The 144,179-nt window shown below is 44.4% G+C and overlaps 3 protein-coding genes across 3 annotated transcripts; all 3 read right to left on the bottom strand.

Moving 5' to 3' along the window:
* Window positions 1-53,467: 53,467 nt before the first annotated feature.
* Window positions 53,468-78,388, bottom strand: SPOCD1 (SPOC domain containing 1). The gene is made up of 9 exons (XM_063140044.1): window positions 78,372-78,388; window positions 74,894-75,053; window positions 72,045-72,161; window positions 65,899-66,016; window positions 64,890-65,025; window positions 63,951-64,104; window positions 62,563-62,652; window positions 60,500-60,686; window positions 53,468-54,500 (listed from the first exon to the last, which is right to left on the bottom strand). The coding sequence occupies exons 5-9, from the start codon at window positions 65,018-65,020 to the stop codon at window positions 53,512-53,514; spliced, it is 1,551 nt and encodes a 516-aa protein (XP_062996114.1). The 5' UTR covers window positions 65,021-65,025; window positions 65,899-66,016; window positions 72,045-72,161; window positions 74,894-75,053; window positions 78,372-78,388; the 3' UTR covers window positions 53,468-53,511.
* Window positions 78,389-81,000: 2,612 nt separating this feature from the next.
* LOC134408318 (uncharacterized) lies at window positions 81,001-92,641 on the bottom strand. Its single transcript, XM_063140566.1, has 4 exons — window positions 92,187-92,641; window positions 91,270-91,323; window positions 82,211-82,315; window positions 81,001-81,081 (listed from the first exon to the last, which is right to left on the bottom strand). The coding sequence occupies exons 1-4, from the start codon at window positions 92,613-92,615 to the stop codon at window positions 81,001-81,003; spliced, it is 669 nt and encodes a 222-aa protein (XP_062996636.1). The 5' UTR covers window positions 92,616-92,641.
* Window positions 92,642-109,820: 17,179 nt separating this feature from the next.
* On the bottom strand, window positions 109,821-143,603 carry PTP4A2 (protein tyrosine phosphatase 4A2). The gene is made up of 6 exons (XM_063140209.1): window positions 143,375-143,603; window positions 123,425-124,100; window positions 120,319-120,411; window positions 114,676-114,806; window positions 113,217-113,291; window positions 109,821-110,233 (listed from the first exon to the last, which is right to left on the bottom strand). The coding sequence occupies exons 2-6, from the start codon at window positions 123,518-123,520 to the stop codon at window positions 110,125-110,127; spliced, it is 504 nt and encodes a 167-aa protein (XP_062996279.1). The 5' UTR covers window positions 123,521-124,100; window positions 143,375-143,603; the 3' UTR covers window positions 109,821-110,124.
* Window positions 143,604-144,179: the final 576 nt, after the last annotated feature.

Raw genomic sequence — 144,179 nt, 5'->3', positions numbered from 1 at the left:
GCTATTTTGCACCTGGCTAGGGTGGCCATATTTTGGAAACCAAAAAGGAGGACAACATGTCTAGCCCCAAGGGGCGTGCCCACCAACATGCCCAGCCCCCAAGGGGGCGTGCCCACCCAAACATGGCCTTGGTTACAGGTCTGATTTCACAGCACACAATTAAGACAAACCTGTTTTATATAGCATCTTAAGGTTAAAATCACTGGAATAAAGAACAAGTGAAACATTCAATGTATCTGAAATTAACTTTTCTCATTCTTACTTTTGTAGCTTTTGCAGTACTTTGGAGCTTTTGCTCTTCTTTGTGTGATAAGTACAGAAAAATTTAGTACAACAAATAAGCAAACAAGCATTCAGAAAGAGTATAAACTACTATTACCCTGCAAACATTACCCATGGAACAAAATGGACTAAAGGCTAACACCTCTTAGCTTGTTTCAACTTCAACCAGACATAATAGTGAAAAACAACAAAGAAAAGCACACCTATCTCATTGACATAGCAATACCTAATGACAAAAACGTTGCAGAAATGGAAGAGGACGAGAGAGAAAAATATACACCACTGGCTATGGAAGTTAAAGAACTATGACAACAGGAAAAAGTTACAATTATTCCATTAGTCACGTCAGTCACCAGCATCACATTATTATTATTATTATTATTATTATTATTATTATTATTATTGAAAACCTTCAGAAATTACGCCTACCAAAATACATGCACACCAACATCCAGAAAGCAGTCATACTTAAAACATGTTCAATAGTCAGGAAATTTCTGAATCAGTAAAAGACAGCATGACTTGGCAAAGCCCATCATGTTCAACTAGAAAAACCACCACGAGCAAGAAAAGAGATAGATGATGATGATAATGATGATAATAATGATGATGATGATGATGATGGTGATAAGAAGGATGAACAATTATCAGCAATTTTTACAAAACATACGTCATGCCAATTATATCAAACAAATTATTTAATAGTAGGGGTGTGCTCCACTCCATTACGGATCCCCGGATCTGAAGCGGAGCGGGCCGATCCAGACCTCCTCCGGAGCGGATTGGGGGAGGGCCAGATCGGCTCGAAGATTCGAAACCAGGTAAATGGGGGAGGGGGCTTACCTTGCTCCTCCGTGGTCCAGGTGGCAGCTTCAAATGCGGCCCAGGACTAAGGGTTGAAACCACCGCCCGGACCGCTGAGGAGCAAGTTTAGTGGGTGCGGGGGGGAGGGGGGTTACCTAGCTCTGCTGCCGCCGCAGTCTGTGCAGTGACAGCAGCAGAGCCAGGTAAGAGGGGAGGGGGGCTTACCTGGGTCCGCTGTGGTCCAGGCAGCGGCTTCAACTGTGGCCCAGGACTAAGGCCGAAAACAGGCTGCGGCCTGTTTCCGGCCTTAATCCTGGGCTGTAGTTGAAGCCACCGCCCGGACCACGTGGCGATGGAGCCAGGTGGGGGGGAGGGGGACTTATTCAGCCCCCATTTTGCCCCCCTTCCCCACTTACCTGCCTCCGCCGTCTGCCACAGAGGCAAGTAAGTGGGGAAGGTGGGGGGCAAAATGGGGGCCAAATATCAATCTGGACCTCCGGATCTCGCTCCAGATCTGGTTCCACAGCGGATCGGGGGAGTTCCAGATCAACCCGAACCAGTTCGGGCCCAATCCGGAAGGTCCGGATCAGGATCTGAAGTGGTTTGGGTGCACAGCCCTATTTAATAGGAATATCACCTCAAAATCATCCCCCCAACTCTCACACAGAAAACTACAGCCCTCCCCACCCCACACACACACATGCTGCAAACATGTACATGCATCCATTCACTCAAAGCAAGCCATCCCATTCAGACATCATCACATCAATACACTCACACACTCCCAGCACACACACACACACACACACATCCATTCACTCAAACAACCAGGCATCCTATTCACGCATACACTCTCTCACACACACACACCCCTTACCTCCTCCTTGCTGCTGCTGTTGCTGCTGCTGTTCCTCCTCGTGGGCTGGCCAGCCCAGCAAAAAGCTAGATCAGCCATGGGAAGGCTGGAGGACACGTGCCAGTCCCCCCCAGGGCTGATCTCAGCCTTGTCCGCAGCATGAAGGGCCTTTAAACAGATACACGAGGTTTAGGCCTCATGGGACAACATTAGCACTTCAAAGGGAACACAGTGCAAAGGGAACACTGTGTTCCATTTGAAGTGCTGTTGTCCTGAGATGCACTTTCATTATCTCCTTCCAATAAACGTTTTATTTCTGAAGGATATTGTAGTTGTGGTTAAAAAATCGCTAAAAATCAGGGCATGATCCGATTTCCTTCAAAATGGCCATGCCTAAGGTCCTATGTAGAAGCTATCATGGTGCCCAGTTACATGTGTGTATCTTGAAAAATGATGGCAATGAATGCAGTTTTGTAACTGGGGGAATTTTAAAAATCCCCTAAAAATCAGGGGATGATTCAATTTGCTTCAAAATTGGCATGATTTGTTTAGAAGCTATCATAGTGCCCAGTTACATGTGTGTATCTTGAAAAATAAAAATGTTATATGCATTTTTCTTTTCCAATGTAAGTCTATGGGGGAAATCTAGACCTCCGGATCTCACTCTGGCTTCGGATCTGGTTCGGTTTGGAATAGGTCTGGATTGATCCAGAGTGGTTCAGACCCGATCCAGAAGGTCTGGATCAGGATCCAGAGTGGATCAGGGGGTCCCTGCACAGCCCTAGTTCATCGGAACTGTCAGCTGCCGACTGTTAAAAAGAAGGTTGGATGAGATGAGCTCTTGGGCGGTTCTAGCAAGGCTGGGCAACCATTTATTTCCTTGAAGAATATATAAGCTCCCCTACGATACAGATATTTCCAAGGCAGCTTACAAATTAAAATCTTAAAATGGTGCACAGCACAATCAAGTAGAAAAGAAGAGCAGCTTAAAACATTAGAAAGGATACAAAGGCCTGGAAAAATGAAAAGGTCTTTTGCCCGGCACCCAAGAGACATCAAGGTGGGAACCAGGGAAACCTCTTCGCTAGGAAGAGCATTCCAGAAGTGAGGTGCCGCCACCGTGAAGCCCCTTCCCCCATTGCCTTCTGCCTCATCTCAGACAGGGCAATCATCCAAAGGAAGGCCTCAAAGGGGCTTTTCTAGATGGATTTTAAGCTGCCACTCTACTGTGGCTTCTGCTTACAGCTTTTTTGTGGGATTAAGATTGGGTTCTCTACACACATTTTTCCCCTGGTGGGTGAGAATTTCCTTTCTATATGTTCTGCTACATTACCTCTAGGTGGCACTGTGGTATAGTGGAATTGTGCAACTACACTGGCATTGCATTCCTCCAAATGCCAGTCTTTCTCCAATCAAAACACCCAAGGAGATGCTTGGAAAGGCCCTAAGGATGACAACATTGTCAAAGCATCTGCAAACTACCCTAATGAGCTCACAATAAGTACCTGGTCTGGAAAAGGTCCTAGTCCCAAGTGTGTGGGCAGGCTCTTGATGGAGAAAGCAATTTCTCAAGTATTTACCATTTATTATATTTCTGTACCACCCAAAGTGATGGGACCCTAGCAATATGGGCCTTTAAGAACCAGCATTTGAATTGTGTTCAGAAACAGACTGGGAGCCAGTACAGTGGTTTAAGCACTGGCAAGAAGAGTTCCTGTTTACCAGTCCAAGTTAACAGCATGACAGCGGCCTTTTGAACTAACTCATGTTTCATAGAATCATAGAATTGTTGAGTTGGAAGGGACCACAAGGATTATCTAGTCCAACCCTCTGCAATGTGCAGGAAAACCAGTTAAACCATCCAGGAGAGGCGGCTGTCCAGCCTCTTCTTAAAAACCTCCAGAGATGGAGAACCCACAACTTCCGTAAACAGACTGTTCCACTGTTGTACAGATCTTACCGCCAGGAATTTTTTCTTATATTTAATCAGAATCTAGGTAGCTGTAACTTATACCCATTATTCTGGGTCCTAATTTCTGTGGCCATGGAAAATAGTTCTTGACCATCTTCCCTGTGGCATCCTCTTATGTACCTGAACACTACTAACATGTCTCCCCTCAGTCTTCTTTTCTCCAGACCGAACATCCCAAGTTCCTTCAGCCTGTCTTCATAGGGCATGGCCTCAAGTCCCTGTATCATCTTTGTTGCCCCTCCCCCCCAAACCTGTTCTAACCTGCCAACATCCTTCTGGAAATGTGGTGCCCAGAATTGTACACAATACCCCAGGTGTGGTCTCACTAGTGCCGAGTACAGAGGAATGAGGACTTCATGTGTCTTTGATACAATGCTTCTTCTTATGCAGCCCAGAACTGCGTTAGCCCTTCTAACAGTTGTCTCGCACTGCTGATGCGTGTTCAGATTGCTGTCAACCACCACATCCAAATCCTTCTCTGATGTGTTTCCAAGCCATCTTTCAAAACAGTCTTCAAAGGCATCCCCTCGTACAACAGGATACAGTCATTTCCTGGGCTCTTATGTGACTCTAGTCAGTGAGCCAAGCTATATATTCCACAGGAAGGAGGAGGAGGAGGAGGAGGAGGAATGAATGAATGAAAACAGGATCTAGCGACTGGCACGGCCTTTCTATTTCTGCAAGACAGGGCCTCATCTTCCCGTTTCTCCCCTCAGCTACCCTTTCAGCAGGATATGCCATTTCCCGACCACTCCCCCCACCATCCACCTCCCTTCTGAGCAGTTGACGGCTGGGCTCGGTTGCAGATAATGATTTTGACATTTAAATTTGAAAGGGAGGATGAGAAGCCGGGGTGTGCCTTCTGCTCATGCAGAATTTGTTTCACATTTTCATGATGAGACATGAATGCCAGTAGCTGCCGTTGGAAGAGCAGGGCAGGCGGGGGCAAGGGCGAGGGGGGGGGGCGGATAACAAGACAGTTCTACTCATGCGTCCTGACCCTGACCCCTTTCTGTTGAACTGGTGATGAACTGGATGAGGGCTAATAAACTGAAGCTCCTCGCAACAAGATGGAGCCATTGTGGGCAAATGGCACAGGGAGTTGGAGACGGCATTCCACTCCTCCTGGAAGGGGCTGCCCTCTTTGAAGGAGCAGCTTTGCAGCTTGGGAATTCTCCCAGATCTAGCTTGGCCACTAAGGGCTCAAACAGCCTCAATGCCATAGAGGCATTTATCAGCTGCAGCTGTTTGCCAGCTGCAGCCAGTGGAGGCTGGTGGTTCCAATGTCAGTGGGGTGATGAATATGCTCCAGGTTCAGTCAGAACCAGTCGGAACTCTAAAAGGGCCATCCAAAGTGCTTTGTAGAGTCAGACCCTTGTTCGATGCCTTGGCTAGCTCCTTGAGAGTTCTGACTGGTTCTGAATGAAACCCAGAGTGGATTCACAGCCCCACTGACATAGGAGCCACCGGTCTCCATTGGCTGCAGCTATTTCTGGATAAGCATAGTTCGGCAAAGGCTGGCTAAACACACCAGTTTTGCTTTCTCCCAAATTCAAATGTTTAAAATCTCAAGTTCTTTTCAGCTCAAATATGAAGACATTTGCAAATATCAGTAAATCCATATTAAAAACAAACTGAAAGAAAGCTCTCACCAGCCAGTTAGCACAGCTATTCCCAGCAAGGAGAGGCCCCTATTGTCCTTCCTGTCCATGTAGCTGTTAAAGATGAGGCGCTTGCCTGAAAAAAGAGGTGGCAACCCTATTTCAGTACTGACAGGAAGGGTAGCTTTACAGGAAGGGTAGCTTTGTTCCCACAAAATCCCACAGCATCGCAGCTCTGGGGTGGGGACGACAAATCCTGACAGCAGGAAGGAGCACGAGTGATCCGGCTGGAAAAGCCACAGCACCAGCAGCCATTCAGCTCGCCAAGTCCACCCCCTGCCCCTGCCCTGACTTCCTGCGCCTTACCAAGGGGTTCGATCCGCCCCCTGGAACACACACAGCCCCAGTGCAAAGCAAGGTCACCACCGACAGACAGAGGAAAGAAGGTGGTGACCTTGGAGCAAAGGAAAACAGTGCAGGAAGTCAGCACTTTTAAAAAGCGCAATTTCAGGGGCGGGGGCAGGGGAAATGCCGGTGGTGGCCGGGAGTTGGAGGCTGCATCACATAACACAGAGCCACTGCGCAGCCAGAACGGGCTAAGCAGGGCGTATAGTCTAGCTCACAGCTGAGTTGGCACATGGATTCAAACCCAGAGTCTCAAGAGCAAAGCACGCAATGCCCTGTGCCTGGATAGATGAATCTCTCAGTTTAGGTTTTTCTCAAATTTGGGTTTTTTTTGTTTTGTTTTGTTTCATCTCAAATTGCTTCTTTATCAAATATGAAGAAATTTGCAGATTTTGATAATTCTTATCAAAAGCTAACTGAAACAAAATTCTCAACTTTTTTTATATATATATATATTTTTATTTTAAAACACAAAATAAACATCTTACAAAAACAACAACACAATATACTACATACATTTAACTAAATGTTGAATACATATATATTGAGTAAATATTATCTATTACTTATCCTACCATACAATATACCATTCTTAACATATAAGTGCCCCCCCCCCACCTCGGGATCTATTCCTGCTTCCAAAATCTCATGCTTTCTTCCGCTGGCTGTTTCCCACTTCCTTTAGAAAACACAAATATTAGGAACTGTTTCCAAATTCCTTCAAAATCATTTGATTTAGCTATACCTCTTCTCCATTTAATATTACTTGTCAATTTATCATTAATAGCTATATCCCATACTTCTTTGTACCATTCTTCAATAGAATATTCCCCTTGAATCTTCCAGTTCCTAGCTACAATCAATCTCGCTGCAGTCAGCAAATTCGTTATCAGTTCCTTAATTTCCTTTTTACATTTAAAATCATCTTCAAATAGTGACAGCAATGCAACTTTCGGTGTTCGTTCTATCTTCATTTCCACAATTTCTTCAATCTCCAAAAACACCATCTTCCACAATTTTTGAACATAGTTACATTCCCACCACATATGCAAATACGTTCCTTTAACCCCACAACCTCTACAAAATTCTCAACTTAAGTGAGTCATGATTTGGTAGCTTCTTGACTGGATTGTTGTAATGGTTATTGGTGGGGCTGCCCTTGAAGACAGTTGGGGAGCTTCAACTGGTCCTGCTGATTGTCTGATGATGATGATGATGATGATGATGATGATTAAATTTATATCCTGCCCTTTTTTTTTCCCTCCAAGGAACCCAAGGCAGCATATATAATCCTCCTCCTCTCCATTTTATCCTCACAACAACCACCCTGTGAGGTAGGCTGGGCTGAGAGCCTGTTGTTAGCCCTCAAACCCAAGGGCTGGACAGGCCACTCCCTCAGTGTATACTTTGCCAATAAACACACCGGGTTGGAGAATGCAAGTTAAAGTTTGTTCGTAAATGTTGCAACATTGGAGCTCCAGCGGGAAATGCAAATTCAGAGTTCCCCGAACAAAGGGATCCTCTAGAATATATAGACTCTGATTACATCACTTGTTAGAAGACATAATTGGTCAGTTTGCTTATCTCTAATGGACTTTACTGGCCCATGCTCTGTTAATCAAACTAGGTTACATTGCTAATACAAGGTAAGGTGAATACAATTCATACGTCACAGCTTACATTCGACACTGATTGGTTGAAAGTTTTTCCTTTGTCTAAGATGCACTTAGAATCCACCATGAAGGAATGTTGTGGGGGGGGGGGGGAGTTCTTAACCTTTCACCTGGAGCATAGGCTTATTTCACAGAATAAAATTCCCTTTTACACAAATCAAATCCCCCCTTCAAGGTATATATGTTTTTACAAAACACACTTATACTCCTTGACCATATTTTGCATCTTTAGGAATTTCTTTGTGTCTTCCCGGTCCTTCTGAATTGGGTCCTGGATAGCTGACATTGCAAGCAATACACCGTTAGATGAGGCTGGCATCATATTTTTAAAGACACTACAACAGATAGGCATGATAAGATCGGTAGTCCGTGACTTCAAAGCACTGAAGAAGGGGGTCTCCCTTCCGGGCGACACTTTTACAGTCTCTGGTACAGCTTACAATCAGACACACTCGGAGCCCCTGAGTGATGGCACTCTCAAGACCTGGATGTGAAATATTTCACTGCTCAGCTTGGTTACAGCTGGCGTCTACTGTGCAAAGTCTTCAAATTTGACAGGGTTTCTGGGGGTTTTCTTGTCTTGGAAAAATAATTTTGGACATTTTAATGGTGTGGGCACCTCTATCATGCATGTCGTGCTGAGGTCCCCCTTTTCAAACAGAAGTGTGATGTATTCACTATCTGCTGTGCAATGTGTACCCACATGTTCTGATGTGATTCAAACTTCTTCATCAACCCACATTGACCTGTTACAGATCTCTTTGACTGTCCTGAGGAAGCGGCTTTGCAACCAGCCACTTTTTAACTTATCTTCATGGGCTGTGTGCCCAGACTGGGAAGACCGCCAGGTACCAGCAAACACACCAAATGAAGAGATAACACTTAATTTGTATTTCTCACACAGTTCAAAACATAAAGTAACATAAAGGCTTTCTGTGCTTACGCCGAAGTCAAAGCCAGTCCATAAATCCATAAAGGGTTGTCATAAAGGGTCCGGGAGAGAGGGTCACGACAGTCCACAAAGCCAGTCCGAGTTCCAAAGGGCAGGAGAGAGTCACAGAGTCCAAGAAGTCCGTAGTCCAACCGGTATAGCAGAAACACGACAAGGCCAAGGTTTCAAGGTCCAGAGCTTTCTCAGGCAAACCAGATTAAGTCTGACAAGATCCTGGCCTGCGCACTGCCACTTAAATACCCAAGCCCAGAATCACAGCTGTTCCTTGTTTATCTGGCGTTTAGTCGCAATACGCTTGGATCTGCGTAACGCCTCCTTCTCCGCCCTTTGTTGTTTGAACGATGGCACCGGTAAGATGTTTGTTTGCTCCTCCTCTAAGGCTGAGCTGGAGGGAGCCTCTGCTGGCTGCTGCCCAGCCATGCTGGTACTGGGTCCAGCCTGCGGCTCTTCATCCCCAGACTCCTCATCGTCAGATACCTCACAGCTTCTAACATTGACAATCATTCCCCTGCTCCTGTTAGGTACAGGAGGACAGTTACTTTTTACATCATTGTTGCTTTTTTAGTCCTTCAATTGGTTCAGCTGTCTAATGTTGTCCAGTTTTTGTTGTGCCATCTTCCGGAGTGGCACTCTTACCCTCTTTTCCTCTGGGCTGAGCGTCTGGAGCTCTTTTATTCTGGTATAATAAATCTATGCTTTTACTCCCTGGACCTTTTTGCTGCATGTGTGGTGAGGATCACTAAGTAAGGCCCTCTCCACCTAGGCTGTAGATGCTCGTCTCTCCATGTTTGGATCAGGACCTCGTCTCTAATCTGGAACTTATGGACTGGAGTGTCTAACATCAAGGGAAGTCACTCGTGGCGGTATCTGTGGAGAGAAAACAACACAGCCGAGAGAGAGTGCAAATAACTTTTGACCCACACTATCTTATTTACTTTCCTTTGACTCCCATGCACCACCACCGGACTCTGAGGATAGGGTTTTCTATACATTAACTCAAATGGGCTAACTCCCAATTTGGCTCTAGGGGCAATGTGAACTCTAAGTAAAGCAAGGGGTAAAGCTCCTGGCTATTTTAAGTAAGTCTCTTGACAGATTTTTTGCTAACTGTCTTTTCAAGGCTTCTGTCCATCTGGTTAAGGTATCTACAAATACCAACAGGTATTTCAAGCGTCTTTTCTTGGGGACTCCGGAAAAAGTCCACTTGCCACGATTTCACCAGCTAAGAGTCTATGTCTCCCTGCCCTGGGAGGGGGCTTTGGAGAAACTTTGGGATTGTTAGTACAACAGACAGGCTATCTTCTGCACTATCTGATTGGCAATCTTCTACATCTTGGTTCTCACTATGACTCTCAGGAGACCTTGGGCTATGGCATCTGCTCTCAGGTGGGTGCTCTGATGGTATTCTTGGATTCACAGGTCTGAGAATTAGCTTTGGCACCAACAGATGTTCTTCTTGGTTAGATCTACTATCTATCTTTCTTTTCCACGGCTCTCAGCTTCTCTGCAAGCTGATTTTCTCTGGTTGTATACTCTGGTGGTTCTTCTGGTAACTTCACTTGGGGCACAAGGGCCAACACTGGGACTTCTTTGGTTCTTCCTTGGGCTGCTTTCTTTGCTGCTACGTCAGCTCTCTGGTTCTTTTTAATGACTTCACTGTCATCCTTCTGGTGGGCTTTACAATGCACCACTGCTACTTGAGTTGGTTTGGTGACAGCTTCAAGCAAGTTCAAGATTTCTGTCCCATGCTTCACAGTGCTTTTGCTGGCATCTGCTAACTGAAGAGCTCTGGTAAGAGCTATAAGTTCTGCTTTATGTGTAGAGGTGTTGGGAAGTAGAGATTTTGCTTCTACCGTATCCTACAAAGTGACCACTGCATATCTTGATTTTCGGATTCTATTTTCCATGAAGCTGCTCTTATCAGTATAGAATTCCACATCTGCATTGGGCAGCGGGGCATCTTTGGGATCAGGTCTGCTGGCATAAACACTTTCAATGGTCTGGATGTAATCATGTTGCAATCTTTCTTCTTGCTCCACGAGTAGCAAAGCAGCTGGATTCAGGGTGTTAAGTGGAGATTGGCATTCATGAAGCAGTCCATACAACAGAAATTGCTTTACAACAGCTTTCAGTTCCACTTTGACTGGGGTGGCCCAGCAATCTCTCGATGTAGGACTTTGTCCCAGCCAGTTGGGTTTTAGAAGGGCCAGGGGCTTTGTTGTGTTCTCACTCGCTGTCTTGCAGCTTCTCTTTGGGCTCCTGCTGGGGCTCTTCGAAGGCTTCTTCCAAGCTGGTGATTTGGCACAGCTCTTCTGCTGGCTTTAACTGTAAATGCTTTCTAAACTTCACTGAAATTTTTCTTAGCATCGACATAATGGCTTTTTCTGCCTGCAGATGATGCACTCTTGTTCTCTTCTTTCTTGGTCAGGCTTTTTCTTTCTCTGTTTTTTTTTTTTTCTTCTTCTTACATTCACTCCCTTCTTCTTCTCTCTTTCTGCTGCTTGGCTACTTCTTCACTCTCTCATCTTCTACCAAAGCGCTCAGCAAGGCTTGAACATCTGGCCTGGGGCTCATAGTGAAGGCTTGCTTCAAGGGCTTAGCACAGCATCCTTTTCTTTGTCTTTTCTTCTTCTCTCTGGCCACGGGGTGGGCTTTCTCTAACTTCTCTTCTCACAGGGCGGGGGGATGTCTTCCCCCCCTTTCCTTCTTCTACACGTTCTGCCTTTCTCACATCCTCTTTCTCTTTCTACAATTGCTGCTGCTGGCAATGACTCCTGTCTCTGCACACGTTTATCTTCTTTTCTCTCTTTTGCTTACTCATGATTTGAAAACACTTTGTATGCCACTTCAATTGACTGGCTAACGTTCATCACTTGCGTGCCTTTTGTCTTCACTTCGCACTCTGGGCGCCGGGGTGGGGGCAACTTCCCCTCTGCTCTGGGTGATTCCCTGCCTATTGACTAATTGCTCTCCTAACCCATCCTCTTGGTTGGAGACACCTGAAGAGGAATCCAGGAAGTGATTGGACCCCCTCTTCTCCCTGCCTCTGTGGTGCTGCATGGTTCACATCAAGCGCCTGAGCTGCACATTGAGGGGTGTGTGTGTGTGCCTCACAGGAGCCAAAGGGGGCACCCAAAATACCACATTTTCCTCCTCCTAAGCCGAGGCAAACCTCGGCACCAAAATACCATCACACACACTACACAAAGCCATCACTCTCCCTCCCCCACACAAGCCACAAGGCACTTGAGCTGATTCATCACGAAACAAAGACATGAAAACACTTACATACACATAATTTCATTCCAATTTTTCTTCAAATACAATTTTAACAGAGTTGACAGAGGGGCCTTCGATTGGGCAGTTCCTATTATTTTTTTAACCACAGGAGGGCAGTGTTGCTCAGATTTCCTTTTCTGAATTCAGGTATTCTACCTTAACATCTACGCCAGATCTCCTGTTTAAATGCTTTGATTCTTCCTTAAATCAACAAAAGGAGAACAGGGAGGCTTTTCCTCTACTTTTCCGTTCTTCCTAAGCGAATGTTCTACAGTGAGATCTGTTTACCACTGCCCCTTCACTTTTCCCTTGTCCCTTTTAATCCAGAAATAAAAAGGAACTTACCCGTTTCAGAAGATCTCTCTCTCTGTGTCTCTCTCCCCCATCAGATTTTAGCTTGCTTCTCCAAGCATACACCTTTGAACCCCTCCCCCCAGCTCCCAGAATGCTGGACAGGAGGAATGTGACCCCAGAAAAGTGTTCTGGTGCGCTCTCGTCATTTTTCCTCATCTCCAAGACAACAGGAGCCGTTGGGAGGAAGACCGAGGTCAGGCCTTCTGAGCAGCTTCTCCTGGCTGGCTCGCCAATTTGTTAGCCCTCAAACCCGAGGGCTGGACAGGCCACTCCCTCAGTGTATACTTTGCCAATAAACACACCGGGTTGGAGAATGCAAGTTAAAGTTTATTCGTAAATGTTGCAACATTGGAGCTCCAGCGGGAAATGCAAATTAAGAGCTCCCCGAACAAAGGGATCCTCTAGAATATATAGCCTCTGATTACATCACTTGTTAGAAGACATAATTGGTCAGTTTGCTTATCTCTAATGGACTTTACTGGCCCATGCTCTGTTAAACAAACTAGGTTACATTGCTAATACAAGGTAAGGTGAATACAATTCATACGTCACAGCTTACATTCGACACTGATTGGTTGAAAGTTTTTCCTTTGTCTAAGATGCACTTAGAATCCACCATGAAGGAATGTTGTGGGGGTGGGGGCAGTTCTTAACCTTTCACCTGGAGCATAGGCTTATTTTACAGAATAAAATTCCCTTTTACACACATCACTGTGACTGGCCCAAAGTCACCCAGTGGTTTTCCATGGCCAAGCAGGGACTAGAACCCAGATCTCCCAACTCCCAGTCCAACACTTTAGCCACTATGCCACACTGGCTCTAGTAGGCAGGAGGACCACCCCATGAAGCCAGTCAAATAGCTTAGTACTGCCTGCCAATCATGGGGGCTGATGTTGCCCAAAGTAACTTCCAGGCCTGGACTCAGACCATGGAGTTCCTACATCAGCTTTCCCCAACCTAGTGCCCTCCATATGTGTTGGATAAGGTGAAAGGAGGACAAGGCTCCTTTATCCTTAACAGTTGTAGAGAAAAGGGAATTTCAGGAGGAGTCATTTCATAGAATCACAGAACAGTAGAGTTGGAAGGGGCCTATAAGGCCATCAAGTCCACCTTAAAGCATCCCTGACAGGTGGCTGCCCAGCTGCCTCTTGAAGGCCTTTCATGTGGGAGAGTCCACCACCTCCCTAGGCCATGGGTTCCATTGTCATACTGCTCTAAGAGGACATTTTTCCTGATGTTCATGCGCTTGCGGACTGCTCTTTTTCACTTCATGGGAGAGGGAACTGCACTAACTCTAGAACGAAATTCTAGTTTTTTTATATATGAAAAAAATCCAGTTCCATCATTGAGTGGATGACAAAATGAAAGATGCTGGACAATCCTCAAAACTCGGAAGAGATTTAAGAAAATCCATACATACCTACTTCTCTAGAGCCAGTCAACTACCATGGACATAATATGCTCAAAAGAAAAACGAATGAGGCTGTGCTGAAAAGGGACCGTGATAAAGAGCCAGCAAGGTAGAAGCGAGAGCATGTGGTGGACTGCCGGACAGCTCAGCCCACTGCAACGATTTCTGTGCTCTCCTGAAGTCCACCTGCCTGTGTCTGGGCCCTTCCTCCAAAGCAGAAGATTCTGTCTCCAACCACGGCCATCCCATGGTTGCACCAGGCAAAGCTCATCGGCCGGTTCCTGAACAGTGTTGGACTGCAACTCCCATCATTTGGAGCCATGGAAATGATGGGAGTTGTAGTCCAACATGTCTGGGGGGCACCAAATTAGGGAAGGCTGCTGCCCTGCAGTCTCCATGCTCAATCTCTGGTGGGAAAAGCCTTTTCCAGTCATCCTGCCTGTACAAAGGTAGCCACCTGGGTGCTACACTTTGCACTCCATGCATGCTCAGGAATGCTCCCCGCTGCAGGCCTGATGCACATGAAGACACACATGCATGTCTGTTTTTGAGCATTCATGCTCATTTCATGCCTTCATTTCATTTTTTAATCCCGGCTTTCTTCCGAGGGCCTCAGGGCAGAATCCGTGGCTCTCTCCCATGCGTATGCTCCTTGTAAGAAATCTGTGAGGTAATTAGGGAGAGAGAGAGAGAGAAAGAGAAAGAGAGAGAGAGAGAGAGAGAGAGAGAGGTCACACAGTGGAGTCAATGGTTGTGTAGGGATTTGAACCCAGGCCTCTCCAGGCCTGGTGCAGCACAACTCACTCCTGGAGGGAGGCAGAGCTGCTTGGCCATGGAGGTTCCATATTCCTCCTTTCCGAGCCCCTCCAGGGGAAGGGCACCTCATGCCTTAGCGGTGCACCAGAGAGGGATGATTTAGGAGGCTGTTCCAACACACCTCCCTGGCATTCTTGTCCACCGTTCCCATCATAGGGAAGCACGTGCTATTGATTTAATGGCAGCGATTACCTCCAGGAATGGGTCTGATGTTTCTATTAGGCTAAACGAATTTTTAACACGGGTTCATTTGAGATTAGCTCACCAGAGGCAGCCAGGGGCCACCTTTCCCCCTCCTTCTTGAAGGATGATTTATCAGGTCTGGTGCAAAGGCTCCGCAGTAGCCGACCAGTGGGGAGATAAGGCGGAACCTGTCAGTCCGTCTGGCAAGGAAAAAGCCCTCGGCCAAGGACAGGGCCGGCTTGTCAAAAGGAGGCTGGGGCTCAGCGGTGGAGCTCCTGCTTTGGATGCAGAAGGTTCACTCCCCGGCATCTCCGAGCGGGGCCGGGACAGGGGAGCAGGAGCAGGCAGCTTCCTGAGCTCCTCGAAATGCCAGCGTGTGCAGTCCACTGGCGGACCTGGGACCAGCCCACAGGGTCTCCCCTGACCCGAAAGGCCTCCCACCCCCTTTACGCAGTTCAAGTGCATTTGCTCCCACGCAGGTCAGTCCATGGGCAGACAGATGCAAGGGGGAATTTGTACCGCTACAGGAGCCTTTCTTTGGGGCCAGGCTTGCAGATTTCACAGATTTTAGCGGCAAAGGTTTTTCTGTACTGTGGTAACTGATGGGGTGGGTGCATGTTTGACCGCTTCCCCCATATAAAAACAGCCCCCAGAGAAGGCATGATTGTGAATGCAGCCCCATGCCCCAACAGGGCTGCCACTGGACTGGCATTCTGACCATCATGGACGGCTTTCCCACTTAGGGACATAGGCAGGTGCCTGATGGTCGTGATTCCAAGCCCTCGCACTGATATAAGGCAATAAAGATGTCTGGTGTGCAATCTACAAAGCTTTTTTCAACAAATAACCATGTCTTCACACGCGAGTGACATATGGATGCTAGGAGCCATCCTCTAAGCTTAATCTGGCCAACAAAGCTGGGCAGTGGCTTTCAGCAAAAGCAGGGCTGTTACTTACAATCTAACGGGCACTTTAGCTCAGGGAGGAGCCTCTCACAAGCCCCTCCCCTAAGAGGCCACCTCCCACCGCCTCTTGACTCCCAGCACTTGACTTTGCAGCAGACTCAGGGAGCTGGCAACCCTGATGCCACCCCACCCACCCCTCAGACAGAGGCTGAGTTTCTTTTCCTGTTTAAATCTGTATTATTTCAAAACAACAAAAACTTACAAACACAACACAGAAAGAAAAACATACAAAAAGATTTTTAAAAACTATAAAGAAAAAAACCATACAAAGTTAAGATGGACTTCCAATTTTCTCCACAGCAAAAATATGTAACAATATTTTCTCTTGCTCTATAATTACAAAAGCCAAACTTCTCTTCTTTCTTTTATCTTAAAATTTTCTTCTTATTCGTTGAATCCACAGATAAACAAATCATTCTTTTCCAGATCCTGCAGAAAGTTTGTAAAAGGTTTCCGTTCAGTTCTAAACGTAGATGTTGACCTTTCTCTAATTATTGACGTAAGTTTTGCCATCCCTGCCAACTCCAACATCTTCAAAAGCCGTTCATCCGTCATAGGTACTATTGTGCCTTTCCATTTTTGTCCATAAAGTAGTCTCGCTGCTGTTGTCATATATAAGAATAATGTCCCATAGTTGCTTTTCATCTGGTCATCCATTAAGCCCAAAAGGAAATATTCCAGTTTCAGTTGTATATTGGTTTTTAATAACTTCTGTATTAAAGAATTAATTTGTATCCAGAAAGTTCTAGTAGCCTTTTTACAGGTCCACCATATATGATAAAATGTTCTTTCTTGTTCTTCACATTTCCAACAAGTTCCCAATACGCCTTTATACATTCCAGCCAGAGGCTGAGTTCTCAGAACTGTGTTGGAGGGGGGAAATGGTTGCTGAGCCGTCTGCATTCTCTGTGATAAACTCATGGGAAGATTCATCTTTGACTCCTGAAGAGCCTTGGAGAATCTCCTCCCTGCTTCAGCTGTTAAATTCCTCCTCCTCCTCCTCCTCCTCCTCCTCCTCCTTGTCCAATTGACCCCCTGCCTGAAACTCCTTCCACCACACTAGGGAGAACAAGCCTGACCCTGACATCAAGCCCAGTATTGTTGACACTGACTGGCACCAGCTCCTGAGGATTTCAGGCAGGATTCTTTCCTCGCCCACCTTGGAGAAACCGGGGATCATTCAAACCAATGACCGTCAACATGGCAAGCATGCGCTCTATCACACTGAGTGACGGCCCCTCCCCAATGGCCCCATTTCTCCCCCTTCCCCAGCTGCTAGCAAAGTTAAATGACCAATTATCAGGCATTTAATGGTACACGATGAGGCATCTATGGGGGTCATCAGACAAGCATTTTGTCACTGGCCACTCACGGTTCTTCACAAGGCATTTTGGCAATGCAGCAATCCTGCCATGCATCTTCTGCTCCATTTGCCAATTTTCCTGTTCTAAAGTAAGCCTCAGAAACCCCAACTTTTTTTAGATAAGTTGGGATTTGTCAAGATTTCCTGCTGTGTGCAGGACAGTTCCGCTATAAAGGGCCCACGGTTCCCATTGTTCAAGTGGGGCCGCTTGGCCTCTGCGCGCTCCCACCTGTAACTGGAGCTCAGTCCCAATGAGGAAGTGGAGCGGGGAGCAGAGCAATGGTATTAGACGGCTGGGAAACACGACACACACACACACACACGCCTGGAGGAGCTGCTGTTTTAGAACAGGTCTTTTAGGGGAAACATTATTTGTTTTTAGCTGTTTACATTGTTTTAATTTTCTACGTTAAACATTTTAGATTGTTTTTATTACGTTGTATTTTGTGTTCTTATCAATTGTTGTAAACCACCCAGAGAGCTTCAGCCCTGGGATGGTATAGAGATGATGATGATGATGATGACGACGACCACAATGCGAGGCAAAGCCCAGTTCCCCACCTCTGTCCCATTTGGTGGGGGGGAGCTATTTTTTTAATTATTGTGTGCATGTATGCGGAACACAGGCATGCAGACCGTGTGCATGTGTGCTGTGGGCAGGCCTGGAAGTGAGTGCGGATGGGAGGGTCGGCGACACCTGAGCTCACGGGCTTTCCCTGAGTTCCACCGGGAAGCTCAGTCTGCCTCGTTCCCTTTTCCAGTCACGCGCGTCCGGTGTTGGTGTTGGTGTTTGAATAGGAAAAGCGCATATGTGGGTATGCATTTCTTCCATGCGCGGACTCAGGTGCAGGCTTCCCTTCTATTTACTAAAGCGTGGGAATACGCATTTCCCCCCAAGGCACGTTTTTAAAGTCTGCATTTTTAAAGTGTGGCTCTTTCGAACCAATGTTAAAACCTCAGGAACTGGCCTCCCTAATGCACCACTGCGCCCACAAAGGGGGAAGTGATTCAAAGCGGGCTTCCTTTGGGCCCAGCTGCCCTCTTCTCTGCCGAAAGCCTATTGTGAGGGCCAGCGGAGGCGACTCCCGTGATTGGCAGCAGCAAAGCCAGACGGCACTGATCCTGCCACGGATGACTCACAAGGGACAAATCCTGCACTTGTTCACGTATAAGTCCATTTCACCCCATTTCCCTGTTAATCTGTGGTTTATTTTATTTTATTTTAATGCACCAGAGAATGTGCATTTAAATGCGTACTTCGATATGAATTTTCTCTCAAAAAATTCAACAACAACGACAGCTTAGCACTGTAGGGATAATTCGAGGGAAACAGGCACGTGGGATGAAGCTTTAAAGCCAATGCCAATTTGCTGCAAAAGGGTCAGTGGCCGAACCATGGCTTAACGTGTCATCTGAGCAGGCTCACAGATTCCTTTTGCCCTACTGCTGCCCCCGGCATGCAGCTGTTGCTGTTTTCCAAACAATGTAAAACCCCTACAAGCCTAAGGGAAGAAGGAAGGAAAGAAAGAAAGATGGAAGGAGAAAGAAAGAAGAAAGAAAGATGGAAGGAGGAGAAAGAAAGAAAAGAAAAGAAAAGAAAAGAAAGCCGGAAGGAGGAGAGAGAGAGAGAGAGAGAGAGAGAGAGAGAGAGAGAGAGAAAGAAAGAAAGAAAGAAAGAAAGAAAGAAAGAAAGAAAGAAAGAAAGAAAGAAAGAAAGACGGACGGAAGCAAACCTTCATCTGTTTTCCCCAAAGGTGTCTGGTTCTGCACCTTTAATAGGGTCTGCTCTCACCCCCTCCATCTGTCTTTAATGGGCTTGTTCATTTGCCCGCTTAGAGCTGTGTCCCCTGCTCATTAAAGCTCCATTCACAGCAGGGTGCGATTTTGTGAAGTTCATTTCCCTAAGAGCTTTTTTCTCATTGGGTTCAATACGATTTGCACTCTGTGCCTGGCCAGGCCTCCATCCCTCCTCCTCTCTCCTTGCTCTCCGCGGCTTGTGCCTGGAATTCCGAGCAGCCCAGCCCAGTCGTGGTGCAGACCTCGCTCCCTGCTCCTGGCTTCCTCACCACCTCTCCTCCCTCCTGATGCATTTCATGCTGTCTGCGGCCAATCCCCACCGCCACGCTGCTAGGGGCTGGAAGCTGGGTCCTGCAGCCCACAATGGCCCACGAGCTCCTTCCACGAGTGTCTGTGAAAACATACATTTGTAACAAGGCTGATCCAGCAACAACTAGTGAAGGGCCGGAAAGGAGGGAAGGGCGAGGGGGAGAGAGATTTCCATCCTTCTGCAGTTAAAGAGTCTGTTTAAAACCAATTAATCTGGGGGCAGCACACAAGACCAGTTACCATCTGTATAAGGGTGACCCTATGGAAAGGAGGACCAGGTTCTTGTATCTTTAACAGTTGCACAGAAAAGGGAATTTCAGCAGGGGTCATTTGTATGCATGCAGCACCTGGTGGAATTCCCTCTTTACCGCAACAGTTAAAGCTGCAGGAGCCCTGCCCTCTTTCCTATCTGGTCACTCTAGTATAACTCCTGCAGCTTTAAATGTTGCGATGAAGGGCAAATTTCACCAGGTGCTGCATGCATACAAATGACACCTGCTGAAATTCCCTTTTAAATACAACTGTTAAAGATACAGGAGACCTGTCTTCCTTTCCACATGGTCACCCTACATCTGTATTGCCAGGGACACTATTTTAGGTTTCAGTGTGGGGAGTGGGAAAGCAAGAGCCTCTTGCATATATCCAAAATTAAATTGTCCTCCCCCCCGCTCCCCGCCATCTTCTGCGGCTGGATGTCTGCATGGCTGTGGCAAAAAGCGTAGGTGCAGGGCCCAGTCAATCAGTTGGTAACCCTGTCCTGTCCCCTACAGCAGCTCAGAAAACAAGGCAGGAAAATGGGAGAAGGGTTGGGAGTGACTCTTGGAAGCAACAACAGGCAGAGAGAAAGAAAGAGAGAGAAAGGAAGAAGCCAGCCTGGGCGCTGCAGCAAAAGGAGAACCTGACGCTGTTTGCCTCCCCTTGCGTCCAGGTTGTTCTCTACCGAAAGGAGCCGTGGTTAGAGTGGCCACGGGGAAAGGAGGACTGGGCTCCTGTATCTTTAACAGTTGCATAGAAAAGGGAATTCCAGTGGGTGTCCTTTGTAGGCATGCAGCACCTGGTGGAATTCCCTCTTCATCACAACCGTTAAAGCTGCACAAGCTATACTAGATTTGCCAGGGTGTTTCCAAGCCCAGTTCAATGTGCTGGTTTTGTCCTTTAAAGCCCTAAACAGTTTGGGTCCAGGTTATTTAAAGGACCACCCACTCCAGCCGTGGGCAACTTATAGCCCTCTAGATCTTTTTGGCCATTAATTACCATCATTCCTCACCATTGGCTATGCTGGCTACAATTGATGGGAGTTGTAGGCTAAAACATCTGGAGGGCCACAGTTGGCTCAACCTTGGCCCACACCGTTATGTACCTGCCCATGTTTTAATGTCCTTTTCGGAGGCTGTGCTCCCTGGCCTTCCACCGAGACTAGTAAGGTCTAGAGAGGGCCTCCTTCATGGTGACCCCTTCCTTATGGAATTGCCTCCCAAGAGAGGAATGGCTGCTTTTAAAGGGGTTTTTAGAACTCACCCATTCCCTCTGCTTTTAATTGAAAATGTGTACGTGATTTTGCTGCAGATGGATATTTTTAAATTGTATTTTATTGGAACTGGCTTTATATAACATTGTTTATTTGAGTATGCGTCCAGTTCTGGGCACCACACTTCAAGAAGGACACAGACAAGCTGGATTGTGTTCAGAGGAGGGCAACCAGGATGATCAGGGGTCTGGAAACAAAGCCCTATGAGGAGAGACTGAAAGAACTGGGCATGTTTAGCCTGGAGAAGAGAAGATTGAGGGGAGACATGATAGCACTCTTCAAATACTTAAAAGGTTGTCACACGGTGGAGGGCCAGGATCTCTTCTCGATCATCCCAGAGAACAGGACATGGAATCATGGGCTCAAGTGACAGGAAGCCAGATACTGGCTGGACATCAGGGAAAACTTGCTGACTGTTAGAGCAGTACGACAATGGAACCAGTTACCTAGGGAGGTGGTGGAACCAGTTACCTAGGGAGCCGCCTCCGCCTCTGCCAGGGTAAGAGCCACCCGGATCGGAGAGCTCGGCTTCCGCTTCCGCCGAGCTCTCCAACCTGGGTGGCTCTTAGCCCTGCAGCAGGAGGCCGGCGGGGAGGCGGCGGCGGCAGTGGCAGCAAGGACGCAGCCGTTCCCCAGCCGCCGCCTCCTCTGCCTCTTCCTCCGTCTCTTCTTTCTCAGTCTACACAGTCGTTGTGGGGGCGCACTGGGGGCACATGTAAGCGCCCTCACGACGACGTGTAGATTCCCTCCTGGACAGTCATCTATCAGGTAGATGCTTTAAAGTAGATTCCTGCACTGTGCAGGGCATTGGACTCGATGGCCTTATAAGCCCATTCCAACTCTACTATTCTATTATTCTATTTAATATTGGTTTTATGCTGTAAATCGATGTGTAAAGACTATGGTCTTAAAAGGTGGCTAAAAATGAACTGAAGTGTTTGTTTGTTTTTATTAATAATTTTCCATTTCTTAAATTGGCCCAGCACACAGGGTTGGTGGGTGCCTAGAGACAAGGGGATTCTTCCAAGTGTATGAGCTTCCTGGGGTGGATCTTGCCCAGGCCACAGGGTCCCGTCCTTAGGGATCATGTCAGGGTGAGCAAACAGCTTTCCCGTCGAGGTTGGCATAGGTCGGCTTGTGCTCCTTGCCTGGGCCGTGGGACTATTCCGATCACGTCTGCACAAGCCGAGAGATTTATTGACCAGTCTTTTCTCCATCACAATCCAGGCAGAATTTCCTCCAAGTGTCACAGTGCAAAAGTGGCAGGGAAGACGTGAGAGGAGGAAAAAGAGACCACTTCAATTGTCTGGTAATTAAGTGTTTCAAATTGGCCGTGGCTCTGCATGGCGTAATCGGGCATTGGAGGGCAGGAGATGGAATGCATTTTGCGCAGGGCTTTTTGTCAGGGTGATGCGCATAGGAGGGAGTTGGCACGGAGCAGCTCCCACACTAAATTCCACAGCAGCGTCCCATAGCCTGGTGGCCATGCTAGCTGGGGATAATGGGAGTTATTTGACACATTTGGAGAGCACCAGGTTGAGGAAGGTGGTTCTGCAGCAGCCTGAGCTGGCGACGCGCACCACTGTTGGGCAGGCGGGGATGCAGGCAGTGGGAGCCTCCACGCAAAGCACGCGTGGGCAAGAGCCACGGCAGCGCCACCCCCTCCCTCCAGGCTCCGAGCTTCCTGTCTCTGGGTTGGCGACTGATAGGCCCATCAGCAGCCCTGATTGCATTGGGGCAGCTTTGGCCCTGGGGATGCCGTGCGCCAATCCCTGTCCTTGAGAGCACTGAGGCATCCGTGCAGGCTGGCGGTAGAATTGAGGTCAGAACTCCCAAAGCCCACGATGTTCCTTTGACCTCACACCCATTTCACAGAAAGCAAACTGACAATGCTCAGAGAAAAACAGCACACCCAGGGCTTGTCTAGACGAAGGGTTTTCCCAGGGGTGGCTTCGCAGTAGTGGCACGTCATCCACATGACGCAGCCGCCATTGCGAAGACATCCGGGGGCAAAACCGGGAAACTCCGCTGAAAAAAGTTGGGCACTCACCCCGACTTTTTTGGTTGTGGAGCCGTTTCTCCCCCCTCGCTGGGGCTTGGCCCAGCAGCAGCGGCCACTCCGCACTGGTGCGCCTTCCCATGCAGATGCTGGGAAGGAGCACCCATTGGGGCTCCCGGGGCCTTGCAGCGCCGCCTTCAAGACGGGGGCTGGGCCAGCATTCCCATCCAGCTGCCCACACCCGCCCCCCCCCCCCCGAGGTCCCTGCCTTTGTTGGTCATTGCAGCTCAGCCCGCGCCCATGTACACGGGATGCTGGAAGCCTGAGTTTACCCCAATGAGCGTCACTCTACGCTTGCCGGTGCTGAACCAAGTTTGCCATTTGAACGCACATTTCACCAGCCAGCTTGGAGATAACTTGTCAGAGCTCTTCATGAACGCTTTTTGTTTTAAAACACCTAAATAATTGGGTGTTGTCAGCCACCGGTCCGTCCATATTATTCAGGCACAAGTTTATAAGCATCGCTTCTTGGTGGGGGGTGGACGGGATTCCACGGTTTACATCCCTCCATTGTGAGAACTGCGCATTTATTTCTCCCCTCTGCTTTCAGTTCTTTAACCACTTCCAGATCTAAGCCAGGGGGAGTTCAAAGCACACTAAAATTCAAGGCTGCCGGGCTAACAACATTGAGCTTCCCCTCGCTGGAGGAGGCGCCTTCTACAAATGCCCCTGGGGTTGCTTTATGTCCTGGACTTTGGGACGGGGACGGGGGTCTTGGCGGGGGCCCCTTCCGAGGTTTAGCGCCCCGCCCTCTGCCTGGTGCGGACACAGCAGCTGTCCGGGTGCGCCTTCCACGCCACTGGCGCTGCCAGGCAGTTCGCCAGAGCTTTGCTGCCCCCTGCTGCTCTCCGCTGGGAATGAGAAACGGTTTTCAAGACTGGGGTTCCTCAGCCACCCCCGGCCCCCAACACCAAGCTTTTGCTCCCCAGATCCCACGATCTGGGTTGTCAAATGGTTACAGGCTATTCCTCCAGGATTGAGGGTGGGACGAGAGACGGAGGATGCAAACGGCATCTCATCCCGCTCTTGCGATTGACCAGGGCCTGATCCACCAGCAGGAAGTTCTACAGCACGAGCCGCGATGGATTGTGCCGCAGGGCTGAGCACCTGCCTGCCTTCCATCCTGCCACCCTTCATCATGCACCCAGAATCCAGCCCCCACCTCTTGGCAGAGGCTGCTTCTATTAATCAGTTTAAACTCAGATTTGATTGGATTAAGACTTAAAAGCATAGGAAGGTCTCCTGCACAAGCCCCCTTGAAGTTAACCACGCCTGTGCAAGAGATGAGCACCTTGAATTCTGCCTCTAATTGGGAATGATGACTTTCTGCATACAAACCCCCACCCCCGTCCCTAAGATAGCATTAATCAGTGGTATGTTTTCTTTCGTGGCAGCTGCCAGCTGCATTAACATAATTAATTATATTAGGGGCTGGTGGATTAGCCAATTATGAATGTGCCGATGTTCTGATTTTCCTTTAATTAATTTGTTTTGTTTACAATGCAGCAGCATCTGTCGGGGCCCCATTGGACTGTGCCAGGAATAAGACAGAATGGGCCTCCTGGGGACAAGAAACTCTTCCACGAGACAGAACTGTCTTTCAAATTCATCTTTTATTTTTAGGTTGATGTTTAAATACATATTTTAAGGGACAGAACAGCTCCAGGACACACAAGGCTCTCTCTGTTCTACTTATCAAGGAAATTTCTCCTCTTAATAAAACTTACCAAGGGTTAGCCAAAAGAAAAAAATCTCCTTACAAAGTGTTTGAAACCACTGTCCATTAACTCCATTAATGCAGCAGAGAGATTTAGGTGCTCTGTGTATGTTTTTTTTAAAAGGTTTTGTTTGTTTTTTAATTACAGAGTTGTATCTTAGTCCAGCCAGGCCTACACTAAAATTGAAGTTAGACAATAAACTTTTCAGAGAGTTGAAGGCAGTTTGAAATTGGGATCAAATTCCACTTTCATCTCTGGGCAAACAGGTTTTATAGGTTTTAATATTACTTCAAAAACTTGCCAGACCTGTTTGGCCAGAGGAGATAGTGGAACAAAATAAATGATTGTGAACACCCATGAGTTTTTTAATTCTCTGAATTGTCTCTCCAGGCAGCCATCTTGGCTAGGGTGTGCTGGAAACTGTAGGACTTTTCAAATTTGAATCATTATCTTAAATCGAACCAACAGCTAAGAGATATTACAGAGTTTGTGCAACTGATAATGAGGCATAAAGAGCATTTAGTATCCAAAATCTATAAATTACTCTTAAAAGATGAAACAGAACTAGAACAAATTAAAGATTAAATGGTTAAGTGGGCACAAAGTATTGAAATGAATGTTCCAATGAAAATACGTTATAACTTCCGGAGTAAGAACCATAATTTTTTATTAAATGGGTCAATTTGAGACAATCTGTATATGGTGATGAGGTGACATATATATATATATATATATATATATATATATATATATATATATATATATGTTTATTCGTTCAGTCGCTTCCGACTCTTCGTGACTTCATGGACCAGCCCACGCCAGAGCTTTCTGTCGGCCGTTGCCACCCCCAGCTCCCTCAAGGTCAAGTCTGTCACCTCCAGAATATATAACACCAGTCAAAATAAATAAAATAAGCAAGAACTATCCAATTAATTGTTGGAAATATCAGAAAGAACTAGAATGATTAATAAAAATACAGAAAAAACTTTAGGCTACAAGGAATTAACGGATTATATGTTGGTTGCAGCAAGAATATTGCCTGCAAAAAAGGGGTGAGGAAAAATAACACCTTCCAGGGATGAAAGAAAATATGGGACTTTGCTCATCAACCAAAATTAAAGTATATTAGCAGTGCTGAAAAAAGACAAAGAAGGAATATATTGGGGGGGAATGTCATGCTTCATCAATTTATGTAGGCGTAAAGCAATATATACAAATGTTCAATTTTGTTTTTCAATAATTGGATTTATTTATGAAATTTATGGATAAATAAAGAAGAAAATTGTTTATTGGTAACTTTGGATTTACAAAACATATATATTGCGTTTAAATTTATTTAGAGAAGGCATGTCTTATTGATCGATAGATAAGATAGATAGATATTGCATTACTCTTATTGTATGGTGGGGGGAAAGTTTCAGGATGGTAGTACTTGCCAGAACTATGAGCGTCATCACAGAGGGGGAAACTGCATTTCCTTACCATTGATTCTCCGCCCCTGCTTTTGTCCCTCATTATTCCTCTTTCTGCCCAAAGGGGAAAGAGGAAGTAAGCAAAGACCACGTGGCCCATTCAGGGGGCATTATCATGGCACAGCTTTTCCTGCACACAGCAGGAGATCACAGCACTTTCCATCTTAAAAAAAAAAAGTCGGATTAAAAGGTATTTATTTTGCAATGGAAAAACTAGTGGAAGGAGAGGGAGGTGTACGGGAGGCAGACGTTGTCGTCTAAAGGATGCACGCACACCCGTAAGTGGACAGGAGCAAGCGTGTGATGAAACGCTCTTCTGATGAACCTCTACATTATACACTAGCAAATAGACCCACCTTCACATGGGTTAGAATTACCTTTAGGTTGATACAGAGAAGCTTTGAAGCAAACATACACAGCTGTCACAGGGGGACTCATTGGGCTCGCCCCGCCTGAGTGACAGCCCGCCTGCTGGCACCGAGGCCCAGCCCTGCCATGGTCCTCCTGTCCCCTAGACCCCTGAGGGAGGGCTCTGTCCACTCCACCCCCTTTAGGTGAAGCTGCCCCACAGCAGAGGAGAGGGGGAAGGCCTGCAACCCGGCTGACGCGTCTTCCCTGCCTTCAAACTGTGCTTGTTCTCATACTTAAACATGGTGTTTTGTTTTGTTTTTCAATATTTGGGGCTTTATTTATTTTAATTTCTGAAAAACATGAATGTTGTATGGTTAAAATCTGCTCCCTGCAGTGCTGAATCATGATGCGAAGTTTGGTTGAAACCGATAAAATGGTACTGAAGCAGTAAATCTTTTTTAAAAAATGATTTACTGCCTTTTTGATTCAAGATGGTGACTGAAATTTTCACTATGCCTCAAACCATCCCAGGTAGAGGTAGAACAAATCCTAAAAGTTTCATCACAATCGGATGTACAGTTTTTGAGTCCACAGAGTACAAACAAGCAAACACTTCCTTTTGTTTATATTGATAAATAAGTATTTATAAACATGAATCGTGGGTCACTATAGCTGATCAGCTTCAAAGGGGACCCTGAGACTGTAAAAGCAATCCTAGATTCTTACAAATGTTGCAATCGCAAGTATTGCCATTCAGCTATAACGAACAAATCAAATTTATCTTGCAAAACCAAGGATGATGAAAACTCCTCATCAACAACAAATAACTGTTCCAAGGTAAAAATCATCTTATTCATCCAGGGGACTGTCTATACGTGGGGGGAAAGCCCCGTGATGACTGCAGATCTGCGTTGCATCAGTTATATGACGCAGGTGCAGCTTCACAGCCACTGCAGGACTTTCCCACGAAGCTGCACTTTGAAAAAGGCAGGGACTGACCCCCAATTTTTTCAATCGGAGCAATGTCAATACGGCTCTTCCGCCATCTGGCGTTGCTCCGTGGCTAACCCAGGGATGGAGCCTGGTGGGAGGCGACCAGCGATTGGTCACCTTCCACTAGGAAGAGGGCAGGGGTGGCTCTGGTATACCCAGATGGCTGCCCAGAAACCGAACGTCGCCCCAGGAGAGAGAAACCGCAGAGCTTCGGAGGGAGGCGGCGCCAACCCAGCACCGAGAAGGCAGCCCCAGGTCTGTCACGAAAACGTTTTCTTTCCCATTTTTAATCTGGATAGAGTCAGTTAGCACTGAAAAAGTGGGTCAAACTGTAATGACATGACTTTAAACAAACTTTACGAAACATTTTCCTGGCCCTTAACTTCACAGCCCCCACCCTGTATTTCCCTTTTAAAAAACAACACCAAAACAACAACAACAACAACAGACTATTTTGCAAGACGTAACCACAGCACACACACACAATATGGGTGTAATGACAGATTTTATTTGCATTGGCAGGTTTTCCCCCCAATGTTTACAAATGCAGTATTTATCTGAGCTTGAAAGAATATGAACTCCTGTGATTATTGCCACCAGTGCTCTTTAAATCCCATCTCCCTTGCCCACCTCCCCCATGCTGAATCCTCCATGCTGGGATCCTCTCTAAGCCATCTCGTCAGTGATGCCCATAGCAAAGAACTGAGCAGTCTTGCTGGGCCTGACACCCACACCCACACCCAAACCCACCACTGCACAATTCCATCATGCTGTCAAACCCCCTGTAGCGTTCACACATCTTTCTCCAATGCTACACTAGTCTAACCAGCTGGAGTTTCAGACCACACTTTATGAGCTGGGAAGCAGCTCCTCAACCAACTCCTGGATCCCACTATCACAATTAGGGCTGCACAAAGACACACACACACACACACACACTGTTTCACCTCGGAGGCCAATTTGGTGCTTCCAAGTCAGCCCTGATTAGACTCGGGGCAGCTCAGAATCACCCTGGGCCACTTTGCTTTCAGAAAAGGTCATTTCCAGCCCCTGTTGCTTACAACAGTAGATCTATACAGCAGGGCTAGAGGGGCTCCCTTGGAGGGAGGGAGGGCGGCTCGCTGGTGCACAAAGAGGCTTTGGGTAAATGCCACGGGGGGGGGGGGGGCAGTGGGCTGAGGCGGCCCAGTCAGGTCCCAAACTGGATTTTGGTTGAGGCAGGCCAAATTGGCCCTCTTCAACTTGGATTTGGGATTCGGGACCAAGGTGGTGCCATCTCAATAATCTTCACAATAACCCTGCAAAGTAGATCCATATTATTATTTGTACATTTCAGTAAAAGGATAGGGTGAGGGAGAGAGAATCAGTTTGGCTTGCGTCATGCTCCTTTGTGAGTTCATAGAGGAGGTGAGATTTGAATGCTCTGGACAGCCTTCCTCAACCTGGTGCCCTCCAGATGTGTTAGACTACAACTCTTATCATCCCCAGCCAGCAGGGCCATTTTTCAGCTCAGTCTCTAGATTCCAATCCTATACACACTTCCCTGAGAGTCCCATTGGGACTCATTCTGAGTAGCTACAGCAAGCTCTGCTACACCAGCACTCAAACTTTTCTTGTGCAAACCCCTTTGAGTGGGAGACGCGCGCCTGTGAACTTGGGAGGTGCAGGTGGGGAAGCCTTTCAGATCTCCTCCTGCAGGCACCAAAATGCCTTGAGCTGGCTCTGGTCAGAGATTGACTTGAATAAATACATATACAGATATAGACTCATAGAATAGCAGAGTTGGAAGGGGCCTACAAGGCCATCGAGTCCAACACCCTGCTCAATGCAGGAATTGTCCAGCTGCCTCTTGAAGGCCTCTAGTGTGGGAGAGGACTTCCCCTTCGGTAAGACCATCTGTCAGGGATGCTTTAGGGTGGATTCCTGCATTGAGTAGGGGGTTGGACTCGATGGCCTTGTAGGCCCCTTTCAACTCTACTATTGCTTGGGGGTTCTTTTAGACCCATCATTGTCACTTGAGGCTCAGGTGACCTCAGTGGCATGGAGTGCCTTCTACAAACTCCGGTTGGTGGCCCAGCTACGCCCCTATCTAGACAGGGATAACCTGGCTTCAGTTGTCCATGCTCTGGTAACCTCCAAGTTAGATTACTGCAATGCACTCTACATAGGGCTGCCTTTGAAGACGGTTCGGAAGCTGCAGCTCGTGCAAAATGCAGCGGCCAGATTGATTTCGGGAACCAGAAGGTTTGACCATATAACACCTGCTCTGGTCCGCTTGCACTGCCTGCCTGTATGTTTCCGAGCCCAATTCAAGGTGCTGGTTTTGACCTATAAAGCCTTACACGGCTTGGGACCACAATACCTGACGGAACGCCTCTCCCGACGTGAATATACCCGGTCACTACAGTGTGGCAACAAGGGATAGGGCCTTTTCGGTGGTGGCCCCCAGACTGTGGAATGATCTCCCTGATGAGGCTCGCCTGGTGCCAACGTTGCTATCCTTCCAGCGCCAGGTTCAGACTTTCCTCTTTGCCCAGGCATATGGCGGCACATCCTAATTACCCACATGTTTAGTTTTTAATCGGTTTTTAATGCTTTATGTGTGTATGTTCTGTGTTTTAGAGTTTTAAATTTTGTATACTTGTTTTTACCTCAATTTTAGAATTTCTGTAAACCGCCCAGAGCCCTGGCTATGGGAGCAGTATATAAGTTTAATAAATAAATAAAAATAAATAAAATAAATTCTATGATTCTAAGATCTCTGTCTAGGATTGCAATGTCATCCAACTACAGAAATCTATAACGATTCATCCTATGGGTTTTAGTTGATTGTCCAAAGAATTGTTCTGAAGCAAGGAACATCCTGCACTTAGGTGCTCCAGCAGGTATTGTCCTATAAGAGAAACACACACTCGGACGAGCGTTTTATCGTTCGCTTGTTATTGCCCACTTATGGTTTTTTGCAGGTCCTTTTGATGCCACCATCCACCTCCTCCTCCGTCTGGTCTTCTTTCTGCAACAAATAAACCCCCAGTAAATCCGTGTGAAGAAAGAGGAAGTATCGTGGGGCAGAAGATGGTAAGGAAACATGATTCCCCCCAAAAAAACCTGATGCCAGAAAAAAAGGGCAGAATGCCTGTTTTAAGATGAAGCTTTTACATCTGCAAGTTTTTTACCTGTATGAAAAACAATGGCTCATTTGTTGCTGTTTAAAAAAAAAAAACCTGTGCCCCAATTAAATGGGGTGGCACCTATTTAGACAATTAAGGGTGTGATCCTGTGCAGGAAAAAAAGTCCTACAATTCCCAGCATTCTGAGAGTTGTAGGGCTTTTTTTTCTGCCTAAGCATGTACAGGATTGCATCCTAAAAGTGTCTTTTCCATTGCTTAAGGTAACAAGCAATGTTAAGGTAACAAGCAGCCGTCACGCCTACACCCTCCCTCTGCCCCTCTGAGGCCTACCCTTAGCCTGGCCCCCATGTGCTCAGACTGGCACGTCATCCCTGCGCTCTCTCTCGCTCTCTCTCCCTTGCATTCCAGAAGCTTTTGCCCCAGTAAGCTGGCAGGAATTGACACCATCAGCTCAGCAGCCCGAGAAGCACTTAGCAGCTAATCAGAGAGTTTCCTGGTATCAGCAGGGCTCTCCAGCCACCCACACACACACACACCCGCCCAGTTTGTTGACTATCTCATGACACAGAACTGGATGCCAGCTGGCCAGTGAACAGGGAAGGAGAGATAAGCCCGTACATTGGAGCAGAGTAGAATTTCTCCAACACTTTGCACTCCTGTTGATGCCGAAGCCTTTGCTTCTAAGGCCAGTCACATGCCGCCTCCTTGCCTTAAAGCAAGAAATCTCTCTTTTGTTGCCTCTTTGAAAAAGTGGGGGAGGTCAGTCCCTGGAAGCAACATTGCAAGGGAGACGCAAACTCAGCCGGTGTTTAAACTGGGGGTGGCGGTGGGGGGTGGGAGATGAAAGCAGAGAAAAGCTCCGGTCTGAGGGGAGCTGAGAAGTGAGAGAGCAAGAGGCCCCCGCACAAGACCGTTCAGGGCCGGGAATCCGGGCCGGCATCGTGGGACACTTGCTGAGGGACCCACCACAGCAGGGATGGGCTGGCAAGAGGCCCCTGGCCTGGCCTCGTTCCTCCTCTTCACCGGCCTCTCGCTCTGGCCCAGACAATGCTGGTGCCTCCTTGATCACTGGCTCTTTGCCTGTCAAGCAAGCACGTGGTAGCAATGATGGGGGAAAGGATCAGGAGCAACTGTGACAATAGTGGTGAGAAGGCAACTCGCACAAGAACCCTCAAAAGTCTGGAACCAGCAGACAAAAAGGTTGTGCACCCCTGGTGAAGGCAGTCCTGAATTGCTGAGAGCCTACACCCCACTGAGGGCTCAGTGGCCAGCACCCCTTGGAGTTCCCCAAAAAGTTTTGCTTTTGCATAGGGTGACCAGATGACCCGGAGACCTCCAGGAAAATGGGGATCTCCGGGGCAACAGGGACTGGCCCCCAATTTACCGAAGATAGGCCTGGAAAGGATGCGTTCCCAGACTTCCAGGAACGCAGCCTCCAGCCCTTCCCATTGCCTCTCATTGCACATCCAGGACTTTTCTTGGCCGGCACAATGGCACCAAACAAGAAGAACCCCGGATCGAGGTGCTGCGAGGGACTGGGGCTCACGTTCCCACACTCCCGAGTCCGCGGCCTCCAAGCTCCTCCAAGTCCAGCCGCAGTTCACCATCCCTAGCCTCATGGCAATCGGCTGCTGCCTTCTCTTTCCCCACACTGCTGCCGCAGTGCCACCAGCACCAGCACCAGCACCACAAGAGCAGCCAGACAAAGAAGTAACCGGACAGGGAGCAAGGAGGGTAAAGGTGACTCGCGAGTAAAATTCCTATTGAATTCAATGGGCCTTATTTTTGGTAGATGTGTTTATGATTACATTGTTATGAGTAATCTGTGGCCAACTCACTTGCATGTCATTATAGTGGCATTTTTGGCCACTACAAATCCATACACGGGGGGGGGGGGTCAGGAGAGGAAAAAATGTCCTACAACCAGCATGTGACAAATAAACAAACATATAGCTACCAATTGCTTCCAGATAAAGATATGCCATGTTTTATAGATTTGTGTGTGTATGTTGAATTTGAACAAAGAGAAAAAACTAGGTCTTTTAAAAACCGTTTATTTGGTGTGAAGCTGAATGTTTTAGTTATAAGATGCATGTACATTGTATATTTTAGAACACATTTCCTTTCTCTGTTTGTACCTGTTTCTTATAAGCTAGTTATATAAATCTGCTGTTTTATTAGAACCCACCCATTCCATAGCTTGAGAGGGTGCTGCAGGAATCCAGGGCATATATGATGGCATTTGTAAAAGCCTTATCTGTTTCCTCAGAGTTTCTTTTCTATTACTGGATACGAGAAAGGTGATCGGGGAAAGAGTGTTAAATGTTAGAAAAGGTGAGGCTATGGTCATCCAGTGAAGGATTTTCAGTCAGAAAAGACATTTGAGGGAAGGAGAGACTGTATCACACAGAGCATAGCAAAAGCTTCAAAATAGAGCAAAAGCTACAGAAGTAGGAGTGAGTGAAGTTAGCTTCAGATGCATTCTGAAGTTATGTAGAACAGGATTGTCTTAATTGTGTGCTGTGAAATCAGACCTGTGACCAAGGCCATGATTGGGTGGGCACACCCCCTTGGAGGCTGGGCATGTTGGTGGGCACGCCCCCTTGGGAGCTGGACGTGTTGTCCTCCTCTTTGGTTTCCAAAGTATGGTCAGCCTACTTTGGCAACCTAATTGTTCCCCTGCAGATAACCAGGGCCAGCCCTCCCATGAGGCGGTAGTGGATCCAGAAAGGAGGCAGATCCCATGCGCCTTGCCACCGTGAGGGCCGAGCCACCTTCAGTATCAGAGGCAGTAAGCCTGTGCGCACCAGTCACTGGGGAACATGGGTGGGAGGGTGCTGTTGCACCGTGTCCTGCTCGTGGGTCCCTGATCGACAGCTGGTTAGCCACTGTGTGAACAGAGTGCTGGACTAGATGGATCCTTGGTCTAATCCAGCAGGGCTCTTTTTATGTTCTTAGCTTTGAAACCACAGGGTCAGGTATCAGAGAGGCCTTTCGTGAGTGGTGCCAAAACTGCAGTACACCCTCTCTGGGAAGATGTTAGGACTTCCAGAGCTTGTTCACATGACACAACAGCTCACTCTGGCTTAATTTACCTGCAAGGGGTATCGTGTCGTCCTCGGTGCCCAGCTTACCACAGCTTGTCATGTCATGTGAACCCAGGTAGCTGGGGTTGTTCAAAGCTTAGACAATCCTCAAATAACCCATGACTTGTTTTAGGGTTATTTGAAGGTTGCCTAACCCTCAAACAGTCCCTGCTACATGGGTTCATATAGCACAATAAGACACAGCAAGCCAGGCGCCCATGGGCACTGAATGGGGCCATGCATGATGTGCCTCCACGGGTAACAGTCTTTCTTCCCACATTTAGAAACACACATTTTAAAAACACTTTTTAAAGCAGGCTAATGAGTTGATGCTTTTCTCACAATGTTTAATAACTTTTTACTGTACCACTGCTCTAGTTGTGTAATAACATCCTTTGCATTGTGTATTTCTTTTTCTGATGGTTTTATGTCTTTTAATTAATTCTAGTGATAGATGTTTATATTTGTATATGTTTTACACATTTGTAAGCTGCTTTGGAAATTAATATTGGAGAAAAGCAAGGTAAAATTGATTAAATGGGAATCCCATGTAGCCATCTTGAGTTCCAAGATGGATGGAAGGTGGGATATAAATGTAATAAATAAATAAAATAAAAATATTCATAGAAAAAGGATTCAAGTCTCAGTTTATTTGCAAAAGGAGACCCACTACAAATGCTAGATATGTCAATGAAGTTTGAATTGAGGCACACCTGTGCCTCACAACATTATGTAATTGATTACATTATGTAATCAGGACTCCCACTAGCTGCAACTGTGGCCAATGGAAATAAACCAAAATGGAAAGTTGGGTTTCAAAGCTAGCAACAAACGAGTATCATTTTTAAAGAGCAATTATCTCCCTCCACCAAACGATGTAATAGAGATACTCTAATTACCAGACGTGGCTATTGGACAATTGGGGATTGTAAAGTTAGCTTTTAGCCGCACAGTTAAAAGGCGCTTCTGACTCTCTTGAATATGTTTGAACATAAAATTGAATATGTTTGCAGATGATACTTTGCTGACTATTAAAAATCCAATAGGAAAGATGGGGAGGATTAAACAGCAACTGAGAGAATTTGAGGAAATTACTGGGTTAAGAATAAACTGGTCCAAATCAGAGATGATGTTATTCAATTATACTAAAAAGGAAGAGAAGGATTGGGAAGAAAAGGGAAGAGAAATGAGAGTTAAGGAACCGATTAGATATTTGGGAATTAAAATTACACAAAATTTAGAGAGTTTAGAGAAAGGGATTTTAAATAGTTTTAAAAAAGAGATTTTGGTAAAATTGGAAAAATATAAAAGATTAAATTTATCCTGGTTTGGAAGAATAGCATTAATAAAAATGAAGATTTTAGCAAAGATTAATTTTGTGTTTAGAATGTTACCAATAAAAATTTCAGAATCAGAGATAAAAAGTTGGCAAAATATCATAAACAATTATTGTAATGGAGATAAGAGAGCGAGGGTAAATAAGAATAAATGGTATTTAAGTCAAAAAAAGGGGAGGATTGGGTCTCCCAAATATTAAACTATATTACGTAGCTAATAGGTTAAGACATATTGTGGAGGCAATTATAGGAATAGGAGAATTAGATTGGATGGATAATAAAACTACAAGTAATATAGAGATTAATTTGGAAAATGTATTTTTTAGGGAAGGGGGAAAAAATGGGTGGAAAGTATAGGTAACCCGCTCTTGAGGTTTCACTGGGAAATTTGGAGTAAATATAAAGGGGAGTTGCTCCCTAGCAACTCACCTTTATCACCGGTAATAATACTAAAGAATTTCCCGGAGGAATTAAAGAGTAGATTAAGTAAAGTTTTAATAGAAAAAAATAAAATGAAATTAAGCGAATGGTTAAGAGAAATGAATACGAGAGAGGATTTGGAAGAAGTTTTAAAAGATAAAAAATTAACTTGGTTAAATTATTGGCAATTAGAACAGTGGACTAAAAAGTGGGTAAGAGAAAATGGAGATTGTAGAGAATTGACAAAGTTTGAGGAATTAATAGTTAAGAAAGAAAGTGATAAGGGAAAAAGAACAGCGTCAAAAGGGTTAATGAGTGAAATATATAGAATATTGGTGGAGAAAGGGTTGATCGGTAATTCAGGTAAAATGGTCTGGGAGACAGACTTGAATGTACAAATAGGACAACAGAGCTGGGAGGGACTATGGAAACAAAGAGCATTGAGAAATATGTCAGTAAGAATAAAAGAGAATTATTTTAAAATTATATGGAGGTGGTACCTAACCCCAGTTAGATTAAATAAGATAAACAATCAGCACTCAGCAAATTGTTGGAGAGGATGTGGGGGAAAAGGAATGTATTTACATATGTAGTGGGAATGCAAATATGTACAAAAATTGTGGAAGATGGTGTTTTTAGAGATTGAACAAATTGTGGGAATGAAGATAGAACGAACACCAAAAGTTGCATTACTGTCACTATTTGAAGATTTTAAATGTAAAAAAGAAATTAAGGAATTGATAACGAATTTGCTTACTGCAGCAAGATTGATTGTAGCTAGGAACTGGAAGATTCAAGGAGATTATTGTATTGAAGAATGGTACAAAGAAGTATGGGATATAGCTATTAATGATAAATTGACTTGTAATATTAAATTGAGAAGAGGTATAGCTAAAACAAATGATTTTGAAGGAATTTGGAAACAGTTCCTAATATTTGTGTTTTCTAAGGGAAGTGGGAAACCACCAGTAGAAGAAAGTATGAGATTTTGGAATCAAGAATGAGATCCCGAGGTGGGGGGTGCACTTATATGTTAAGTTTGATTATGTTATATAGAAATGATATTGATGTTATTCAACAGTTATGTAGTATGCTGTTTTTGTTTTAATGGTACTGGTGTACGTTTAAGTATTGTAGAAAATAATAATAATAATAATAATAATAATAATAATAATAATAATAATAAAAAAAAAAAAAAAAAAAAAAAACCAAGCCCAACTCGCATTCTGGAAGCTGGAATTAAATAGTCTTTTTGGAAGCTGAGAGTGGAATTAACCCACCATACCTTCCTGGGACATGACTCTGAGGGGTGCAATGAAAGATCTGAAGCCAGGTTCACACGATAACCGCAGCCCCTAGGGCTTACTTTAACCTCAGTGGCTTATGGTGTGTGCCAGCCACCATTTTGAGTACGCAGGGACACAGCACAGGTTCTTCTAGGGCTTTCCAAGTCTTGTTTAATTCTCACATAACCCACACCACCTGGGTTCACACACCACGCCACAGCACAGGTGGTGTAGTGTGCAAATATGCAAGGCCACAGCATGGGTTATTCTAGTAGGGTGACCAAATGCCTGGTTTTGGGAGGACAAGTCCAGTAATTGGACTGCAAAACCAGGTCCGGGGGGAAATCTTATTTTTTGGGGGAAAATCTGGGGAAATTGCCGTGGCAGAGGCTGGAAAGGCCCATTTCAGGAAGTGCAGAAACTAAACAGGCCTCTCTAGGCACTTCCAGGGCTCATCTGCACTTCCTCTGGGTCATTGCTATGGTGATGACCCAGGAGGAGCATGGATCGCTGAGCAGCAATGCCTAGAGAAGCCTGCAAAAATGAGCGTCTCCAGGCTCTTGCAGGGCTCCTCGAGGCTTCTCCTTGGGCAGCAAAATGGCACCGGCCACGAAAAGGCCTGGGTCAGCGCGCAAGATGGGCTGGATGGAAGGGATTGATCCTGGAGCCCCCGCCCCGACTTGAATGTTCTGGTACCTCAAAATGAATTCCTGAATCAGAGAAGACCTGGAAGGGAAGGGAAAGTCCCCTCCCTATTCTCTTTGCCTTGGAAAAGGAAATATTTGTGTTTCTGCCCTTCTTTTCTTCTCTCCACAAATGCCAATAACTTGACCAGGAGAAGCAAAGATAAACCATCTGCCTTTATTTTAGATTTTTTTTTTTACTATCCTGTAACAAACATGTAATATTAATAATGATTTTTTTAAATTAATAATCCTCTGAAACTTGTTCATGTTGGTGAGTACGCCCCCTTGGGGCAGCCATGTTGTCCTCTTCTTTGGTTTCCAAAATATGATCACCCTATCCTATGCATGTTTAGACAGAAAAAAGCCCTACAACTCTCAGTATTCTCCAGCGAGCCCTGCCGGATGGAAGTGGGGGCCATCGCACCCACCCAGCTTAATCCTAGAGTGGTGCCAGCTCTGGGAAGGCTGCTCCAGGGCGCAAGCATCCTAGAGTGGCTCCCAGAAGTCCAAGAACGTGTGCACCATGGAACCACGTCCCCATCATCGTGCCCGCCCAGCTGAATCCTAGAGCAGCTCTGGGAGGGCTGCTCCAGGGTGCACGCGTTCCCCAACCCCTTTTTGCCAGGACAAAATCAGAAAAATGGGGATTTCTGCCCGGCGCATGTTTGGGGGCCCCATTTCCGGTCATGTCTGGGCAAAACCGGACGTATGGTCACCCAATCATAGGATTCACCTTATGTGAGTTTAGAATGTGAAACTCTGCACATAGTGTATATGGGAACATGAAAAAATTAACAGGGTTGCCTATTTTTTTTAATATTATTATTATTATTATTATTATTATTATTATTATTATTATTATTGTTGTTGTTGTTGTTGTTGTTGTAGCAGCATCAGAAATGTAGCAGCTGTGCAATGTGGAAGTGAAATTATGCATTTTAAGATATAAAGAGGACTATAAGACCATTACACCCAGCATCCAAAATTGCTTAACAATACCACTATAAGCTGGTGCCTGTCAGGGCAGAGAGGTGCCCACCAGTCAAACACTGCATTTTGCCATTGTAGGCAGTGAGGCTGCTTGCAAGGGGTGAGCAGGTACCCTGGCTGCTGACATGTTCAATAGAGTGCCAGAGGCCTTCCTCACCTGTTGCTTCTTCCAAGCTAGCTCAGGTTTTGCTGCCCAAAAGGGATTTGAGCAATGATGTTTGGACTAGAGGGCAAGGAAATATGTGAGTGCATAGTGTAGCTTGGCTTGGCTTGTTTGAGTGTGTCTGGATCTCCTCAGCTCTAACGGCATCTTTCTGAAGTGCACCTGCTGGTTGCATGATCCATGAGGCCAGGCTCTGGTGAGTGCATATTCCTCCTTGACAGTAGGGGTTTGCACTTGCTAAAGTAAGGCGAGAAGATGTGAAGAAGCAGAGGCACACCTTGTTCTTTTGTGTTCAAAAGTCATAAAGTGTCGCGTGGCACCTTGAAGACTCGCAAACTATGTTCATCTTGTGTGTGACTGACAACTTGCTCCACAACTGCAGAATCCTCCCCCTCTTAACAACTTCCCCCCTTCTCTGTCAATGATCTGGGTTTGTGTTCTTAATTATGTTTATGTTAACACTTTTGGATTGCAGGCCCTATTGCAGTCAATGGGATTTCTGAGTAGACATGTATAATGTTGCACTTTTCAGCTTGCTTAAATTATATCACCGACAGCAATAAAATACTAATGACCCAGTAAGCACCTTCATTTAAGGCTGCAACCCTATGTTCATTTATCTGGGAGTAAGCTTGATTGAAATCAATGGGACTTATTTCTGAGGTTCCTTTGGGCAGTTTTCTTTGGGTCCCTGATTGAGATTTCTGTACTCTGCACACTGAGGCAGTGTAAATTCAGGAGATATTTGGATAAATGGAGGAAAAGATCCTTGTCTAGCATTGTGATAATGGGCATCTGTTCAGATACATTGAATGTCTCACTTGTTCTTTACTTCAGTGATTTTAACATTAAGATTTTTTGTAGAACAGGTTTGTCTTAATTGTGTGCTGTGAAATCAGACATATGACCAAGGCCATGTTTGGGTGGGCACGCCCCCTTGGGGGCTGGGCATGTTGGTGGGCATGCCCTTTTGGGGGCTGGGCACGTCCCCTTGGGGCGGCCATGTTGTCCTCCTTTTTGGTCTCCAAAATATGGTCACCCTAATTCTAGGGGTTTCCAAGGTTAATTTAATTCTCAGATAACCCACACCATGCCACACACTGTGCACATGCTGTTGTATACACAGTGTATTGCATATGCGGCTTGCACATTCAAAATGGCTGCCAGCACACACCAGAACCCACAGTGGCTTATATGGGGTCTGCAATGATCATGTGAACAGGACTTGTCTGAGGAAGTTTTGGATTGGATGTGTGGGAACAAAATGAAACTTAATCTGGACAAGTCAGGGATACTGTTGGTTGTGAGGCCTGACAAGTTGGGGGTGGTTACACTCCTCCTGAACCAGCAAGGCTGCTGCTTGTACATGCGACTCTATTCCTGGATAACCAGGAGTGCTTCCAGATAAGACTTTTAGTGTGCAATTGCCCTCACTCATGCAAGGAATTTTACAGATGATCCAGACAACACTATCTTCAGTTTGTAACTGTCCTGTGTTTCCCCATCACTTCTGTAATTTTTCTTACTGTGAAAAGCCCATTAAGAAGGGAAAGGTAGATTAACAGCACACCACCTTGTGATTGGTGCTAGGAGCTACCAATCAACAGAACACCAACTAGTATGCTGCCAGCTGTGCCCTTTTCAACCCTGACTCCATTCATTCATGCATTAGTCATCTCCAGGCTGGCACTGTATGTGGGGCTGCCCTTGAAGTCAATCCATTGCAGAGATCAGGTTGAATTATGCTCACCCTTCATCAGGTACCCTGATTACCCTTTTGTTTCTGGCATCAATTCAAGGTGCTGGCTTTGTCCGTTAAGCCTCTAAATGGCTTATGTGTCTCCATCGCTAGCCTGCTGGAGAACCCCGTTCCACCATTCAGGTCCTCCTGTCACTACCACCACCCCCTGAAATACATCAGTTGAGCACAAGACCGAGGGACGCTTTGGCGACAGGGCCGATGGTGGAACAGCCTCCCCACAAAAGTATGCCTGGCCTGTCACTGCTCATCTCTCCCCACAAGCTTGCCAGAGTTTGGTGTCTTTTTTATTTTACGTTGATGATACCTTTTTAATCTATTGTTCTTTTATTCTGTTCCTTTGTTGTGTTGACTGAATTATTTGTAACCATTCTGGTTGTACAGAAAGGTCGGGTGCTAATTGGAGGAGGTGGTGGATGTGATGGCCCTGTTGGACACAGAGATGATCCAGGGATGTCTTCATGGGCATGAATATGCAGGTTGCTTACCTGTAACTGTAGTTCTTCGAGTGGTCGTCTATGCATTCACACATATGGGCTCTGCGCCTGCGCGGAGACCCGAACCGGAACCTTCTATAGCTTAGGGAAATGTTTTTGGCGGGAACCCCTCCCCCATGCTACTGCGCATATCCCTGGGGTTCCCGCCCTTACCTCAGTTTACAGGAATCCGACATTGTGCCCCCATAAACATGAGTGTATACTAAATAAAGTCAAGTTGTACATTTAACTGTGTCATTTGTAAGTTTCATACCACTAAGTGGGGATGGTGGGTGGGTTGTGTGAATGCATAGATGACCACTCGAAGAACTAGTTACAGGTAAGCAACCTGCATTTCTTCATCGTGGTCTCTATGCATCACACATATGGGCGAGTAGCAAGCTAATATACCTTGGAGGTGGGCTGGTGCATTACTTTAAAACTTCTGAGAGCACCATCCTTCCAAATGAACAGTCCTGCCTAGACGAGTGTCTAAGCTGTAAAGCTTTACAAATGTGGAAAGGGTGGACCAGGTTGCGGCCCTGCAAACGTCCCGACGTGGAACACCCCTGTTGAAAACCACAGATGTTGCCAATGGCCTGGCAAAATGGCCTGTCACGGGAAATTGCATTTTTAGTTTGGATATAGAGTAGGCAAGCTCAATTGTCTCACAATCCAGCGTGAGAACCGCTGACATGACACTGGGAGTCCCTTATAAGGCTCTCCATAACATATAAACAATCGTTTGGTTTTTCTGAAATTGTCCGTCCTCGTTTTGTAAAAAGCGAGAGCCCTCCTAACGTCCAACATGTGCAGTGATGCGCCTGCAGGTGTTGTAGGATTTGGGAAGAATGGTGGTAACACAATCTCTTGAGCCAGATGGAAAGGTGTTACCACCTTAGGTAAGAAAGCTGGGTCTGTACGCAAAACGACTTTGCCACTGTGAAATGTCGTGTAAGGTGCATCTACCCTTAGAGCCCTGAGCTCACTTGCGCGCCTTGCCGAAGTTATGGCAACTAAGAACACGGTCTTGAAGGTCAAAAGTCTCAAGTCTGTTGTGGCCATGGGCTCAAACGGTTTTCTTATCAGTGCTTAAAAAACAACTGACAAGCTCCAGGATGGAATGATGTTTCTAGTTATTGGTATAGTATTTTTGAAACCCTTTAAAAATGCCTTAGAGGTAGGGTGAGTAAAGGGCGAAAAAACCCTCCACACCCTTGTGAGAGGCTGCAATAGTGGCTAAGTGAACTCTGATTGAAGAAAGTTTTAGTCCAGCTCGGTACAGTAAGTATTCAAGAATTGTTAAAATGGGACAAGTTTCTGCTGTTTGATTCCTTTCTGAGGCAAATTTAAGGAATCTTCGCCACTTCGTTGCATAGGATTTCCATGTTGAAGGCTTTCGCGAAGCTGTTGAAATATTTTCTACAGTTAATTGTACGGTATGGGAGGTTGTACTGTTATCCTCCACGCCGTCATTCTGAGAGTCGATAGGTCCGTGTGCCGAACCTTGCCCTGGTGCCGAGACAAGAGCTTCGGTACCTATGATAGTTTGATGTTGTCCCTTCTCGACAGTCGAAGGGCGTGAGAGAACCAAGGCTATCGAGGCCACCAAGGTGCGATTAAAAAACAGTCTGCTCTGTCTGCTTGTATCTTGGCTATGGCCTTCGTCAGGAGTGGGAGAGGGGGAAAGATGTAAGCAAGTCCCCTGTCCACGTTCTTGTGAAAGCATCTCCTAACGAGTTTTTACCTTTTCCTGCTCTGCTGCAGAATCTAATACAGACTGCGTTTTCCACGGTGGCAAAGACATCGACAACAGGACGCTGCCAGTACCGAAAGAGATCTACTCTCACTTTGGTATCGAGCTCCCATTCGTGGTCGACGTGGAATGGCCTGCTGAAGGAGTCTGCGGTGATATTCTCCCTGCCCGCTACGTGGATCGCAGTCAGGTAGGTCTTTCTTTTTATGCACCAGTTCAAAATTCTGAGTGCAGATCGGGTCAAGGGATGTGATCTTGTTCCACCTTGTCTGTTTATGTAGCAGACTACGGTGGTGTTGTCCGTTGGGATCAGGACATTTTTGCCTTCGATGATTTGAGCAAAGGTTTTTAGGGCATTTTACACTGCTAGAAACTCGAGATGGTTGATATGCTCCTTTTTCTGTCGAGGAGGCCACTGGCCCTGAGCGGTGAAGGAGTTGCAGTGAGCCCCCCCATCCGATCAGAGAGGCATCGGTCGAGATTGTCACCGATGGCGCCTTTTGTTGAAAAGGAACTCCCTCTCGGAGGTAAGTTTTTGTGGGCGTTGCATCTGAGGTCGAATGTCCTCAAGAGCCATTTCTGTAAAACCCTCATTTTATTTATTTATTTATTTATTTATTACATTTTTATACCGCCCAATAGCCGAACTCTCTGGGCGGTTCACAAAAATTGTGAATCTGATTACAGCAGTGGTCGCTGCCATTAGACCTAGCAGTCTTTGAACTGTCCATGCCGAGGGTCTTGCTTGACTTTCGGTGTCGAGGATCAGTTCTCGAAGGGACCTTGCTCTCGCTACAGGGAGGTATGCTCTTCCGTCCAGAGAGGATAGAGTCACCCCTATAAAGTCTATTCTTCTCTGGGGAGTCAATATTGATTTGTCGTTGTTGACCCGAATTTCTAGAGAGTCTAGAAGTGTGAGAATCATGACTATGCTGTCCTGGAGTGTACGGCTGTCTTCCGCCACCAGAAGCCAGTTGTATATGTATGGATATATGTGTACCCCTTTTTGTCTTAGATGTGCATACACTACAGCCATGACCTTCATAAAGACCCTCGGTGCTGTCGAGAGACCGAAGGGAAGAACGGAAAATTGGAACTGCTGAGTGTTGATGGAGAAACGCAGGTGAGTTTGACGCGACTTCCTGATGGAAATGCGGAATACGCATCCTTCAGGTCTACTACCGCAAACCACACTCCCATATGTAACAATTGGAGGATGGAAGTAATTGTTATCATATGGATTTTTATTTTTATTTTTGGGGGGGGGGGGTGGTGGTGGTGATGTACTTGTACAATTGTCTTAAGTCCATTATCGGTCGAAGACCCCATCCTTCTTCGGGACCGTGAAGTAGCGCAAAAAGAACCCTTGGTTGATCTCCTCCATGGGTACAGGCAAGATGGCTCTCCTGTTAGCAGGGTTTGCACCTCGAGCAGCAGAGGAGGGGACGGCGCTGTTACTTTCACTCCCGAAGAAGGAGGGAGGGTATCGAACTCAATGGCATACCCCTTCTCGATGATGGTGAGCATCAAGGAGTCAAGAAAGTCAAGACGCTGCCTTTTGGAAAAAATCAGGTTGTCGTCTGTTTTGCTGGTAACGACCCTGATAAGGCCTTTTCCTTTGTAGCTGCTGTTGTTGCTTAGCAGGCTGCTTATCGTACTGGGGTCGCGAAGGGCAGGTTCTCTACGCTTGATTTGGTTTAGTTGCTGAGATTGGCTGATCTTAGCCAGGCATGCAACGGAGTGCTATTGGTCCTATCATGGATTTAGAATGCGAGTCTGTCTGATATCTGGCAGAATTTAGCTGTAGCCTCGGATTGAAAAATCCTAGCTAACTCTCGTTTTCCCTCGGGTAATGATCGCAGAGGGAACTTATTTATTATTATTATTATTATTATTATTATTATTATTATTATTATTATTTTCAAAGGAAAATCTGATACCTCGCCATGGATGCTTCGTAGGCGGAAGTAGGTATTCCGAGCGAGGAAAAGGCATACACCTTTCTGCCCAGGTAATTTAACTTTTTCCCCTCCCTGTCAACAGGAGCTGAATGTATTTATTAATTAATTAATTAATTAATTTGTGATTTGCCCTGAGCAGATTCAACAATTATTGAATTGGGCTTAGGATGCTGGAATAAGAATTCTGCGTTAGCCTCCTGTAGTTTATGCATTGCTTCCAATCGTTTGGAAGTTGGTTGAATTGCGCACGGTGTTTCTCATGAGACTTGAGTCGTGCGTTTCAAGGTAGGAGGGAACGGAATTGCGAGTATAGAGTTCGACTCTGTCTTAAACACAGCATATATTGGGTCATTTTCAACCTCTGCAGGTTGTTCGATGCCCAAGCATAAAGGCCGTGCCATCCTGAGGATATGATCTGAAAAACTTCCCATATCGTCCGATGGGGAAGCTGGATCATGGTTGTTAACTTTGTCCTCTGATGACGGCATCGAGGCTGCGATGCCATTGAATCTGAGTCAGACCTATACTCATCGTCAGGTGGCAATGCTTGTTCACAGTGCGGTACCGAAGACGATGCAGTAACCCTCGGTACCTGCAATAACCCTCGGTATCGAAGTATCTATTCTGCTACGGTGCCCTGATGGAGTTAGGGCCCGAGGTGATGAGACTCGAATGACCCTGGTAGGGGGAGAAGGGTATGCATAGTACTCCTCCTGTGTACATTAATCTGGATAGTATTCCTGGGGTCGGTAATACTCCCAGTCATATAATTCATGTCTATGATATCCTGAGTATTGGAAGATTCGATCATAGTCTGGTCGAGAAGGTACAGGCCTCTCTCGATGACTAGGCGGTGCCGGTACCGTAGGTTGAAGAACTTGTTTGTCCGGCAGCGCACAGTATCGAAATGGCTGATACCGAGTCACGGATCTCTCTGTCCGACATTGAGCTTCTGGCTGTCGGTATGGGAGTCAGTATCGAAGAATTTTGTGGTATCGAGCTTTGCGTCGGTACCGTAATTGGCCTCGATATGGTGATGGCCCTAGGCGACGCCATTGTTACGGTCGCAGCCCTAGAGGAGGAATGTTTGTCGGCCTCCTTTCTCTCTTGTTTTCCCTTTTTGATCCTTCTGCCGATTTCGGGATCCGCGCCATTTTGGCAATCTTTTTGGCTGTGGATACCGCAAGGGATCGGCCTGGCGTCAGGGGTATGGCCGTTTTCCGCCATGAGCTCCGATTCCTCTGCCGATATTGGGGTCCGCACCTTTCTGGCAGTCCTTTTGGCTGCGGATACCTCAAGGGATCAGCCTGGCGTCAGGGGTATGGCCCTGATTTCTGCCATCATCTCCTCAGTTATGACAAAGGACTGGATCTCAGGGCTGTGGTCCCTGCTCATTGTCCTAGAGGAGGATATTTCCGTTTGCCTCTGCGGCGTGGGTTCAGTGGCCTTAGAATCATAGAATCATAGAATAGCAGAGTTGGAAGGGGCCTACAAGGTCATCGAGTCCAACCCCCTGCTCAAAGGCCTTCAGGGCCTTTTCCCATTCACGGCCATGCGCCTGAGGCGACCGTGATCTGAGGATCACTCAGAGGAATAGGAGAAGAGAGGGATGAAAAATATAAAAATGTATTATTATTATTATTATTATTATTATTATTATTATTATTATCTAGAAGAAGCAGAGAGAGAAAGGAGAAGAAAGATATCTTCAAGGGTTTGAAGAGTTAATAAGATTATTTTAGAGAAAAGCTAGAGGAACGGTTATGAGGTCTTTGCACAATGGCGGACGACGAAGAACTGAGGTAAGGGCGGGAACCCCAGGGATATGCGCAGTAGCGTGGGGGAGGGGTTCCCGCCAAAAACGTTTCCCTAAGCTATAGAAGGTTCCGGTTCGGGTCTCCGCGCAGGCGCAGAGCCCATATGTGTGATGCATAGAGACCACGATGAAGAACCCTGAGTGTACTGCAATGAGGATTCAGCACGTATCCAGCACGAGTCCCCCAACGCTCGCATGGAATTTGGATTTTCACTTTTACAGGACACCCAAGGGGGAAAGAATGAACCCCACCTTGGTGGTCTTCATGGCCTTCCCAGCCTGCTTATATATGCAATGTGCCAAACGAAAAGGGCTGTTCTAAGACATTGGTGTTCATAGGACACTTTACTGGCTGCTCTGCAAGACCCAGGGTCCTTTGCTTATGTTACCTTTAAATTCCACCCTTCCAAGCAGCTCTGCTGGTCCAGCAACTGGCAAGGCCCAGGCCTGCTTTGTTTTGCCAGTGTAACTAATCCACATGTCTCCAAAACACTCACGTCTTTGCTTTCCTGAAAGATGGGAGGGGGGCAGTGCTCAATTTGAAAAAAAAAGTCATTAGAAATGAAATTACAGATTGCTGTAATGAGTTATCTTTCTTTTGGTACAGTCCCCCGTCCCCGTCACCCCCATTTCACTGTCCCGCATGCCTTGTGTTAAAAATAACTCCATTAAATGGCTTGCTTTTGCAATTAAGGATAACTATCGAGCCAGAAGAGGATTATAAAACTCTGCCTTTTTGTTACCATATAAATAAAACTATGCTGTAAAATCCAGGGTCACTTAAAAAAAGTTGTGGCTATATTTGAATATTGTTTCCAGAAAATCAAACACTTACATTATGACAAGAGATCTGGTATATTCCTGACTTGGCTGGTTATTTAAATTCACTACCTCAGTATGTAACAAGCAGTCCTAGGGCCTAGTGCAGTTCACACTAGCCACTAGCTGAGTTGCTCTGATGTCATGGAATGTCCAGAAGAAAAGTGTCAAAAGGCAAGTGCTGGACTAGATGGAATCACAGAATCGTAGAGTTGGAAGGGGTCTAAAAGGCCATTGAGTCCAACCCCCTGCTCAATGCAGGAATCCACCCTAAAGCATCCCTGACAGATGGTTGTCCAGCTGCCTCTTGAAGGCCTCTAGGGTGGGAGAGCCCACAACCTCCCTAGGTAACTGATTCCATTGTCGTACTGCTCTAACAGTCAGGAAGTTTTTCCTGATGTCCAGCCAGAATCTGACTTCCTGTAACTGCAGCCCGTTATTCCGTGTCCTGCACTCTGGGAGGATTGAGAAGAGATCCTGGCCCTCCTCTGTGTGACAACCTTTCAAGTATTTGAAGAGTGCTATCATGTCTCCCCTCAATCTTCTCTTCTCCAGGCTAAACAGGCCCACTTCTTTCAGTCTCTCTTCATAGGGCTTTGTTTCGAGACCCCTGATCATCCTGGTTGCCCTCCTCTGAACACGCTCCAGCTTGTCTGCATCCTTCTTGAATTGTGGACCCAGGACTGGACACAATACTCTAGATGAGGCCTAACCAGGGCCGAATAGAGAGGAACCAGTACCTCATGCGATTTGGAAGCTATACTTCTATTAATGCAGCCCAAAATAGCATTTGCCTTTCTTGCAGCCATATCACACTGTTGGCTCATATTCAGCTTGTGATCTACAACAATTCCAAGATCCTTCTCGTTTGTTGTATTGCTGAGCCAAGTATCCCCCATCTTGTAACTGTGCATTTAGTTTCTATTTCCTAGATGTAGAACTCGGCATTTATCCCTATTAAATTTCATTCTGTTGTTTTCAGCCCAGCACTCCAGCCTATCAAGATCACTTTGAAGTTTGTTTCTGTCTCCCAGAGTATTAGCTATCCCACCCAATTTTGTGTCATCTGCAAATTTGATAAGCGTTCCCTCCACCTCCTCATCCAAATCATTAATAAAAATGTTGAAGAGCACTGGGCCCAGGACTGAGGCCTTGCGGGTCCCACTCATTACCTCCCCCCAGTTTGAGAAGGTACCGTTGATAAGCACTCTTTGAGTCCGATTCTGTAGCCAACTGTGAATCCACCTAATAGTTGTTCCATCTAGCCATCTTTTAGCTAGTTTGTTAATTAGAATATCATGGGGCACTTTGTCAAAAGCTTTGCTGAAGTCAAGATATATGATGTCCACAGCATTCCCACAGTCCACAAGGGAGGTTACCCGATCAAAAAGTGAGATCAAATAGTCTGACAGGATTTGTTCCTGACAAATCCATGTTGGCTTCTAGTAATCACTGCATTGTTTTCAAGGTGCTTACAGACTTCTTTATGATCTGCTCCAAAAATTTCCCAGGGACGGATGTCGGACTGACTGGTCTGTAGTTCCCAGGTTCCTCCTTTTTGCCCTTTTTGAAGATAGGGACGTTAGCTTTCCTCCAGTCGTCCGGCACCTCATCCGTCTTACATGATTTTGCAAAGATAATCGACAGCGGTTCTGAGAGTTCTTCCGCTAGCTCCTTCATTACTCTTGGATGCAGTTCATGGGGCCCTGGAGATTTTAACTCATTCAAAGAAAGTAGGTGTTCCTTGACCATTTGTTTATCAATCTCAAACTGCAATCCCTTAGTCTGATCCAGCATGGCTCCAAGCTGAGCAGAGGCAGAGAAGAGCAGCTGGCCCAGCTGAACTAGAAGCTAAAAAAGGAAGCCAGCTCCCAGAGAGCAAGCAAACAGGAGTTTGACGGGGAGCTTGTCAGGGGAGGTCTCTAACAAAAAAAATGTTTTTCTTCTCCTCTTAAGACATACTCATATAGTTGTGCATCTTCAGAGAAGACAGGACAAAGCACAGGCAATTCCACTATAATCAGAAAGGGGGAAAAACAGAACAGGAATAGACAATATGGATGGAAATGAGACTCTAGCGGTGGTGACCTGCAAAGTGTGTGCAATGTTTGTGTTCCTGCCGGAGATCGACACGGCATCCACCTGCAACAAGTGCAAGCAAGGAACACCTAATTTCCTTGAATGAGTTTAAATCTCCAGGGCCCGATGGACTGCATCCTAGAGTAATGAAGGAGCTAGCGGAAGAACTCTCAGAACCGCTGTCTATTATCTTTGCAAAATCATGGAAGACGGGTGAGGTGCCGGATGACTGGAGGAGGGCTAATGTCCCTATCTTCAAAAAGGGCAAAAAGGAGGAACCTGGGAACTACAGACCAGTCAGTCTGACATCCATCCCTGGGAAAATTTTTGAGCAGATTATAAAGAAGTCAATCTGTAAACACCTTGAAATCAATGCGGTGATTACTAGAAGCCAACATGGATTTGTCAGGAACAAATCCTGTCAGACTAATTTGATCTCCAACATTAAAATCACTCCACCGGCTGCCAATTAGTTTCTGGGCAAAGTACAAAGTGTTGGTCATTACTTTTAAAGCCCTAAATGGTTTGGGTCCAGATTACCTGCAGGATCGCCTTCTCCCATACAGTCCGTCCCGCACACTCAGGTCCTCTGGGGAGAATTTACTTCAGTCAGCCAAGACTAGGCTGACATCAGTTTCCCAGAGGACCTTTTCTTCTGTTGCACCCGGATTGTGGAACGGCCTGCCAGAAAAGATTCGTAAAATTAACTCTGTGATTTTAAGGTAGCAGACTAGCCTTTTCCGGCAGTCCTACCGAGATCAATGTAAAATCAAGAATTTTTAAGATGTGTTGATTCCTGTACTAATGTTGTTCCCCGCCTCGATCCAAAGGGAGAGGCGAGTAAGAATAAATATTATTATTATCTCATTTTTTGATCGGGTAACCTCCTTTGTGGACTGTGGGAATGCTAATCAACAGTACCTTCTCAAACTGGGGGGAGGTAATGAGTGGGGTAACGCAGGGCTCAGTCCTGGGCCCAGTGCTCTTCAACATTTTTATTAATGATTTAGAAAAGGAGGTGCAGGGAACGCTTATCAAGTTTGCAGATGACACAAAATTGGGTGGGATAGCTAATACCCTGAAAGACAGAATCAAACGTCAAAGTGATCTTGATAGGCTGGAGTGCTGGGCTGAAAACAACAGAATGAAATTAAATAGGGATAAATGCCAAGTTCTACATCTAGGAAATAGAAAACAAATGCACAGTTACAAGATGGGGGATACTTGGCTCAGCAATACTACAAAGGAGAAGGAACTTGAAATTGTTGTAGATCACAAGATGAATCTGAGCCAACAGTGTGATGTGGCTGCAAGAAAGGCAAATGCTATTTTGGGCTGCGTTAATAGAAGTATAGCTTCCAAATCGCATGAGGTACTGGTTCCTCTCTATTTGGCCCTGGTTAGGCCTCATCTTGAATACTGCATCCAGTTCTGGGCTCCACACTTCAAGAAGGATGCAGACAAGCTGGAGCATGTTCAGAGAAAGGCAACCAGGATGATCAGGGGTCTGGAAACAAAGCCGTATGAAGAGAGACTGAAAGAACTGGGCATGTTTAGCCTGGCGAAGAGAAGATTGAGGGGAGACATGATAGCCCTCTTCAAATTCTTAAAAGGTTGTCACACAGAGGAGGGCCAGGATCTCTTCTCGATCAACCCAGAGTGTTGATAATGGGCTCAAGTTAAAGGAAGCCAGATTCCAGCTGGACATCAGGAGAAACTTCCTGACTGTTAGAGCAGTGCGACGGTGGAATCAGTTACCTAGGGAGGTTGTGGGCTCTCCCACACTAGAGGCATTGAAGAGGCAGCTGGAGAACCATCTGTCAGGGATGCTTTAGGGTGGATTCCTGCATTGAGCAGGGGGTTGGACTTGATGGCCTTATAGGCCCCTTCCAACTCTACTATTCTGATTCCTCTTATGGGATGTAGAACAAACTGCACTCTGCTGGATCCTAGTGCAGCTTGTGCTACACCCCCCTCTTGCCTTTTGGTATTTTTCTTCTGAATATTTTGTGACCTTATAGCAACTCAGCTAGTGGCTTTGTTGGGAGGTAGAGAAGGCTAGCAAAGAGGTGACAGAATATTTTTCAGCTGCCTTCATCCTATGCCTCTTCGTTATCATTCCAGCCTAGTTTGCACACCCTGTTTCCCTTTCCTTGGCTTCCTGTTCTTGTTTGCTGGCTCCTTTCCATCTTCTTTCCCTCAGGACCAAGTCTGCCATGACTTTCCTCATTTCATCGCTCTGTGTGTCCACTAATATCGAGCTTCATCAGACAGGGGGAAATCACACTTCCCTACCGTCACTTCTCCGTCCCCACCTGTTGCACAAAACTTCCTCTTTGTCAACTGAGAAGAGGAAGTAAACAACATGCATGTGGCCAATTCAATGGGCCATTTTTATCATGCTGCTTCTCCTGCACACAGCAGATTCCAGCAAGTTCCATTTTTGAAAATAAATCAGGCTTCCTGGTGTCTTTTTTTGTCACAGGAAGGCCAGAAAGAGCTGGAGTTGCATGAGAGGCAGATGGTGTCGTGAATATTACCCCCGAAAATCCTAGCATGCTATAAAACACTTGTCTGATGATCCCCAACAGCTCCCCAGCCTTCCAAACACCTTTTAAACTCTTGGGAGCATCAAGACTAGGATGGTGGATGATTTGGAAGTATGTCTCCTCCCTTTACAAATTCCCATTTAGGAGAATTGGTGGAGGGTTTGTTGTTCATATTCTGGACTGACTGAGGGCCATATTTGGAGTTAGGGGTGGGGAGAAAATGGCAACTTTCCCCCTTTGTAGCCCCTCCCATATTTCCCCTATTAGTATTATTGGGGGGGAAACTATTGAGGGATAGAATAACTGCACAATGTGTTTTGACTGGGATCTGTCCACCTGGAAGCATGCTGGAACTTTTTGCTATGCAGGTACTTTCCTGCAGTACATCTACTTTCTGCTTCTGCCATGCCAGTCTGGACTGTATAGGCCAATTTGGGGAGGCGGGAGAGAGGCCCTCTGCTACAACACTGGGGATTCCGTAAGAAACCAGCTCTTGCAAAGCTAAAGGTTTTGCAACTTTTCCAAAAAAGTTCCAAGGGCACTTCTTCATACCCAATGAGACTAGAAGGGAATATGCTAAAGACTGATTCCTACTACTAAACTAATAAAAGTTTTATTGCTTTGAACTTGTTAAAAACAGGTTTTTAACATAACAAGGGGGGATCTGCCATACTATTCCCAACTCAAGATACATCAGAATTCTTCCCATTTGGGTCAGTCTCTCTTGCTTCATATATTTATTCAACTCCCATAAGTATACCATAAAAAACAGAAGAATTCTGCTCACACATACCTTTCTATCAAACACTTCCAGCTCAGGAAGCAAAGCATCAATCTTCACAACAATCATGGAGAACATTTGTTTTCAGTCTGAGCTGGAAATGGGTTTACCATAGTCACTGACTGGGATTTTTGCATTCTATGACTCTGCCCATTTATAGGACCAAACAAAACGCAAGAGTGACAAATCCATTTTTCTTTCCGGATCTCCCCAATCTCTTAGAAATTTGTGTATGTGCCCAATTTACAGAGTAAAAAATGCATGTGAGTGAGAGGGTGTTAAACCCTCTCCCACCTGTGACTCAGCCCCCCAGTCTGTCCTCCCAGGTTGATCCCTCCCTACCTGCACACCTCTTTTGCTCTTTGAATTGGATTATCCAGTAGTGATGCAATTGACACAAATCTGGGTTTCAATACACTGATTTGCCACCATCACATCTAGTTTGACCCTAAAATGATCTGGAAAATACAGACAACACAACCTTTTAACAAAGATGTGCAAGTAGACACTTAGCAAGCCAATCAGTGTCTGAATAACTTTATTACTCTCTTTGTTTCTCCAGATTTCTGGCCTGGTTCTCCTTCTTTCCTTCTGCTTGGCAGGACAATACAGCTTAATGGTTACACACAAGCTTGGTAAAGATCATCATCTATTGCTCATAAGGTTCACTTCACCATAAGCAATGGATAAAGGCTTGCCAGAGAACAAGGGTTTTTTGAATTATGAACTTTTTTAAAAAAGCAAGCATAAGAAAGATCCTTGTTGCAAAAGTAAAAGCACAGATACAATATTGGGTTCCCTTTTCTTCCATGCTTCTTTCCTGAGATAAATTCTAGATTGCACTAGAAGAGGGCTGCCATACTGTCTGTTCCTCCTCAAATGCCACATTCCCCTTCTTTGCATTCTGTTTACCCTTCATCTTTCCAGCAGAACCAACAGGAAGTGTTTTCACTCACATAACCGTTATCTTTGTTCTTCAGTTATATCTCTTTTGATTACTGGGCCACAGCCATGAGTTAGGCGAGATTGTTTAGGATAGCTAAGGGTTATATATTGACTATCCCTAATAGACAGAATGCACCCCAGGCCATCTTCCTCTTTGAGCAACATACATTATTAAGTTATGTATAGCTCTTATGAAAGTTGTGGCCTCATTTCAGATCATACTGAAAGTTTCCCCCCGCCCTCTTCCCTCCCCCACTCCCCTGATTAAACTATCCCAAAGTACACTTTGTTTCTTGAAAGCATACTCTCGCTTAAGAGTATGGAGGTATTAAACTGCAGAAGAGGACTGTGTTTGTCCCATCAAATTGGACAAGAGCAACTGAAGCTGGGCATCTGTGCCACCATCAAGCTGGACTGGTGGAAACTCTAATCCTGCTACAGCCTGAGACAATGCAGAGGTGATTTCCTGCGGCATTACAGGAAGACTGAATGTAGCTGCTGGCTGAGGCTCCTGGTTCTGCATATGGGACTGCAGCTGTTTCACATGCTGGATGAGGGATAAAGTTTCCTCCACAAGTGAGTTGGGTTCTCCAGGAGAACATCTGGTGCATGGAATCTGAGCTGAAGATAAAAGCTGAGACACTTCACTAAGCAACCCAGTTTCAGCACAAAGCATACTCGATAAGAATGGGACCTCTAAGATGTTTTCCCCTCCTCTTCCTCCTCCCTTTGGTCCATGCTGCTGTGAGCATAGAGACTCAGAAGGCAAGAGAAGCCCAAGAGTGTTCCAGAAATGAGATGGGTCAGACTCAATGCAAAACTGCACCTGTTCCTCCTCCGGAGGTGGCTGTGTTCCCAGAGATTCTAGAGTCAAATGGCCCAACTGTCCCTCAGTCCAAGGGGCATCATGTAGTAACTGGAGAGTGTCACCTAACAGAGATGGGTTGGCTTCATCTTCTGCCTTTTTCTGGTGCAAACAAGAAGGGTCTTGATGAAGCATCTGTCTGCCAAGCTCTTCTGTGAGGTTGTGGAGAGCATCAATTGTGAGTGGCTCTTGCCTTAGAAGGCCCATCAGAGGACCCTCATTTCCACAGAGAAGACGGTCCATAGACAGAGGCTGTAGGGGCCCTGTCTGACTAGGGTCCTCCTGTGAATGTAACGGCAGAGCAAAATACTTTGTTTCAATGCTGTCCTTAAAGGTGACACTCTTTCTCTTGGCTTTTGGTACAGGGTTGGGTCTTGATTCAAAAGTGCCTGTGCAAGTTCTTTTGGGCAGAATTAGCCCCAGCAACAAAGAAGGGTGGCTTGGATCAAGTCCTACGGATAAACAACAACAAAGCAATGGAAATAAGAGGAGATGCTTATCTAACTGCAGTTAAACCCTGAGGACAAAAACACCAGAATCTGAAAACTGCAGTAATATGTCTGCAGTGTTCCTGCCATTTTTGAAAAGAGAGTTGGAGAGAAGCAAACCTTTCCAGAATTTCAAAATCTTTAAAGCAAGTCTCTAATTTGTTGGCAATTATGCCATTTCTAACCAGACGGAAAATAGAGATGGTGCACATCACTTTAGAAAATGTAACCCTTATTGGGCTTGCTTTTCACATACAAAAATCCCCTTTAGATCAGAAATGGAACAATACAATGAAGCAGAATAACCCTTGTTCTGAAACTTCACTTACACAAAGGGCTCACTTCAACTAATTTGGCGCTGTACAGTGCCCTGCCTGCTTCCCTCTATCCCCTCACAACAGCCCTAGGTAAATAGCACACTTGGTATTTGGGCTTATGAGCCTCTGGCATTTTGCAATGAGAAATAAGAGGAGGAGGCTACTTCCAAATGTCGACAAGGAAATTTTAATATCCTGTTCCAGCAGGACAATCAAATGCCGTGCTGTCTCAAAACAGGCATGCAAAGGTCACCTCAAAGAATATGATAAGATAGACCAATTATGGGGCAGGGAGCCATTCAGGCACGTGGACTTTTTAGGATGGCTATTCACTGAAGGATTCTACTCAAGCCTATATTAAATGGTACCGAGGCTGTACACTTATCTGCCCCATATACTAGAGGTTCAGTAAAGTTCCTTAGCTTTCCTGCTCACTGCAAAGGATTTGAAATTGTGTGGGGAAACAGCATCACTCCAGAAGCTCTAGTATGAACACATGGGTTCCAACGAGTACACAGAGCCCCACAATGTCATTATTATTATTATTATTATTATTATTATTATTATTATTATTATTTATTTATTTATATAGCACCATCAATGTACATGGTGCTGTCAGAATGAACCCATTTGCTACACAGACAACTTCAGCTCCATGGATACCATCAGGGCCAACATTTGTGGAGGATCAAAAAGTGCAGGTTGCTTACCTGTAACTGTAGTTCTTCGAGTGGTCATCTGTGCAGTCACACATTATGGGCTCTGCACCTGCACTGAGCTCGGGAGACTTGCAATAGCTGAAGACCTCTTTTGGTGGGAATCCCTCCCCCACCGTCTCACTGTGCATGCTCTGGGATTCCTGCCTTGCCCTCAGTTCTTTGTGCTCGTAAAAAAGATCCAGGGACCGAGGGATAGAGCAGCTACCCCCACAGGCATCGCAATGGTAAGTAGCGACACCGAAGAGGGGACGGTGGGTGGGTTTGTATGAATACACAGATGACCACTTGAACTACAGTTACAGGTAAGCAACCTGCATTTCTTCATCATGGTCTCTGTGCATCACACATTATGGGCAAATAACAAGCTGACTTACCTGTGGAGGGTAGGTTCGCTACGTCTGGTTCGTTGAAGGATAGTGGAGAGGACAGCTCTGCCGAAGGTGCAGTCCGCTCTGGCTCTGACATCCAAATGGTAGTGGTTGATAAATGTAGACGGTTTAGATCAGGTTGCAGCTTTGCATAGATCTGGTACCGTTACTCCTCTAGCAAAAGAAGTGGAGTGAGCTCTTACAGGTCCTGAAAGTTGTAAACCCTGAAGGGTATAAGCAAGCTCAATGGTCTGAACGATCCAGGCGGCAAAATGTTGAGGAGAGACCGGGAAGCCTTTGCACTTGCCACCATGGCAGAGAAAAAGGCGAGGAGATTGTCTGAAGGCGTCCGTATGTGATTTATAGAACGCAAGAGCACGGCGGACGTCTAATGAGTGCAGGGTAGATTCAAGAGGAGAAGAAGGGCATTTAAAGAAAGTGGGCGGTATTATTTCCTGGTTGAGGTGGAAGGCAGACCCAACCTTTGGAAGGAAGAATCAGGGCAAAGGACGCCCTTATCTCTGTGGAAGATGAGTTAGGGATGGTCGATCCTGCATGTGCACAGTTCCGAGGAACGGCGAGCTGTGGCGATCGCAACTAAAAAGGCCACTCTGAGTGTGAGCATGCGAATGTCAATGGAGGCTAAAGATTCAAAGGGTTTAGTTGTCAGGGCCTTTAGTACCACAGAGAGGCTCCATTGGGGTACCATAGGGCGAAGTGGGGGAAAGAGGTTCTTTGCACCCTTGAGGAATTGTCTAATTAGCAGGTGGGTATAGACGGAATACCCTTGGATGCGAGGATGACAGACGGAGATCGCAGCTAGACAGACCCGGATGGAGGAATACCGTAGGCCAGAGTCGAGAAGAGAGTTGAGGAAGAGAAGTATGTCCTTCAGCGATGCACTAAGAGGCTCAAATTGCATAGATTTTGCAAATGTGGAAAAACACTCCCATTTACTGCTGTAAGATTTGTGGGTAGCTGATTTTCTAGCAGTGTGGATGATATTAAGAATATTGTCAGGTAGATCTATTGGTACATTGGGGGGACCAGTCTCCATGCAGCGAGGTTTAGGGTGCAAATGTCTGGGTGGCGAATGCAACCTTGGTCCATTGATATGAGGTCTGGTGTCGGCGGAAGCTGGAGGCGCAGCCCTTTCGATAGGGTCTGGAAGGGGGCGAACCAAGGTTGCTGTGGCCACCATGCAGCTATGAGGATAGCATTCGAGGTGTCTTCCCTGAGCTTGGTGATTACCTGTGGTAGCATCAGAAAGGGAGGGAAAAGGTAGCAGAGGCTGTCTGTCCATGGTATCAGGAGGGCATCTCCGAGGGAGGATGTCCCGAGTCCCGATCTCGAACAAAACCTGGGGCAGATTGCATTTGATGGTGACGCAAAGATGTCTATTGTCGGCAGTCCCCACTGTGTGAAGAGGTAAGGTAGGACCTTTGGTGACAGCTCCCACTCGTGGTTGGATAAGTGGGTTTGACTGAGAGTGTCTGCGAGTAGGTTGCCTTTTCCTGCAATGTGCAGGCCTGTAAGGGCGAGTCCCTTTGGGATTCCCCAATTGCAAATCTCTAGTGTCGGTTCCAGGAGGCACCTCGAGCGCATATCTCCGTTTGTTGAGGTACCAAACAACAGCAGTGTTGTCTGAGAGTATCTGCACTCGGTGATGGGATAGTTCGGTTTTGAAAGAAAAAAGTGCTTTCTTTACCACAAGGAGTTCGAGTGCATTGATGTGGAGACGTTGCTCTGTTGGTAGCCATTGGCCTTGAATGCAATGACAGCTGGAGTGGGCTCCCCAGCCTGCTTTCGAGGCATCAGTGGTAAGAGTCCTGGATGGTGTCAGCTGCAGGAAGGGCATACCTTCTAGTAGGTTGGAGGGTTTCATCCACCAAATTACCAAGGCAAGGGCCTTGCTCGAGATGGACAGGAGGGTCCTGTGAGGATCTGATGTCCCATTGTATGATCAGAGGATCTGTTCAGAAAAATGAACAGTGTCTTCAGAAGGTGAAGTGCTATCCGGTGGGCAGACACCATCATCTGGTGATGGGATGGATGGCGGAGCAGAAGAGACCAAGGATGAATCCAATTCATAGTCCTCCGTCGAGTATGCCAGAGATCATGCCCTTGGTGGATGTGGTAGAGGCGGCAGATGCACATCAAGTGCTGTGGTAGTTGTTTGAGGATGGCTACGGTGAAGCCAAGCTGAATGTGGCAGTACTGGGGGAGGGGTGTCTAACTCGTCCCGTTATGCACGTGAGTGTGGGGCCGATGCTGGGTACCGAGAAAAGTTCAGGGATTGGTACTGAATGTCCCGTCGGTCATGAGGCTGATCGCGATGCTCATGCCAGTCATAGCTAATGTAAGAACGTGGGTAGTGGTCCCAGTCTCAGGTGGGAGATTGGGATCGGTCGTGTCCAGTCATAGGTATCATGGTAAGTATGATGTTGGTCTTGTCTGGTCTGTCATTGTGGAGAGGGTTCTCTTGGTATCAGAGCTGATTGGGCTGGTGAAATTTGTTCCCTTGATATTGGTGAGTCCCGTATTTTGCCCTCGGAAATGGATACTGATAGCACTGGTATCGGAATGGGAGACGGTACAGGCGGAATGATCGGTACTGAAGATGATGGCTGTCGAGGCGAGGTTTGTGGAGTCGGAGGGCATGGAGGGTTTGATTCCTTTGGTTTCTTGGAGGAATGTCTGGATTTTTTTCTTGTGCCTTTCTGATGCAGACTTGTGAGACCTCACTTTCTTGGCTAGTTTCTTGGCAGCAGAAACTGCCAGCAAGGGACCAGAGGCCTGAGGGTCCAAATGGTCCATGGTTAGAGCCATTGGACAAAGTTGTGGCAAGGTAGAGGGACCCAGTTGCAGGGTCACTTGCTCTCGAACCGGCCTGGGTGTATCCACTGCCTTGAGTGCCTTTCACCAGAGGGCAGCCTTGAGTCGGTCAGATCGATTGCAACTTGCCTGTTTGGAGAGTTTCATGCAATGTGCACAAGACTCAACCACATAGGCCTCGCCCAAGCAAATGAGGCAGAGGGAATGAATGGCCATCTGATAAAGGCATTTTACTCTTGCAGCGAGCACACTTTTTGAAGAGGGCTCGCTGTGCCACAGAGGCAAAGTAGAAAGCGAAAGGAGAATAGTGATAATAACGATTTGGGGGGGGGGGTGTTTTTGGGTTTTGAGAAAAAAAATGAATTGAAAACTGGAGGAATATTGAGAATAACGTAAGAAGAAGGAGTGGCAAGAGGTCAAGAATAGAGAAAAAGCTGTTCTCCTGGAGCAAAGCTCCCAACGACTGAGGGCAAGGCGGGAATCCCAGAGTATGCGCAGTGAGATGGAAGGGATTCCCGCCAAAAGTCTCCCAAATCCGAGCTCAGCGCAGGCTCAGAGACCATAATGTGTTATGCACAGAGACCATGATGAAGAAACCAAGGTTCCTTGAGTGTCTCCTTCCCATGGATAGCATTCTCTGGTAGTATGCAAAAAATAATTAAATATACACTAATTAACATTTTACCTTTTTTTCTAGACCCATAATTTGGATTTGTTTTAAAGGAATGGATATATATCAAGCACCCCTAGTTCTGGAGTCACCCAGAGGGAAATTTCGCTCCCCGCACCACACAGCATCTTGTCCCTCATTTGTTTGCCTTTGCCTTTTCTGCCTATCAGGGTCATTACGTGACTCCAAGTCTGTGTGTGCTGAGAGATGAAACGTCTCTTTTGTTTACTGTCTTCATGCTCCAGTACCAATAATCTTATAAACTCTTATCATGTCCTTTCCTCCTCAGTCTTTTTTCTAACCTTAGCAAAACTGCTTAAAAAAAACTTCATGTGGAAGACAAATTGTACTAGAGTAGCCAAATTATTTTACAATAGCAAAGGAAAAACAGAGGCAAACGTAGTGATTTACTCTGGCATGAAGCGTGTCTTCCAGAAGGATATCCATGATGCCTGTTAGCTGGGGTCTGTCTTCACAAAGACACATGGATGCTGTGAGCCCCCAAAACCCTGCGCTTGTGCTCCTGCAGGTTGTCCCCATGCTAAGGAGTGAGCGCAGGGTTTATACCGGAGCCGCGCCCGTGCACTGCTGCACAAATGTGCATCACTGCAAAGACGCTGCTGTGCATCTGCACACCCCTTCATCACGTTTCTTTTTTAACCTTTTCTTTTCACCTTCCCATGCTGGAGAAGTGTGGAGGCATTCCAGCAACCATTTGGCTCGCTGGCCTGCCCCCTCCACCCTGTCCGGACAGATGGCGACCAATCAGCGGTTGCCATCTGCTTAGCCACACAAGCCCCCACGCAACTCCGGAGCAACAACAGACACAGATGCACCGTTGCCGCCTCGCTGTATTAGAAAAAGACGGGGTAAGTCCCCAACTTTTTTATTTCGGATCTTTGGGGGATGTCTCTGCAATGGCTTCTGTGTCATATAAACAACACTGTACCACTGTGGAACCATTCCAGGCCTTTCCCCTCAAATAGACACCTCCTGTTCAACTCCACCATCATAAACTTCAAGAAACTGCAAAAGATGTGTTCTGGAATCCCACCTGGGCCACCTAATGGGTGAAGTTTAGAAGGCACTGGCTGGTAAGCTGCTAATGGCACCATGAATATCTCCATCTGGTTACTGTCCACTATGCCATATCTCTGTTTATTGTTCAGGTAGGAATAGAGCATGTTGTAAGGGTTGAAGTCTTTGGATAAGCTGGGGTAGAATTGTATCACACCCATCTCCTAAACGAACAAATGAAGAAAAAAGAGGTTGCCCTTTATTAAGGTGTGAGGAAACATTTGAAAACTAATATTTTATCTATTGAGATGATGTTCTTCTACGCATAAGGACATTCACGTCAGGAGGAGTCCCACACAGTGCAGCTGCCAGATGAGGAGAAACTTTACAAGCAGAAATAGCTTCTTTTCACACCAAATGTCTTGGAGAGAAAGGTCTAGCCACTCCCTCTTGCCATCTGACACACTGCCACTGGAGGACCACTATGGTCTCAGTCCACCCCACAGATCGGGATGAAAGCATCTTCCATCTAGGACCAGGTTGTGGGAGAAGAAATGACTGATTGCTGCCCTGTTCAGAAGACACTTTAAACCACAGTGATGAAGTCTTTTTTGTTAACAAAAAAGCCTTAACCACCATGGTTTAAGGCATCTTCTCAACAGGGCCTGGATCTGCAACCAGTGGCTAGTCTTAATGAAGGCTTTGCCCCAGGGTGGATTCACAGTAGCTGCAGGTCATCTACATGACGTAGCTGCCATTACAAAGCCATCCAGGGGCAAACCCCAGAAACTCAACTTAAAAGGAGTCGGGCACTTATCCCGACTTTTTTGGCTGCAGAGGCGTGTCACAGCTGATGGTGCTCCCTGATTGGCTGCCATTGGCTCGACAGGGAAGGGAGCGGAGCTCAGGAGATCCCTGCACATCCCCGTAAATAAAAAAAGTAAAAAGGGGGGGTGAGGAGCCCATCCCCCCCGCCAATTTTTTTATCTGTATCTGTGAAGGTTCGCAGATACACATAATCTTTCAAAAAAACAATGGGGGTGGGGAAGGAACAGGCAGCCAGAGGAAGGTCAGAGGGAAGACAGGTGCTTCAGGCACCGCACGTCCCTCTCCTCATCCCCCTCTGGCTGCCTCATTCCTGCCCCATCAGCATGGCAGCAGTGGCAGCAGCAACTCCGCACTTGCATTCCTTCCCATGCAGATGCTCAAATGTGGGAGCCAGAATCTTCACAGCGCCAACGCACCATCATCAAGACAGGGGCCTAGAAACCTTCTCCCCTCCCATCAGGTGAAGTCATGATGGGCTGTTTCTAAGGGCATGGTCTCCATGTTGGAGGGCAGGGTCTGAGGCTGTCTTGATTGGCTCCCTGCTGCTGCTTCCATAGAGTCTGATGAATTCTAGCTAGCTAAATTTGGCTGCAACAGGGGGATAGCCAGGGGACCAGATAGTGGGGGGAGCACTCAAATTGTGTTCACTCCAGTTGCAGCCTCTGTGTATCACTGCTGATGGACAGACAAGAGAGGAGGCCTCCAGTTCCCAGCCAATGTTACTTAATTAATTCTCTCTCACTCTCCTTGGTTTTGTTTTTTGGATGCATTTCTCATAAACACCTCTGAAACAGAGATACTTATGTGAAGAATGCAACAAATAATTACTTAATTCATTGATTGTAATTAATTAATTACAACTACGGTATATTTCCATCTATCAGCAGGACCCAAGTTTTTAAGAGTAATAGTGTTCACCTTCCAATCTAGTGACAAAGACTTAGATTGTCCATGCTGTGCATCTGGTGTTACAGAATATACGGGGTTAATTTAACAGCGTTACCCTTTCAAACAACAATAGTGCTGCTCTGTATGTATTGTTTTAAGACCAATCACCAATCTGCACCATTCCTACACAGAAAAGCAGAGAGAACTTTCCCATAAAGTTGCATATAATTCTCCTTTTTACACAGGAGGAGTCTGATATGGCACAAAATCTGCAATGGATGTTAATTGAGACATCCTCCTGCAAGGTTCTGAGAAGCTTCAAATTCAACTTTGCTACTATGTGAGCAACAGAACCTGAACAAAATAAGGACTTTCAGGTATTACCTTGCTGTTTGCTGGCCACATGCTGTCTAAATAGACCCAGACATCTTCTGGGAGAATACAGCCCCTTGACTGAAGAAGATGAGGTAAACCCTGAATGAATCACAGGACCATAAAATAAGATAATCAATATCATATTAAAGAAACCTACATGCCTGCGATCAAATTTGACTAACAACAACACAGCACAGATATAATGGAAGTATACACATACTTTCAACAGTCCTTAAGGCTTATAGGACTGTTTTAAGGTGGGCAGGACAGCAGTATAATCCCCTAATTAAAGATGGGTGCTGAGAGCACAGTAGCCTATTTTAACTCCCTTAGTGAGTTCGTGATAGAAATGTTAGTGTTTCCCACCTCATAACTTCCACTATTAGTCACTACACACACCAGATTAGGTTTCTAGTCATTAATTTACTTGTTTCATTATTATTTCTTATGTGGTTTGTCTTCCAAGAACTAAAATTCTCTGGACAATAACAAAATCCTTGGAACTTCAGTTTTTAGTTTTCAAGCTGATGAAAAACAGCATATAGGTGGAGAGCAGATACTAAACCAAGGAAGCGCAGAAAGAAACCTTTGGGCTCCATCACACCAGCGTTTTATCGCACTCTTGTCATGCCTGGTTTGCCGTTTAGCAGCACAGTACTCACATGACATCATGCCTGTACTGCAGTCACCCTGCCCCTTCTCCATTTTCTGTGTTTTCTTAGAGTGGAGAAAGTCCACTCAATTCCTCCACCCTTCCGCTCCCATGTATTGCTGTCCTCATGCTGTGTCCTTTGTTGGGGGTGGGGGGGAGGTGCTTTGAAGGGAGGTTTTGCTGACGAAAGAGGAGGGGGTGTTGAACCAACAGGCTTGTGCTGACTCGGTTGAACGGACTTTTGCTGCTCCAACCCCACTCTCATTGCCCGCAGAAACAGCACCCAGTGTTTTAAATTGGTAAAACACTACACAACAAAGCCAGAGCAAGTGGGGGAAGGCGCCCATTCATGACAATGTCCATCAATGACAAGAACCAATGAATTGGAGGGGGAAGGAGAAGGGGCGGGGTGGAATGGGAGAGCAAACAAGCAAAAGAAGATTTCACTGGGACAGTGGAGATACCACAAACGCACGTGAAAGGGACTATTAGCTTGACGCGCTAATGAAACGGAGGTGGAAATCACAGAGGCAAACCAGGGGAAAAAATAGGTGTGATGGAGCCCATTGTCTTGACCTTTGAAATGCATTGTGCAATTCCTTCTTTAACAGTGGCCCATTTTATGTAACTGTGCACAAACGATTGCTCTTAATCAAGAAACAGCATAGTGAAGGCAAACCTGGGGACAATCCTTAAACGGGAATACCTAAATATTACCATGTTGCTAATCCATCCTTGCTCATACCTGACAGAGTTGACCGCTGGAGCCTGAAACAGGGTAGGCTTCTGCCACAAACTGCTTCACACTGAACATCTGAATGAGTCCTTTCCAGATTAACGAGGTCTTGGGCTGCTTCTTCACCCATCGATGTTTCTTAGGAGTGCTAGGTGAAACAGAACTAAAAAGAGATGGGGACTATGGAGATCAAATTCTGTTGCTCAAAAGATTAGGTATACCCCAGATATTGGGGGGTTCCCACTTTTATTTCCTAACTGCACCCTTGTTTCTATCTGTATTTATTGCAGGCGGCTACAATGATTGGGTTCATATGACATGAGGGTGGTTAATAAACCAAGGTGGCTTGTTAACCACCCCTGTGCATGCCCCCTGATTTACTCAATTACTCTCACCAGGCGCCAGGCTTGTCATGCTGTCTGAACCCAGCACGGGTGGTTGGCTGGAGTAGTTAACAAACCACTCAGAGCCCATGCTCTGCTCTAGGGTTGCTGGGCCCAATTTACACAGCTCCCAAGAGGGCTATCTATCCAATATGGGTGTTTCCCTTCCCAATGTAAGAAGAAAAATGGCAATGCATGCCTAAACTGTTGCTACAACTAAGGACAACTATGAGGCCCAGACTAAGACAACTTAACACATAGAATCATAGAATAGTAGAGTTGGAAGGGGCCTATAAGGCCATCGAGTCCAACCCCCTGCTCAATGCAAGAATCCACCTTACAGCATCCCTGACACATGGCTGTCCACCTGCCTCTTGAAGGCCTTCAGAGTGGGAAAGCCCACAACTTCCCTAGGTCACGAGTTCCATTGTCGTACTGCTCTAACAGCTTAACTTCTCCTTTTTTAAGTTGGGTGTAACTCATTTTAAAAATTGTTTTGTTCTTTATACTGCTTTTGTCTTCAACTGAAAATTTCAGGAGGTTGAGAGGTATAAACCATACAGACCTTTCCTCCTGCAGAGATCGTTCTCCTCCTTCAGGGTACATGATGCTCTGGTGCAAACGTTTGGAGGCATTTGCTTTCTGGTTTAAAGTACATTTAGGCGGCTTAAATCCCCTCTCGTTGTCAGCAGTCATTTGTCCTGTAAAGCCAGAAGAAACAGGTCTTCTTAAAAGATTCTGGGTACGTTTTTCAGAATCCTTGTTGTCAATGGCCACGTTTAAGTGAAAACTCCTGTATTTCGGTACATATATCACTTGGGTTTCAAGATCAACCTGGACATTTTATTAGTTGTTGACAATCAAATTCCAAAATGAGAAAGTTTCCAGTTAAGAATGGGCTGGAAGCTTTCATCCATGCTCCAAAAAAGCAATCCCTCCTCTGCTCCACATTGCTCCATCTAACGATACCCACCCATTCCCAAAAAGATTCCATCTCAAGGCAGTGGAATGTTTTCTACTCTCATTGACCTGGTTCACATGACCAAAATAAGTTGTGGTATGTGCCAGGCACAATAACACTACAATAGCCCATACGTTATCGGAGGGCTGTTTCCTCTTCAACAAGCCATGCCGCCTGGGTTTGAACGACACAAGAAGCTGTGCCTGGGTGCTGATTACGGAAATCCCGCCCCTTCATGCATCGCAACTGAAATAAAGCCACGGTGTTTTAAATACAGGTCTGGTTCACACAATCAACAAAAGCCCCCGTGGCTTCTTTTGATAATGTGAATTAAATCTGTATCTCTCTCAAGTAACATGACATCATGGGTTCAATGAAAACATGCAAAATCCTTCCAGGAACTTGTAAAGAGGCCTTTTTGAAATTAATTAAAGGGAGCTGTTTGAAAGATCACATCTATTTCATTCAGTTTAACCTGGACAAATATCCAGCGCATTGAATGTCAAAGTCTTCTTTCCAGAACCGGAAATTTCTTGTAGTAGAATCCAAACTGGTTTGAGTATAAAATTCATAGGTCCCAAGTAAGGTTTGTTCTGTGCTCAAGCTAACTTACCAGAACAACTAAAATAGCCGAAGTCTCCCAAATGACTCCAGTGCTTATCTCTTGGGTCTCTCACAGGTGTTGCAGAGATCTCACAACTAGGATTCCCTTCCTTGAATGAGAGTGATTCCTACAAATAATGCATGGTAATTATTGTTATTGTGGCCTTAACGTTTCATTTTACTGATTAAATTTGGCCACACCAACTCAATCTTCAGTTGATAAATCTTTATTTATTTACCACATTTCATGAAACCAACTAAAGTTTGCAGCCCAGGTGCAAATAACAAGTAAAGGCCCAGGAGGCTGCCAATTCAAAGAGGCTGTGTGCTTGCCATGTGCTCCTTAGCACTGAGTCAAGAGGCTGAAAGTTGTTGCAGGGCCTGAAGGGGTGGGGGCCTGATTGCTTTCAGCAGCTGAGTGGGCGGGAAGTCTCATTCTGATTCCTGACTCCAAGCTGAGCAGAAGCAGAGAAGAGCAGCTGCCCCAGCTGGACTAGGAGCTACAAAGGAAGCCAGCCCGCAGAGAGAGAGCAATCAGAGCGAGCGAACGGGGGGAGCAAACAGGAGTTTGACAGGGGGAGTTCGGCAGGGGAGGTCAAGGGGGAGGTCCCTAACAACAACAAAAAACTTTTTCTTGTAAGTCATACTCATATAGTAGGGGACCTTGTCGTGTGAGGACAGGACAAAACACAGGCAATTCCAATACAATCAGAAAGGAAGAAACAAAACAGAAATAGACAATATGGATGGAAAGGAGTCTCTAGTGGTGGTGACCTGCAAAGTGTGTGCAATGTTCATGTTCCTGCCTGAGATCAACATGGCGGACACCTGCAACAAGTGCAAGCTGGCGGCACTTTTGGAAGAAAAAGTGAGAGGAATTGAGCAGCAAGTGTCCACCCTCCAAAGAATAAGAGAAACCAAGGAGTTCTTAGACAGAACGGTGGAACTGCAACAAGCGACAAGAAACACAAGAGATTGAAGAGCAACAGCCAGCTGAAGCAGAAGTGGAGTATGCTGAGGTGAGGAAAGCCAATGAAGAGGAAACTCCCTGGCAAGAGTGACAGGAGCAGAAGAACTAGAAGGCATTCTGCACTGGTGGAACCATTAGAGTTAAGCAACTACTTTCAGCTTCTGGAGGATGAGACTGGATGACAGTTTACAGAGGAAGAATTACAGGAGACACCATGCAACAGTGAACAAGAGGCAGAAGGTCGGTCGACCAAGAAGTCGGTCATTGTGGGAGACTCTCTGCCGCGTGGGATTGAAACTCAAGCATGTCGTGAAGACTCATGGACTTGTCAGGTATGCGGTCTCCCTGGAGCACAGATTAGAGATGTGACTGAAGGGCTGCTAAAGCTCATAAAGCCCAGAGACACATACCCTTTTCTTCTCATCCATGTGGGAACAAACGATGTTGCCAAGCAGAGCTACGAAGAAATAATGTCAGACTTTGAAGCTCTGGGAAGGAAACTGAAGAACTTTGGGGCCCAGGTAGTTTTCTCATCCATCCTCCCAGTTCTTGGAAGAGGATTAGAAAGGGAAAGAAAAATACTCCGGGTGAACGACTGGCTATGAAGGTTGTGCTGACGTGAGAGTTTTGGATTCTGGGACCACGGGCTACGCTACTTGGAAGATGGGACTGCTGGCAAGGGATGGGTTGCACCTCACAAGGGCTGGAAAGAATGTGTTTGGCCACAGCATGAAGAACTTGATCAGGAGGGCTTTAAACTGAATCTTACGGGGGCAGGAGATATAAACTTCGAGGCAACAATGGATGAAGGCCCATGCACCACAGTACAGAGAACAGCTCCAATAGTGTCCAAAAATAGTGTCCACAACAATGTAGGAACAAAGCCAGACTATAAAACACACAGTGTTCAATGTCTATATACTAATGCCCAGAGTATGGGAAACAAACAGAACGAACTTGAACTTTTATTACATGAAGGCAAATATGACTTGATAGGTATAACTGAAATTTGGTGGGATGACTCCCATGACTGGAATATAGTAATTGAAGGATATAACTTGTTCAAAAAGAACAGAAGAAATAGAAAGGGAGGAGGAGTTAATAATATATGTTAAAAATACCTATCCCTGTGCAGAAATACAAGCGGATGAGAATGGGAGCCTCATGGAGAGCATCTGGATTAAAATAAATGGGGCAAGGAATAAAAAGAATATGTTAATCGTAGTCTCCTACCGACCACCCAGTCAAGGAGAAGACGAGGATGAAACTTTTGAGAAACAAATTGCCAGTGTTTCAAGGAAGTGTGATGTAGTAGTGATGGGGGACTTCAATTACCCCGATATCTGTTGGGAGACAGATACTGCCAAAAGCAGCCCTTCCAAAAAAATTCTGACATGTGTGGATGATAACTTTCTCCTACAGAAAGTGGAGGAAGGAACTAGAGGATCGGCAATCCTGGACTTGATATTGACCAATAGGGATGACTTAGTGGATAAAGTGGCAGGTAAGGGAACTCTGGGGGAAAGTGACCACGTCATACTTGAATTCTTGATTATGAAGGAAGCAAAATCTTAGTGTAGCCATACACGTACTCTAAATTTTAGGAAAGCTGATTTTAATAAACTCAGAACTATAATAATAATAATAATAATAATAATAATAATAATAATTCTAACCCGCCTCTCCATCCTGATCGAGGTGGGGAACAGCAAGTATAAAATACATAAAGTATTATTCAAAACACAGTATACATTGTTAAAACTTCCTAAAAACATACTAAAAGCTATGATAAGTAAGGTCCCATGGCCCTAATGAGAAAAGGAGTCCAAGATGGCCCAGTCCTGAGCCCAGTGCTCTTCCAACATTTTTATTAATGATTTGGATGAGGAGGTGCAGGTAATGCTTATCAAGTTTGCAGATGACACAAAATTGGGTGGAATAGCTAATACCCTGGAAGACAGAAACAAACTTCAAGGTGATCTAGATGGGCTGGAGTGCTGGGCTGAAAACAACAGGATGAAATTTAATAGGGATAAATGCCGAGTTCTACACCAAGGAAAAAGAAACCAAATGTACAGTTACAAGACGGGGGATACTTGGCTCAGTAATACTACAAGCGAGAAGGATCTTGGAATTGTTGTAGATCACAAGCTGAATATGAGCCAACAGTGTGATGTAGCTGCAAAAAAAGCAAATGCTATTTTGGGCTGCATTAATAGAGGTATAGCTTCTAAATCGAACGAGGTACTGGTTCCCCAATATTTGGCACTGGTTAGGCCTCATCTTGAGTATTGCGTCCAGTTCTGGGCACTACACTTCAAGAAAGATGCAGACAAGCTGGAGCGTGTTCAGAGATGATCAGGGGCCTGGAAACAAAGCCCTATGAAGAGAGACTGAAACAACTGGGCATGTTTAGCCTGGAGAAGAGAAGATTGAGGGGAGACATGATAGCACTCTTCAAGTACTTGAAAGGATGTCATACAGAGGGCCAGGATCTTGTCTTGATCAACCCAGAGTGCAGGACACAGAATAATGGGCTCAAGTTACAGGAAGCCAGATTCCAGATGGACATCAGGAAAAACTTCCTGACTGTTAGAGCAGTACAGCAATGGAATCAATTGTCATGTCTAACCCTACTGCCCCAGTTTTGGGAGAAGATGTCTCAGGTAATCAATCAGAATCAGATTCAGAACTAGAAGACGCAGCGCCAGACATCAGCCAGCCTGTACCAGTGGGGGAGGAAGCTCTCACAGGCGATTCCCCAGCTGGGAGTCAGCCCTCTCCAGAGCTTATCTCCTCAGGGCCAAATCCTACACACTCAGTGGGAAGTGAGGTTTCTTCCAGAGGTGAGCGCCCTGAGAAGCTAGCTGATGCTAGTGTCCGCCGGAAGGTCAAACGCACGGCATGGAAGGAAGGCATGAGAAAGTCGGTTCGATTACACCAGAACTTGCCTCCGCACCAATTACAGGAGTTTGGGAAGTGGTTTCCTATTCTTCTTGAGCAGACAATTGTCTTGCTTAGTTTGCATAGTTTTGCCTGGGGGGGGCATTTTCAAGAGGTTAGACTCTCTTCAGGTAGAAGAGACGTTTGTTGCTTAATAAAAGCTTTGTGGATTACTTAGCAAGCCTCGTCATTTGCCTCCCATCGAAAGCAGGAGTTTTCTGAGAAACACGACACCAATTGCCTACGGAGATTGTGGGCTCTCCCACACTAGAGGCATTCATGAAACAGCTGGACAGCCATCTGTCAGGGATGCTTTAAGGTAGATTCCTGCAATGAGCAGGGGGTTGGACTCAATGGCCTTATGGCCCCTTCAAACTCTACTATTCTATGATTCGCAGCCTCTGGCAAACATCCACTGCAGTCACATGATACTCAAAGTCAATCCACCAATGCATTGGTAATGTCATCAAAGTAAAGTGGATAATAGGGGAGGAACCATAGCTCAGTGTGATAGAGCACTTGCTTTGCATGCAGAAGGTCCCAGGTTCGATTCCCGGCTTCTCCAGGAAAATCCTGCCTGAAACCCTGGAGAGTCGCTGCTGCCAATCAGTGTCGACAATACTGGGCTAGCTGGAGCAATGGTCTGACTCAGTATAAAGCAACTTCCTATGTTCCTAACAGAAAGTTAAATGGGTGGAATGCAACATTGGCTTTCAGTCCTGCACTCCCAGGATCCCCACCCTGTTTCTACTGTGTAGGCACACAACTATTTGCTCATCTTTTGGATGATTGAGAGAAATTTTAATGATAAGCAGGGCAGTGATGCAGGACCACAGCTACTTGGTCTCAGGCCATGAGGCAGTTAACTTGTGATCTTCCCTTTCCATATAACAAATTAAGCAGAATTCTGTGAGTGCCAGAAATTTACTACATGGAACTTGAATGCCAACTTCCAGCAGCTCTCAGGCACCTACATATTTTACTTGAACGTTAAGAGATTTGCATATACGTCTGTTCATTTGATTGTGCTTGCTGAACACTGCCACCTACTCACAAATATCTCTTGGGATGACAAGTCCTCATCTGCTTCTCTATGTATCTCTACAATTCCTTTGTGGGTGAATTTTGCAGAGCAACACTTTGGTGCTTCTCGCTCCTCTTTTTCTATAACTTCAAGCACCTGCAGGCAGCGCAGTGAAAAAAGACATGGCTTTAAATGGTGCCTTTTGGGCTGCTTCACACATTACGGTTTTAGGACACACATAAGATGCAATATGCAGATACGCTAAACATATGTACCAAAACATATTTACCAAATATTTGTGTACTTGTTGCTATAATGTACATGTACAGTTATGAGACATGTATGCTTATTATACATGCACAGTATGATACACATATATTTGTTAGAAAACTAGAACTAGTTCATGAAGCACGCCCTCAGTGGCATGGGTTTGCTACCATTTAAAGGGTGAAACGCCGCAAACACAATAACATACTTGAGGGGAAAAGTTTCAAGGAATTTTCAGAATTCAAAAATCTATGGCTGCTGAGTTTCTAACAGGAAACATTTTTCGCGTAGGGGCACTGTGTTCCTCCAAAATCCTGCAGGGTTTTCACTCCTGCAGGGTTGCGCCAGATAATCCCCATGCCAAGGAGCAAGCGTGGGGTTTACAGCAGGCATCCCCCCTTCCCTGAGACAAGAAAAGATGTAGGGCAAGGAGGAGGAGGAGGAGGAGGAGGCAGCAGCTCAGGGAAGAAAATTATTTTAGGAGGAAGCTTTGACAGAGCTTTGGGGAAGAAAATAATTTATTTTTCTAAACTTTTCTCCCCACAGCAAGGCAGTGTGGGGCGTTCTGGCGGCCATTCTGCTTGCCAGCCAGCCCCCACCCTGCCGGAGGGATTGCTATCAGGGATTGCTATCCACCGGGAACGCCCCCAGAGCAGCCACAGAGCAGCTCCTGAGTGACGACAGACCGGTGGAAGAGCCAGGCTGCCCTCACTCAGCTGCACTCTTTGGCTCTTTGCCCCAGGGTGGCTTCGAATCTGTGGCTGCATCATCTAACCAACACCGCGCAGATTCGGAGCCACCCCAGGGCTAAGAAGACGTCAAGACAGCCGCCTTGTAAGACAATTGTCTTCATGTCCAGTTTTCCAGGCACAGAGGAAGCAACTCCCAGGCCCAAGCTGAAAGTTCATTTGCTGTACGTTGCCTTTTCCTTGATTGCAAAAGAATGACTTACGCGTTTGTTCTCTTTGACTCTCCACTCTGCTAGTTCCTTGGGTGCCAACTCTAAAGAGCTCAACTGAACTAGCCTCTCTGGGGTGATCTCTCCAAGTATTACCTTGCGGAAGAGGTGCTGAAACAATCAAGCAAGCAGTCTCTGTAAGAAGACTGCATTTAACAAAACAATCATCATCAGTCCAGAGCAGCCTCTCACACTACTATTTTCCTTGTGAGGATAGAGGGCAAAAGACTTACATGCCTCTGTAACAGGAGGGAAACAAACATACACACAGATGTATTTATTATTGCATTTCTATACCGCCTACTAGCCAAAAGCTGTCTGGGCAGTTCACAAGAGAAAACTTGAAATGATGAAATACAATAATTAATATATTAAAAGTATGTTTAAAACAGGAAAAAAAAACCAAGGTTAAAACCAAGGTAAAAGCCATCAGAAGTGCAGAGACCTAAAAATGCACTAACACCATTTTTAAAACTGAAAAACTGAAAATAAGGAAGTATTCTTACCTGGCATTGAAAAAGACCACAATGTAGGCTTGACCCTCTGGGGACAGTTTTCCACAACCGGGGTACCACCACTGAAAAGGCCCTCTCCCGAATCAAGGCCCAGATCCCAAATAAATATCAATCCAGCAATCCAATATTCTTGCAGGATATGAGTAGACCTGCCCATAAAAGCTAAACGGCAGTGAGACTTATGCTCCAAGCTTATATGTTGTACTTGATTTGATTGACATTTGGAGAATTTTGCACCCAGCTGATAGAGAGTATACTTTCATTTCACCTGTACAACATAATTGTTTTCAACTAGATTACCTTTTGGTTTCTATGTCCTTGTAAGATTGACATATTGGTAGTTTCAGACCCACACTCCAGTATGTTTGGAGTTGCAACTTTTAAATTTCCCTCGGCCCCCTGGTGTCTGCCGCCTTAATATTTCTCTTTTGAATGAGATGCTTAAATCCCAGGTCTCTGTTCAACTGTCCAGTTTTTTTTTTTCCAATATCAATGAGGGTACAGCTGGGGTTTGTGTCACTGAGTGGGAGACCAGCAAAGCTTTTAATTAGGGGTCGCATAATTGCCTATGCTTGAATTATTTAAGTGTTCTTAAATAAGTTAAAAATTCTTATAAAAAAATGGAAAAAAATGTTTTTGTGGTGTACGTGGACAGATAAGCTGATTTTTACCCTGGACCAATTATTGGGTCCTGACGATGAGGTTTTGACATTTCCTGACTTGTTTGCCAAATACGCTTTACCTGCTATGTCTCAATGGCGATACTTGCAACTGAAAGATCTGTTAGGGAGTCTCCATTGTTATTGGAAACAGAGCAGCTGAACAGTCATATCAACCCATGATTCCTTTATATAAATATTTATTATCAGTAAATAAATATGATATTCAGGGTCTAAGGAATGGAATAAAGAACTAGATAGCCCCATTTTGTCTAATCAATGGGTTGTGGTTTTAGCATCTGTATCTTAAGAAGTTCATCAGACAAGTGTTTTATCGCACGCTCGCTACTGCCCACTTACGGATGTGGACACATCCTTTAGACAACAACGTGTGCCTTCCGTTCGTTTGTTTCAAAACAGAATGTGCCACAATCTCCTGCTCTGTGCAGGAAAAGCAGCACGATAAAAACAGCCTCTGAATGGGCGATGTGGTCTCTGTTTACTTCCTCTTTCCCCTCCTGGAAGAATGAGGAAGTGCAGAGAAGCAATGATAAGGAAACACAATCCCCTATAGAGACAGCTCTAAGTCTCTATAGATCTTAGACTACCTCTTATTCAGCAAAACCTCTTGTTTTGGTTTATTGGATTCCATGATGTCTCTTTAACAGGGGTTTGTCTAGTTCGCATAAGTGTTGGAGATGTAATATACCAAATGCTTCTTTCAACCATAAGTTTTGGCAATGCCCAGTAGTTGCCTCTTTTTGGAAGGAGATCATAATACAGATAAACTGTGTATTGGAACACTCTTAAATATTTAATGATGTACGTGTCCTCCTAAACCATTTACTGGTTTTCTGGAAGATAACGTATGGTCAGCGCAAATGGTTTTTTTGAGCCATTTTGACAGCCAAAAGACTGATAGTACAACAATGGAAATATAAATGCTCACTTCCTATAATCCAATGGACTGAGGATCTAACAACGCTATCAACATTTGGACCGGTGATATATAGGCGCCACTCAGGAATGGACAAATACATGGACATTTGGTGTGATTTTGTTGAAACTTATGCATAATCTCTTGTCTTTTGTAGAAAGTTATACTTAATGGTACACTGATATTTTTATTCATGTAATTTTTCTTCTTTTATTTCCCCCCTTTTTCTATAATTAGTTTTGTTAAAACCACTATTAAATAGAAACAATAATAATAATTTTTAAAAATCCAATATTCTAGAAAGGTGTTTGCACCAGCTAGAAACTTCCTAGCAAGCACAAAATGGTCCTCCTCCTCTCTGACTCTCTCAAATTAATGACTGCAGCCCAGGTCCAACCTAGATAGGTGGGTTGTGACACGAATTCCAGTAGCTTAGAATGGCCACAGGCCATCGAATATTGCACCACTTGTCCACCATCACAGCACTAGCACAGCTGGGGGGATCCATCAGTGATTAGATATATAACTGAAGTCTTAATAGGGCATTAAGATTAATGGATGGTAAGTGTGGCAAAAATTACTAGTAATGAAACCGAGCAAGAGGACTTTTTACTAGCCCTTCACTGTAATTTACAATCTTTGCATAATAAGGATTAAGTTGCTCATTAAAGCACTTATGGAGCAAATAAAGGGGTGGGAAGGATTTGTGTCTAGTTTGTTTGTATCTCTGACCTGATTTTCTGTAGATTTCAGATTGAAGAGCAAGCTGCGGTATTTGTTTTTGTAATGCTGGTCAACACAGCAAAAGAGCTTGAAGATCTCCCTCTCTACTTTCTTTGCTATCCTTGATACAGTATTCTTCTGCACATTCAAGTCAGGAGAATCATCCAATCTGAAACACAGCAGATAAGGAATGTGCTGACTTATCCAGCCAATCTATATCCATACATGAGCAGATTTGCACACACTTCTGTTTTTTTTTCCAGTTTAACACCCAAGCCATTGGGCCAGTGGGCCATTTACAATGCCGCATCTCAAGGCAAGTGGATGTGTTACATAGGAAGTGTTATATGTGTCCATTTCAGAACACACATCATATTATACACACATGTAGTCATGCTCTCTTGTAGGCATGGTTTGCATGTAACAAGAAGCCACCATGGGGTAATTTCTCCGTGGGGTTTATCGACATGGTGGCAGCTACCCTTTTGAATGCTCGGGGCATGGCAGGAGGTGCACTATAGTTTCTCCTTATGTGTGAACCCTTTGAATATGGGTTGTTGAAGTGGTTAACAAGCCACCCGCAATTCTAAAACAGCCCATAAGTCCTCTGTGGCTTCTCAATTCCCAACAACCCACCCTTGCAGGGGTCACACATAATGAGAAGTTATGGCAGTGTGTGCATGAACTGCCAACTTGGCACCCACGGCACTGCATACCACTGTGGCTAAAAAGCCATGATTGTGCGAATGAGGTCTCTCTCAGGTTACCTAATCATAATAAGAATGATCCCACAACCTCTCCATATAACAAGACAGGTGTGTAATGATTGTGCAGTATCATTGCTAGAATTTGGGACAGGCCAGAGAAACCCAAGTTCAAATCGCCATTCAACCAACAACGCTTACTGGATTATCTTGGGCCATTCACTCGCTGGGCCAATTCACATGCCACGATAAGCCATCCAGAAAAGCCATGGTGGGTGGGGTTATTAGTAGGGCTGTGCACAGACCCTCCGATCCGCTTCGCACCCGATACACAAATTCTGGATCGGGTCTGCTCTGCGTCGATCCGCTCCGCTCCGCTGCGGAGCTCCAGATCCGAATTGGAGCTCCACAGCAGCGGCAGGTAACCCTCCCTCCTTACCTGTGTCTGTCACGTTCTGGCAGCGGCTTCGCCTGAGCCCGAGGACTCAAACCGGAAGACCAGGCCTCGTCTTCCAGTTTGAGTCCTCGGGCTCAGGTGAAGCCGCTGCCAGAACGTGACAGACACAGGTAAGACCCTTCCCCCCTGCCCCCTTACCTGGCTCTGCCCCTGTCACCACATGGACTGCATCAGCGTCAGGTAAGCCCCCACTTACCTTTTTTTCGGAGCTCTGGATCGAGGCGAAGGATCCGCTTGGCCTCGATCCTCTTCACCTCAATCTGCAGCCCCCCAACCCACTTCGTTTCTGCCTTTGTCGGAGGCGAATCAGGCCGCCTCGCTATTGCTTCTACGCTCCGAAGCAAAGCACAGCCCTAGTTATTAGCTGACTAACCCATGTTACTGCCAACAGAGAATCAGGTGCTCTGCAACTTGCCATGGTTAGTTTTCCCCTTAGTCCTCCCACCTGCTCCTGCCACACATCACAGCAGTCCTCACAGCTTTGCTACATCAACAGCCTTTTTCCTATTGATACACTGTGTGTTCTAGATGTGTGTTGCCAGCTCCAGAGGGAAACGTTTCCTCCCCCTTCCCCCCCACCCCATTAGATCACTACCTATGAAGACTACTGTGAGAAATGAAGAATTAAACTAAGCATTTGGATATGTGTGTAAGCCTTTTGCTGAGCCTGCCAGAGAAGCCGTCTCTGCCTTCTCCACCCTCCGCCTCCTGCATTTTCTGAGCAATAAGAGTAAAAGCTTTGCCAACCTTCTAGCATGTGATTTATTTTTTTAAAGCTCTTGACTGCCTTCAATTCTTTAAAAAAATGCCTCCTTGGCTGCTCCTCACAGCCAGGGATGCCCAACGTTGCCCTATGTCCTAGCAGAGCTATGTGTGTATGTTTGATTGGCTTACCTCTGGGTAAGCATGTGCTGTCTCAGTTTGGGACCATGGCAATTCGGGGGGCGGGGAGTAAGGTTACCCCTCCTTTTTTCATACCCAAATTCCCATTATATGCATTTTGAGACTCCCCCCCCCCTTTTTAACACCACCCCCACAACTGGAAGGGGGAAATTTCGGCATGAAAACAGGAGAGTGGAACTTAAATCACCACCTCCCAAATTGGGGGCACTGGGCACTGACGAGGGAGGAAGGTGGTAGTAGCTTTGGGGATGAGCCGTGCCTCAGTGGCAGAGCACATGTCTTGTATGCAGAAGGCACCAGGTTCACTCCCTTGGCTTCTCCAGATAGGGCTGGAAAAACTCCTGCCTGAAACCCTGGAGAGCTGCCGCTGCCAGTCAATGTTAACAATACTGGAGTAGATAGACCCAGGGTCTGACTCACTATAAAGCGTTCCCTTTGTTCCTATGTAGCACACGTTTTGCCAGGCAGAGTTTGGCAAGCAAGATCGTGAGGAATGGTTGTTGTTTTTTGCCACTCTTGCCAGGCAACTCTGTAGCCCTTTTTAACAAACCATGCTGAAGTCACTCTATCAGGTTCAGACGTCACAACAAGCTACTCTGAAAACAAGCCACTCTGAACAACCCAGCAATAAGTCAAGGGTTCTCAGGGTGGCTTGTGCATGGTTAACAAACCATGCAGAAACCACCCCGCTGGGTTTGTTCAACACAACAACCCATGCTGACGCAAACAAGGTTCACAACCCACCACAGCTCATTCAGCACTGTTTGTCAAACATGCACAAGCCACCCTGAGAACCCACAGCTTGTTGCTGGGTTGCTGAGGGTAGCTTGTTCTCAGAGTGGCTTATTGTGACTTCTGAAAGGAGCATAACGGCTTGCCCCAAGTGACTACAGAGCCGGCTGGCGAGAGTGGCGAAAAGCCCAGCTGCTCCTCACAATCTTGCTATTGCTGTCTCAAGCCTCCCTTGTCAGCGATGTCTGCCACTCCAACAATACAGAAATGACTCTTGGGAATGCCCTAAACATGTTCGCCATGATTCCCCCCTTTTTGTACTGCTTCAAAAGTACATAAACGTGTTTGTAATTCCCACCACCACCCAGTCTGTTGCAAGTGCACAGGTTCACCTATTCATGATGTACAGTCTGTAGTAGTATATTCGTTTTGTCAATTTTCTTGTAAATTACCCTACTCTACTTCCAGAGTTCGCTATCAATGGAAGCGTCAATGTGGAGTAGCTTAATTTCACAGTGTTATTATGAGAACGTGAGGGGTGGGAGCCTATGCATGCTGTCCCATGCTCTTCGAAAGAAGGGTGGAATAGAAGTTTAATACATAATGTAAATTAAGTTCCAAGTGAACTTTACAATATAGACTCATACAGAGGTCTCTGCTTGTGTGTACTGGAATTCTCAGGCATCTTTACCTTTTCTGGAAGGTCTCCCTCAACACATCCACAACTTTAATACGACTTTCTTCCTGAGACAGTTGAGAATTGTAAACTGGAGCTGGTGTCTTATTAGGTCTCTGATTTCTGTTCTTCTTTGTCCTGCTGTCTTCTTAGAACAAAAGAAATAATTTCAGATCCCAAAACGTTTTCCCTAAACAACTTACAGAGGAGAAATTGAAAGGCCTAGTGCTGATACTTTTTAAGAGGTTAATCCTTTTTGTAATATCAGAGACTACATTTCTGGTAAAAGCAAGGCAACGGTAGCAAGAGTCCGTTTGACGACCTTCTCCAAACACAGACGGCAGAGGGACTGACCATTGGAGTGGGGTAGCTTATTCCTGCAGTGAGTGCATGTTCAGAAGGGTGTTCTCAAGGCATCCAAAAGAAAATGCCAAAAGTAAAGAAACAAGTAGAAGGGAATTAAAAACAAACTCAACAACTTGGTTTTCTAATCTCCACAGGAGACTTGGGAGAATGTCCTCACATTGCATCCTGTTTTGACAGTCCAGGAGGAACTGGGGAAGGCCCAGATATACACAATGGAAAATGGGCGGGGGGGGGGGGAGGCTCCCACCATAGAATCATAGAATAGTAGAGTTGGAAGGGGCCTACAAGGCCATCGAGTCCAACCACCTGCTCAATGCAGGAATCCACCTTAAAGCATCCCTGACAGATGGTTGTCCAGCTGCCTCTTGAAGGTCTCTAGTGTGGAAGAGCCCACAACCTCCCTAGGTAACGGGTTCCATTGTCGTAATCTAACGGTCAGGAAGTTTTTCCAAAACACACTTCAGCTCTAGAATGTTTTGACCAAGGCACTGTGATCAGCAAAGACCATGTAGAAGTAACAAACTATACTGTGGAGAGTTTTGCTGTGAAATATTTCTGCTATCATTCCACAGCTGTGGGAACCACCACAGGATGTGGAAAAAAGTTGCTACCACCACAAAAATGCTAATTAATTGTATTTCTCAACACTATCCAATTTGGATAATATATTTCAGCTGCTGAATTATAGTATTTTAAATTGAGAATTTGGGTTCTTTCTTCAACAAAGTTCTATAGCCCATTCCTAGGGGGAAACTGTAAGGTTTTAAAACATCCAGTGAACGAAAAGCATGATCCACAATATGACTTGACAGTTGTTCTCTGGGTATAACAGGTCTTTCAACAGTTTGGTAACTATGATGGACTTCCTCACGTTATTGCCAGCATTGTGATAAAAACTTCAAGGAATAAAGACCTTGCCCTCTTCACAGTTCATTCCCCAGGGAAGCTACACTGCCAACAGCTTTCTCTTCACTTTCTCTTTGAGCAGCAGGGCTGAAGCATAATGCCCACAACCCTTAACTGCTTCAGACAAGGTGGAGAATGAGCACATCTTTTCGCTTGCTGCTTTAAAAAAAAAGAAGAAAGAAAATTCTGCCCCAAGAAAATCCTGAATGTTACTTCCAACAGGTAGCTGAATAACAGTCAGCTCATAAGTAATTTCCTTTTATCAATCTGAAGAGTGAAATGTCATTTCAATACTGAAACATCTGAGCTGTATAGAATCCATGTGGAGGAGGGAGAGGAAGACAACACATCCGTCTCCAGCCAATGCTAAATGAGCACAGACGGGTATTCTTCTAGCGGTTATGACTGTAGAGACCTATTCTCTTATACTCTGCAAAGTGCCATGCACACCGATGGCACTATATAAAGAAATGAATATTCCTTAGCTTGTCACACCGCAGCATCCTGGTTTTAGACCAGCAGCACTCAAAAGACCTTCCTATTCACTACCCCACAAACAATTTCTTAAAATGCCTCTTCTTTGTGATAGGTCCCATGTAGCTTCCTGGATATCTTTTTGCTCTATATGTATATTAGATCAAGTATCTCAAGTTTTTCAGCTGATCTTTAGTGCGAACTAGTACACAGATTTGGAGCAGAGAGACCTTAGTTCAAATCCTTACTCAGCTACAAAGCTTACTAGCTGACCTCAAACCAGTTGTTATCTCTCAGCCTAACTCACATTACAAGGCTGCTGTTGGGAGGATAAAATAGCATAATCCCCATGTCTACAACAGCTTACCTACCAAAAAGAAAAATACTGAAAATGAACACCTGGCAGACAACTAATGGCTGAATGCATAAACTTCAGTGAATTATCAACAGCTTACCTAAACTAAAAGTCTTGTTTACTGAATGCAGTTTCCCTTCTTTTTTACTGTTCAGTGACAGACTGGCATAAGTGCTTTGACTTTCCTCGTGCTGCAGAAATTACAGTGATGATGGATGGAAGGAAGAGAAATGGGATGAAATTAATGGTTTCTTATTGATTTTAATCAGAATGAAATTAACAAACACATTCACTTTTACCTTGAACATGATTTTTAGTGGAATATGGGGCATAAGGTAAAGATTTTTGATCAAATAGTTAAATTAAACTTCCTTTTTCTTATATGGCAATGGGACCTTTTAATTAATAAACAAAAAACAAATACATGTGAAGCAAAACAAAAATTTTCACAGTAATTTCTAGGTTATATAGATGACATGGTATGAAAGTAACAAGAAGAGGTTGACAGCATTAATTTAATAACACCCATAAGAATTGAAATAGTTAGAAAATAGAAAAAAGTTCAGTGATACTTGCAGTTTGCGGTGTCATATATGTGGTAAAATGCATGCACTCGTCATGGCTCTGTAAAGAAAAAGACACATCAAATAGGATAAACTATTATGAAAACTGAAATGTTTACAATGGACAATTTAGTTAGAATATACCCATGGTATTATTAAGATTCTAGATGGAAAATTGAGAAAATGATGTATATCATTATAGCTGATGATGATAAAGTATTATCATATTTACTTATTCATGAATATATTAGCAATAGCAGCGAGAACTGATTTATAACAGAATTTAAAGGTATTTACTAATATTTGGTGCACATTTTTTGATTGTGTGTATTTTTATTATTATAACAATTCCTAGAAGGAAAACATGTGCCACAAAATCCAAATTCTACACCAAGAATGCACAGGGCATCCTTTTCAAATTATGTGCTGAACATGCCAAGGCCAGCACATGTACGTGAGCGCATCCTGCTTTTTTCTCTCTCTGTTTGGGATATCAGGTGGGAAGAGGGGGTGTAAGTATCAATCATAGGGGAAAGTCTTCCAGTTATTGAGTTCACTATTATTTTTCAGTTAATGGGCATACCTACATGGAATACAATCTGGGATTGCTGACCTTGTGTGAAAAAGTGTGAGTCAGCTGCTAAAATGTTTTAAGGTCTTAGCGATCATACGTAAAAATAAAACCAATACTATCACATTTTTCCAGCACACTTCCAAACCAATGCAGCAATGAGGGCTAAAAAGCGAGCTAAGAAAGAACATTTTGGTACGTGATGTATTTGCTTTGCTGGATCCTCATCACTTTTCCACATGACATTCCGCTTGAGATCACAGGAAAGAGAAAAAATGTAACAGTGAACAAATGGATGAATGAAGCAAACATTACTTTAGGCCTACAAATTCACTGCTGAGAGCCATCAGGTACATCCTCCTTTCACTTTGCCTCTGCAGCATTATTGGTATAGGAGTCAAGTTCACCTGAGCAATTCCCACAAAAAGCTCTTGACATCACTGTTAGACAGAACGTCTGGACCCCTATTGCAAGTCCCTGATACAATCACTCTCCACTCTGAAGGGCCCTCCTCAACTATCAAAACCACTACTACTATTAGCTGCTGATCATATACTGCTACTTCATCATGGTGCAAAGATGAACATATCTATGTTGAATGGGATCTAGTAATGTGCACCTTATCAACTGAAGAATCCTCCAGCTCTGTGAGCTTTGCCAAATTGATAGTTTCGTAGTTAACACTTGGAGTTCCAAGAAGTTTGACTACTGACCCAAGCAGTTCCTGAAGGAAGGAAAACAGAATTTTAGAACAGAACAAATAAGCCTTTTGGAGGAGTGGGGGAAATTAACAAAAATTCATCCATGCAGATGTGATCCTACAACAGATTCCATATATGGCATACAAAATTAGGGAATTCACACATAAGGCTTAAAGTAGTCATCAATTAACTTGGGTTTGTAACGTGGATGTAAAATCAAAACTGATTAGAACTTTAATTTCTATTGCAAATGCCTCTCTTCTGCCTTTTCTTTGGACATAAACATAATAGCAGGCCAGAAGATAGGCTCAAGTATACATTAAGTAAGCCTCAAGTATGAAAACTAAACATGATTTTTGCTTTTCCTGTATCTATAATGAATGTGTAAATTCTACAGTGACCTAAAATACTTCCCATTTAAATTAATATTACTATTTACATATTCACAGAACTTTTTAGTTCTGTACATTACCTGAGTGAAGTCACCATATAATGCTTTTATTATTATTCTACTAAAAGAGAGGTCCAAAGACATTTTAGTATCACATATAAAAAAAATGCTTGGGAACAAAAAGACCTGTCAACCAATTAAATAGCTTCAGTTGGCTATATACCTATTTACCTAATAATAAACAAGTATGGCCTTCATTTGCTTTCCCATAAATTAATCAATCAATCAACGCTTAAGTTGATTAATCCACCAGTTAAACCAATTCAAGATTGCAGCCCTACTAATTGGATTCATCTTGTTCTGCACAGTCCTATTTTATCTGACAAAATATTTTATATAGAACACAAATGCCTGCATAACTATTGCAAACAGGTCAGTCTGCTGCTATTATTTTTCCTGATTTGTATATATTATACTTGTGAGTTGTAGTTTTCCTTTTGGACACAGAACTTTTCATTTTACAAAATTACTCCAAAACCTTTCAGAATAACTCGGTGCCAAACCCAACATGAATTTCATTTCACTGAATCAACTGCTGCTACATAGTTTTAGGACTAGCAACAGGTGTCACATTTTACAGGACATGTAAAATGGCACGGAAGGGATAGAAAAATACTGGCATTGCTTGCTTTCACACTAACAGTTTAGTCTGGAATTTACATCCATTTTAAACTCACTTTTAACAGACAATCTAGATTATGTAGTTGCTAGCTTGAGTATTTCGTGTTGTTCTGCTTTTCAGACACAATTTCTGATGATTTTCAAATTTTAAAACACAGTCAAAGCATCAGCCTGTCCAGTGCGGACTGGAAGAGTACTATTGAGGCTTTTCAGAACAGAACTGCTGTGCCAATAATTAAAATGCTTGATCTTCTGCCCTTAACAGAAAACAATATGAGGGGAAGACACTGAAAACAGAGAATGTTTAATTAAAATTGTGACTTGATAGGGAGAGACATGGGCCCTTTCTACACATAAGGATTATCCCCAGAAAAATGGAGGGATCATCCCTGCCTGCTTCAGGGATCCCGTGTGTGTCATTTGGATGCACAGGGATGATCCTGGGCGAAAAGGCAGGTATAGAAATGGCCATTGTTGGCTAAAACAGGGCTATATTAAGTGCTGTATAGAACCACTATTTTAATTCTGCTTTCAGCCAATTCTAGAAAAGCAAAGCTTCAGAATTTGAGTCATAGTGTTGAAAATTGCCAGTGCCTGGCTATCCCACACAAAGCACAGAGGTGCAAGCTATCAACTGTTTCAACCTGCATTTTTCTGCATTAGTGAAAAGAAGGTGCAGAGACAGTTTAGTTAAAGGAACTCAACTAGGAGAACTGGAAACACCTCTGTCCAAGACCCTGAAGACTGATTTCTGTACACAAAAGACTTATAATAATTTACAAACACCGAATCTACTGCAACAAAACAAATATATATATAGAGAGATAATTAGAGAAAGATTATTCAGACAAAGGAGTGGGATATCTAAATAGCTCAGCAACTACTCTCAAGGGAAGAGTGAATCCACAAGAAGAATCTGAGCCCTCTGTGCTGGGATACTGATATTTATCAGCTTATTATGGTAATTAATTTGGATCGTTTCCCCCACCCTCACCCCTCATTTAACTTCATAATTACTAAGCTGATACTCTTGGTAAATCTCTTTCCTCTTGCTTCCATCTGGCTCTTGGTAGGGCACAGCAAATATCTTCAAAGCACAGCAAAAATGTTTTCACCTCCTCTTCTCTGTTCCGTCTCTCTCAGCAAAGAAAGACAGCAGGAAATATTTGCCTTTTATGACTGAGACAATACTCATACCAACAATCAAAATGTGAATGCTTAGATTCTTTATTTAAAAACCTACCCTGACAAAAGAGAGAGCTTCAGCTATTGGGTGGTATAAAAAGGCGGCTATTAGGAGGAGGGCTTTCTCTGCTGTGGCACCTCGGTTGTGGAACGAGCTCCCCAGAGAGGTTTGCTTGGTGCCTACATTGTTTTCCTTCTGTCGCCAGCTGAAGATTTTTTTTTTATTTTCTCAGTATTCTAACACCTAATTTAACTTAAATTTAAACTTTTCTGTTTTAATCTCATATTTTAACCTATATCGATTTTTGCTGTGTGGTTTTATCCTGGTTGTGTTTTTTATATTGTATTTTGTATTTGTGTTTTTAAATTGTTGGTTGTTTTTATGCTCTTCATGGTTTTAATTTTTGTGAACCGCCCAGAGAGCTTCAGCTATTGGGCGGTATAAAAATGTAATAAATAAATAATAAATAAAAATGTAATAAATAAATAAAAATAGGATCAAAATGTGTACCTACCCACACAAAATGCAAACCACAAAGCATTATATTGGAACAAAGTATTGTATTAGCATAGTGAACAATGGAGTTCCCTCAAGTGCTGTGAGCATATGGACCGTAATTTGCACTATTTGGACAAGGCAAATTAATGGGGTCCCCCGCTCCCGTATTTGGAAACAGAATAATTTGTGGTTACAGCTCTTTTCCGTAATTTCGTGCTGGTTTCCTTCCTCCTATGAGGAATGTAACTTTAAACATGTAACTTTAACAGAGAGTTATATATCAGCTCTGAAATATTTGAGTATCAGCTCACATGCATGGTCTACTTAAGTGAGCAGTGCAATACTGGACATGTTTATTCACAAGAAGCCGCAGACCCCAAATGGGTGTAGAAATCTCTGCTCACAGAAGAGCTACATCTTCCATGAGCGTCTCCAACATTACATTGCTAATGCATGTAAACCATCCATGAGAGCAGATATTCTGTGGTATAAGAAATGACTGATAACAAACAAACTGGCTCTTACACAGACACATCTACAAGAAAGTCACAGATATGCCAGCATTATCTAAGCAGAGGTTGGACTTGCAAGTAAGCATTCGGGCCTGATGCAGATTAACCCAGATGTATGATAACGGCTTTACATATGTCTGTATAGTAGCTCCCAGAGGATGGAGCAGCAACACTGGTCTGCAGGCCATAACTAAAGTGCAATAGCTGAGCCCTGCAAACTGTCCCATTCTGGAGTCTGTGGCCAACTTACCCAAGTAATCTAATTTTACATGACCATCACATGCTCAAGATTTATTTGCATTAGCAGACAAGAGCATAGACTTGGACAAAGCCAATGGCTATGCAGTCCAGATGCCTCCTATGAGGCAGAAAGTATATATTAGTAAGTACATCCAAAGGCCCTTCCCATGTTACACTTTTATGCATTTATGTGATTCAGGGGAATATGACTATTACTTCAAAATGATGATCTAGGTCTTTTCTTCACTGCGTCCTCAGATAACCTATTATTTGTATCCCGCCTTTTGCCCAATACTGGGCCTCAAGGCGGCTTTACAAAGTTTAAAACATACATTGAAAAAAAAACATTTAAAATACACAACAAAATTGTAAGTCATTAACATAGATGGAGGGCCATATTATTCTCCAAAGGCCTGCTGGAACAAACAAGTTTTAGCCTGCTTTCGAAAGCCCATCAAGGAGGGAGCCAGTCTAGCTTCCCCGGGAAGAGAGTTCCAGAGCACTGGAGCAGCCACCAAGAAGGCCCTCTCCCATGTTCCCACCAAGCGCACCTGTGAAAATGGTGGGACTGAAAGAAGGGCTTCTCCAGAAGATCTCAAAGCACGGGCAGGCTCATAAGGGAAAATACATTCTTTCAAATAACCTGGACCCGAGCCATATAGGGCTTTATAGGTCATAACCAGCACTTTGAATTGTGCCCGGAAACAGACTGGAAGCCAGTGGAGCTGTTTTAACAGGGGAGTTGTGTGCTCCCTGTAACCAGCCCCGGTCCACAATCTGGCTGCAGCTCTTTGAACCAGCTGGAGTTTCCAAACACTCTTTAAAGGCAAACCCACGTAGAGTGCATTACAGTAATCCAATCGGGATGTAACTAAAGCATGTGTCACCGTGGCCAGGTCCAACATCTCTAGGAACGGGTGCAGCTGGCGCACTAGCTTTAACTGTGCAAATGCACTCCTGGCCACCACCAAAACCTGGGCATGCAGGCTCAGGGCTGAATCCAGAAGTACACCCAAGCTGCGGACCTGTGTCTTCAGGGGGAGTGTAACCCCATCCAACACAAGCTGAATCCCTATTCCCTGATCTGCCTTTTGACTGACCAGGACCTCTGTCTTATCTGGATTAAGCTTCAATTTGATGCCCTCATCCAATTCATTACTGCCAACAGACACCGGTTTACCACAGAAACCGCTTCTTTGGAATTGGGTGGAAAGGAGTAGTAGAGTTGGGTGTCATCAGCGTACTGGTGGAACCGCACCCCATGACTCCGGATAACCTCTTCCAACGGTTTCATGTATATGTTAAATAGCATGGGGGACAAAACAGAACCCTGAGGGACTCCACAGGCCAACAGCCAAGGAGTTGAACAGGAGTCCCCCAGTACCACCTTCTGGGTTCGCCCATCCGGGAAAGAATGGAGCCACAGTTATTATTATTATTATTATTATTATTATTATTTATTTATATAGCACCATCAATGTACATGGTGCTGTACAGATAACACAGTAAATAGCAAGACCCTGCCGCATAGGCTTACAATCTAATAAGTTGTAGTAAACAATAAAGAGGGAAGGAGAATGCAAACAGGCACAGGGAAGTGTAAACAGGCACAGGGTAGGGCAAAACCAACAGTGTAAAGTCAGAACAAACTCAATATTTGAAGGCTATAGGGAAAAGAAAAGTTTTGAGCTGAGTCTTAAAAGCAGTGATTGAGTTTGTAGTTCTCAAGTGTTCTGGAAGAGCGTTCCAGGCGTAAGGGGCAGCAGAAGAAAAAGGACGAAGCCGAGTAAGGGAAGTGGAGGTCCTTGGGCAGGCGAGAAGCATGGCATCGGAGGAGCGGAGAGCCCGAGCGGGGCGATAGTGTGAGATGAGAGAGGAGAGATAGGCAGGAGCTAGGCCGTGAAGAGCTTTGAAGGTCAGTAGGAGAAGTTTATATTGGATTCTGAAGTGAATTGGAAGCCAGTGAAGAGATTTCAGAGGTGGAGTGACATGGTCAGAGCGGCGGGCCAAGAAGATGATCTTAGCGGCAGAGTGGTGGACAGAGACCAGCGGACTGATGTGAGACGAAGGAAGGCCAGAGAGAAGAAGGTTGCAGTAGTCCAACCGAGAGATAACCAGTGCGTGAACGAGAGTCTTGGCAGAAGAGACAGACAAAAATGGTCGAATCCTGGCAATATTATACAGGAAGAAACGACAGGATTTAGCTACTGCCTCGATGTGAGGAGTAAAGGAGAGCGAGGAGTCAAATATAAAGCCAAGACTACGAGCTTCCTTGACCGGAGTAAGCGTGACATCGTTGACAGTAAGGGAGAATGAGAGGTGAGGAGAAGGTTTAGGAGGAAAAACTAGCAGTTCAGTCTTTGCCATGTTAAGTTTCAAACGACGATGAAGCAGCCAGGCTGAGATATCTGAAAGACATGCCGAGATACGATCGTGAACATCTGGAGAAAGTTCCGGAGATGAAAGATATAATTGTGTATCATCGGCATACAGGTGATATTGGAGGCCGTGAGATTGAATGAGCTTGCCCAAGGGCAGCATGTATAGAGAGAACAACAACGGGCCAAGCACCGAGCCTTGCGGAACCCCAACTGAAAGGGGAAAAGAGGAGGACGAGCTGCCGTTAGCCGACACGCTGAAAGAGCGACCCTCTAGATAGGAGGCGAACCAGTTATAGACAGAGCCACAGAGTCCAAGGTCGTGGAGGGAATCTAAGAGAAGATCGTGATCAACCGTGTCAAAGGCTGCGGTTAGATCAAGGAGAATAAGAACAGAATAATGGCCTTTAGACTTGGCAGTAAGAAGATCATTGGTGATCTTGGTAAGGGCTGTTTCAGTGGAATGCAAAGGACGGAAGCCAGATTGAAAGGGATCCAGAGCAGAGTTATTAGAGAGAAAGTCAAGACAACGAGAGTAGACCAGACGTTCCAGGATCTTTGAGACAAAGGGCAAGAGGGAGACAGGTCGGTAGTTAGACAGGGATAGTCGATCAAGAGTGGGTTTTTTGAGAATGGGAGAGACTGTAGCATGTTTAAAAGCAGAAGGAAATGAACCAGAGGACAGAGAAGAATTAATGATGTGAAGCAAGGACGGGAGGATAGCGGGGATAAGATTAATAAAGACGCGAGAGGGAATCGGATCACGGGAACAAGTGGAAGGCTTCGACGAGCGCAGTATTTTAGACAGTTCATCAGCTGAGACCGAAGGGAATGCCGAGAGAGTTGAAGGAGGAGCTGACAGGTGAGGGACAGGAGCTGGAAGCGGAGCAGAGTTGGCTAGGTCGGAGCGTATAGTTTGGATTTTAGCATTGAAGAAAGAGGCAAAGTCGTTGGCAGACAGGGAGGCGGGGAGAGATGGCGGATTAGGCTTCAGAAGAGAATTGAAGGACGCGAAGAGCCGCTGAGGGTGCTTAGCATTTGACTGGATCAACGTTGAGTAGTGCTGCTGTTTGGCCAGTGAAATGGCAGAAGAGAAAGAGGAGAGAACAAATTTGTAGTGGACAAAGTCCGCCCAGTCCTTGGTCTTACGCCACAGGCGTTCGGCTGCCCGGGAACAAGAGCGAAGGTAGCGGAGGAAAGAGGTGAGCCACGGTTGGGGTTGAGAGGGGCGAACTATCCGAGTTGTAGATGGAGCAAGATTATCAAGAGTTGAAGATAAGGAGGAGTTAAAGGAGGAGACGGCTGAGTCCAAGGAGACGGCTGTGTAGACAGAAGGAAGAGAGGAGGCTAAGGACTGAGAAAAAGCCTCGTAGTTGATAGAATGCAGGTCACGACAAGGACAGTAAAACAGTGTCTCCAAGTCCCATCCCAGCAAGGCGGCCCAGAAGGTTACGATGGTCGATGGTATTGAACACCGCTGAGAGGTCCAGCAGAACCAGCAGGGACACACTCCCCCTGTCCAGTTCCCAGCGAAGATCATCCACCAAGGCGACCAAAGCTGTTTCTGTCCCATAACCAGGCCTGAAGCCAGATTGAAATGGATCTAGATAATCTGTCTCATCCAGGAATCCCTGGAGTTGGGAGGCCACCACACGCTCCAATACTCGCCCAAAAATGGGATGTTGGAGACTGGTTGGTAGTTATCCAATACAGGAGGGCTTTTTCAGTGTGGGTCTTACCACTGCCTCCTTCAAGCAGGCTGGCACCCTACCTTGGCGAAGGGAGGCACTGACCACTCCACTTACCCACTCGGCCAGTCCCTCTCTGGCAGCTTTTATAAGCCAGTAAGGGCAAGGATCTAGTATACATGTGGTGGCTCTCACCAATCCAAGGAACCTAGAAAGCTGCGTTATAACAACTGTGACAACTGGTCCAGTTACATCAGTTTTGTCTGCACTGTTGCAGACATGGGGTCTTTCCAATCCCTACCCAGAGATAGTGGGGATTGAAACTGGGACCTTTGCATGCTTACCCTACCCTGTACCTGTTTGCATTCTCTTCCCCTCCTTATTGTTTTACTATGATTTTATTAGATTGTAAGCCTATGCGGCAGGGTCTTGCTATTTACTGTTTTACTCTGTACAGCACCATGTACATTGATGGTGCTATATAAATAATAATAATAATAATAATAATAATAATAATAATAATAATAATAAAGAGCTACAGCCCTTCCCATTTAACATGTCCCAAGAGCTAATAACTTTACTATAATTTACAGTCTGAGGGCATGTCTAGACCAGCCCTATATCCCGAGGTAGTCCCTGTATCGTCCCTGTGCATCCAAATGATGCACAGGAGATCCTGGGGGCAACCCAGGACGACCAAGGATTTCCCCTGGGATATCAGGAACCGCAGAAACCTTGATTTTTCCACCGTTCCAGGACCATCCTGCAGAGCTCTCTGGCCGCTGCTCCCAGGTCATCCCGTCATCCCCGTAAGTAGCAGGGCACTTGAAATGGCTACAGAGCTGCACGGCGGTAGTCCATGCCCATCAGGGGTGGGGAGCAGGGTCAGGGGTTTTGGTGTTTTTTTAAACTTTGTTTTGCAGAAGAGTGCAAGTGCGCTCCTTCTTCTCTTCTGTGAAAAATAATGGCATCTACAACATCCTTCCGGGATGTCACACAGCCGTCAAGACACCCAGGGAGGTTCGCAGAAGCTGGTATGTCCACAATCCTCCCTCCTCTACACATGCCCTTAGAGCTGGCCAGTTTTAACATGAACAAGACAACAATGCTATGCATTTAGTAGTTGTTCAAAAGGAAGAATTTCATCAGAGACAGCTTTTTTCAAGTGCTGCAGTGGTGGGACATAATGCTTTGATCAACCTTTTTGCCTCTTTATTATTCAATGTAAATGGGCTCTGTCCATGATCTTATAATAGTACTGCAACTTGAGACATCTGGTAAAGACTAAAAAAACAATTTTGCATTGAAATTAGGCCCATTACTTAATCCTTGCCACATTTGCCTGTGCCTAAATTAGAGCCATAAAACAATGAAGCTGGTAAGAAGGAAGGAAGAGGACATACGTAAAAGACAATTTGTACACCCTGAGATTGTTGTGGTTGCAGGCTTTCTTCCTCCTTAGATAGAAAGAGAACACACCAGTTATAAGCCATCTTTTCAAACTAGCCCCATCTGTTTTTAGTTGACCAAATATAGAATCATCCACCACCCCACCAATCCACTTTGTCATCAGAATCAACCAAGAACACCCTTCCAACCATTCCATTTATTCACCAAGTCCGGACAATAATAAGTGTTTGTAGAGGTGTTGTCTCAAGCTGCCCTGACCTACAGAATTTCCTCTCTTTGAAGACTCACCGAAGTTTCACCCTGAGAAACTTCAGGATGTGCTGTAATAATTTTCTGTTGCAGACTTGCTTACTGTCTAAAATTAGGTTAGCATGGCAGAGAGAGAGAGAATTGGATGGATTTGGGGTGGGGTGGGATTGTCTTTTGTAATGTTAAAATACCAGTTGCAAGAACTGGGTCTTTTTTATAGTTGCTGGGTCTTTTTATTCTGTAGAAACTTTTTTTCCCTTAAGGGCCAAGTTCTGAGAAAGGGCAAAATAAATCCAAACTTTTAAAAGATCCAAATATTTATGTTTCCCCAATTCACCAAGATTCTTAATCCAGGTTTGAAGCAGGTTAGCAAATCCTGATTAAGTCCTGTCTTAGTTAGCATTAATTGTGGCTAAAATAGGTACCATAGGGCAGGAATGTAAGGAAAGCATCCTGATAGGCTTGCTCCTGTTCCTGCACTTAAGAATCTTTTCTTATGTTTGCACCAGCATGCAATGCACATTCTACACTTTTTTTAAGACTTTCACTTCCCTATTGCTAAAACTACTGTATATTTTCCTTCTGCTACCTATAAAGACAATAATTATAAGCTTACTCTCACAGGTATGTTTTTGGGGGCTGGTTGAGGATTCACACTTACTTCCACATTATTGATTTCTCCATCAGATGGCTCTTTGTGTTCTCTTGGCATAGTTTCTTTTTCAATCACACAGGGATTGATAATTGTAACATCATCTGAGAGTGACGGATATGTTGACTTGTTCTCTGACTGTGGAAAGCCAAAACCATGATCTAAAAGTACATCTTCACAGCCCAACTCTCTGGACTTCTTTTCTTCATCTGTAACACACACAGAAACTCCATCTATGACTTCATCAATTTCCAGCAGAAACCAGCAACTATCCAGATTTTTGCTCCTGCACATGGAATTATTTTGGCTCAGTGTTTCCTGTTCTTCTACACCTATCTGGTTTTCAAGGGCTTTTTCAGCCAATGTGTTAGGATTTGAAACTATCCTTCTCTCTGTGGGCATTTTAACTTTGGTTTTGCTAGGAATTGTTTCTTCCATGTCTAAATTAAGATTCACTGTTTTCACGGGGCAAACAAAGCAAGATTCATCAAATTCACAGTTTGCCTGACATATGTCGCTTTCATGACTAATTTCATCATGCAAAGCATCCTTCCTTCTAATGGAAGGCTTGGAGAACTTTGTTTCACTGAATGAAGTTTCAGATGAACAAGTAGACTTAATATTGTTAGTTTGCAAAGGTTCCCTATAAGAAATAGAGCTGAGATTTACTCTACTGGTTTGACTAGTATTATCAAATGTTTTTTTTCTTGAAAATCTAGACGTGATTGTTTCCAGATCTTGATACGCTTCCATTTTGTGACATATATCTTCTTTTTCTGCCTGTTTAACCAACTTGTTCCCATATTCTACAAACATTTCAGTGGATTCAGGAGAGTTAGTCTTTAACTCTTGTGTCTCAGGAATGACAACAGAATCTATCTGTAAGCTCTGTGTTCCTTTTTCAGACTTTTGCACATGACAAAGATTCATGATGGGATTTCCATTGTTGGATTCGATAAAAGAAAACCTTGCAAAAACACCCTGATCACACAGGGCTGAGATATCTGGAGAGTTGGGTCTACTTTCAGTTTTGTTAATGTCATGATCAGCATTTATTTCCTTAGTGTCTGACCCTCCAGAACTCAGTCCTTTTGCAGAGCTGTTCAGCTCCAAGCCACTTTCCATCTTGTTCACGTTTTCATTTTCCAGCAATGCCTCAGCATTTTGCATTTTATGTGGTTCCCTTAGCGTTTTAATATAACTTTTATCCAGCAAGTTAAACAGGGCAACTTGCAGTTTTTTAAAAACAGCAGTCTTCTTGTTTTGTGTTTTGTGTAGCAATTTCTTTGTATTTGGAGGTATTAAACAATATTCTTGTTTTCCTTTTCTCTCATGGCTGATGTTTTTCAAAAGTACGTAACATGGTTTTACTGTTACATTTGTCTTTATACTTTTCCTTTTGCTTGCACAAGATTTTGAACTTTCAGAGGCCAAACCAATCTCTTCCCTACAATGTATTTTTTCTGTTTCTGCTTCTTTCCCATCAGGACTGCATGAGAAATCCTCTTTGGATGCTATGGATTCCTTTTCTGATACTTCCTTTCCAATGTCTTTCATTGTAAAAGCTAACTGTTCCTCATGTTGTCCTTTACCTGAAGTGTAGTCATTATTATATCTTCTTTTCACTGCTTTGTCTGCAGTCTGCCCATTCCGTAAAAGTCCGAGAACACTGTGTTATAAAAGAAGAAAAATTAATTCTCATCGTAGTGATTTATAAGGCATAGCCCCACTTAGTTCTTCCTCCTACTGCCCTTACATATATTGTTCCACTCATCTATATACTAGCTCTGAGGAAGATACCAGACCCTTGTCTTTAAATGTGGGAATGCCCAATTGTGTGAAAGATGGGAAGTGGGAGGTGCAATTTAAAGTTGATTTGGTTTTTTATTTATAGATTGGTTGTTGTAAATTATGTTATATTGAGAAAGAAAGACAAGGTATAAATATATTAATTAATCACAAAAAGGGGCTTAATGTTGAACCTTCCCCACACTCCGGTCCCCCACCCCATCCTCAACAGATTAGTTTAATTCCAGTATCAGAGACCGGATGGAAGAAAGTTCACAAGGGATTGATTCCAGGGAGAAAAGCAGAGGGGGGCATGGTGAGACTTCAGCACTCACTTCCCACATGCCCCTTCTGCGTTAAAGGACATGAGTTGCCACAATTACAGTTCAGTTCAATTTAAAGTGGCTTAGAAATAGAAGATAAAATATATCACAAAATAAAGCCAAGTTAAAATAAAGAGGATCAGGCATTAAAACAGCCAGAAGCAGTGAATTAAAACCTACATCATACTCTAAAGCTGCCTGGAACAAAAAGGTGGTCACCAAGCATGTTAACCATTATGTATAGTCTAGACCTCATGTAGTATTATTATTCTGTTAACATAAAGCTTGGATTCCAATAATATTTATGTGAATTAAAAGAATGAAATAGATCTTTGGGTGGGGAGGGGGGAATCAGTGGGCAAATGCCAGCCAATGGAAAAGATCTTATGCCTGCTTGTGGGAAAATACTCAGATGAACTTCCAGGGGAAGAGTTCTACAAACATAAAGCAGCTGCCAATAATAACGACAGTCATGTCGTTGGATCAGCCTTCCCCAACCTAGTGCCATCCAGATGTTTTGGCATACAACTCCCATCATGCTTATTAGTCCAACATGTCTGGAATGCACCAAATTGAGAAAGGATGGCCTGGATTTGGGGGGTTGAATAATGGATCTGCCTGTGGAAAGGGGGATGGACTAGATAATCTTTTCCATCCCTAGCCACTTTAAAAAACAAAAACAAATTCCCTCCCATAGAAATTAATCTCCACCAACTCCAAGGTTGCTCTGCAGCCAGTGTGGGGCCATGCCTAGGGTTTGGGAGAGCTATGAACCTTGCAAATCCACATCCCCTCTCTCCACTTCCACTGTCAGAGTTCTGACAGAGAAGAACCAGCCTCGGAGGTTTCCAAGGAGGCTGAGAGAGGGGTTTCAAGGTTGGATCTACCCTTCAAGGGTAGACTTCTCTGTGTCTCCCTCTGTCTTTGGAGGGCAAAACCCGACATTTCCTATGAACGAAAAGTCTCCCCAGGGACCATAGGATTATAGTGCAAGTAGCTGGCAATCAAGGGAATCCAGAATTGAAACGTGTCTAGAAACTGGAGTGATGAAGAATATGTGAAAAGTTTCTAGTAGTTAAGTCCCGAAGCACTTTTTAGAGTGGAAATATCTGACTATAACCTGAATACTTCCTCGTGGTTGTCTTTTGCATCAGAAACAACTGGAGAACTTGAGTGAACGCCCGTCTCCCAGGAATCGAAACCGTGGTCAGAAAAGCCAGCATGAATATGTCTTTTCACAATTGTTGTGCCCCTGTTAAAACCAAATGCTTTTTCAGCAACATCCAGAACACTCAATTCTGCTTCTTGTGATATGGCTACATTGTCTGCAGTCTGATCTTCTGAGCAGTTTTCTCTATTACACAATTTCTCATGGTCCTCAAGTATCTCAACCCCTGGGGCTTTTAGAATGCCATTTTGTTGTTTAATATAGTTTTTCTCTAATGTGACATCAATATCTGTTAGATTCAAAGGGCACTCTTCCCTCCAGACTCCTCTACTTTCTCTATCACTGTTATTAGGGATTACAGAAGCCTTCTCAGTTATGGTTAGTTCTTTCATAAACTTTGCTTCTCTGGGCTTTCCATTTTTGCTAGGGTTATCAAAATCCTGTGGCATCCCATATGCATTCATATTTTCATCATCAATATTCAGAAAAAGTTCTAAGTCTTCACTTAAACCATCTAGCTGACTGCTTGCGTTGCTCTCCATTTCCTCTTGTTCTTCTCACTATTCCACCCTTCTTAATTATAGCACATCCTTATTCACTAAGTTATCGCCAGGTCCCATGCATAAAAACTATTTGAAAGAGAGAAAGAAAAGATTATGGCTGTGAACATGTTCATCATCTCATAGGCATGCATGCACACACACTCCTGCAAAAACAATTGAAGGCACAATAATCAGTATTCTAGTCCCATTATCATTTTTAAGCATGATAGTCTTCTAATGGTTTATTAATGTTCTGTTTTTATTATTTTATTTTAAATCTGTTGCGTATCACCTTGGAGGCCTTTGGCAAAAGGCCTACGGTCTGTTGGGTCTCTCTTCCACCATGTAACACACTGCCTGATGCTCTACATCAGCCTTCCTCAACCTGGGCCACTCCAGATGTGTTGGACTACAACTCCCAGAATGCCCCAGCCACCTGGCTGGGGCATTCTGGGAGATGCAGTCCAACATATCTGGAGCGGCCCAGATTGAGGAACGCTGGTCTACATTAATCTGGCAGGGGCCCAATGGTCACCGCTCCAGGCATGCTCGGCACACCAACAGCTGCTCCCCGCCCCCTGATATCCCCCTTCCAGATATCCGGAGGCTTCCACACAACTGCAGTAATGACCCGCTTAATTCTTTGGGTCAGTAAAATAGTCCCCCCACAGGGAGTTCTGTGATTAACGTCCTGAGGAAGCAGCCCTCAACAATGACATTTCCTACAGTGCCACACAGTCGGTCCGTCCCTCACACCTCCCCTCTCGAGATAAACCTTCTAGAATATTCCTTACACCGCTGAGGTTTCTCTTCTTCCCCCCCCCCCCACGCACACTCCGCGCAAACGCAAACTTCAAAAGAACAGGGGCGGGGCAAGAAGGCCCGCCCACATCTGCCTGCGCCGCCCCCTTTCCTTGAGAAGAGGGACGACGACCAGGCGCCCTGCTCCGCCAACGGCTGCCGCACGAGCCTCTTTCTCGCGCGAGGTTCCTCTCCTGCGCGTGCGCGCGACGGCCCGCTCACACTCGACAGAACGCGAACGCGTCACGCGCTGCTCTGCAACAGCTATGCGGATAAGCGGGGTGGGGTGGGGGAGAAATAGGAGGAGTGATTTAAAGCACCACCACGTGACCTAGAATCGAGCGGGAAAGCAACGTCCGCTCGCCTTACTCCTGCGTGCGCGAGCGCGTCACGGAGATGCGGGGGCGGGGCTTAGGCAAGTAAGAGTGGGGGGAGGAATTGCCCCGCCCTGGGGGTTTACTGAAGGGCAGACGGTCGGTCCTCAAGGACGGGGCTGCTGTGAAGAAGATTTCTGGCTTGCGGGGGTTGGTCGGTGGGTGGGGGGGTCGGCAGTTTCGTTTCAAGCACCACTTCACACTTCAGGACGGGGGGCATTGAGCATGTGCAGAGTGCCTTCTTCCTCCCGCGCCCCAGAGAGGAACAAACTTTAAGCGGCGGGCATAAAGTCAAATTGCCTGTGGGCCCATAGAGCAGCCTTCCTCAACCTGGGGCGCTCCAGATGTGTTGGACTGCATCTCCCAGAATGCCACAGCCAGCTGGCTGGGGTATTCTGGGAGTTGTAGTCCAACACATCTGGAGCGCCCCAGGTTGAGGAAGGCTGCCATAGAGAGTTTGTGTTTGTAAAAGACCAGTTGTGGGGGACAGTTCTAGCTTGGCAGTCTAAGAGACGATGCAACTTTTAAGGATTGGCAATACTGTTTTTTCGCTTTGCTTTTCTCTCCCCATCCCTCCTTTTGTGCCTTTTTTTAGGCTACAAGGGTGGAGGCAGGGACCGCTTTGAAATGAATGTCTTGTTTTTAATCTCTCCACAATGCTTAGTGTATTATGGACGCTTTATGAATGATTCCTAATAATAATGTATCGCCTGAGCAGAGTTCAGGCCCCGAGATTTTGGGGGGCTGGAAATGGATGAGCAGAAGGGGCAATATTTTGACGCTGCTGGGAATAAGGAAAGGGTGGGACGGAGCTAAGTGAGGAAGGCTGGCTCCTGACAGAAGAGAGGAGGACAGGGATCAAAAAGATTTGCAGTAGGGCTCAGGAGAAGGTTAGGGGGCTGGTTGATGCAAAGTAGGGTAACAGGGTGATGGAGCGCGTTGAAGAGATGCTTGGTGTGATGGGAGCCCTGAAGTAGTATGACTTGGGAAGGGCAACTGACTGGGGGGGGTTCCCATCTGATTTATTTATTTATTACATTTTATACTGTCCATCAGCCAAAGCTTAACAATTCAGACACAAATTGCCTACCTTGTTCAGTCAGTACAATCTTTACCTGTTAATTCTCCCATAATCTTGTGCATTACAGCCTAGTGAAAACCAAAAAACAGAGAACCTGAGCAATAGGACGATTGTGCACTTGACACAGCATCTCACACTATTGGCAAGCAGGTATGAGCCTCCTCTCTTCCTTCTGTCTTTTCGGCTGTCTCCTTGGACTCAGCTGTCTCCTTTAATTCCTCCTTATCTTCAACTCTTGATAATCTTGCTCCATCTACAACTCGGATAGTTCGCCCTTATCAACCCCAACCGTGGCTCACCTCTTTCCTCCGCTACCTTCGCTCTTGTTCCCGGGCAGCTGAACGCCTTTGGCGTAGGACCAGGGACTGGGTGGACTTTGTCCATTACAAATTTGTTCTCTCCTCTTTCTCTTCTGCCATTTCATTGGCCAAACAGCAGTATTACTCAACGTTGATCCAGTCAAATGCTACGCATCCTCAGCGGCTCTTTGCGTCCTTCAATTCTCTTCTGAAGCCTAATCCACCATCTCTCCCCGCCTCTCTGTCTGCTAATAACTTTGCCTCTTTTTTCAATGCTAAAATCCAAACTATTCGCTCTGATCTGGCCAGCTCTGCTCCTCTTCCAGTTCCTGTTCCTCATCTGTCAGTTCCTCCTGCAAATTTCTCTGCGTTTCCTTTGGTCTCAGCTGATGAACTGTCTACAATACTGCGCTCTTCGAAGCCTTCCACTTGTTCTCGTGATCCGATTCCTTCTTTATTAATCTTTATTAATCTTATCCCTGCTATCCTCCCTTCCTTGCTTCATATTATTAATTTTTCTCTGTCTTCTGGTTCATTTCCTTCTGCTTTTAAACATGCTACAGTCTCTCCTATTCTCAAGAAACCCACTCTTGATAGGCTATCTCTGTCTAACTACCGACCTGTCTCTTTGTTGCCGTTTGTTTCAAAGATCCTGGAGCGTGTGGTCTACTCTCGTTGTCTTGATTTTCTTTCTAGTAACTCTGCTCTGGATCCTTTTCAATCTGGATTCCGTCCTTTGCATTCCACTGAAACAGCCCTTACTAAGATTACCAATGATCTTCTTATTGCCAAGTCTAAAGGCCATTATTCCGTTCTTATTCTCCTGGATCTAACTGCAGCCTTTGACACGGTTGATCATGATCTTCTTTTAGATTCCCTTCATGACCTTGGATTTTGTGGCTCTGTCTATAACTGGTTTGCCTCCTATCTAGCGGGTCGCTCTTTCAGCGTGTTGGCTAATGGCAGCTCATCTTCCTCCTTTCCCCTTTCAGTAGGGGTTCCGCAAAGCTCGGTGCTTGGTCCGTTGTTGTTTTCTTTATACATGTTGCCCTTGGGTAATCTTATTCAATCTCATGGCCTCCAATATCATCTGTATGCCGATGATACACAATTATATCTTTCATCTCCGGATCTTTCTCTTGATGTTCACGATCGTATCTCGGCATGTCTTTCAGTTATCTCAGCTTGGTTGCTTCATCGTCGCTTGAAACTTAACATGGCAAAGACTGAATTGCTTATTTTTCCTCCTAAACCTTCTCCTCATCTCTCATTCTCTCTTACTGTCAATAATGTTACACTTACTCCAGTCAAGGAAGCTCATAGTCTTGGCTTTATATTTGATTCCTCACTCTCCTTTATTCCTCATATTGAGGCAGTAGCTAAATCCTGTCGTTTTTTCCTGTATAATATTGCCAGGATTTGATCATTTTTGTCTGTCTCTTCTCCCAAGACTCTTGTTCATGCATTGGTTATTTCTCAGTTAGACTACTGCAACCTTCTTCTCACCGGCCTTCCTTCTTCTCACATCAGTCTGTTGGTTTCTGTTAACCACTCTGCTGCTAAGATCATCTTCTTGGCTCGCCGCTCTGACCATGTAACTCCACTTCTGAAATCTCTTCACTGGCTTCCAATTCACTTCAGAATCCAATATAAACTTCTCCTGTTGACCTACAAAGCTTTTCACTGTCTAGCTCCTTCCTATCTCTCCTCTCTCATCTCACACTATCGCCCCGCTCGTGCTCTCCGCTCCTCTGATGCCATGTTTCTCGCCTGCCCAAGGGTCTCTACTTCCCTTGCTCGGCTTCGTCCATTTTCTTCTGCTGCCCCTTATGCCTGGAACGCTCTTCCAGAACATTTGAGAACTACAAGTTCAACCGCAGCTTTTAAAGCTCAGCTAAAAACTTTTCTTTTTCCTAAAGCTTTTAAAACTTGATTTTGTTCTGACTTTATACTGTTAGTTTTACCCTACCCAGTGCCTGTTTACCCTACCCTGTGCCTGTTTGCATTCTCTTCCCCTCCTTCTTGTTTTATTATGATTTTATTAGAATGTAAGCCTATGCGGCAGGGTCTTGCTATTTACTGTTTTACTCTGTACAGCATCATGTACATTGATGGTGCTATATAAATAAATTAATAATAATAATAATAATAATAATAATAATAATAATAATAGCGATACTGAAAGAGTTGGAGATAGGGTAATCATTGGTCTAACAACCCTACAATGCTTTAGCAACCTTGATGAAAAAAGGGTGGGAGTTTTCTACAAGCCTCAGTTTTCAACCTGACTTTGAAATCTTTCCTTTCTATAAGGACTTCCATACCAGGTGCAATAAGCCACCATGGAAGCAGTGACACACCTTTAAAAAAATCCACCCACTGTAAATTGTTGGGTGTGGATGTCAGTTTAGTAGTGCCCCTAAATCCTGAAAAGTACTAGAAAGCATTTTCTGCAGGTCATAGCTGAGGAGAACTGCCACCCAGGTGGAACCTGTTTGGGGGACAATGATCTTGACACCTTTGTGTAATTGCATTTCACAAATATGGAGTTAACTTCAGTACATTTGGATTTGCAATCTTACGTTCCCTCCGCCTTTCCATGGAACAAGCTAGTCAATAATTTACATTGCAAAGAATGCACACACATTACATGAGACATCCTATTTTTCCCTTGAAAAGGCAGGGTGAAGTGGTTGCTTAGTTCCAGTCATATTAGAACCCTAAAAGAATAAGCTCTGCTACTTTAAAAAAAGAGAACAAAGTAGCACTCTTCAAATACTTAAAAGGTTGTCACACAGAGGAGGGCCAGGATCTCTTCTCGATCCTCCCAGAGTGCAGGACACGGAATAACGGGCTCAAGTTAAAGGAAGCCAGATTCCGGCTGGACATCAGGAAAAACTTCCTGACTGTTAGAGCAGTGCGACAATGGAATCAGCTACCTAGGGAGGTTGTGGGCTCTCCCACACTAGAGGCATTCAAGAGGCAGCTGGACAACCATCTGTCAGGGATGCTTTAGGGTGGATTCCTGCATTGAGCAGGGGGTTGGACTCGATGGCCTTGTAGGCCCCTTCCAACTCTGCTATTCTATGATTCTATGATTCTATGTAGGTGCTTAGTTTCATTCTACAAGGTATTGTGCATGATCAAAGGTTGAGCTCCTTCCCTTGCAGAGAACAGAAATAGTAATGTGTTTTTCTTCCTATTCTGGCCCCTGCTCTCCAGCAACTAAGAGCCCTTTTTCCAAACATAGTGATTACACTCATTTTGTGGCTGGATTGAATATGAACATCTCTTAGCTTTTGCGTATGAAATGGTGTGAGCACCATTATTTACAAGAATTCCAATGTTCATATTGGTGTAATACTTTTATTAGGCCAACCAAAAGATCACAAAGATGTGCAAGCTTTTGAGCTATCTCTCAGGCAAGATGTTACATAAAGAAGGCTTTCTAATTGGGCCTGAAGCCTCAGACTTGGCCATAAAAGAGACTAATTTCTCTTGAGACAGGAAAAGTTTGAAAATATTTAGCAGGGATTCTTTCAGCTAATGGTAGCAATAGTACTGTTAATTCTTGTGGCATCTTAAAGACTAACAGAAGTTGTTATGACAAACTTTTGTGGACTAGAGCCCACTTCATCAGATACCTGGAGTGTGATCATCCTTACTACTTGGGTAGGTAGAGGTCTATGTGTAAAGCAGGGATGGGGAATGTGTGGCTCTTCAGATAGGACTGCAATTCCCATAAGCCCTAACCAGCATAATCAGGGATGATGGGAGTTGCACTACAACAACATCTGGAGAGCTACATGTTCCCCCATCCCTGGTATAAACAGAAAAATATAAAGATTGGATTTAAATGGCAAATGAAATACGAAAATTAGACTTCAGTTAGAGCGTAAAATGTTATTCACCCGTTCATGTTCTAATGTAACATATGCTGTCTGCCCTTCTGCATTGAACATAGGACAAACCATCCAAACCCTATTCAAAAGAATAAATGCATATAAAATCATCAAAAGATGGAAATACTGAGAAACTATCAACAGAACATTTCTATTTACCAGGTCGTTCTGTTACAGATTTGAAGATGGCCATCCTAAAACTCAAGTGCTTCAAAGGGAAATGCCAGCATGAAACTGCTGAATTGCAATTTATCAGAATATTCAGTTCTATTCACTTGGGTCTGAACAGAGGCAAGTTTCCTGTGCCTCTTAAATGGCTGCTGCTGCTGCAAAAAGTCATTTCACATACATTTAAGTTCTAATTGAATTTGTGTAGGTAGTACTTCTTTCATTCCATTGCATTACCACTTAACTCCAGCCTTCACTTCCCTGTCCCTTTACCAACCATACTTGACAACTGACCACACTGATACAGCTCCCTCCTGCATGGCCGCTGGTCAGGGAGCTGTAGTTCCAAACACTTGGAGGGCAATAGGGGGAATAAAAATCAATGGATTTTTTTAAAAAAGGATTTCTTTTTATTTAAATTTGATTTTTTTAATAAAATGCTTTTTGAGGAAAAAACTAAAGATACTTTTCTATTTAAGATACATTATAGTCCAAAGGTTATTCATCATGAAATTAGGATTGGTTTTTAATTATGTAGCATGAGGCTGTTTAAACTTTTTGGTAAATGAATTCCATTAATCCATTCACAATGTCATGCTCTTCCAGAGGTTTCTGTAAGATTATTTTTCTCCTTCCAATAAAGTACAGCAGAAAAGTTGTCCAAATATGAATGATTAACCTATTAAACTGGAGATAGTTCACCTCGCAATCTTCTATATATATAAAATGCTTAGGTATGTTTCCGTAAAGGCTTCAGCTGATACAGGTTGCTAAGCAACAGTAACAACATGTAACGTCAGCTGATACAGGTTGCTAAGCCCCTCGCCCAACGCCTGCGGGCTTTCCTAGGTAATCCTACCCCCCTTTCTGCCTCTTCGCTTCTCCCAGCCACGGTCTGGAGCATGAACGAGGCACAGCCGGGGCCCTTGGTGGCCAGGTGGGAGGCAGCTCGCCTGCTGAGAGCCCAGGCCCTGGCCTAATCTCATACGAGCTGGGTGGGCAGCCCAAGGTTGACAGGAACCCCAGGGAGAGGGGGACACCTGCTCCCCCTCCCCCGACCTCCCTGCCCTCCAGGTCTGCCAGATGGCGCTGTATCAGCAGCCTCCAAGCAGCCCGCGCCCCTGCAATGATATTTAATTAATAAACTTTATGCTGCAACGGCGTATGTTACGCTGGGTACAGCTAGTAATTTCATAATTATCTATGATGTGTTTCTAATAGTATAACCAAATCATTTTTATATATATATAAATGTAAAACTAATCTGAAAAGTTGCTATTCTAAAATTGAAACCATCTGGTTGTAAATATGAAGATTATACCAGCAAGAATGAGTCTTTGGTAACTCAGAGTTGTGTAAAATATAGCAAGGAAGAGTGCACTGGGGGGGGGGGGTGTCACATGATTAAATTGAGTCTTTCTCATTGATTTACCGTATTTCTTCGATTGTAAGACGCCATCGATTGTAAGACGCACACTAATTTCAGTACCACCAACAAGGAAAAAAACCTAAGACACACCCGCGATTCTAAGACGCATCCTATTTTTAGAGAAGTTTATATGGGGGGACAAAGTGCTTCTTAGAATCGAAGAAATAGGGTAAATCAAATCCACCCTGGAGGGCATTGGGTTGTTTGTTCCTTATGCCATAAGAAATGTGTTAACATTTATTACACACTGTTTTTGTTGCAAGATTAACATGATTACACCTCTGAAAAAACTGCCATTCGTTTGAAGAAAATTTCCAATGTTTGTGTTATGGAGTGCACTTTTCCTGTTTCTCCTTTTAATTTTGGTACATCATCCAAAATTTTACAAGATTTGGTGATCCTCCTGGCAGATGACCGAATGGGTGGGCTTATGGGAGGAGGGAGTAAAAGGGGGATTTGGGGTGGAGTGTGTGAAGGAGGAATGTGTAGTTATTGTGACTTGTCTTGAAACTTTAGTGTTTATTGCAATTTGTATATAATTGTCCTTTATATACCCAAATGTGTTGTTTTTTAAGGTACTCATATATTGAGGGCAAAATTGGGGGGGAAATATAGTGAGGCAGATTTGATTCTGCTTTGTAACATTGCAAGAGGAACCGGCAGATTTTGAAAAGGCTGCTCTAAATGAACATTGGCCCTTACCTTCTATGTTGATGAGCTGGTACACAGAGGTGCGTTCCAGTAATGGAGTATGCCTGCAGATACTTCTTTGTTGATCTTACAAGAGATCTAATCTCAAATTTCTTCAATGTTTCCTGCTTATTGAGCAGAATGAAAAAGCAATTGGGTACTTCACCTAAAAATAAGTGTGTATGAATCAGCCTTTATGGAGTATGGAAAGAATTCTAAAAAGCCACTTCCAGAGTTCAGCTGCCAGCTGTTTTCAGAGAGCAGGTGATATTTATTGAACCAGTAATTTTGAAGCCAAGGCCCAGTTCAGATTTTTAGGAAACCATGGTTTTGCATTAGATCAGTGGTGGACAACTTGTGGCCCGCCAGATGTTTTGGCCTACAACTCCCATCAATCTGAGCTCATATAGCCGGTGTGGAGGGATAATGGAAATTATCGGTCAAAACAGCTAGAGGCCCTCAAGTTGCCCATCCCTGCATTAGATGAACAAGCTGTTTTGAGTCTTGCGCTCATCTTCCCCTATCTTTTTTTTTTTTTTTTTTTGCACACAAGAGATCAGAAGCATCACTTAAACGTTTAAATGATTGGCTTGCTTAAACTATTAAATTAGTAGCAGTAAGCCAGGATCAAACTGTAATTTAATCTCATTAACTAGAGTTTAAAACATAATTCTGAGTTTGAACATCATGGGAGACTATGGTTTGTTTAGAAGTGGATGTTTCCAATCTTATCCGGTATGCAAACTAGGGAGAGAATATGTGCCTAAGGCTCACTGCACCTAATTCGCATAGTGGAACATAATGATTTTCTATTACATTTGAGCTGGGCCCAAGAGGAACTAGGCCAACAGATGCCCTGGTTTTGTAATAAAATGTAGTGAGAGCTAGTCAAGGATTCCTGTTAAACATAATGACTAGAGTTCACCATACCTTGGAAAAAATCATGTTTGCATACTACATAGAGCTCAGTGAAAGATACATTAGGTTCTCTTATCAGGACAATCCTCATAAATAGGTTAGATTGCCAGCTCACCAGGGCTTCTTTATCACATTGGCTCTCTCTCACTAAGCTCCTAGTACAAGGGACCTTTGGCGTCATGTTCCCAACAGCTCCTGCGTTGGACCAAAGCATGGGAGCAGTGAAAAACGGAACACGTTGATCAAACTGATTTTATCCTGGTTTGCTAGTTACCTCGAGGAAGGACGGAACAGAACATGAATACCTCTTATGGGATCAATTTTTGTTAACTGCATGTTTGACACACATAGCTATAGTTCAAAGAAAGCGCCTCAACCACTGGAAATAAAACAATGTACAAGTTGGATGTATCCCTTTTTCTCAAGGAGCAGCCCTCTGGGTCTTTTACAGGACAGCCTTCCTATTCTTGCCCTGACATAGTGGTTGTAATAAATTAAGAGAACCAGGGAAGAGGCTTTTTACAGTAAGAACTTTATTGCACTATGTTCCAAGTGCTGAACCAGAAAGTGTGCCTGTTGAGCCCCACTCACAAGGAAGCTCTAGCATCTCTACTCAATGACAGAATGTGCATCACTGTGCACTTAACCTTCTCAGTTCTATTAAGGTTGCAATACAAGCAAATATACTATAATACAGCAAAATGAAATCAACCCATAGGGGAGGGGTCAAAAGAAAAATCCATTTGTTCTACAAGTTTGGAGCTGGTTTTTGTTTGGCTACAATTATCTTACGTTGAAGCTATTGTTTTTCTGGCAAAAATACCCTTACATTTTTGTAGAAATGAAACTAGTTACAAAAACAATTTGTGCCTTAACCAGGAATTGAGGGGAGGAAAAAACACCAGTTTGACATTTCAAGCATTTTCTACCTAGAATCTCATTTCCAGATAGACACCCACTTCCTAACATGCAAGTCATATTGTGTTGAACACCTGCATATTTAACTACCATGCCCAAATCCCACTTTTGCATGCCATATTTTAGAGGAAAGGTGGCATTTGTAGCAGCTAACATTTTACAGATTTAAATCTGTTCAGGCTGCAACCCTACACAGACTTGCCTGTGTGTAGGTCCCATCGAACTCAGCAGGGCTTATGTATGAGTAGACTTGCATAAAATTGTGCTATAAGAGATCAATCCTGTGGCTCCTAGACATTGTCTGAGGGGACACAGGGCATTAGGGATTTCCCACTTCAAAAGGGGAGTAAGAGATTCCATCCCTCTCACTCACAGCTAGTAAAGGAAGAACTACTCCAGCTGTTCTCCAAGGTTGGAACAATAGCCTCAAAAGGGAGGCGTTTCAGTGAGCAAAGAGGGAAGAAGCCTGAAAAGGATATACAAGCTATCCTGAGACTTCTCCAGACTCTTCCTCCCCCCTCCAAAGCACTGTTGCTAGAACTGCAGGGCAGGAGGTGAAGATTGCCTCCACTGCTCGCTCCTGCCCTGCACTGGATGATCAGAAGCCTCTAAGTTCAGGGGCTTCTGATTGTCGAGGGCGCAAATGATAGGATTGTGCCTTCACTAGATTGAGTGGTATCGTACCATGACAATGGACTTTAAGTCTGTAGACTCAAAATGTTTATTGGGACTATTAGGTGATTTGATGCAATGCAATAGGGTACCCTGTCAGGAGTGCAACAAGGCTTTGTCTATACTCACTGAAAGAACTGCTAGGAGGGACACTCTGCAAGAAACTAAAAGGCAAACTAACCCTAGATCATGAATTCAAAATCTTTAGTTACCCAAATATGTTTTTAAAAAGAGGCCTGAGTCGGAAAAAAGGATATAGCTTCTGTTGGCACTGCAACTATGGACACAACCTAGCTGAAGCAGTTTCGTAGTCACCTAAAAGCTAATTAGCCTGCAAGCAAAGCCCTCCTAACCCAAATTCAGCAAATATTCCCATACATTAGGCCATTAAGAAACATATGCATATGAGGCATTGGCAGTGTGTAACCAGCAAGTTTCCCTTAAGAACCTGGTGAAAAGTCAAAAACAAGGCAATCAGTGGTTAAGGTGAACTATACATGAGGCCGGTCTAGAAAAATGCCCACAGGCTCTGAGAACTTAAACTTATGATACCAAAGGGAACCAAAACCCTATTCGAACTAGACTTCATTCAAGATTATTCCTTTCAGAGGCAAGGATCAGAGAAGCACACAGCCTTTATGACAGGAGTTATTCTAATTACCTTAGTGAAACATGCTTGCCTACTCTCTTCCTATACTGTGCCTAAATTGAGGGGTTAACTTCAATCCAACTTCTTTAGAGAAGTGTTATCTGTGGGGAAAATGGTGGGCAACATTTCAGCACTGAGGACCATCGGAAATTAGGGCTGTACTCCGCTTCGCTTCGTAGAAGAGACAGCGGAGCGGCCTGATTCGCCTCCAACAAAGGCGGAGATGGATTGGGGAGCTGTGGATCGAGATGCAGCGGATCAAGACAAAGCGGATCCTTCGCCTCGATCCAGAGCTCCGAAAAAAAGGTAAGTGTGGGGGGAGGGGGGCTTACCTGGAGGTGGCGCAGTCTGTAAGGCGACGGCGGCAGAGCCAGGTAAGGGGGACCGCGACAGAGGCAGGTAAGTGGTGAGGGGGGCCTTACTTTGCAAGTGGTTAATTAGTTTAACTGATTGATCAACTAAAGCTTTAGTTGATTAGGAAAATTAGCTTATCTTGGTAGCATGGAACGCACACCAGCACCATTCCTTCCTGTATTGCTGGAATAGCATGAAATGCCCCTAACCACACAGGAAGAGCCCATAATGCAACTCCTCCCCTTGCTAGCGGTCTTTCGAAAACTGGGTTAAATGCTAGCATGTGGAGGCACAGGTCCACAAACGTGCTTGCCACTCAGAAGTGTGTTTTTTCTTCTGATGAGGTTTCGCGGACCTTGTGCTGAGGCCTTGGAAGCGTTTCCACAGTTCAGCACTTACAAGGTCAAACTCCCACCCTCAATGACAATTGGTGCTAGGAGGAAGAACCCTAATTTAAAGGAGTGATGATTTATCCCTTGTTGTGTAGATGCCTAAATCATGTGATGGCCATTCTTTCCGATAGGGCTGTGCACCAGCCCCCCAAACCGCTTCAGGGCCCGATCTGGAACTTTCGGATCGGGCCCGAACCAGTTCGTGCCAATCCAACCCTCCCCCAACCCACTCCGGATTGGATCACGGAGCGAGAACCAAAGGGCCTGATCGTGATTCGCCCTCCATTTTGCCCCCCCCCACTTTCCCCCCCCCCACTTAGTCCGTGCGGCGGCTTCAACTGAAGCCCAGGCCTCAAACCGGAAGACCAGGCCGCGCAGCAGGCAGGTAAGTGGGGGGGGGGCTTACCTGGCTCTGCCGCCACCGCGGTCCATGCGGCGGCAGACGGTGGAGCCAGGTAAGAGGGGAGGGGGAATTATTCGCCCCCCCATTTTGTCCCCACTTACCTACCGTCTGCTGTGGAGGCAAGTAAGGGGAAGGGGGGGCAAAATGAAGGGCGAATCACGATCCAACCCTTTGGATCTCGCTCCGTGATCCAATCTGGAGCGGGTCGGGGGAGGGTTGGATCGGCACGGACTGGTTTGGGCCCAATCCGAAAGTTCCGGATTGGGCCCCGAAGCAGTTCGAGGGGCTGGTGCACAGCCCTATTGGAAATAACGGCCGTCACATGGTTTAGGCATCTACACAAAAAGGAATAAATCATCACTCTTTTAAATTACGGTCCTCAGGATTATGGGAGTTACAAAGCAAACCCACCCTTGTTTCAGATGAATGTTTACACATAAACATTGAATGATGCTTGAAGATGCCACCAAATGAAGGAAAGGAGCTTCACCTAGCATGCCATGTTTACTAAAAACACCTCTCCCTGACATGAACATCCTGTCAACTGCAAACTGGACATACATATATGCCACTATCTCAAAGAGCACCCAATTTCATTTAAATCTGTCGCCCACTCGCACCTATGAAGACTCACTTCAATTCTGTCTGCCAGCTTTCAGCAAAAGGAAAGAGAATAACATTACAGAACTAAAAGTAATTCCTGGGCCAGGATCTTACTGGGGGACCTGGTCCCACTCAAAGATTGTGGTTTCTGCACAGCCCAATAATCTGGTTTTCCTTGAAACATAAAATTGAGTTTATTAATATTTTTTCCAAAAAGTTTAAAATACAGAAGGTTCAAGGAATTCTTGTCTCTTGGCAGATGATCAGACTGCAACATGAGAAGACAATCATTCACTGAAATGTTTTGTTTTAATTTTTTTTTTTATCACAATCATCATCATTAGGACAAAGGCTGAGGAGCACCGACTCCACTATGGTAAGGATGATGTTCAATTCCAGAATTACATTTCCAGGTTCCACAAGTCCAGAAAGACAGCCATGATAGCATCAAGTCTTCACAGAGGGCCCCTCGCTTACTGCACAATGCAGTGGCCATTGGCATCTCTGAAGCGTAATCGCATCTTCGGTCGGTATTTCTCAAGATAGAGCAGCTGTTTGGAGTTGAATGCTCCCCTCCTCTTCCTGAAACAGAAACACATCTGAGGCTTTAGGTTTCCTACACCAATACTGAGGAAACATTTACAATAGACTAGCTACTCCAGGCATCTGCAACAGACACCTACCTTCCTATCTAGCCCTGCCACTCTATACCAAAGATGGCAGAACTCAAGCAAATCTGAAGCAAGCACATACACAGAGGCCATTGGACCTATGGGGGTTGCAAGTGGTAAGCTTTAGTTGATTAGGAGAATTAACTTATCTTGGTAGCATAGAAAGCACACCAGCACCATTCCTTCCTGCATTGCTGGAATAGCATGAAATGCTGGGGGGATCTACACTATTGCTTTTAAAGCGCTTTAAAGCACTTTGAAAACGTTTTGAAAACTGTATATGCAGTGTGTCCTGGGCCCCAACAGTTGTCAAAACTGTTATAAAGAGCTTTAAAGCGCTTTAAAGCAGTAATGTAGATCCCGCCCCCCTAACCACACAGGAAGAGCCCATACTGCAACTCCTCCCCTTGCTAGCGTTAGTCTTTGGAAAACTGGGTTAAATGCTAGCATGCGGAGGCACAAATGTGCTTGCCACTCAGGAGCGTGTTTTTTCTTCTCATGAGGGTTCGCGGACCTTGTGCTGAAGCCTTGGAAGCGTTTCCACAGTTCAGCACTTACAAAGGTCAAACTCACACCCTCAATGACAATTGGTGCTGGGAGGAAGGACGGTGGGAATTTACTCTTGCCTTGATACAAACCTCAGCCTATCATGAGGAAGACCTTGCTCCTCTTTGCTTGGTGGAGGGCTGCTGGCAACCACAAATTTTGCCCAGCGGCCAAGGCTAACCCAAACTTGTGTTCCCTGTTGGGAAAGAATTGCAGCACAGGCTTCTCACATGGCCCCAGGTTTCTCATGTTACCCAATGGTATGACAAAGACTGGTTCTGCTGTGGCTCCCATAATGCCAAGGTAACTGAAGGAACCCCCCTTCTACATAGTGATATCCTAACTCTAATATGCAGTGGAGAGGGGGGAAGCTCATTTTTGGAAGCTATTTTTCCTCCTGGTGCATTATAATAAGGAACAAAAAATATTAAGCAACTTTCTCTTTAATAACTAGTGCTTGTGAAATCGTAAGTTCTTTGACTTCCTTCAAATCTCAAAGATGCCCCTCCACTGAGGTTTTCATAATATGCAAATTTAATGAAACAATTGTTCAATAAAAGGATAAGTGATTAACGAAAGTATTTAATCTGTTGACACCCCCAGATACAGCAAAGGCCTTTCTTCCTCATCTAATGGGTTGCACCTTTTCTGTGTCCATGAAACAAATGCCTAGAAGGTTTGGGTGGCACCTTTCAAGGGTCAAAACACCAGAGTAGAGGTGGATATAGATTTACTTCAAAAACTATTAAGGTTTGCCTGTACGGAAAATTACATTTTCATCCCAGAGTTCAGGGCAGCAAGCATGGTCCCTGCACCATTTTGTGAGGCAGGTTAGGTCAAGAGATATTCACTTGCCCAATATGACCCAGTGAGAGATTTACTGCTGAGTAGATACAGAAATGTTAATCCTCCTGGCTTTCAGCTTTTTCCTTTCCCATTATATTTCCAAGCAATTGGAAAGTCTAAGAGGCATGGAATTTGGTTCTAGCCTCAGCACTCACTAAATCCTTGCTCTATTTGACTGCCTCTCACCTGCTGGTTTTCCAGTGTAGCGAAAAGGAAAATATGCTAAAACAGCTCCTTGACATGGTGCAAGGCTTGAACCCTCTCACTGAAAAGCAGGTTTAGAGCTTGAGTCATGGGGGTTGTGACCCCTTCCAGGGAAGGTTGTTCCCAAATGCATATGGCTCTTCTCTTACCAGAGTCTAGGTCTCAATATATTAAGCCAGTGGAATGGAGAGAACAATGGACTTGGGCTACAAATACTCAGATTCAAAAGACTCCTCACTCATGAAACCCACTGTACAACTTTGGTAACATACAGACATAACAAACCAATGGTTGAGACAAGAACACAGCCTTCCCCCCATTCTCTGCACACCAGGGGGAGATATTTAAAGCTCCCATGGCTAGTTAAATCAGAACCATGGTTTGCTATTCTGGTTTGTTAAATAATTGTGGTTTAAACAAACCAGTTTCCCATATCTGGACCAAAAAAGGGAGGAAACTGCAGTTTGGGCAAAAGCATGATTGAAAGCTTTAAATCTCATCCCTCTGCATGCAGAAGAGAAGAGGGGGAATGTATGAGGCCAAGGTTTAGCATTATTTCTGATATGGCCTCTCAGACAAGCCCACCTCACAGTGTAGTGAAAATAAATTGGCAGTTGGGGAGCTCATGTATGTCACTCTGAGCTCCTTCAAAGAAGGGTGGGTAAAAGTGCGAAGTAGCAAATGAATATACATGGTACAGGCAAGCCTGACTCTGCTCTAAGGTGAATCCATCAGACGACACATCATGTAGCTTCTAAGAAAATATTAAAAGAAAAACAGGTTGCATCAGATTCCTCTGCTGAAAACATAAGGATGCTGGTTCCATTAGGAAAAGGCAAATGCTTGCTCAATCATTCTGAATTCCTTTGGAAAGGCTGCCTCCTAGAGCTCGGAAAAGCAAAGCAGTGCCTAAGATCAGCAGGGGAAAGCAACACCACCAGCTAAGACAAGCTACACTAACTGAAGACTCCAGAGGAATTGGTCAGCTTCCCACTGAAGCAAAAAACAAAACACCCCCACAAAAAACCCCAAGTCAAGTTCTCTAGCTAGAGCCTGCTTATTCTTAAGGGGATGTCACATGCTACTGGCCTGGCTCAATTTTTCTACTCATCACTTCAAGGCAGGGTATGGCCTGAGACTGTAAACAGCTGCACCTATTACAGATTCAGCAATGCTCCGAGGAAGCAGCAGCTTCTAACCAGTCTTGAGACAAACAGAGGATTGCTCAACACAAAGAATGCCATAGAGAAAGAGTGGAGGAGAGGCAACACACTGGGGGACTAACCCCCTTCACTTACTGCCTTATAAACTGCACCGCGTCCTCATACTTCATTCCACATTCAATGAGTGCGAGAGCAACCAGAACTGGGGCTCTAGGGGAAGAAGAAAATTCAATACAAATGTAAACTAGGTCCAGAAAATTCCTCAAAATAAGATACAATTAGTGCAGCCATGGGCCCAAGACTGCTTCCGTCTTCCAGCTACAGAACAACATTGACTTGTTTGGTCAAATGCTGCCAGTCCTCCGTGCAGCACCAAATCAAGAACTAGGTGGGTACCTAATGAAAAATAGATAACAAATAAATGAGGCAGAAATGGCTACTAAAATGGCACCTATCACCTCCAGGTTTAGAGGTTGTTTTAAAGAGATTTTTAAAAAGCATTTCCCAATTAATCAGGGGCACCTTTTAAGTCAAAAGTTCTTTAACTGATTTACCAACTAAGCATTAATGGCTCTGGCTGCTGGCACCCCAATCTAAGCCAATCAACTTCCTTACGATACTGAGGAACACAAAGAATAATGGCAAAGAAGACTGGAGTGCGAGCAACCATCATAAGCAGCATAGAAAGACATCCGGAGAGGCAATGGCCAGTAGAGTTTTGTGTCATTCAGAGCCGCAGCACACATTGGCCCCAGGTTCATGGCATTAATGCAGATCAGAATTCCCTCCTCATGTATAGGCCACCAGTGAGGGAGGAAGCAGCAGCCAGGCACCTCTCCACCGTGCCTGGGTCCAGCTCCAGCTGAGAGCCCCCTCCCTCCTGCTACCAATTGTAACTGCTGAACTTTCCAACTAAGATTGTAGTGCCTGAATTTGCTTTCCTTTCCCCCCTCCTCCTCCTCCCTCCCAATCCCCTTTCCTTTTGTGTCATGTCTTTTAGATTGTAAGCCTGTGGGCAGGGACTGTCAAGAAATACTTTTGTAAGCCGCCATGAGAGCCTTTTTTGGCTGAATGGCGGCATAAAAATCCTTAAATAAATAAAAAATAAATAAAATGTATAGAGGCATGTACTAAAAGCGAAGTGAATATCTGTTCTTTTACCATTTTGCAGCTGCCCTTATTGGGAACAGACAGGTTGCTTATAAGGATATCTAATCTAAGCTAAGTGATTTTTCAGCATTGTGTCCCCTTGAGGATTATTATTCTTTATCATATTGCCAAGCCTGTTAGCGTAATTGAAATAATTGTATAATATAGGAAAGGACTGATGTTTGTTACAGAATAAACTGGATGGAATAATGAAGACTTTCCATGACTGAACTTTAGTTTTAAAAATGATCTCAATCAAGTTAGGAGTCTTAGTGAGTAATTGCTGGGAAGGAGGGTGGCAGTGTATGAAACTGATGCATTGGCTTCCTAGCAGACAAAGAAATTTGCATTGTTATGCTACAGACCAAAACCCAGAGGTTCAACTGGAAGAAACTGTGCCACAGACCAGAAATCATCTCCTAAACTAAGAAAGCAGGAGTTTTACCTGCCCAGTCCTGCAACACAGTGTACAGCGACACAGCAGCCAGGTTCTTCACGGAATTTGGTTTTTAACAGGTTCAGCCAGTCTTCCACGATCTCACTTGGGGGGGGTGCTCCATCATCAAATGGCCAGTCCTTTGTAAGAGGGGGAGAGAATGTTTTACTTCTATTCAGTGCTGAAATAGAGGTAGGATGCCATCACACTTCTTTTCAGGCAGACCTATAGTCATTCCACTTTTCAAGAAGGTATAACTGAATCATTCCTAACCATCCTGCTTCCCCCTTTTCTCCCATATTGGTCATTGTATACACTAAATAATTCTACCTGCAAATCAGAGTTGATTACTTATTACAACAGTTGGGGAGTGCAATGAGGGGGGATGTCTTCAGTGTGACAGTAAAGTGGTAAATTAGGGAAATGAGAGAAACTGTCACTGCTAAGGAAATATATACAACCTTCAAGGTTGAGGACAGCTGCAACAACTACCTAACTAGATTTTACTACATGACTCATCAACCCCTTCTTTAGCTACAAATATTAGCTGGCACAGCGTACACGGCACTTTGCACAATAGCATTGGCAAAAGAACACACAAACAGGTTCCTGCTCCAAGGAACGTAGTCTAAAATGTCAACAGTGTCAGGGAGGGGAAAGGTAAATATGAACAAATGTTAAATGTACTTAGGATTTGCTTTAAAACCAGGGAAGATGGCTGAGGTGGTAAGCCGTACATTAAATACAAAAGCTGGGGGGGGGGAATTGTCCCCCTCCCCAATGTTGATAGGCCTAAATCCCCCTATAGCCACACTGTTGCTAGCAATAGAAAAAAAATCTTGCACTGCTGCTTGAGGTCTATTCGAGGAACTGTGATCAGAAACATTTTTCTTAACACTAATTGCAGCGGCGGGGTTGGGGGGGGGTCTGGATCACACCTCCTCTCATACTGTGTTCCTAGTGAAAGCTCTCCTTCCCCATCACATCTTTTAGAATTCCCCAACATGCTCTCAGTGACACAATAAGCATCACATCTAGTTTGACCCAGAGAGGGGAGATTTTGGAGTGGGCAAAAGGTGGCTGGGTTGAAGAAGCCATGGTCATAGGCAAGGCTATGACAGAAAACAGAGCAAAAATACAGAATGAGGTGCCTTCTGTTGAGCACCCTTGATAGAAGATCCATCTAGGGCTGAAAAGGAAAAGCACATGTCTTGTCTGCCGAGAAGATTCCTGCACCACGGAACACCATGTTATCAACATGGAACTGTCAGCTGCTGTTCACAGTTCCTGGAATAAACCTCAAGCGCCACAACCAGTGCTCAGACTGCAAAGCCTTGGGTTTTTCACAGGTTAACAGCTATATAAGGCTGGCATTGCAGCAGCTTATCAGGCCAGATGCCAGCACCAGGGGGACTTCCAATCCTCAGGTGAAGCAAAGTACAAAGCCTATGTTCAGCAGTAGAGCCACTGAACTAACGTTTTCACTGACATAAGTTCAGTTCAATTTGACCTGATCAAGCAAAGCACTGCGTGCTTTTTTTTTTTTTTTTTTTTTAAAGCCAACTGAAGCAGAAGACATTTCATATCTCCTGAAATGGACCCAGGTTAACAAACTTTGAAAGACCCCGAAGAATAGAAGCTGCATTCATTTCTTCTGACAATAATTTGTATGGCATGTTAAATTTGCCTTCTGTTAACTTATCTGCTTTCACAAGAAGCCCATGAAACTGGCTGCTATTATTCTTATTTTACATACAAGGAAAGCAAGTCTGAGCCAGATGGATTTGCTCAGAGCCATACAATGAGCTAGTGTCAAAGTCCAGCTCTTTCATTCAAATCATTTGGTTGTACTCTGCTCTCAGCTTGCTGTCATTCAGAACCCACTAACTAGAATTTACACATATTTTGGGCCAATCCTGAACCCACAGAAATCAGGAGGAAAGATACATGTTTTCCCCCAGACACAGCTACTTCCCTACACTCCATAATGAACCCAATTATTTTAGAAACTAATTTTTGTTTTTCCTAGATTATCTTACGCCACGTCTGCTGTTCAAAGACAAGCTATTTTTGAAAGCAAACACACAAACCTGTAAAGTTTCAGCAGCTGGCACGTACTGACGTCAAAACCAGCCAATCCCCTCCCCCTTGCTTCTTCCTTCATTTAATCTCTTTATTGCATGTGTTTATTTGCCAATACAACCAGCTCAAGCAAGCTATGTCTGATTCTGGTGCCCTCTTTTACCATCTGCCAGAGTAGGATATTGCCGTGTGTGTGTGTGTGTGTGTCCATTCCCATCCTCCCAAAAATTCCTACAAGCAAAGGACAAAACTATTATTTTTAAATGTTTTAAATTACATTTGTATCCTGCCTTCCCTCTAAGAAGCTCAATAACATTTGTGTACATGGTTCTCCTCACCATTTTATCTCCACAACCATCCTGTAAGGTAGATTAGGCAGATGGATAATGACAAGTACAGTGAGCTTTATGGCTGAGAGGGTTTGAACCTGAGTCTCTCCAGTCTCCCTTTGCACTTTTCTAGGACTCATCGAATTTGTCCTCACCTTAAAGTACAACTACAAAATCAACTGCAACCAAGGGGGGAGGGACAGAAAGTGGAAGTAATATAGTATTAAATCAAGCTCTCTTAAAAGCCAAAACTGTGCAACAGACTGGAAAAAAGAATGGGCTGTGTGTGTGTGTGTGTGACTCTTACTCTCTTTTCTTTTTAAATTTTGCCCTTTTCTTCTAACAGGTTTTGCTGGCAAGGTGCAAAGCCCAGAGGAAAGTAAAGCCATCTAGGGGATCAGAAGAAAATTCTGTATCCTGTGGGAGCTAGTTTACACATTGAACTAACAAAAGTGGCAAGCCTCCTGTTAGTTTAGCTAGGCTGAGAAAGTGAAAATTGCAGGATTTGTTGCTTTGGATTCACTGAGCAATCACTAACATGGGAAACCCCAGAGAGAAAGCAAAGGAAAAACAAGTCTGCAGTCACAAGGTGTTGTTATAAACCTCAAGGTGAGAGTAGGAGTACCAGGCAAACACAGACTGCCCAGACCACCACCCCATCATGTTGTGGCAGTGATCATATACCAGTCAACACACTGAACACATCTAACCTACGAATTAGTCACATGTCATCTCAGTGCTGAAATAGTCTGCCCGTCATCTGACTAAAAATGTGCACAAGGAGAGAAGTGGAACTGTGTGGTTAACAGCTGCCCATGATGCAACTGTCACGGGGAAGAGGCTTGGCCCAGCAAACCAAAAACCCACCAATGATCCCTTCACTGCAGTGCACAGCAAACATGATAGCTAAGCATCAACATGCTCTGAGGACATGATCAAATGAGCAGTTGCTTCAACTTAAAACCCTCAAAATGCTTTAACCCCAGTAATGACCCTACCAAGAGGTAAGTGAGTGAGAAGCTATCAGCTCCCTCTCTCACGTACTCTTAAACTGGCTGTTCATGTAAATCAGCCTTCACCAAACTACTGCCCTTCAGATGTGTTGAATTACAAATGCTAGCCATACGGGGTGGAGGATTCTGGGAGGTGTGGACCAACACATCTTGAGGACACCAAGTGGCAGAAGGCTGATGCAAATAATACCAAAAGAACCGAATCCATGCCTTCTTAGGGTTATTCAAAGTGAACCTTCTCTCTCAAGAAGAAAATGAGAGGGAGGAGCAGAGCCTGGGCAATATCTGCCAGCCCCCGCAACCCCTTCATCATACCAAGCTGCAGTTTTGGACCACCCAAACAGCTGCTGGAGCAAGAGGGCAGAGATTGTGGCAGAAACGGAGGAGGCATCTCCTTAAGTTTCACCGCCAGCCAAGGCAGTTGCGCCAAATGCATTTGTTAACTGTGCATTTAACAACTATACTTGATGCATGGAAAGTTGCCGGTTATCAGGCGCAAGGCCAGACCCTAATTGTGTTGATATGTCAAAACAGAACACTTTAATCCTTTGTGGGAAGAAGGCGACTGGGAACTTTATATTATTCCAAGGCTGCTGTTAATGTATTGAGGTAATAAAAGCAGAATGAGGAATTTAAAAAAATATTTATTTATTAAGTTTATATACCACCCCATAGCCGAAGCTCTCTGGGCGGTTTACAAAAGTTAAAAACAGTCAACATTAAAAAGAATATCAAATTTAAAACCATCAAAAATATAAAAACAACAGTATAAAATGACACATACTGTGGAAAAGGCTGAAAGCGAATTTGATTGCCTTTTTTAAGGATCTTTTTGCATTATTGTGAGGGACAGAATTAGATAATATATTGCTTGATTCTGTTTTATCAAATTAATTAATCTTACTTTCATAAACAAAAATTAGACAGTGATATTTTAATTTTTACTCCAAACTAGTTATCCAAAATTAGTCTTAAAAGTTGCTTGAAAGTAATAATAAATGGACAACCGTTTTGGCTGAAATTTCATCTATCAGGATGAAGCTTTGTTATTTATAAGGAATTTAGATCCAGATGAAGTAGAAGAAGAGGCATGAAACAATGTAAGTGAAGTGCAGATGGCAGAGGAGGAAAACTCACAAGCTAATGGTTGAAACAATGAAGATGAACAAAAATGTAAAACAGAATGCAATATAACACAGGAGAGAATTATTGCCTACATGGTTATAGGATTGCCAGTATATCCAGTTAAAGAGTGTTTTTTGTTTGACTGGTTTGATTATTTTCTTATTTCTTCTCTTTTGCTCTTCCCCCTTTTTAATTTTATAATAACTGGTTTATCATAAAGTTAGTTTTTTCAGCATGAATGATGAGGGTCTAAATAGAGTTAAGAGAAGAAGAGTTGCAAAATTTTAAACGGTGAAGATTATATGCCTACAGGAAACCCATAGCAAGAAACAGCATGACCATTATTTGAAAGGACTGATAGCTGGGAAGGTATTTTTGTCTTGTGCATCCATTAAAACAAAGATAGTTTCACTAAATATAAAATCATCAATCCTGTTTCAAATATTGGATCAAGGAAGCGATATAGACAGCAGATATCTGCATCATTAGAGGACCAGCTTTCCCTGGCAAGAGAAACCCCAGAGATCAGAGAAGAGTTTGCCTAGATAAGAATTATGGGATCTCATATAATCACTGATCAGAGTAGATCCACAACATTTTGATGCCTGAAACAGAAAATTCAAATACCAACAGATACACATGAACGAACAGTTCCCAGTTTACAGGAAGCCTTCCTGCACAGGCCTTACTGGAATTACATTGGTTTCTATTCCAACCGCAACATATAGTGCAGCTCCACAATTTACCAATCACCTGGGGGAAGCAGTAATTGACCCTAAGCAACATTATCCCTCCCACTTCCATGATCAGAAAACAGAGACAGGGCGGGTGTCCCTGAACAAATAATCTGCAAGGCTCAACTAGTTGCTTCAACACTCAAACTATTCTATCTCTAGTTGTATGGCTGAACACAAGGGATTACAAGCTACTCAGTGATCTAGAATCCAAGCCAATTCTGCACAGGTACTGCACTGCTCCACAGCTGAAAGTCAGCCCCAAAGGCGTGCTTCATAATGATAGGGCAAGACAACCAGATAGTTCAGAACAGCACCTCCATTCTGTGCTTAATTGAATTTCCCATTCAGAACTTGAAAAATACTCACTAGGACTTGGATTCCTTCTTTTTCAACTGGTGCTTTATCATAGGTAGCATCACAGACTCGTACCAAGGTTGTCACTCCATACTTCTTCAGCTCCTTTGAGAACAAACAACAAACATGTCAAAATGACTTCCTAGAGTACGAGGGGAAAACTTTTGCTTCAAGAGGCAATACAGGGCTTTATTGATAACTGGTAGTAGGTGGCAGCCTAGGGCAGGTTTCCAAGAGTTTGCATGTTTGTTGCAATAGTAACAAATGAGATTTCACCTTCCTAGAATTGCACAATGGAGTGATGAGTGCAGGTGAGCTCTACTCTCTGATAGGTATGGAGGGGATAATCAGCTTAGAGTACCCAAATGCTGACAGCTAGCTCTGAAAAAGCAATCTACCAGCATTGAATCATTCTGTCATGAGATAAAAGCAAAGCAAGAAGAACAGAAGCAGAGTAGTAAAGGGATAAATTCACACTCACCCCATTTACCCCTCAGCACAAACGCCAGGGATCTATTCTGGCACAAGCCACATATGAAAACTGAGGCACAGGGCAGTTACTCATTGACATGTCATTTTCATTAACCTGGCTGGTAAAATTGCTCCAGCCAAGCGTAGAGATGAACCAAGTCAAAGCAGAATTAAAACAACAAAGATTGTTTTAATGTGTTTCTAATCAGTTACCATATTTTTTCCATGGCCACATATACGACTATTTAATTTGCATTAGTTAGTTATGTACTAGGAGCTGCACAGCACAAAAAGACTGCCAAGTTTGGAGGAAAGACAGTACTTGACAAAAAGCAAGGTCCACTGAGAGCCACATTGCCTACACTGTATCTAGGATTACAATGCAGAAACGCAAGACAGGTAGAACGCTATAAACACAACTCTAAGACAAAGGTGCAGTATGTTTAGTAGCACTCTTGTCCTTAAATTGAAGGCAAACTAATCAAAACAAGAAGGGAGGGGGCTGACTCCACTACTTTTCCTCCTGGATGGGCAGGCTCTAATTGCCTCTGCAAAAATTGTTAAAGTCCCAGCAAAAATAACTGTCTTAGCTGCATTAAATTAGGCTTAACAGAAACTGACAAGTTACATTGATTTTATCATTGCAGCAGTCTTGTTTTTCAATATTTGCATCCTAAGCTATATTCATGGGGAAGGAACTGGAGTGATGGAATCTATCAGTAGCATACAGGAAATCATATTTAAGAATGAATTTGAAACTGCAGGGGATAGGAAGGGAACATCTACTGTTAGGTGTTAACTGTTAAGCTTCCCATGGATAAAGAACGTACACATAGGCAGTGGGGAGTAGCAAAGTTAGCACTGTCAGCTCCTCAGCCTCCTTTAAATGGAAGCATGTGGTTGCCTGGTTTATGCAGCCCTCAGACATTTCTGCTCTGAAGGTCAGCTTTGTTTTCTGGCTTCCTGGTAATGCACTATAAGTAGAAATTACTATTAGAGTAAGCAAGCACTAGTCCAGTTTAGCTGAAAAAGGTGGAAAATAAGAAATATTTTCCCTCTCATGGGAAGTGCATCATCATTTGCTAAACTTCAGAATCTGTGTTTACTTTCTAAACACACATTCTGCCCTCAATATACACTCAGTGCTATAATTTATATAGTTATAACATGATCCTAACAAACTCTAGAATGAGGGGCCACTCGCAACTATTAGTATTTGAACTGGCTGACAGCAAGGCGATCCCTCAGCAAACAATGAAGATTCACTGAAAAACAGCAGCAGAGGCTATCATAGAAATAAGAAAGGAAAGGGGGAACTTATCAGGTCATTCTGCAAGGATCATGTCTACCTATCTGATAAACAGAGGTAAAAAATGACCTTCATTATATTGTCATCCATACTCCTTTATCACATAAGCTGTCCATTGCAGAACTTCAGGTCACGTAGATCAATCATGGTCTTTTGGCAGCAAACCAACACAGGGATGAGACGGCTCCATTAATTTCAAAGTTGAAAAATATTGAACAAGTTTATCATGGAACAGTTAAGTAACTAACCTGGATCTTTTGGAGTCTGACAGTGTCATTAAAATTCTCACCTCGAATATTGTACTTGAGCTCTGATTTTTAAAAGTGTAAAATACACATGACTTCAGAAATATGGGTTATTCTCCCACCTCAGATCATCATTCCAGAACCCCTAAACCTTAGAAAAGTTGGAACCATCTGTATATGGCCATCTCTCTCAAGAAACAGAAAGAGCTCAGGAGCCTCACATTGTAAGAATATCCACAAAAGCCTTTATCTGGTCACCCAAATGAAAGTAAAGAGGGAATAAGGAACTCTTTTCCAAGGGATGTTTGCTCAGGCAACACAGACAGACTTGGCACATCACTTGTAGGCTTATCCCTGTGTTAAGTTCCTTAGTGTGAACATTTTCTTTGCAGTCTGATATACAGGAAGCAAGTGGGGGAGAAGTATCTCATTGTGTGTATTTGTTTCAACCTACCATTACTGCAGACTCCAACCATTCAGGTGAGCCTTTTCCTGTGGGGGAAACCATTGAAATGTGGGGGGGGGGGGAATGAAGACAAGAAGGGATAGCCAATAGAAACCTTTTCCCTGTCATCTTCCCTTGGTTTTGCTAGATCAAGAACAGTTCACTTGTAGAGAACTTTTGAAATTAGGACAAAGGCTGCAGGTTTCCACCCCTGGCCTAGGAAATACATGCGGATGCTAAGTCACCAGATTTCTGTGCTATAGAATCCCTGAGATGGAAGAGGATTCTCGACTATTGTTTTAGAGCTCTCTTTTAATGAACGGTACATGAACTGACAGCATACTTTAGAATTCATCCAGCAATTTCCCATATATGCACATTGCCACGGAAGATTGGCCGTGATGGAAAATTTGTTTGCTAGCTTGTCATCTGCTGAAACTATATTTCAGTCTCAATTTCTGTAGGTGCTATTACTGATCTTTTCACCAAAGACACTAAATGAGCTTCTGAAGAACCCCTTGGGCTCTCCAGAACAGTTTTAAAACTACTGCTCTAGGCATACTAGAGCCCACATCTGTCTGTGTGTTTTCCAGGCACTGTATTTTGAGCATTCAAACATTTATGTCATGATATGAATAACCTTCTTACCTCTGTGAATTTGGTGAGGGTTGCATTGGTTGGGTTGTGGGTGATCAGGAAGCGCATACTCTCATAAGTAATCTCCACTGGAGCGGGACGGTTCATAGTGGCGGGTAGAGGGGGGTGTTGGGGGGGGGAAATCAAATCTTGCAATGTTTCACAGCAGAAAACATTAAAAAAAAAAGACTACTAAAGTGTCCGGGAACTGATCAGAGCTTTCCTTGTTTACTTGGTTTGTTCTTCAAGATGATTCTTCACTTCAAGAAAAGCAGGTTTGCTTCAGCATCTGCTGGAATTCAACTTCAGCCTCAATCACTGCAGATGGCGCTCCTTCAGACTCTGCAGTCTCCTACTACATGCAAAAAATAGGCAGCCTTTACTACATTTAGGCACTGGTGAGGCACAAGAAAATGTAAGGGCAAGTCTTCTATCCACTTGGGTTCAGCCAGGCTTTGCTTCTCTAGTGTCACTAAGAGGAAGAGGTTTCCAATGTGCAGAAGATAACCCCATATATTTGAGGCTTAAGTCTCGGTGTCTGGAGTCTTCAAGGCAAAGTTTAGTTATGGCACGTAGGACCCTAGCCCCCAGCTCACTTCTCAGCCAGGGTGTGGTGCTGGGCCCGGCAGAAATCTGCCCTGACACGCAGAATCGCCATAAATGTGTGACGGGGATTCGAGCGGAAAACCTAACAAGAGAAAAAATATCCACACTTAGAGAGCTATGAACAGACCCCCCCAACAATGCATGTAAGGCAGTGTCAAAACACCTCCTTCATTAAGATGTCAAAAAGCAAATCTGTGATTAGAACATTCCTGTGGTATGAATTCTCTCACTTTGATTAAACAAGGCCAGTTCTCATATTATCATGTGATGCTTATGGCCTTGACTGTGGCTGAGATCCTTGGGTTTCCAGATCACATACTGGGCTATCCCCCACTGCTTCTGGTGGGAGAAATTCCCGCTTCCACCAAAGCCTATCATAACTTTGTGTGACTTAGGCCTTAGGTTGCAAATGTGTCCCTTACTGGTATCCAGCAGCAAACTCTACCCACAAAAAAATCTGTTACCTTTCATAACCTGATTATGGAAGTTTCAATTTCAAGACAAGCAAGTTGAGTTTCATCAAGCGGTTTGCCTCAACCACATACACACAAGTCATGCCAGAAGGAAGCTGAAAGCCAAGAACAATCCAACTCACATTTTCACAAGGCAGAGAGTTCCATGACGCACAGCATAAAACAAATACCAGGAAATTCTAAACTGCATCAATTCTGTGTTGATCTTTACCAAGGTTATGACGTCCACCAACTAAGACAATGAACTAAGGAAAGGTACTTCAGTAGCTTGGCTACATATTCCAATTAAAGATTCAGACAGTATCATCTACACAATTGAGTGGTTAACGCAGAGTTTTATCCACAGGCAAGAGGATGAATGATGCCCTGGAAAGGACTGCCAAATTACAGAATTTGCATGTGAAAATGCAGATTTATTTGCATAATGCATGTAAAAATGACAAGTGAGGACTTCCAAATACAGAAATGTCTACAACAGTCTGAAAGCAGCCTAGTTGTTCATCTACTGTGGGAACAGAACTGCAAGGTTCTCATTCTCTCCACCAACCATAAAGTCTTACTTGCTTTTAAGGCTGAAAGGGAGACAGACCCCTGAGGGCAGCTCAAGTAAAACAGACTATTATAAGCCTTACCTTGCTGATATACAAAGGGAGAAGTACTGCTGCTTATATCTCTCTTTGCATATCAGTGGTGTATGGCACACAACCCCCCAAGTGTGGCAGGACTGTCCAAAGACCACTGCAAGCTTTATGTGACATGAGCCGCAGCCAGTTCCTAGGCAAACTGATTTAAACAGCATAGAATGTAAAGCAAGTACTTGTCAGTTTGTGCTGGGAATTCAATCATGCAATATAGATGCAAGAGAGAAGGTGCTGCTACTCGTATAAAGGAACTGAAGCCTTCTTATAGATACCCTTGCTGTGATTCCCCTCTCTAGCCCCCACAGGGACAAGATTTCTCATGGCTACCAGGACAGCACAGAGTATTAACCTCCTCTACTCTTCAGTTTCCTCAAGTCTACAACTCTCATAAAGGACAGCAAAACTTACACCTGTGCAATGTGAAGCACAATGCTCAACAAATGGTAGGAATGAGTGTGGAGCTCAAGACGATAACCAAGTATGCCAACAATGAATTTAAAAACTTAGTTCAATGCATAAACTATTAACTTTATGCTTTCATGTGGGATCTTGTCAGGAATTATGGTCCAGCCACTAGGAAAGGGAAGCTAAGAAAGGGAAAGCACAAGTTAAAAACAATTATTATTATTATTATTATTATTATTATTATTATTATTATTTCCCGCCTTTTGCCGAATACTGGGCCTCAAGGCGGTCTTACAAAGTTTAAAACATACATTTTAAAACATAGGAAAATAAATGTAAAAAAAAAAAGTTTAAAATACACAACAAAATTATAAGTCATTAACATAGAAGGAGGACCAAATTACTCTCCAAAGGCCTGCTGGAACAAACAAGTTTTAGCCTGCTTCCGAAAGCCCATCAAGGAGGGAGCCAGTTTGGCTTCCCTGGGAAGAGAGTTCCAAAGCACTGGAGCAGCCACCGAGAAGGCCCTCTCCCATGTTCCCACCAAGCGCGCCTGTGAAGATGGTGGGACTGAAAGAAGGGCTTCTCCAGAAGATCTCAAAGCACGGGCAGGCTCATAAGGGAGAATACGGTCTTTCAAATAACCTGGACCCGAGCCATATAGGGCTTTATAGATCATAACCAGCACTTTGAATTGTGCCCGGAAACAGACTGGAAGCCAGTGGAGCTGTTTTAACAGGGGAGTTGTGTACTTCCTGTAACCAGCCCCAGTCAACAATCTGGCTGCAGCTTTAGGAATTGAGAATGCATTGTATCACTTTATGAATCTGAAATTACATCCAGGAGAAAGGAAAACTGGGAATGTCCAAACTGCACATGTCTAGACAGTTTTGTAGGGAAATCTCTATCAACTTTTTTTAGTAGGCTGCATATATGTTAAGTTACGTTACACTTTATTTTTATGCCGCCTTCCAGCCAAAAGGCCCCCAAAGTGGCTCACACACAAAAAATACAAATTTACAGAAGAAATATTACAACTATTTACAACTAAGAAACAAAATCCCTGAAGGCTGAATACACCTTCTTCATACTGAAAAGCAAAAATCCATTGGTCAGAATGTTAGGAGAGTTAGAATAATGCACAGCTCCTTGTAAGGTAATTGTCAAAACCACTGGAGGATGTAGCGGATTCCAACCTTCAGAAGACAGAGATTGAAAACCCCTGTTCTGGGTTTACAGTGGCTACGTACCGGCAACACGATAACAGCGGGGTAATAATAAACTCAACAGTTGTTTATCTAAGGGGTACTCCCCACTCAACATGGTAATGTGGTGTGGATTACGATTGGTGTTGAGTTGACTATTAGTCCACGCTGAATTGACTTACTCATCCCCTGCTCTCCCACCTCAGTCCTCCCGCTAGTATCCCATCAACCATTGCTGCCAAAAATCTGTCTTGCCGGCTGGACTACAGCAGCACCCACCACTTCAGACTACTAAAATACCACCTTCTTCTCTTTGCACATTATCAATACTTGAAAAGATCTACATTTCAGTTGTTTTACAGCAAGAGATGTCACTGCTAAAGATTCTTCAGTGTATGCTAGACTGAAGCCGAAGTCATTTTAAATGCACACATACTCCTTAATAAAGCCATTACAGGTCATTTAAAGCCCTAAATGGCTTGGGGCCAGGTTATCTGAAGGAACGCCTCCTCCCATATGTACCTGAGGTCATCCTCAGGGGTCCTTCTCCGCGAGCCCCTGCCAAAGGAAGTGAGGCAGGTGGCTACCAGGAGGAGGGCCTTCTCTGTTGTGGCACCCCAGCTGTGGAATGAGCTCCCTAAGGAAGTTCACTTGGCACCTACATTATATGCTTTTAGACGCCAGGTGAAGACCTTTTTATTCTCCCAGCATTTTAACAGTCTATAAATAAATTTTAACTTGGTATTTTAGATTTGTAATTTTGCATTGCTGCTGTTTTTATCTGGTTGAGCTTTTATATTGTATTTTATATTACGGTTTTATACTGTTGTTTTATACTTTGAATGTTTTTAATTTTTGTGAACCACCCAGAGAGGTCCGGCTATTGGGCGATATAGAAATATAAATAAATAAATAAATAAATAAATAAATAAATTTCAGGGGGTGGGGTGGGGAAAGGTTAACAGAGCCATCAGTTGCCCTGTGGCTAAGCCTTAAACAACTAAAGACTGGCTATTTGAGATATTGCCTGTCTCTTTATGAACCTATCAAGATCTGAAGGAGAGGCCCCCTTCTGCAGAGGCCCATTTGGTCAGATACATGTAAAAGGGCTTTCTCCGCCATCACTCCCAAACTGTGAAATGCTCTCCCTTAAGGGCTAAGATTGGTTCCCATTCTCTCCACCTTTCAGAAAGCTATTCAGACACATCTTTTTATTTTAATGTTTTATTTGAAGTATGAATAGTGCTTTTCATGTTTTAATATTTAAATACGGCTTTATTGCTTTTGTATGTTTCTCTGTATTGTTGTTTTTATTTGAATTGTTGTATGCTTTGGTAACATTTTCGGAAAGATGGTATATGAATATTATAAACAACAACAAATACAGGAGTATGGAGACACACAAAACCTAGCCACACCCATTGAGCAGAGGACCAAGAGCTATTGTGAGCTCATCCTCCCTTAGCCAGAACAGGCAGGTACTAAAATACTCTGGATATTTTGTAAAATAATTAGATAAAGAGGCCCATTTCTTTTATCTTACATTTTCACAATGTAAATTTGGGCTAAACCATAGAAAGCTGTAAGGATAGGATAGATTTTTTAAAACAAGACACTAAAGAAAAGCCTAAATACAGCTCACTTAAACAAAGGGTGTGTTCGGTTGTCACAATAGCCCAGGATGGGTTAATAAGGTACTCACAGTAGCTTATTTTTTAAAGAGCCTACAATCCCAGTCACAGGTGCAGACTTATAAACTACTGTGAGTAGGTTATTAAGCTACTGTGTTTTTAGACTGTTGGTTGTTTTACTATGCTTTTCATGGTTTACATTTTTCTGAACTGCCTAGAGAGCTTCAGCTATTGGACGGTATAAAAATGTAATAAATAAATAAATAAATGCTGTGTGTAATTTGAGTCACACACAGGCTGTGTTGAGACAATACTTTTGTCAATGGTGGGTTATAGTCAACCCACAGTTGGTTATTTTGCGGGTACACCCCTCACAACATGTTCCTACACAACTGTGGAGTGGTTGGGGCTAATGTTGAGCGGACGAATAGTCAATCCAGCATTTGACTGACAGAGCCCCCGCCTCTCTCAGTCCTCCTGGTGCTATCCCAGCAGCCTCTGTGAATTGTGCCGGCTATAGCAGAGCAGCCAGCGTGGGTTTGGCCACTCTTGCCCAGGAACTCTGTAGCCAACCAAAATACCCTATTTCTTCGATTCTTTATATATATATATTCTACAATACTTGAACATATATATATATATTCTACAATACTTGAACATACAGCATTACAATTAAAGAAAACAACATACTACATGAATGTTGAATAAATGTTGAATACATAATATCATATCTAAATAACATAATCAAACTTAACATATAAGTGCGCCCCCCACCTCGGGATCTCATTCCTGATTCCAAAATCTCATACTTTCTTCTGCTGGCGGTTTCCCACTTCCCTTAGAAAACACAAATATTAGGAACTGTTTCCAAATTCCTTCAAAATCATTTGTTTTAGCTATACCTCTTCTCCATTTAATATTACAAGTCAATTTATCATTAATAGCTATATCCCATACTTCTTTATACCATTCTTCAATAGAATATTCCCCTTGAATCTTCCAGTTCCTAGCTACAATCAACCTTGCTGCAGTCAGCAAATTCGTTATCAATTCCTTAATTTCTTTTTTACATTTTAAATCTTCAAATAGTGACAGTAGTACAACTTTTGGTGTTCGTTCTATCTTCATTCCCACAATTTCTTCAATCTCTTGAAGAATTCTTAGAATTCTTCGATTCTAAGACACACTTTTCCCCCCATATAAACACCTCTAAAAATGGGGTGTGTCTTAGAATCGCGGGTGTGTCTTAGGGATTTTTTTTTCTGTTGGTGGTACTGAAATTAGTGTGCGTCTTACAATCGATGGCGTCTTACAATCGAAGAAATACGGTAGTCCACTCAACCCTGCGAAATAGTCTACTGAGCCCGACAGACAACATGCTAACCAACAGTTGTGCAGATAGTCAACTCTACAGAGCATTGGTTATCTCAGTTGGTTATTTTGGGGAAATAGTCAACTAGGGGTAGTTTTTGCCCAACAGACAACACAATAACGAACCACTGACCACTCAAAACATTGACTGCTGACTACTTGAACCACCACTGATTATCGCGTTGTCTGAACCCAGCCACACACTTGCCCCCTGTCCTGCTGCAGTCCTCCCATCTGAAAATGGTGCTGTTTTACTTCTGAAGTGCTGGACATTTGCAGGATTGAGACAAAACTTCATGCAGAGCATCTCATATTTAGAAGGCAAACCACTAGCAAACCTCTACATGATAAATCACCAAGGACAGAAAATCCCGAAAATGTGCATCAAAAAGCGGGTGATGCCTAGAAAACCTTGGAGGTTGCAGGATTGGGACCAAACCTCTTATCCAGCCTCCTCTACTAAGGAGCACCCAATGCACTATGACACCCCATCGCTAATTGCGAAAGCAACAAAAATCCCAGGTGCACCAAAAAGCGGGGGTTGCCTATAACACTTCAGGGGTTTGCAGGATCAGGCCCAAACCTTATAGCCTGCCTCCTCTACACTTGATCCCTTTAATGTGTTCATAATAATTAAGCCAGCAAAGAGCAGAGTAGCAGCTGTTTTGATTGCTCTTATTGCACACTCTGTAACCAGCCAAAATAACCCTCAGTGACCACCACACTACACAATAACCCACAATGGGTTAAATAACCCACTCTGCAGACTGTGGGTTATTTTGGCCAAATAAGCCATCGTAGGTTAAAAAACTCCCACCAGATGACATGAATAATACCCATGGTGGGTTAATTAGACCATCGTGACTTAATTAACCCATCATGGATTATTGTGAATGTGATATCCCTCTTTTTGGTGCACATGGGATTTTCACTACTTTCAAAGTTAGGGCACTGGGTTTTCATAGTGCACTGACTACCTCCTGAGTAGAGGAGGGACAGCTACCAGATCTGTTTCCTTCTGCACCACGAACAAAGCTCCTGCAAATAAATGGGAATTCACTCCAGAAGTCTAGCGATTAAGTAACTGATTGCAATACCCAAATATGTGGATCCCAAGCCCTCGCCATGAAGGCTTCATAAGTACCATAGTTTCTTTTGAAAAAGTGTTCCTTGACTACCCTCAAGTTTTCAGATCATCAAGGCATTTTTGAAAGCAAGAGGATGTGGAAGACTATTGGTCCAGAAATAAACGTTGCAGTTACACAGAGCATCTCAAATTCCTTCTCATCCCTGCCAACATTATAAAACCTTAAAGTGACATTAAAAAATTCCCACATAGGCAGTGATGCTGTAAAGTTGACTCTGATGTTTTTCATGAAAACCCATAAGAACAAGGCAGGTGGGAAAAGAACCAAAAATAAGGAGTTCTAGACCTTTCAATACAGTGATCAGTTTCAATTCACTACTTATAAAACGGGAATATTAACCAACTTCTTCTGTCGTGTGATAGGAAGGTATTTTATTATCAAGTTTATCAAAGATTTGGTTAATTCTGTCTATTTAATAAATATACATACTATTAGAACCTCAGTATGTGTCTGCCTTTGGGATATTGAAGTGTAAGACAACTACTCATTTATATTTTCTTTTTCATTCTCAATTACAATAATATACAACAGTCTCAATATAAACTCATAACACTCGTAGGGCACATTCATATCAATTGCACCCTCGATGATCAGAAGCCCCTGAACTCAGAGGGTTTCCAATCATCCAATGCAGGACGGGAGGAGCTGTGGAGAAAATGCACACTGCATTTTTCACCAGACAGGCCTTTTTTTTGCCCATCTAGCAATGGCACTCCAGAAGGGGAGGAAAGGAGGTGGGAGAGGCCTCAGGATACCTTGGACCCTGGCACTTTGGTCTCCTCCCCTCCCACTGAATCATCCCCTTTTTCCCCTCTCCAAGGTTTCTTTTCTGACCTTGAAGGGCAGCCAATGCAGTTCTTTCAGTTCTGGGTGGGGAAGAGGAATCTGATGCCCCCTTCGGAGGTTAGAGTGACGTCTCCGATCTCAGAGGAGGGAAACTCCACTATCCTATGGCCTCTCAAACACGGTCTAGAGGCCATAGGATTGCTCACTCCATTTGCCGATACATATTAATTAGCTGAAGCTTCAGCTGATCAATCTCCTCATTAAACTGAAGAGGCTTGGCAACCCTACCCTATCCATAACATTGTTCAGGTTTGCATGATCATCGTAGCCCACTGTGGGTTGCAATGCATGCTGATGGCTATGTTGAATATTCAATCCCTAGCAGGGGTGGGGTTTGACTCAGGTTTACTGAGTCATTCAAACCTAGGTAGCAAGGATAGTTGGAGGGGGAAGCAACACTCAAATAACCCTACAGGAGTCCTCTAAGAGAGATGTATACCATTTTATTGCTGTATTATCCTAAAGACTAAGGGGCTAAGGGTTACAACTCTGGATTCGACCCTAGTAGTAAATTCTGAGTTGAGCAAAGAAAACCAGAGCTTGCCTGGTTTGGCGGGGAAGCAAAGAAAAATAAATTGAATGAGTAGCTCTAAAAAGGGAATAGGACAAAAGCAGGAACTGTTTTTTGTGGGAAAGGATTAGGTTCTCTAGGAAAGGAAAGGAACTTCTCGTGCAAGCACTTGAGCCATTGCTGACTCCTAGAGGGACGCCTGCTTTCACTGACGTTTTCTTAGCAGACTTTGTAGCAGGGTGGTTTGCCATTGCCTTGCCCAGTCGCAGTTACCTTTCCCCCAGCTAGCTGGGTACTCTAATTGCACATTATTTTGGCAAAGGAAGTGAGGTAGCACTCAATTTCTAAAGAGATGGTGCTAGCGTTTAGGCTTATGAGATATTTATTTATTTATTACATTTTTATACCACCCAATAGCCGAAGCTCTCTGGGCAGTTCACAAAAATTAAAACCATGAAGAGCATAAAAACAACCAACAATTTAAAAACATGAATACAAAATACAATATAAAAAGCACAACCAGGATTAAAACCACACAGCAAAAATTGATATAGGTTAAAATATGGAATTAAAACAGTAAAGTTTAAATTTAAGTTAAATTAAGTGTTAAAATACTGAGAAAATAAAAAGGTCTTCAGCTGGCAATGAAAAGAGTACACTATAGGCGCCAAGCAAACCTCTCTGGGGAGCTCATTCCACAGCCGCGGTGCCACAGCAGAGAAAGCCCTCCTCCTAGTAGCCACCTGCCTCACTTCCTTTGGCAGGGGCTTGCAGAGAAGGACCCCTGTGGATGATCTTAAGATCTGGGCACAGACATGTCATATGCCCTCCTAGTGTGTGAAAGGTGGGGAAAAGCAAATAAGCTGTAGAGTTAGGTAAATGTAATCTTCACTTGCTCAAAGGCAACTTTTTCAGGTTAGGACTCAGCCCTACTGAGCCCTAGCACAAATCACCATATGAAAGTCTTTTGCTTCCTAGAGCAGGGACCTAATAGGAGCATTTAATGAAAGATTATGGCATTATATGGACAGTGAGAACATGGGGCTAAAGGAAGATGTCCTAAACAGTTTTGGGACACTAGAAATTCTGTGGTATTGACATCACTGGAGTGGGGATAGACACACAGGGAAGTTTTGGAAGCTGCAGATTAGGGAAGCGAGGGTGGAGTGTTGACTGAAATGTATGTATGGATTAGAACATAAACTAACCCTTGCTTACCTGACCAGTAATCTCAATACAGCTTTATCTCATTATTCTCAGTTCTGTGGGGTATATTAAGCTGACCGAAAGCAGTCTGCCAGGGGCCTGGCCCTAGCAGTAAGATGTATAGTTTAGAACCAGGATCACCATGGTGTCATCTAGCCAGCTCAGAAAACCCTTAAAAGCAGTTAATTCCACTACGCAAGGCACCTACATTTTTAAACTATTAACTTTTAACTTAGTCTCCTACAGAAAAGGAAGCCATACCAAAAGATTCTTCCTGCCTTTAAAAGACCCCCTTGGAACTTGCATTTCAGCTTGTTGTTTTAGTGGCCCTGAGACCATAAGACAGACTGCAGCAGCTGCAGTTACCCAGGATTGCAAGGGACAAATACTTCTGAAAAGGTTATTTGGATCACCTTTCAACGTAACCGAGTAGAGCAGCAGGGTAAAAAGCAAAACTTGCTAATTTGTCAGCCAGTCATCGAAGATTACCCTCCAATGTATGCAAGCAACACTTTGTAGTTTAGCTTATCTCAACTCATCTTACTCCTAGCTGAATTCCACACCTCATTGTTTCTCATGTGGTTGGAATAAACTGCCATGAAGAGCAGGTATAAAATCATTCAAAGGCTTTTCATTTTCTCAAGCCAACAAAAGAATCTTGAGGAACAATTCTCCAGTAACTCCTTGCTTCTTGGACTTAAACTTGTCGAATACTTAAGAAATGAGAGGAGCTTCTGGAATGTTGTTAGATATCATCTGATCGTGATCAAATACTGACACATCTCAGCAACTCAAGTATAAATATGCTGCAACATTCACCAGGATTTTAAGCAATAGTCAACTTTTCATCTGTTTCACGATGCTGGTTAGCAAGGATAGAAATGTTTGCTCTCTGTTCAAGCATGCATACAACTACACACTCCCACCCTGCTCCTGCCAGGTTTATTTATTTATTATTTATTTATTTATTACATTTTTATACCGCCCAATAGCCGAAGCTCTCTGGGCGGTTCACAAAAATTAAAACCACAATAAAACACCCAACAGATTAAAAACACAATTACGAAATACAGTATAAAAAGCGCAACCAGGATTTCTTTTACTTTTGTTTCGTTCTTTGCAAGCTGCTTTGTCAGTAGAAAAAAAACAAAAACGAAAGTGACACAAAAATCACCAAAGTGCCTGTGCATTTTGTGCTGCCCCGCCTTGGGCTGCAGCAGAAACAGCAGCCTAAAAATATGTTAAATAAATCAACGTTACATAAATTGCTATGCAGCAGTTGACTGAATTGTTTTGCTGTTTTTGTTCGAATCTATCTAAACAGAAATGCAGTCTGCAAGCCCTGGCTCAGGAGGGGTTCGGCCTCCTAAGGAGACCCGTCGGCGCATGCTTCCTTGACGCAACGCTGCAGGCGAACCCTGGCGTTCTCGCATCATTCAGAACTCCCTCTTCTGCCCAGGCTCCAAGCCGAACGGCACATACCTATGATATACGAGAGGATGAGGTTCCATCCTGTGGTGAAGGCCCATATCTCCCCAACGGTCACATAGCTGTAGAGATAGGCAGACCCGGCCTTGGGTACCCGGGCTCCAAACTCCGCATAGCAGAGGCCAGCCAGCACCGACGAAACGGCCGCAATGAAAAAACAGATCACAATGGAAGGTCCGGCCGTATCCTTGGCCACCTCCCCAGTCAAAACGTAGACACCAGCCCCGAGAGTGCTGCCCACACCGAGAGCTATCAGGTCCAGGGTGGAGAGGCAGCGCGCCAATTGCGACTCTTGCGCGTTGAGGTCCACTGTGCGCTGCCGGATCAGCTTCTTGCCGAAGTTCACCATGGTGCCCTTCAGCATCCTGGCCAGCGTTGCGCAACGCCCAAGGTTTCCCTATATACATGGTGGCATGCAATAATACAGTCCTCCCACATTCAGGAACAGGTAACCTTTGCTTCCCTTTCCAGAAATCTGCCAGCTTCTTGCCCTTTGTGGAGAAAGGCTCATAGGCTACAAAGGTGCAGACCTGTTCCCTTATTATCACGTTTGTTTGAGAAACTCAACTAAAAGTACTCATTCTCCATAATTTTGAGCTTTGGGGCTTGATACCATACTGAGCAACTTTTTGTTTCTTTTGAAACTATGCACTCTAAAGGTATCTGTATGCTTCCCAAACCATCCTAGAGTTCTCAAAGAACTCAAATATGAATTTGCGGACCTCCTCACAAAAATATGCAACATGTCCCTAAGCTCAGCCTCTGTACCAGAGAACTGGAAGATGGCCAATGTAACACCAATTTTTTAAAAAGGGATCCAGGAAATTACAGGCTGGTTAGATTGACATCTGTTCCAGGTAAATTGGTTGAAAGCATTATTAAAGATAAAATTAGTAAGCATATAGAAGGGAAGGTCCTGCTGAAGAAGACTCAACATGGCTTCCGCAAAGGCAACTCTTGTCTCACTAATCTACTAGAATTCTTTGAAAGTGTCAACAAACATGTAGACAAGGGTGATCCGGTGGACATTGTTTACTCGGATTCCCAAAAGGCATTTGGTAAAGTCCCCCACCAAAGACTCCTGAATAAACCTAGCAGTCATTGAATAAGAGAAGAGGTCCTCTTATGGATCAGTAACTGGTTAAAGAACAGAAAGCAGAGAATAGGAATAAATGGTCAATTCTCCCGATGGAGGGAAGTAAATAGTGGGGTCCCACAGGGATCGGTATTGGGACCAATTCTTTTCAACTTGTTCATAAATAATCTGGAATTAGGAGTGAGCAGTGAAATGGCCAAGTTTGCTGATGACACCAAATTATTTAAGGTTGTTAAAACACAACGGGATTGTGAAGAGCTCCAAAGGGATCTCTCCAAGCTGGGAGAGTGGGCAGCCAAATGGCAGATGCGGTTCAATGTAAGCAAGTGTAAAGTGATGCACATTGGGGCAAAAAAAACCCACTTCAAGTATAACCTAATGGGATCTGAGCTGGCGGTGACTGAACAAGAAAGACATCTTGGGATTGAGGCAGATAGCTTGATGAAAATGTCCACCCAGTGTGCGGCCGCTGTAAAGAAGGCAAACTCCATGTTAGGCATTATAAGAAAAGGAATTGAGAATAAAACAGCCAGTATCATACTGCCCTTATACAAATCTATGGTGCAACCACACTTAGAATACTGTGTATTCTAAGGTCACTACACCTAAAAAAGGATATTACAGAGCTGGAAAAAGTGCAGAAAAGGGCAACTAAAATGATTAAGGGGCTGGAACATCTCCCCTATGAGGGAAGTTTACATCAGCTGGGATTGTTTAGCTTGGAGAAGAGGAGGCTGAGAGGAAACATGATAGAGGTGTACAGAATTATGCACGGTATGGAGAATATGGATAGGGAGACATTTTCTCCCTCTCTCAAAATACTAGAACCCAATTGGGTCATCCCATTAAGCTGATTGGTGGGCGATTCAAGACAAATAAAAGGAAGTACTTCTTCACACAGCTCATAGTTAAATTATGGAACTCACTACCACAAGATGTAGTAATTGCCACCAATTTGGATGGCTTTAAAAGGGGGCTGGATAAATTCCTGGAGGTAAAGGCTATCAATGGCTACTAGCGCTGATGGTTGAGTGCTATCTCCAGTATTAGAGGCAGTAAGCCAGTGTGCACCAGTTGCTGGGGAACATGGGTGGGAGGGTGCTGTTGCACCATGTCCTGCTTGTTCATCCCTGGCAGATGGCTGGTTGGCCACTGTGTGAACAAAGTGCTGGACTAGATGGACCCTTGGTCTGATCCAGCATGGCACTTCTTACGTTCTTATAAAGAAGCCCTTTAGCAATAAATTGTAAGCTATTGTAACAGAACCATTCATTGCTAGACCATCTTTAAGATTCTTGCTCATTACCTTCCCATCTTGCCCAACCTGGTGGCCTCCAGATGTATTTAACAAGTCCCATCATTCACAGCCAGCACACCCAATGGCACTGCTGGCTGGGATGATGAGAGTTGGCCTCCAGATGTGTTGAGGAAGGCTGCATTTTACAATACCTCAGAATCAAAAGTGTCTCTCTCTACTTATAAAAAAGTATGCCCTCATCTGCCATGGTGATAATATTGCCACACAAAACAGTATTTAGTTTACTGATTTGTTTATACTTTTTTTTCATAGAGCTGCACATTTTAACCTGGTTAACATGAGTAGCAAATACCTAGTTTTAGACCTAGTGCTGCACAGAAGATTTAAGTAGTTACAGCCTGTAAACAATTAGGAAAAACATCACTGAAGTGCTGAAAATGGAAAACATCGATGTTGCAGCAAAGGACAAGATGTATTTTCCAGCCCTGGTCAATTCTGCCTGACATTTCTAGGCACCAATATCAAATTTATATGGCTCCCAACAACCAAATACCATGGATTTTTTAAGACCCTGCACCCAAGGCTATAGCATACAAAAGAAAGCACATAGAAATGTTCCTGTGCATGTGTGTGTGTGCGTATACACACACACACACGCATACACAAAAACATCAGCCAGTCAACTGAGATAAGTAGCAATTTGTTCTTGGGCAAGTGCTCATTACGAAACTGCTACCATATTCATCAACAAACCAAACAGAAGCACAATTTATATGAAGTGGAGAAAGGTGCACACATGTAAGGACTTCTTCTGCCCAAGAGTCCTCTCACCTTAGATCTCCTATGCCACAGCCACTGCACTCCACTGTCAAACCTCTCCAACATTCCTCCCCAGCATTCACTCTTTTCCATTATCACCAGCAGCTATTCATCCCCCTTCCCCTTTCCTTAGCATATTCTGTGCAACTCCGCAGTATTTCTGGTACTACAGATTTAGCACTGGCCAGGTCACTTTCCACCTTGCCCCTCCCTGCCCAAAACCCTTAGGTGGGTGCAATCTACAATGCTGAAGTTATAAAGATTGGGTGGACATGCACCATCAACAAGATTCAGATTCTCTGGTCACAAGAAGGCTAGTTCTGTTGCTCCTGTCTGAGCTAAATCAAGTATATTGCATTATGTTAACAACCTGCTTGTCTTTTGGGGAACTATTCCAGTTATTAATATAGTAGTCAGTAGTTAGAAAATAGTTTAGTTATACTTTATTGTTCATTTCTTACAAATAGGAGTAAAGGTGCTGGAGTTGGGACAAATGACAAGGGCTTGGAGGGTTGAGCATCTGGAGTACTGCTCCTTTTGGGAGGTGCCTTCTGCCTCTTTATTGATAAATGGATTTTATTTTTTTTAATGACACAGTCATTAAAATAGAAATTAATTGTGTATAAGGCAGCTGACAAAGTAGGTGATCATGTGATATACCCTTCAGAACTTGCAATTAAGTTTTTTTAAAATGAATCTCAAAAGCAAATGATTTTAAGATCACCAGAAGGAAGTTGTGGGATTCTTATTTTAACACCTCTAATTATGAGAGCGGGTGTTCCTAGTGCCAGGAGTTCCTAATTTCTTTTCTACACCCCAAACCAGATGTCAGCTTTTAACAATCTGATGACCCACCACCCACGATCCTCAATGTCAACAGTTCTATTTACCCAAATGACTAATTATTTGATATCCCTCCAGATCACACATTTAAGTTAGTACAACCTATTTTCAGAAAGCATGTTTACTATAAAGAACTTAACTGGTAAAGCTCAAACCCAAAAGATAAAGGTCAAACACACAACACAATTCTACAAGATTAAATATTTTATAAGAAAGGCGAGTTATTTGGTGTTAATTCCATGTTAGACCAGCCTGGATCCACCACAGAGGCTAAAGTCCATTTTGCTCACCACTTTTGATTATCAAAAGTGGCGCAACCATATCCATGCTATTGGTCCCAAAGATCTGGGTAAGCAGAGATATAGTTTTTTGAGAGTTTGTACTTCTGGTTCTCATTGGCCCTGATGGATATTACAAAAGTGGACACACAACAAACTTTTCTGCCATTAATTCAATTTAGAAACTATAAAACTGTTTTTGCTTCAAAGGCAACTCAGCCTCTTTCTAAATATACAAAATTTTCTCTTCACTTTCCCCCCCCCCTTTTTTGTTTTTTTTAAAAAATCAGCTTTTCTACCTATCTAGATTTATGCTGCATGATCCTATGTTACTTTAGATCCAAAGTTACAACCCACAGATTTCATGCTGTATGACTAAAAATGTTTCCCCACAGATCACTCTTTACAAAGAAAAGCAGGTTTTCATAAGGACGTCATGTGTGCAATTTTGAGATATGTTTACATTGATTTCATTTTAAACCAGATTTTAAAAAGAACTATAGCTGAAGCTTACATTCTAAAAAAGAAAAAAAAAGAATCAGATTTTAAAAATTAAAATTAGATTAATAAGAGAGAAGATAAAGCATCTATAAGTCAAATAAATTAGTTCTTAACAAAACCATACCACAGAACCTAAAAAAGCCTTGGCATCTTGCTCTCAAACATTTTACCCCAGACAGAATTAGGAAGCTTACCTGCATTTTTTAAAAAAAAAAATTAGCAACATTACAACCATGTCATCTTTCTTCCCTCTTGAGGCCCCTCAACAGTTAACCAGCACAGCATTCCACAGCAGGGCAAAGTACAGAGGCAGGAACAGTAGAGTACATTCACAGTTAATCAGAAGAACGTTTTTATTCATAATGTAGACATCAAACTGAAAGCAATTTCCCACAAAGCATTAGTGACAATTGCCTCCACTTAGCCATACCTGGACATTCCATCATTTAAATTAGCAATTCTCAGATCTCTTTCTCATAGACCATTTGAAAATTGCTGAGGATCTCCATAGTCAATGTAATTTTTTTTTTGTTCTACAAATCAAATCACATAAATAACTGATAACCATAGTCTTGATTTTGAAACGCAATGGATAAAAGTAAAAAAAATTCTTCAGCGCTGGCATCGGCACTGTTCACTGGTAGCCCTTAAGGGAAAAATTAAGAGACTGTACCAATGCTGTATTATGAAGGTCATGGGGCCAAGGCCTTGTTAACCTTTTCAATAACACAGGCCTGGTCAAAATGGCCTCAATCTCAGTCATCAGGAAAAATAAACCACAGAGATAAGAACAGGTATTCTAAAGGGTTTCTAAGCCTTCCCAAAGAACACCTGAACATGGCATACACACTAGTTTGAGAAGCTCTGGCTTAAAACATTGCTTTCTAAAGAGATCCCTCCCCTGCCACCACAAAGAAAGCCATCCATGAGTTTCACAGGCATCTACTCCCACCTCTTGTAAACTTTCCAGCCCCACAGAAGCAAGCTCTTCCCATCAAGTGCTGACCAAAGATAACATTTCTGCACTTTGAGTCACAGAGGGAGGTGCCTCATTTTCCTTACTACTGCAGTTCTGAGTCACAACCTGCCCTGCTCATTCAACGAGGAGGTGGGTGTGCATTTTCAATTTACACAAACACTTGTGAAAGTGCCAGCAGTGTTCATGGGTACTGAAATTGAAACAGATAGTTATCCCACATGTGAAAAAACAGTTTGTGGCAAACCAGCCTTAATTCAAACATTAAGAGCCTGTGCTCTTATGCAATAAGCCCCCTAAACCCAATTCACTTCCAGGCACAGAGACTCCCCTACCAAGAAATGTTTTGATCATTCTAGGCTTCCTTACACTCAATCACTTTGACAGTTCAATGCAACTCCCCTCGTTTATTTCCCTGGTGACTGCTGCCTCTTTCCTTCAAGATCTGCTCATGTCTTCCCTTTCTAGGCCTCTTAACTACCCTGGGGCATACAAATGGCCTACCCCTGCATGCCAGTGTCTTATGCTTCACGTCTGACCTTGGTTACACCACCCCATCTTTTTCTACATACACTTCCTCCTTTCCTTGGTCCTCCCACTTCCCAGTCACTCCTTATAGGTATCTACTAGTGTTAGCGCCTCCTATCCTGATCATTTGCATTATCCTTCTTCCTAGAGACACTGCCTGTAGGTTTCCCTGTAGGATATCCTTCAGCACAAACTACTTCCTCCTTGCCGGGCTTGGTCTGACCCCTGCTGCTGCCTCTCTGTGTACAAGTGCCAACAACATTCTGTTGATCTTACTCTAGTCCTATGCTGTTGCTATCCCATTATTGCCCCTAGTTTGGCTACTTTTCTTGTAACATTTTCTCATTTTCACTTTTCTTCTTTCCTTCTGGTGTGGCTGTCATCCTAGCAGCTCCAACTTTCCTAAGCCTAGCAACCTTCCTTGAGCCCACACTTTTGTCTCTACCCCAAACCCACTGTCAACAAGCCCCTCACACACAGCACCATAGCCATTCTTGACCAGATCAGTCAGTTTCTTGGGTCTCTTCAAAACAAAAGGATGGTTATCTCACAAGTAAAAAGCAAACTATTATGGAGTTAACATAGTAATGATGGAATTATTTGTTCTCTGTATATATAGATTGCCACTGCTGACATCTTTATATCCATAGAGTGGTTTGCTCTTTGCCTCATAGAGAGCTCCGGCTATTGGGCGGTATAGAAATGTAATAAATAAAGAAATAAATTCCCAGAACTTCTGCCACTTCCAACTCCATCTCACACCCTTGTTTCTTCTTAGCAACCCTCCCCTTAACCCTGTCCATCTCCACAATCTTTCCTCCCCAAACTTAGCAACACTCTTAAGCTCTCCCCATAACTTCCTATTCCAAATTACATCCATTCACATTCGTACCCAGCCACCCAAATTTCACAGACATCAAACAGGAATTGCTGTCCCCAGACCCTAAATGCTAACTCTAAGCTGGGCCAAGCCATTTCCACTAATGCAACAGCTGTATCCATCTCCAGGCTTCACAGCTCACTCACTTCTCAAGGTCTTCCCTAAATTTACCACCCCCACTTAGTAAGTGCCCCCCCCATCCCCAAAGGCATATGAGGAAATGAAAGCCTGAAAATGCCATTCTTCCAGTTCTCCTTCCCACCCAGCAGGTCAAGTTTTCCCTTTTATTTGGCCTCTCTCTGATTGCTACATCTCTAATTCTACCCCTATATTTTCCCACCACAACTCCTTAGCAACCCTCCCTTTAACTATCCACTCTATTTCACATTTCAAAATTATAAGCCCCCATCTTCACAAAGTCTCACAACCACAAGAGGAAATTGGTGTCTCTGGGGCTGTCATTTCTCCCCCACAAATTAGGGTATCTCCCTCATTCAGTTCAGTTTCATACACAGCAGCAGCACCATCCTGCCAGCAGCCATCAACGTCTTTCTCCTCCTGTCTAAGAGTTAGCAACTCTTCCCTTATGCACCATTTCCCAACTTCCTATCCCAAGTTTCTCCCCCCCACCCCCATCCCACTAAAAATCTCGCGACCAGAGGACTCTGACAATGATATGTTCCTCGTGCTCCCCCCACCCCACCCCAAAACCCTTTTCCGTTTTACCTATTCCACCACTGGGATGAGCTTCCCTCGATCGTACACCGCTTCCCCCCATTTAGCGGTTCTCCCCTTTAAACCCACCCACAAGTCCTATCTCAAGTTTGACACGTGCTTCCCACCCACCCCCAGTCATCCAAAGGAAGAACACACTCTGACAATAAGACGCGCGTTCCAGTACGCGGGGGAGGGGGAGCAAGTTCTGTCCATCCTGCCCCACTAGGCTGCCTCCGCCTTCCCCCACCCGCTCCGTGGAGCAGCTCCCCACCGTAACCCCACCCCACCCTTCCTTCCACAAGCGCGGCTTCCCTCGCTGAGACGCTCAGAAGCAACGGAAAGGCCTGCAGCGGCTCTTTCCGTCTTTCTCCGCCGCCCTCTTAGTTCCGCGCGTGTCGCCGCCGCCGCTGCCCCCCCACCCGCCACCCGCCTTGCGGCCTCCCGGGTGCCTCAGGCCTCGCCAGCTTCTCTCCCTCCGCTTCCCAAGCGCGAAGGCCGGGCCCGAGCCGCCTGCCCCTCTCCCTGTCTCACCCACCGGGAGCATTGAGCGTCCAGGCGCGGAGCGGACCGGGCGCCTCCCACACGGCCTGGGCGGGGAGGGCCGCTCTGCCTGCGTCAAGGCGCGGAGCCGGGCCAGAGCCACAGGGGGAGAGGAGCAGCAGCAGCAGCGCCCACCACCGCCACGGCCGCCAACGAAGACGACGAAAACGACGTCGCCGCGCAGAAGCCTCCCAAACCGGACCGGACCGGTAGCCGACGCGACGCGCGACTCCCCTCAACCAGCCACACAAGACAGACAGGCGGCCGCCCACCAACCACAAGGCCCGCCGGGAAACGGCGCCGCCCGCCCTCCTCGCACGCGCACGCGCACGCGGCGTGCCCCACCTTCTTCCCGCCTGTCCGCTCGGCCCAATGGTACAGCCCACTCAGCTCCCCTGCACCGCGGCCAGCGATGGAACAGCCTCAGGCGCCTTCCTCCTCCAAAGCTACCATTTGCGACGGCCCGCCGCCCGACCCTCCCCTAGGGAATGGTATCTGCCACCCCTGGGGGAATGGTTCCGCCCAGCTGTTCGTCTTATGACGCACCCACTCCCCACCACCGCAGACACACCCGTATCTCAGAGTGGTACGTCCCGCTCTCCAGCAGAAGCACCCCCTTATCAAGCAGTGGCATAGTCCTCATCCTCTGAAGATGAGTGAATGGCTAGATTTGATAATGCAAGCCTTCGGGTAAACGTCCTGCGCATATTTAGACAGAAAAAGTCCTACAACTCCGAGCATGCCAGACTATTGGGGGGGGGGCATGCTGGGAGTTGTAGGACTATTGGGGGGCATGCTGG

The sequence above is a fragment of the Elgaria multicarinata genome, chromosome 13 (assembly GCF_023053635.1).
Source record: "Elgaria multicarinata webbii isolate HBS135686 ecotype San Diego chromosome 13, rElgMul1.1.pri, whole genome shotgun sequence".
Classification (NCBI taxonomy): Eukaryota; Metazoa; Chordata; class Lepidosauria; order Squamata; family Anguidae; genus Elgaria; species Elgaria multicarinata.
The sequence above is the reverse complement of the archived record's forward strand: the minus strand, read 5'-3'. Positions and strand labels throughout refer to the sequence as shown.

Coding starts and splice junctions, on each gene's coding strand:
- SPOCD1 (XM_063140044.1), bottom strand. CDS start 65,020: ATGACTGCTGACAACGAGAGGGGATTTAAGCCGCCTAAATGTACTTTA. Junction 62,653..63,950: donor CCAGCGGTCAACTCTGTCAG/GTATGAGCAAGG, acceptor TGATTCATTCAG/GGTTTACCTCATCTTCTTCA. Junction 54,501..60,499: donor TCACCCATTAGGTGGCCCAG/GTGGGATTCCAG, acceptor GTTTATCCGTAG/GACTTGATCCAAGCCACCCT.
- LOC134408318 (XM_063140566.1), bottom strand. CDS start 92,615: ATGGAAGAAACAATTCCTAGCAAAACCAAAGTTAAAATGCCCACAGAG. Junction 82,316..91,269: donor GTGTACAAATTGTCTTTTAC/GTATGTCCTCTT, acceptor TCCTTCCTTCAG/GAACTGCTTGGGTCAGTAGT. Junction 81,082..82,210: donor AGGATTCTTCAGTTGATAAG/GTGCACATTACT, acceptor TTTTCTTTACAG/AGCCATGACGAGTGCATGCA.
- PTP4A2 (XM_063140209.1), bottom strand. CDS start 123,520: ATGAACCGTCCCGCTCCAGTGGAGATTACTTATGAGAGTATGCGCTTC. Junction 114,807..120,318: donor AAGAAGGAATCCAAGTCCTA/GTGAGTATTTTT, acceptor CCTCTTACAAAG/GACTGGCCATTTGATGATGG. Junction 113,292..114,675: donor TGTGTTGCAGGACTGGGCAG/GTAAAACTCCTG, acceptor TTCTTCCCCTAG/AGCCCCAGTTCTGGTTGCTC.